The sequence below is a fragment of the Sorex fumeus genome, unplaced genomic scaffold, assembly GCF_029834395.1.
Source record: "Sorex fumeus unplaced genomic scaffold, SorFum_2.1 ptg000003l, whole genome shotgun sequence".
Lineage (NCBI taxonomy): Eukaryota > Metazoa > Chordata > Mammalia > Eulipotyphla > Soricidae > Sorex > Sorex fumeus.
Window position 1 is genome coordinate 58,396,614 of NW_026606060.1, and position 101,439 is coordinate 58,498,052.

The 101,439-nt window shown below is 37.1% G+C and overlaps 3 protein-coding genes and 1 non-coding gene across 4 annotated transcripts; 1 reads left to right on the forward strand and 3 right to left on the reverse strand.

Moving 5' to 3' along the window:
- Window positions 1–9,643: 9,643 nt before the first annotated feature.
- KLRK1 (killer cell lectin like receptor K1) lies at window positions 9,644–25,169 on the reverse strand. Its single transcript, XM_056114881.1, has 7 exons — window positions 25,091–25,169; window positions 20,733–20,837; window positions 12,600–12,692; window positions 12,365–12,400; window positions 11,789–11,940; window positions 11,226–11,326; window positions 9,644–9,761 (listed from the first exon to the last, which is right to left on the reverse strand). The coding sequence occupies exons 1-7, from the start codon at window positions 25,167–25,169 to the stop codon at window positions 9,644–9,646; spliced, it is 684 nt and encodes a 227-aa protein (XP_055970856.1).
- Window positions 25,170–42,362: 17,193 nt separating this feature from the next.
- LOC130024225 (NKG2-A/NKG2-B type II integral membrane protein-like) lies at window positions 42,363–46,252 on the reverse strand. Its single transcript, XM_056114893.1, has 5 exons — window positions 46,069–46,252; window positions 45,575–45,664; window positions 45,109–45,162; window positions 44,097–44,239; window positions 42,363–42,470 (listed from the first exon to the last, which is right to left on the reverse strand). Exons 1-5 carry the CDS (start codon window positions 46,250–46,252, stop codon window positions 42,363–42,365), a joined length of 579 nt encoding a protein of 192 aa, XP_055970868.1.
- Window positions 46,253–46,755: 503 nt separating this feature from the next.
- LOC130024234 (NKG2-A/NKG2-B type II integral membrane protein-like) lies at window positions 46,756–90,521 on the reverse strand. Its single transcript, XM_056114905.1, has 5 exons — window positions 90,335–90,521; window positions 88,184–88,335; window positions 56,155–56,249; window positions 47,574–47,665; window positions 46,756–46,766 (listed from the first exon to the last, which is right to left on the reverse strand). Exons 1-5 carry the CDS (start codon window positions 90,519–90,521, stop codon window positions 46,756–46,758), a joined length of 537 nt encoding a protein of 178 aa, XP_055970880.1.
- Window positions 62,841–62,973, forward strand: LOC130029345 (U11 spliceosomal RNA). Its single transcript, XR_008793316.1, has one exon. It is a non-coding gene; the product is annotated as a U11 spliceosomal RNA (small nuclear RNA).
- Window positions 90,522–101,439: the final 10,918 nt, after the last annotated feature.

Consider the following 101,439-nt stretch of genomic DNA (forward strand, 5'->3'; position numbering starts at 1 on the left):
AAAAGACAAAGAACTTTTTCATTTCTAAAAACACAGACAACTAATTGATGGTCTTTGATTTAAGCTTTTTTTGCCCTCATTCTATCCAGGATTTTGTAAAAAGATTGACCAAGATGCTGTCTTTAGATGATGGCCATAAGTATTGGATCAGTATACGGTACAACAGGAAGCAAGAAAAATGGACATGGTTAGATGACTCAGCTTTTACCCTGGAAAAGTAAATATTTTTATATTATTTTAAAGTACAGCTCAGGAATATAATATTGATTATCTAGTATGCATATAATTAGATGCTGTGATTCTATGACTAATGGTTGGTTCCAAAATATGATAATAAAAAATAAGTTAGAATGGGTGTGGAAAGTAGGGATGAAAAATATAACAAAATGCCAAGAGATTTTCTCAAACTATTGATTTTAATACTGATTTTATGAGTTTTACATTGTCATTTATGCCGTCATATAAAGTCAGATTGCTTAAACTATACAAGATATAAAAAACAAAATGAACGCGGTGTCTGTAAAATTAATAACCATAGATGACTAAGTAATTCAGACCCTTAAAAGAGGAACAGCAGATTCCATGTATGTCTATTGAAATGTAAAGGCTGATTATAGGGTCTGAAATACACCCCAATAATACCTGACTCTATGTGACTTCAAACAAACAAAAAATGAGAACATAAAGAAGGAACTGAACTTATAAATGCAATATTTTTTCTTTTCTAGGATAAACTTACCAAGATTTCACCCTTCTGATGACCAATGCATATAAATAAGAAATGGTCAGTTAGACAGTACAGAATGCAAAAGTATCTGGGTATTGTATGTGTAAGAGGATAATGCAATAAGATAAAAATATTTTTTATAAATAAAAAAGAAAACGAAACATTTCTAAGAAGAAAATACTCTTCTTTTAAAATCTGTCACTGTCACGGTCCTCCCGTTGTTCATTGATTTGCTCAAGTGGGCCTAGTAACATTGAGACTTGTTACTGCGTTTGGCATATCGAATACGTCACGGGTAGCTTGCAAGGCTTTGCCATGTGGGCGAGATACCCTTGGTAGCTTACCGGGCTCTCCAAGAGCGGGAGAGGAATCAAACTGTTGGCTGCATTCAAGGCAAACTCCCTACCTACTGTGCAATATGCTCAACTAAAATATAATTAGAAATATTGATCCATACAAATTTATTAAAAATATACCATTAATTAAATATACCATTAATTAAATGTAAAAATTATATGCTTTTCAAAAGGATATTATGTTAATCTGGATTAAAATGGGAAGAAAATTGAGAGAAAAAGAAGGAAAATATGTGAAAAATATCCAGATATTAAAGTTTAATCTGCCCCTAATCCTTCAAACGTTAAATGAACTAGTGTCCAGAGTGATAATATAGCAGGTAGTGTGTTTGTCTTAAATGTAGCAAACCTTGGTTCCATCGCCAGCACCGCATATGGCCTTTAGAGCCCATCAGGAGGGATCCCTAGGTTCAGAGCCAGGAGTGAGCCCTGAGCACGGCTGGGTGTGGCCTCTAAACAAACAAGCAAACAAACAAAACAAAAAATAAAGGAAAACTTTAATAAATATGTCACTATATTCAGCTTCTAGGTGAGGACACTTTTTTTTTTCTGGAGTCTTTCTCTGATGCCTGACAGTGACTTGGGGCTCTTGGGGGAAGACCATGCTGTGACCTTGAGAGATCAAGGCTTTTACGAGTCTGGAAATGACTAGAAAGATAGGGTTTAGAAACAAGTTGTGGAAACATCTATGTTTCAAACACTTTGAACTTAGAAAAATCAAAGTGCTTCGGGGTTAGAGATGTAGTATTGGAGTAAAGACACTTGCCTTTCTCACAGAAAACCTCAGTTTGAACCACAGCACCTCGTGTGACTCTCCCTGAGCACCAGCAAGCATCACCCCAGAGCAAAGAGCCAGGAGAAACCCCTGAACACAGGTGGTCATAGCCCAACCTCCCATCTTCATTTCCCACTTATTTTATGTGTGTGTATACACATAATTGTATGCACATATGTATACTATATATACACTCGATACTATATATAGTGTATATATAGTATATAGTACACATATACAGATATAGATATATGTGTATATATGTGTGTGCATATAAACACATATCTATATATCTTTCTCTATGTACTATATATATACACACAAATACATATATATCAAAGAGCTTTGTAGATATCTACAGTTTCAGTTGATTTGTTTGAATGATTGAGTGATTTGGCAGAATTTTGCTTATTTATTGTTTTTTTTTGGTCTTGGGGCCACACTAGACTCTGCTCATTGTTTACTTCTGGCTCTGCACTGAAACCAATTCTGCTGGGGGTTGGGGTACCATATGGGATGCCAAGGATTGCAAATGGCTTTGCATTATCGTTACCTTGTACCAGTTCCTTGCACGGACAAATTGTATGTTTAGATTACAACTAAGGATAAAAAATAATTAATAGTGAAGCAGTCTTACCTTAACTCCAATTGCTCTGTTTCAGATTGCAGACTTTTTGAAAGATTACTAAAGTATGTTCGTTGAAAGTACCATGCTGTAAAAACAAAGTGCTATCTTCGTAATTTTGCCAACATTTAAATGTGTTTATTTATATAAAGGAAGTGACTTTTATATAGATCAGTAAAAATACAGATTCAAGCAATTAACTCTGATTTCCTAGAAATATATTTCCTTCTCTTAGCGCAAAACCCCTTTATTTGTGTATAACAGAAATAAGGTTCATAATTTTAAATATAAAATTAAGTAAATGACAAAGAATCACTAAGTTATCTGCTGCAATGGTTTTGAAATGGTTTGAAATTTTTATAATACATATCTTATTATGGGCTGTAGCGATAGCACAGTGGTTGGGTGTTTGCCTTCTGCGCATCCGGCCTGGCCAAGCCAGTTTCGATTCCTTCACCCCTCTTGGAGAGCCTGGCAAGCTACCGAGAGTAACTTGCCCACACGGCAAAGCCTGGCAAGCTACCCGAGGTGTATTCGATATGCCAAACACAGTAACAAGTCTCACGATGGAGATGTTACTGGGCCCGCTTGAGCAAATCGATGAACAACGGGAGGACAGTGCTACATCTTATTACAGCTATTATAATAGTTTTGTTTTTTAGAGCTAAATAGGGATGAATCATGATTTTATTGACTAGAGGATTCCAGATTAGTAGTTAATCAGAAGGTGAGGGACAGATCCACGAAGCTCTTACTCCTGTGTGTGGTATAAAGAAGCAAAGTAAGAGAATAGCAATGGCCAAAGATAATGACTTAATAACTCAGTGGTGAAATATAAAAATTTTCACATCAAAAACTCTTTTTAAAAACAAATCAATTTTAATATTTTAACTTTTTAAAAATCTAACTGATTTCAACTTTAAAACTATCAGTGGTCATGGGTTTTGTCATCATTGAACTATAAATAAATTGAATGCTTATATAATTGGAAAAGGGGAGAAGAATAATAAGTGAAGACAAAATTCTCTTGAAGGAAAGATATAAAGGGCGTTCATGCCCTATATTTACATAGGTAAATATATCATATTCTTCATTATGATTACAGCCTTTTAAAAATAAATATATTAAGCTTCAAGTGAGACATGAAACTTAGTCAAATCACTACATTTTGATCGTAAATTCATTGTTTTACACTGATTTGATTGTAATGGAGTAGACACCAATCTTGACTCTGCCAAGTGGATTTAGGTTTATTATTGGAGCAAGAAGAAAATGAGTTCAAGAACTTCCAAAGTTCTCAGGGAGTTTGAGAATAGGTACCTCATTGTTGCCAAATTTGGAGGAAAGGCTTCAACCTCAAGGGTGAAAACTGTCATTAGCATTACGGTGAATATCTTTAAGCTGCTGTGAGGAAGTTACCAGCAAGTTCAGAGTCAGGTATTTATCCAGTCCATGATATCATGCTATCTAACCACAGCATTTGTTTGTCTCTCTCACACATGTCAAACCCATACTGAAATGCTTCATCTCTGTACTGATCTTATCTTTCCCAGTAGCTTTACTGAGTTACAGTTGTTATTTCAAATTTTTTCTCTTAACATTTCAACAACAGATCCATTTTCATGTAAAATTCTAAATCCATTATTATTTTTGTTTGTTTGTGGTCTACACTCTGGGATGCTCAGGGGTCCCTTCTGGTTCAACACTCAGGAATTACTCCTGGTGGTGCTCAGGGACCATGTGGGATGCTGAAGAACTAGCTCAGGTCTCCCGGCTACAAAGCAAATAAATGCCCTACCCACCGTACTATCACTTTGACCCCAGACATTATCTTTTAAAATATGCCTTATTTCTTTGCGACTGAAGTGATATTACTGTGAGGCGATTTGTCTTACACATGGTTTTTCTGGGTTCAGTCCCCGCCACCATAATTGGTTCCCTAAGCCCCATCAGGAGTCATCCCTGAACACAGAGCCCGGGGTAAGCCCTGAGTAATGCTAGGTGTGGCCCAAACAAGCAAACAAACAAAAAATTATAAATTAAAATAGGCCTTACTCCCCATGGAACTTGTTGCTCAAGTTGGCAGATTTTCTATCCCTTTCTCTGTGACCTCCATGTGTATTGGTGACCCTGTTTGATGAGACATTTTCCTCTCCTCCACATCTCTGGTCATCTCCTTTGTATTACTTCAGGATCCTGCACATGCGCTGATTTTCTGTCCCTTCTATACAAGATGAGTTTATGTCTTACTGCAAAATTTATGGCTGAATAGATTTCTAGTCCCCCCCGGCCCCCCAGAAGAAGTTGAACTTTTCCTCGATAAATCAGGGGGTGAGCAGTGAATCGTTTATCACTCCTCTCCCTGGGACAGTTTTGGGGTAGGGTGGGTACTGGAGTCAGGAATCTTAGTACCCAGTAGGTTTGATGTTTGTTCATCAAAAGCAGCAATGTCGCGGCTTTTACTTAGGGCTCAGAGCAAGCTGTCTCTGGGTTTCCCCACTTCCTACAAATGTTGAGTTAAATTTGTAAACCTATTCTCCAGAAAGTAGATGTCTCCTGTCTTCTAACATCCCCCGTGTACCCCGTGCAGCGAGTGGAATTTATTTCATGATTTAAAAGAGCACAGGCCCTGACACTAACTTATCTAAAATGATATCACAGTCTTACCGCATTGCTTATCTTAGTGTTGTTTTTCAAACATGTTCCTATTTCTGTTTCATTATCTATGAAATAATGTAGGTGAGGCAGAGCCTTCTTCATGGAGTGGTTCCAAGAATAAATGATAAATCTAAGTATGCGAAAAGTGTCTCACAAATGAAGAACTTCCAATACATCGTGTTACCATCTTCCTTTATCCCCTTCCTACTCCAGATATTAACATAAATTCATAATCAATGGGCTGGAGCGATAGCACAGCGGTAGGTCGTTCGCCTTACAAGTGGCCAACATGGCCAACCTGAGTTCGATTCCTCCGCCCCTCTCGGAGAGCCCGGCAAGCTACTGAGAGTATCTCGCCCAAAAGGCAGAGCCTGGCAAGCTATCTGTGACATATTCGATATGCCAAACACAGTAACAACAAGTCTCATGATGGAGACATTACTGGGCCCGCTCGAGCAAATCGATGAACAATGGGAGGACTGTGATCCCGTGATCTCATAATCAATGATTAGTTATTTAAGTGTAAATAACTAATGCATGTAAATATTATGCTTCTAACTTGAAGATATTTAGGAATATTTAGGAATAATCTTAGGAATTCTACTATAAAACCTTATGAATAAAAATATAATCAACTGCTAATAATATGCCCCCTACTATCAATTTCATTTCATTTTCATTTCATCATCCTGTTATTTGTCGATTGCCTCGAGCAGGCCCCAGTAATGTCTCTTTCATCCTAACCCTGAGATTATATTCAAGGCTCTTTAGGAGAATGAGACCCATCATTGTTACTGGTATTTGGCATATTTGGTACGCTACGGGGAGTTTGCCAGACTCTACCCTGTGGGCAGGCTACATTCGATAGCCTGGAAGTTTGTCCAAAGTAGAAATGAGATAATAAGATGTCATAAAAGATGTCCTGATAAGATGTCGCGCGGCCGCCTGTGCGGCCGCACGGTTCCAAGAGCTATATTTTATAGTCTCTGAGTCTTAGCCGTTGATGGGATTACACGGCGCCAGGGGGCCAGGTGGTGGGTGTGACCCCCGCCTACTGAAATTTGGAGGATCTGGGTGGAGGATGCTCGACTCCAATCCGAGTAGGCTGGGAGATCTCGGCCCCGGAACCCACGTGGATTTGTCCCTCTGCCAGTACCTTCAGGTGTGCGGAGAGTGGTCTCAGCATGGTGGTGGCTGGTCCTGGAGGTCTTCGGCTGCCGGAGCCCTGGTCGGGGCGGGGAGGAAAGCTCAACCCGCTCCCCTCCAACAGGCCCCGGTGAGGAACAGCCAGGCGTGGGGCAGACTACTATCAATATGATTTTATTTTGGGAGTTGGGGGCTCCCAGACAGCATTTTAGGGAGTGAGGGGCCACTTCCTGTGATACTAGGCGACTGAGTCAGTGAGTTCAGTGCTGGTGCTTAGTGACAGGGTGTTGTTCAGGCATTTGTTTGCAGGCCACCAGTGTCACACCAGTGGTTCTCAGGGTCTAGGTAGTGCTGGCCACTGAACTTGAATCATTGGGGAATGCATAGTATCAGCCCTGGTCTTGAGCTATCTCCTTGGCCCTTGATAAATGCTTTTCCATTCAAGTCCTATGTTCAAATTAAGGCTTCAGCTATACCTAAAATTTGAATTGTTACAGTCTGATTTCCTAAAAGAATACTCTTATCTAAGAATTATGCTATATGTTACTGTTTTTGAATTAATATTTGTTTTTCTGTTCCTCACTGATATATTTAAATATCTCTTTTGAAATAATTGTGCATACTTGGTAGCATGAGGATTCTAGGTGTTTCTTGAGGTGAATGGGGTTGGGCCACACCTGGCTGTGTGCAGAGTTTCCTCTTGCCCCTGCACTCAGGAATTACCCCTGGTGGAGCTTGGGGTACTATATGTGATGCCAGAGATGGAACCTGGTTTGGTCACGTGCAATACAAGCATCCTACCCACTTGTACTATCTTTTAGGCCCCTAATATGAAGGTCCCGATCCTTACTTCACAGACTAAATTTTTCCAGATAAGGATAAGTGAGTTAATAATAAAAAGAAATACTTGGGTTGGAGCAATAGTAATAATGATTTTTATTGTGTGAAATATTTATTTATGTTACATATATTAAGCATTGTAATTCATGTAAAATGCTTTAAATTTAAATAATATGTAAAAATAAATACAATGAATAACAATGTATTAGTAGCAAAGGAAAAATACAAAGAAAATAAGATACACAAAGAAACATTATTGAGACATAAATATTAAATAACACCCTCTCTTTACTATAATAGAGGACTTAGATAAAATGCATTTAAATTGATCAGATTACTTATGCTTTCAAAACAAATTTTGCCATGAAAGTTTTATACTCATGTTTATTTTGATAGATGTTGCCAGTTTTAGTTGTTCTTATTATAACCGTTTTAGAGAAAGGAAATGATCTGAGTAAGATAAAATTGCCTAGCATAATGAACCTCAAATAAAAATTGCATTTTTATAAGATTAAAACTAATGGGTTAATTTGGTCTTTAAACAGGAGATATTAAAAATATTTTGCCTATACAAAATGCAAAAGGCATGAAAATTGGATAGTCTTCATCGATGTAGGAAAATGACAGAAGTTGCTAAATTTAAAGCAAGGCATTTTCCTGTCATTTTTGACTCTGAGCTCTCTGCCCCTGTGTACAGATGCAGGCACAATGTCCTTTGTGGACCCTACAAAAACTTACATCTGCAATGCAAATAAAATAAGTTCTAGGAGGGAGAAAAAAGAAGTTACCAGATTTCAGATATAACATATATGTAAATACAGAGTATATATGTATTATGCATGCATGATATATGTGATACATAGGTATTGAAGTTTGAATCTTCAGTATTCCACTCTGCCTTTTTTGCTAATTTTGTAATGTTTTCTCCAAGCTGTGATATGTTATATTCAAAAACTTCTATCTTTTCTGTAGAAACTAATTTCAGGTTCTTTTCTTCTTTACTAATTCCAGAAACAAGCATAGCACAAGTTGTATTGTTTTACATTTCCAAAGCTAATACATGTGCCTTTCCTCTGTGATGACTTAAATAAAGGCTTAAACCTACAAAACTAAGTGCTAATTTTGTTACTACTGGGTGGCATACTTTAGAATTTTACAAGGTAATTTGAAAATGAATCTTTCCAACATTTTTCTTTATTAACCACATAGAATACAAGTAATTTTCTCTCTGCTATTACTATACATGTTTTTATATATTTCATATAAAATATGATATGTGTGCCTTATAATGCTGTCAACCTACATTTCTATTCTCTTTACAAAACACGGATGGAAATTTCACTTAGCATAAAATTCAAATGACTAAGGTATGCAAAGTGCTGCATGAACTGCTCTGTTAATATCTTATCAAATTTTCACCTTTCTTGTCTTCTTCATCAGTCTCTTACGTCAAGTTCCAAAAAGTTCTAGACTTTTTTATATCTGTATATTTGCATGTGTTATTACATTTCTTTAAAAAAATATATCCAAACCATTAGCCCAGATGATGTTAGTCATTCTACAGATTTCAGTTCAGATGAATTATTTTACAGATGGCAATTTCTTCCCAACTGAGTTATTAACTTTCTGTGCTCTATAGCAATCGGATCTGAAATCTTACTGCAAAGAGTAATTCAATTTGTGCCAACATATTTTTGATATGCTGTATAAACTTAGCAAAGAGATTTTGAAATTTTGAATACTGTTAAGTTGATTCTTCAAATACTTTAAACAGAATGTATAGCCTTCATTCATTATTAAGTTTCAATTTTTTTCAAGTTTGACAAGTTCTAGAGGCTTTAGTGGTTAAAATTTGCTAAACTTTTAGTGAAATGTACTATTTTACAATTTGATAATATTTAATAAAATCATAATGTACATTCACTTAAATATACCTCTAAAAGAGAACAGCATTTACACTCTAATAAACCAATGTTGCCTCAGTTAAAAGTAAATTTAAATGATCCAAAGAGAATACAGAAGGGAAGGTGTTTGCCTTGGCACACAACCCACCCACGTTTATCCCTGGCACTGCACATGATCCCACAAATAGAGCAAGAGTGATCCCTAAGCTCAGACTCAGGAGTTAGCTCTGAGTATGTGGGATGTTCATTTCTTCTCAAAGCAAACCAAAACTTAAATTAAAAATTCAATTCTAATATATTTTTAGTTTACTAAATTAAGAAATAGCACTTTTTGTTGTGTTAAAAGTAACACAATTACAACCATACTAGTATTAATTTTTATGATGTATAAATGATGATACAGTACATAATCATACCATTATCACTAAAGAAAACATTGGAATAAAATATAAATTATCTATTTAACTTCATTTCCTTCAGGTTTATTTTTGATGGCATGTCATAGAAGAAAATTATTTAATGAATATAATAGCATATTTGTCTGGAAGATTCTTTATGGAGAATCCTCTTTATGTCTTTGAATCCTCTATATAAGCATAATATATAAGTTCTTTACACAGTCCTCTTCATACAAATGTATGTGTTTGGAGTTGAACAGTTTTCTGTGTAGCCTTTAAAATTTGATCCATAAACTGCACAGTTTCCATTCTGCATTTCAACAATTGTTACCCTAAATTAGAGAGGAGAAAAAATTAGACTTGTGACTTTCATTAATTTAGAAAAACAAAAAATGAATTTTATGTATTTTAATTTGGGTACTGATATCATTTCAGGAGACTCCTGCCGTTTGTCTTAACTCACATATATGCAAAATATAGCAAGCTCAAAGAAGTAAAAGCAAAAAAATGCATTCTATTATAAATGTGAACCATTATTTGTTAATGTCTCCATTGGGAAAATATAAATGTTCTCGGTATTGTGTGTGATAATGGGATTATATTCACTAACATAGGGATTTCTGAGGTTTGATGTTGCAGTTTAAGTCTCTTTTTTTTTACATGGATGCTGCTATTTCTCCTCAACTAGCTGAAGTAGGAGATCAGGTTCTCTGATGTCAGACTGCAGAGAGGAAGAGAGGACTCACACACAAACCCCTCCTGTGTCTAACACTAACCCTGCTCCTTAAGTAATGGCTCATCTGCCTTAGGGATCAGTTTGTTCGAGCTATGAAAGAGTTTATGGTGATGCAGAGTTGATCTAGTGGGGAATGTCCTTATATAACACTTTTTCAATGTTTGCCAATTTGGGGAAAGCAATGTCTATCACAACTTCTGGCTCTTTCCAATCTCTCTCACCCCCTTGGAGATTGGAATCTGGGAGTAGAGACCAAGCAATAAGCAACCAGAAAGAGAAAATTTCAGAGAGAGAAACCAGATGTGAAGAAGAGGGACCTGGGATGAGAATTGTTCTTGAGCTGAGGACTCCTTTCTTGTGCTTAAAGATTCTTTTCCTCTTACAGCTTGATCCTGATATCAGATGCCTGTCTTTTCCTGACCACTTGATCCTAGATTCTGGGTGGATTACTGCATAAATAAAAATCCCCTACCTTGATTGGTAAAGGCAGTTGCCTGGAGTCATTCACTGTTTGCTCTTCACTCATGTATCCTATTCTAGCTGTTCCCTGCAAGGCCAACTTGACATACCAGGGATGAAAGCCCAAATAGACACCAACATAACCCACTAAAGATCCTAGGAATTGCTAAATCTTCTTACACCACGAATGCTGCGGACAGCCGATTAAATCTTAATTTTATACTGTAGGGACTGGGAAAATAACTCAAAGTGGTTGGAGGCATGCTGGAGGCACAATTCTATCCCAGGTAGCAAGTACCTTCTACCCAGAACTTCTTGGTGTGACTCAGTGACCTCTCACTGGATGGAGGACAGAAGTTGTACCGGAAGGGCAGAACTGAGAGTTGAGCAAAAGTTTTAGGATACAGTAAACACTTTAGATTACCCATTATTGTTTCATTGTCTGCTCTTCCCTATAGCCTACTGATTTTACTTTTTAATCACTTGTTTGCTAACTCATTTAGACAAATGTTTTACTGTGTGAAAGAAAATGTGATATGGAAGTCACTGGGAGGGACAGCTGAGGAATAAATCAGAGTAAACTTATAATACAGAGACTTACACGTCAGAGGAGAGAATGGAGCCATCTTCCCATTGCCAGGATTCATTTGTTAAAATCCGGAGCCCCATCCAATGATATGACTTCACCAACTTTAAAAAATCCTATTTGAAAGGCAGAAATAACGCATTACTCACGACTTTAATAGAGAGCCATACCCTTCTTAACAGCTTCTTTTTATAGAAAATGCCGTTTGTCTTCTAATATAATTCCCACACAAACAACATGAGCATAATATTTATGATGTCTTTGATTTCTTACTCAATTTTTTTTTGAGGGGGGAAGTACACCAAAAAGTGCTCCAGGCTTACTCCTGGCTCTGAACTCAGGGATCACCCCTCATAGGCATATGGGAAACCAGATGGGATTCTGGGGAACAAACCAAGGTCAACCGCATACAGAGCTCACACCCTACCTGCTATACTATGATCCAGGCCTCTGTGCTATCTTATTCTTAAAGCAGAAAGATTTGGCAGTGTCTCTTTTATGATCAATCTCATAATCTGGAAATTTGCCTCATAAATTCAAACAAAAGGTAGAAAGAAAAAACGAGGAAAATACTCAACCTGCTCCTCTCTGTTATATATCTTCAGGAGGGTGGCATTGTGACTCATACAAGAAGCTTGGCTTTGGTACCAGCTTTTGCTCTCATAAAAAAATTGGTAGCAGTTATTTCTGTAACATAGCCAGTTTGGAGGACATGGACCACAGTACTTTTCTTGAAAGGGAGAATATATTGTTAATATACACGTAATATATACAATATATTATTATTTATGAACATTAAAGCAGATTTTTCTAGATAGATTAAAAAGTCTTTTTATTTCAGTGCTAAAATTTCATATAACTGGACCCCTATTGTGATACCTAATAACTATGCCCTCAGAATCTCAACTTGTGAGACAAATTCTCTACTGCTGACCTACATATTAGACTCTTAATATCTTTGACTTTTTATAAGCATTCCTACATAGCAAAAAAATTGCATTATAAAAAAGCAAGAGTGAATTATAAACAATATCTAGTGATATCCTTGTACACTTTTTGTTATGCTAATGTCAACATTCATTTTGTTAATGCCCATATCCCATTAAATGTATGTATGAAATTGGTGCTTCAATATGTTAGAAATTTTTTCTTACCTTTCAAAGATATTGGAGCTCCTTGGTTAAATAATGCTATTAAAATAATCATAAACATTAAAATATTTTGTGTTGTAATTTATATTTCAAGTAAAAATACTTAAAATTCTAAATTGACAAAATCAAAATATATAACCAATATTGTTAGCTTATATTTCTAAGAACTTATAAATTAATTAATGCATTAATATTGTTAAATAATGTTATTGTTAGCTATTTTTTTGTGATTACTTACAATTTATGACCATGGCACTGCCTATAATTACCATTGCAATGAAATGGATCCCCAGAGCTACAGCAATGGCTTTGGCAAGGAAAAATGGAGATGCTGTCAACAAAACAGAGAGAGAGATTGAGTGAGTAGATAAAAAAGGCTTAGGTGTCTTTGTTTTGTTGCCGCTGAGTTTCAGATTCCCAATTGCTGACAATTGAAGACATAAAGACATAAAGACTCACTAGAAACAGGACAAATAACAGAACAAGAATATGACACTCAGACAACAGACATACAACAGCCACAAAAGAAGTTCCAACAATGTGCACCCAACCAGATTCTGACACCCCAAAAGTTTCCTTACTGAACGGTGTCCACCATTCTCAGGGTGTCCCAAGAGTACTGGGGATGCATGACCACACGACCTGACCAGCGGCTCTCTGGAAAGAGCCTGCACAGTTTTGTTTTTCTAAATCAGCAAAACCTGAATAACGTTTCTATATTGTATATGGAGGGATCTCAACTGCTAGACTTCCTGGCCCATGCACCAGATGTTGTGCCCAAGTTTCAGGTCCCCAGTTGCGGAGAGACCAAGTCCACATGCGATAATGCAAAAGCAAAGGAACTTTATTACTAGCCTGAGTCATTGCTAGTCCGAGCTAGGGCCCAAGTCTCATCCAATGCAGAGTCTTGACAAAGACCCTGACTCCAAATCACAAACAGTTTATATAGCGTTCAGAGTTAAGAAACAATTTATATACTGATTTATTTTTAGCATTTGGCCCTATTACAATGGTGGTCAGCAATTAGGCGATGGTTAGCAACAGTTTCTAAAGAGGGTACACTGACTCCCTCATGACCAGCCAGACCCAGCTGCCCAATTCCTTATCTTGGGAAATTACTCAACTGGGAGTTGACTAGCAACTGCAAGTCCTGCTTTAGGGAAACAGAAACTGAGGCCTAGTTGAGAATGTTGGATGCAGCTTGTCACGGCATTAGTTTCACCCTCACATTCCCCCCTTTGCTTTAAACTAAAATGAGGAAACTTCCTCATCCACAGGGTCATAAATGTATTGGTATTACTGTCTCAAAACCATAAGATGTACTGTATTTATTACACTCTTAAAAAAGACCAATAACTTGTTCAGGCTGCAGGAGTCCATGGTCAGAAGCAAAAGCAGGAGCACTAAGGGCCCCAGGTGGGATGGAATCAGGGTAATAAGCTGACTCTCCCAGTTCCCTTTCTATTACATGATACATGGAGCACGATCTTTACCATTAAACACTGTTCAGGAGGACTGGAATTTGGAAAGAAGGGAACAAGCAAGGGGTTATGTGCAAGCAAGCCAAGTATTGTTGGGTCCTCAGTATAGGGGCTCTTCTAGCTGACCTGTGGTATAATTGCTAGGAGGTCACTCTATAGTTTGGATTACAATAGACTCTGTAGGTCCTTGAACAAACACATGTCCTAATGTTGGTCATAACTTGCACAGATCAAGGTCAATTCTACCTGTCTCAGCATCAGAAAGTACCCAGTGCCCAAACTGGGCCAGGTAAGGAGTTCGTTCTGCAGCTGTCACTAAGAGGATACAGAAACAGAGAATAATCCATGCCCTTCCCATTGTTCCTTTAAGTCACTTTCTTCAGTCTTATCTTGAAGGAGTTGTCTCCCCTTGTCCGGACACATCACTGGTCAGAGTCACTCTGTTTCCAAGGGGAAGGCAGCTTTGATATGTGAAGCGTGGACCCAGGTTTTGATTCCATCCTCCTTTAGAGCAGTCAGCGTGGTCAGGATCACAGTGTAAGGACTTCACCAAGGTGCGCAAGTGACAGTCTTATGTCACCTGATTCAGACCAGATTTTCTAATGGGTATAGATGAGGAGTTCACTCTGACAGTGTGCTCCAAGTCCCGCATGGAGCTGGGCCTTGATACCTGTAAAGGTTAGTAATGACTGGAGAATATAGAGATCATACATTCTGGCCTACACTTCCTTTTCAAGGCTAAATTGGAATAGTGGCAGTCGACCCAAAAGAATTTCAATGGGAACAGAGTCCCTCTGTAAAGGGAGTTCGCACTCACAACAAGACAACTGTGATTTTCAAGGGGAGCTTCCTTAATCTATCTACCTACATCATATTCCCCTAGAGATTTCACCACCTTTAATCTTTAAAGGGAAAATGGTTGAAGTTCCATCTTCTGGAGCTGCTTCCTGCTGACACAGGGACAATGAACTGCACAAAGGGTGAAATCTCAAGCTACCTTAGTTCTAATGAGCCCCAGGTGTTGAAGTTGAAAGATCAGATCAGTTAGACTAAAGAATGCTACTTTGAAGTGACTAGACCTTGGAGGCAGAAAACCAAATGACAAATGTTCAAATGCTCAGGTACAAGAACCAATTATCAATGGCATAGGAAGCACAGTTCTGAGTTACTTCCTTCTTACTGCCCTGTTCATCCCTTTCACTAATATTTCACTGCATTAGTCCAGGTGTCAGTAATTTTCAACTTTCCTTTAGACACCTTGTTCCAATTCCCATTCTTCCTCTTCTACAGGGTGTTCTGGATTAGAGGAAATATTTTCTAATGGGCTGTTAATCCCATGATGGAACAAGAATTCAGAACTGTTAAAAAAATCTTTGTTCCTATTTAACAAAGAGTGAATACTTAGAACCAGTTTAGATGTCCACTCTCAGTACTTTAGCCAGTTGACAGGCTGGGGGAAAACAATTGATCCTATACTTTTTGCTGAGTTCTTCCCTGGTAAAGCTCTGGCTTCCACTTTTCTGGCCAGACTGGTGACAATATGTTCAACATCAAGTTTCTTTATAGTCTAGACAGCTTACTGAATTGCCCAATTATTCAATCACCTTTGTAAAACTAGAATCTGATTCTTATTTAAAAAATGTTACAGAAACATGTTATTCTCTCTTCCTTCATTTTAAATTTGCCTAACAAAACTGGCTTGTTCTTTTACATAAGCACAGCAAGATCGGAAAACTCCATTTGGGATACTCCATTACTTACTGAGATGTCCTGGGGGTTGGTCAAAGACAGAGAAGAAAGCATACCAATGACAGCATTTAATGTTTTACCTCATGTCAGGGCTACCCCGGACTCAGCCATAAGATATGAAGATCAGGTTCCATGATGAACTAGAGGTAAAACCTTCAGGCTGAACTAATGTGGCCTCTGGCCTCTCACCCTCCATAGGAGTGTCCTGGTAGTCAGGAGTCCATCCCATCCATTCTTCAGGGCTGGAAGAGATCTCAACCTCCAGTTTTTGACACTGAGTGCGGGGCCCAAACTGAGTCAGTCATTGCAGATTTCCAGCTTCTTCATTTTCCATGGCACAGGGCACAGATGATGTCAAGTCCTTCCTTGAGCCATCCTGCCTTTAGGGTCTCCCTGAGGTTTGTAGGGTACTTGAAACAGTCCCTTTTAAATACCTGTTCCTGTCATTTAGACCAATCCCCTGAATCTTTCTCTGGAAGAGGACTTTTGGGGTCCCATAGCTGGCTTTCCTATATGCACCAGGTATCTCTATTTCAGAGAGGAAAGGCTTTTGTCTGGGTTTATGCAAACAAACATAGTGCCTTAATGCTTCATGGCACTGAAGAGAAAAAAGCAAATATTTCACCCATTTAGTCAGTCCCATGTTGAAAACTTTGATTTCCAATTTTCTAAAAGGACTATAACAGGATTCTGGATACTAGAACAATTCTGCAGATAATTTAAAGGATTTCCTATAACAATATAGTTTGCTCACAGTTTTCTTTCTTAAAACAAAACCTCAAACCTACATACACATTTCTTCACATACACGAGCCTTCTACACATTCCTTTATGTTCATTCTGTCCTGTTCCTCAAACCCTGTTTCACTTCAAAAGAATTCCTTTCCCTTGTTCCACTAATGATATCGCCATCCATCATCCCTTATACTTAAAATACAAACTTATTTTCCCTTCTTATAGTCATATCTCACAGGCTTCAACCTCCTTATTCTACTGAACTTAATATAGCTTGATCTACAAAGAAAATTGTGTCTGATGGTGTCCAATACTACTGAAACTGCATTTCAATCCAGATAAAACTCTTGCCTGTCCCATGTGAGTTTATCATAATGGATGATATCCCCAGGGCCATTTTGGAACCAGAAGCAGATTTCCTTGCCAAGTTCATTCCCATTTCTACCTTGAGCAGCGTTAGTGGCCATGCAGCACTTATACCCCTCACAGCTCACACTGCACATACTGCCAACTCTTGTCACTAGGTGAGGACTGACAGGGAAGGAAAGAGAAACACAATACCTCATAGAGCTCCCACAATGGAAAAGCTATGAAAATTTTCCCTCAGAACACAGCAATCAAAGTGGGGAAATCACATAGAAACCCACCAAGCTCTGTGACTGAAGATAGTAACACATAAGGCTCTACCAGTACAAATTATCTCTATGACTTCTCAAATGATGACTATAAAAACATCCTGATAGGATGAGGATGTTTAATGATACCAAAAAAGCAATAGTACAGTTAGTCAATAAAGCACAAAAATTATGAGAGTGGGAAAAAGAAAACTACAATTAGAATGGACTGAACTGAAGAGTGTGATGGATGAAGCAAAAATCTCAATGAATGAACTCAGCGGCAGAGCAACAGCGGTTGAAAAAATATCAGTGAGCCCTAAGATGAGATCAAGTACATTTCTAGAAAACAACTTAATACTAAAGGTCTGTAAATTAACAAACAGAACACCAGATAACTATGGGGTGAGCTCAAGAGTGTATATAAGAATCACGGGAGTCCCTGAGTAACAAGAAGGGAAACTTGACAAAGAAACACACTATTTAAAGAAATACATGCATCTTGATTCAAGAGACCTGAAAGATCTGAGTAAAAATAGATGCAAACAGAAATATTTCAAGAAACAATATAATCAGAATGACTAAAGTCAAAGGCAGAAACAGAATATTGAATCACAGGAGGAATTTACATACAAATGACCATAAGATTCAAAGATCTATCAAATGAAACTAAAAGCCAGAAAATAATAGAAGGATAAAGTAAAATAAACAAAAACATTTAATGAACTGAAAAAATCACCAAGAATACTCTCTCCAACTATATTAGTATTCATATTTGAAGAATAAATACAAAGATTCATGGATAAGAAGTGGGAAGTTCATAATCTTGAAACTGATTGTGCAAGAAACATTAAAGGAGCTTCTTTAAAAGACAAGACAAACCACAAACACCAGAACTTCCACAAATGAGAGCAATAAATTACTTCATCTCAATAATTTCATTCAGCTAGCAGACATGAATAAAATGATTCATAACAACAAAATAGTAGTTTGAGAGTATCATTTACGATTTTAATATTTTTTTGGTATAGAGTCTTACACTCAAGAGTGTGCAGGGCTTAATTTGATTACACATTCAGGGAAGTGACTTCTGAAAATGTTTAATGACCATATTGGGTGTCAGAGAACATATCTCAGTTATCCATCCATATGCAAAGCAAGTGCCTTACCTCCTATACTACTGCTCTGGCCTAGTAATAAGAAACTATTAATACTCCTCTGTTATATTAATTATTCATCACTAGTGAATAAAGATCACAGATCACAGATCATTCTGTTATTCGTCGATTGCCTCGAGCAGGCCCCAGTAATGTCTCCTTCATCCTGGCCCTGAGGTTATATTCAAGGCTCTTTAGGAGAATGAGACCCATCATTGTTATTGGTATTTGGCATATTTGGTACGCCACGGGGAGTTTGCCAGACTCTGCCGTGTGGGCAGGCTACATTCGGTAGCCTGCCAGTTTGTCAAAGTAGGAATGAGATGTCATAATAAAATGTCTACTGGAGTTTGGAGGATCTGGGTGGAGGATGCTCGACTCCAATCTGAGTAGGCTTGGAGATCTCGGCCCCGGAACCCACGTGGCTTTGTCCCTCTGCCGGTACCTTCACGTGTGCGGAGAGTGGTCTCAGCATGGTGGTGGCTGGTCCTGGAGGTCTTCGGCTGCCGGGGCCCTGGCCAGGGTGGGGAGGAAAGCTCAACCCCCTCCCCTCCAAGGGGCCCCGGCGAGGAATAGCCAGGCGCGGGGGCAGGAGACTGCGCTCTTCTCCTCCGGAAGCTGGTTTTTATAGTCTCAGAGTCTTGGCCCCTGATGGGATTACACGGCGCCAGGGGGCCAGTTGGTGGGTGTGACCCCCGCCTACTGGAGTTTGGAGGATCTGGGTGGAGGATGCTTGACTCCAATCCGAGTAGGCTTGGAGATCTCGGCCCCGGAACCCACGTGGCTTTGTCCCTCTGCCGGTACCTTCAGGTGTGCGGAGAGTGGTCTCAGCATGGTGGTGGCTGGTCCTGGAGGTCTTCAGCTGCCGGGGCCCTGGCCAGGGCGGGGAGGAAAGCTCAACCCGCTCCCCTCCAAGGGGAGCTGGTGAATAAAATTGACAAAAATTGCTAAGAAAACTGAGCTTGCAGGAAGTACTTGAAGAGATGAGTCTAAAAGACAGATATATAGAGTTTTTCATGCCCCAAAAGCTGAGTCTACATTTTTTTCTCCAGTGCACCTGGGTGATTTTCCAAGACAAACCACCTGTTAGATCACAAAACACATCTCCATAAAATAGATAGAAATATCAACTATCCTTTTAGAGCACAATACTATGATAAAGCAAATCACAGAGATGCGAGTAAAACTTCAATTACTTAGAAATTAAATGAAAACAAATTAAAAAATGTTTTGTCATGAATTAAAAACCTCTAAATTAAGAAAAAGAATCTCTAAGAAAGAAAGTTACATAGTAAGAACCAGAGAGATATTATAAGGTTTAAGACACTTGCCTTGAAGGTAGGCAGCCCTAGTTAAATCTCTGAAACTGATTTTTTCTTTCTTTTACCTCTTGTTCATTGCCCGGAGTGGACCCTGAGCACAGAGCTAGGTGCAAGAACTGAGCAAAGATGGGTGTGGCCTCTAAAATGAAACAGATCCTACGTAACATTAACCATTAAACAATTTCTTTTCATCTTCATCTACAATGAAAATTCCAGTATCAAGGACAGAGAAATAGTACAGAGGTCAAAACACTTGCCTTTTATGTGGCTAACCCTAATTTGATCACCAGCATGACATTTTAGCACTGTCCTCCCGTCGTTCATCGATTTGCTCAAGCGGGCCCAGTAATGTCTCCATTGTGAGAATTGTTGTTACTGTGCTTGGCATATGGAATACGTCACGGGTAGCTTGCCAGGCTTTTCAGTGCAGGCAAAATACTCTCTGTAGCTTGCTGGACTCTCCAAGAGGGGCAGAGGAATCGAACCCGGCTAGGCCAGCCTGTGTTTTGCAAGGCACCTGTGCTATTGCTCTACTGCTGTGCTATCGCTCCAGCCTTTTTATCTGGCTAACCCAAATTTGATCACTAGTTATGGCATATAGTGTCCCAATCACTGCCATGAGTGAGCCCTCCCTGAGGAGACAGGAATAATTTCTAAGAGGTTCAAGGTATGAAACAAAACACAATGCTAGTATTTTAACAAATATACTATTATAGTTTACATGTATATATGACTAAGGATAAGAACATGTTTTAGGGAAGGAAAATTTTTGGATTGCATTTTAAGGTAACTGTCAAGGATAGTTTGTGTCTCTTGGCTCTTCTCTTCCCATTTTTATTTTATCCTCCTGGAGCGATAGCACAGCGGGTAGGGCGTTCGCCTTACACGCAGCCAACATGGCCGACCTGAGTTCGATTCCTCCGCCCCTCTCGGAGAGCCCGGCAAGCTACCGAGAGTATTCGATATGCCAGACACAGTAACAACAAAGTCTCCAATGGAGACGTTACTGGGCCCGCTCGAGCAAATCGACGATCAACGGGAGGGCCTTTACCTTATTTTATCCTCCTGACAGAAAGCTTGTTGTTTATTGATCATCTAGAAACTGCTACCATGATTATCCTCATTTTCATAATTTCATTTTTAGAATTGGAAGTACTACTAAACACAACAGATTTTGCTAATTTTATTATGTGTTACAGTATTATATTGAAACTAATCTTTTTTCTTACTTCATGAAATGTGAATGCAAAATATAAAGTGAAGAAATGCTTTGATGTGCAAGATCACAGTTCCCAGTTGAATATGCAACTTACAGTTTGTGACACATTGATCTGTCACTGATGTAGGAATTCTTTTTTGCTGTCTTCGAGAAACATGCTTTACCAGTTCCAAGCTATTGTCCTGGGATTCACTAATGTCTAGAAATAATTTAGACCATTGTAAGTGATGTTTTGTCTGCTACATGGATCATAAATTTTATAAACAGTATTTCATACATTTATACCATTAAAACATTTGCCAGAGTGACAGTACAGTGGGTAGGGCATTTGCCTTGCACACTGCTGACCCGGGTTCAATCCCCGGCATCCCATATGGTCCCCCAAGCACTGCCAGAAGTAATTCCATAGTACAGAGCCAGGAGTAATCCCAAAGCATCCCCTGGTGTGACCCAAAAACCAAAAGAAATTTTTTTAATTAAATTATTTTGTCTATATTACTTCATTAATATGGTATTAGAAGTCTATAATATAATTAGTTTTATGTTATTCTAGCAGTAGGGCATTGGCCTTGCACGCAGCCAGCCCAGCCACACTGGGTTTAATTCCTCCATCCCTCTCAGAGAGCCCAGCAAGCTACCGAGAGTATCTCGCCCGCACAGCAAAGCCTGGCAAGCTACTCGTGACGTATTCAATTTGCCAAACACAGTAATAACAAGTCTCAAAATGGAGATGTTACTGCGCCCACTTGAGCAAATCAATGAACAACGGGAGGACAGTGACAGTGACAGATGTGATTCTATGGAAAATATATATAACAAAATACTATACTCTAAGAATTTTCATTTTAAATTATAATAAAATCTGATATTAAAGTATCACTGTCCTCCCATTGTTCATCTACTTGCTTGAGTGTGCATCACTAACGTCTCTATTGTGAGACTTCTTGTTACTGTTTTTGGCATATCGAATACATCACGGGTAGCTTACCAGGCTCTGCTGTGCGGGCGAGATACTCTCGGTAGCTTGCCGGGCTCTCCAAGAGGGGTGAAGGAATTGAACTGGGGTCGACCCGGGTTGGCAGTGTGCAAGGCAAATGCCCTACGCACTATGCTATCGTTCCAGCCCAATATTAAAGTATAAGCACAATAAACAGAGATTAGGGATCTAGACATACGTTTACCTATAGGGATTCTTTTAAAGCTAGCTTCATATATTGCAAAATAAAATTGCATAAGGGTAGGGTGGAATATTCCTGAAATGGGTATTAAAAAAATAAAACATTTTACATTTAGTAACAATTATATCAATCACAGAGTTAAACAACATTTAGTAGTGTATCTAATTTTCTTTATAGAATGTAAAGTTAAATGATACAACCCAAAACTTTAGGAGGAATACAATTAAACTATCTGTACAAAATCAACTTAAAAATTATTGCAATAGTCTTGATTAAATATACTATAAAATGTAATGTGTATGTATTTTATAAGTAAATTCTAATGACCTTTTATACCTACACTAAAACTAAAACATTATTTGCGTGTAGTAAGCAACTAATTATTCAACATATAAAAGAATGGGCTGTCTGTCCCTATTCTAGGCTGCCTCAGATTGTGAAGCTTTAGGTATTTAATTTTGAAAGGGGAACAATAACTGTTAATGTTTTAAAAGATTTGAATGAAAGAGAAATGAACGTAATATAAAATAAACACATAGTAAAGATAAGTAATCATCTTCACATCTCAATATATGAGTATGCTTCACTCACTCACTACCAAAATTCTAGTATCCCAGAAATTAGCATTTTAAACCAATAGTAAATCAATGAAAATCTACATATAAGATAGTATCAGATTAAATCACCATATATGCTTGAATCAAATTCTGGATATTTTAAAACTAAATCTTGGGGCTGGAGTGATAGGACAGCGGGTAGGGCATTTGCCTTGTACGCGGCCAACACGGGTTTGATTCCCAGCATCCCATATGGTCCCCTGAGCATCGCCAAGAGTGATTCCTGAGTGCATGAACCAGGAGTAACCCCTGTGCATCTCCAGGTGTGACCCAAAAAGAAAAAAAAAACTAAATCTTAATCAAAATACATAGTTATTTGGCAAATATATACATACCTGTATTGTGATGAGCCCACCTTTCTCGCACCAACCCCATGGAGTAACTATGGTTGTTTATCTACTCTGGAAGTGAATTCAAAATCTTCATGTACAAAAGAAAACTGCAAAAAAATTGAATTGGTTGTTCTGTTATGATACCCAGCTGCGCTCAGGGCTAACTCTTGGTTCTGCATTCAGGGGTGACTACTGGGAAACCATATGGGATTCTGAGGAGCCAACCTGGGTCAACCACATGCAAGACAAACACCCTATCCACTGTACTATCACTTTGGTTCCATATATTTTTATTAGAAAAATAATTATTCTGAAAACTTTTCTCCATGCATTTACAAAAAGTGGAAAAAAGAATTAGAATTCATATAAACTGATAGAAATTTAAATTATATGTTTTTCATGGTTATAAATGATAAGTATAAAATGTTAAACATATAATGCTACCATTATTAACAACATTAAGATACTTAAAAATATTTGCCTGGTATGTAATTTTGGTTTATAGTTGTTTGATTTTATTTGGTAAAAATGCTTTCAGTGAAAGGTAAATTTGGATATGATCGATGCATTTTTATTGAATGCTTTTTTTCTTGTTTCATTTTAGTTCAATTTCTAACTATATTATCATCTTCACTTAAAATTTTTCATTACCATCATGATAAAAATATATCATATTTATATGCATAGTGCCATCTCAGTGCTAATCAGGCTTTTAAGAAGAAATGATTTTATCAAATATTATCTAATGCTCAGTCAAAAAATGAAAGTTTCATTACATTTGTTGTGATGGTTGAAGACTCAGACATCATTTGTTTCTAGATTGAAAGCAAAGTTGTATTATCATGTTGTATTATTATGTATTAGCATTGATAAACACCTTGCACATGAGCAGAAAATAATTTAGTGCTAGTATTTGAACTGCAATTCAACTCAAAATACAAAATATAAAAATTCATACTTTTATTTTTGTTCAGAAAAAAATCCTTATAGCAGCATTATATCTTGTAGTTCTTAAAAAATATATTCTAGATCCTAGTTACCTATTAGAAAAAATATATCAAAAATAATAATGCTTCTTGCCCTTAACAATATCATACAAACACTTAAGACATAATTAGCATTGCTCTATAGTGAAAAATACTTAAATTTTTTTTGAAGTTGAAACCTTAAAGTTACTAATTTCTTGAACATTTCTTGGAAATACACACACATACCACCCAACTCATACGCATACAAACACACAAAGACACACACCTGAAAAGAAAGCAGGTCCTGGTTCTTGTGCAATTCTATTTTAAGTGGACAATTTAGATATGTCCTGTGCTCTCAATTAGAATTGAAACTAGATATGTCTATTTTAATTTTGATTTCCAGGATAGATATGATCAGTGCTATAACGATCTCACTTTCCTGTTGAAACCACAATAACTCCACTTTATATCTGCACAGAACACTTCATTAATGACACAAACTGTAAGCACTTAAATCATTTTATTTATTTTTATATTTATTCTATTTAAAACTTTAATGTAGACAAAAATCATAACACAGTTGATACATCTCTAGAGTTGAAAAATGATTAGGTAACAAATCTCCAATGTTAAAATCGATAGGCATGAAAAATAAATATTTTTAACATGAAACTTTTTTTGTATCTCATCACAGGTTGTTAAATTCTTGTCTAAGGACTTTCTCAACTGTTGCTAGTTGAGCCTTTGGTGTTATTGTTTTGTTTTGTGTAGCTGGCTTCTATGTTAGCTTCCCATCAAATTTGGTGTCCTTCTACTGTAGTTTCTGTATTGAGGAGTTAGGAGGCAGCCACACTCCAGAGACTTTAGGATCTATGGCCTGGGCACCTGGGTACCTGAAGTTATTTGCAGTCTGGCACCTTTGCAAAGAATATTAGTGAAGTGAAGTGGAGCCCTTGGTGTGGCTGCAGTGGTTGGATGTGGATAAGCTGCCTGGGCTTCAAGGCAGGGCAGATACTTGGCCTGTCCACCTCCCATAGGTGCCCCAGAGTTTTCAGTGCAAGGGGAGCAGGCGTGTCTGTAAGTTCTAGCTGCGTGGCTTGCATCTTGTGGGAGACTTAATCAAGAATTAGTAGAGAAAGGCAGCTGGGTCAGTCGACAGGACTGTGATTGTTTAAAATCATTTTAAAGTGAAAAATACAAAACTCTTGGGTATTGAATTTCCCATAGCTCAAAATCATTTTATTGAAGTGATTTAAATCTTTACATATTTTTGAGTTTACATAACATGCTCACTACCAATAATATAGTTATATATTTTGTTTATTCTGTTAACTTTTTTATCTTTAGATACAACCTTGAAGTAAAATCACACAGTATTTGTCTTTCTCCATCTGAAGAGTTCCATCTACATAATTGTTCAGGTCCTTCCACATTGCCCATATAGCATTATTTTGTTCTTTTTAAATTCTCCAGCAATGTCCATTGCATTTATCAGAATGAAAACAGTAGTAGGAACCAGCTGAAGAAAACAATATTGATTCTAATTGAACACGCTTTCATGAAAATACTGTTTCAAAAAGCAAATTCACACTGTTCAAACAATTGATAACATTTATTAAGAAATAACTTTTAGCTAATAGAAAAATCAATCACTACAACTCTGTCCCAAATCTTTTTGCAAGAAAGCAATAATAAACTTTCAAGAATGAGATTATTATTATTACTATTATTATTATATCACACATAAAATATTCTAAATAGGAATGATAAGAAGAAATAGTTGCTAAAATTAGAATCACCTTGATGTCCAACTTGGATGATACATTATGAAATGGAAAGAGAATGTCAATTGTTTGTGAAAACTGTTTCAATATTTAAAACAGTAGCAAAAACAGATCAAAAGTGTATAGAGCTAATGTAGATGGAAAATTGAATTTATTTTCATATTGTACTAATAATTTCTCATGGGAAAATATTAAAATTGTTTCAAACAACAAGTTTAAATAAAAATGTTTGCATTGTGATTAAAAACTTAAAAATTTACATTAAGATGGACTTTTACTATAATTAAAAATCTTTAGAGATAAATATAATCTTTAACTTGTTTTCTCTCCTTATCTTTTTATCTCCTTATCTCCTTATCACTGGAGCAATAGCAGGGCTGGAGCGATAGCACAGCGGTAGGGCGTTTGCCTTGCACCCAGCCAACGTGGCTGACCCAAGTTCGATTCCTCCGCCCCTCTCGGAGAGCCCGGCAAGCTACCGAGAGTATCTTGCCCGCGCGGCAGAGCCTGGCAAGCTCCCCGTGACGTATTCGATATGCCAGACACAGTAACAACAAAGTCTCCAATGGAGACACTACTGGGCCCGCTCGAGCAAATCAATGATCAACAGGAGGGCCTTTGCCTTTGCCTTTGCCTAAACTTGTTTTCAAGATTTATATAAACATTTTTTAATTTCAAGATTGATCTTTAATTTGATTTAATAAGCTTAATGCTTAACTTCAACTAAATTCAACTTTAGTTAAAAATGTTAGTAGTCAGAATTCTTTTTAATTTAATCATTGTGAGATACACAGTTACAAAGTTGTTTGTGATTGGGTTTCAGTCATACAATGTTCCAGTGCACATTTCCCATCACTGATGTTACCAGTTTCCCTCCCATTCCTGACCACCCACCATAGCTGGCATCTATGAATGACAGACACTTTTCTTCTCTCTCTCATTCTCTCTCTCTCTCTCTCTCTCTCTCTCTCTCTCTCTCTCTCTCTCTCCCCTCTTTCTTTCTCTCCTTTTGGCATTATGGTTGCACTACAAGTACTGAAAGGTTATCATATTTGCCCTTGACTTACTTTCAGCGCTCAGTTCTTGTCCAGCGTGATCATTTCCAACGATCATTGTCATAGTGGTCCCTTCTCTATCCTAACTGCTCTCCCCACCACCACTTATGGCAAGTTTGCAACTGTGAACCAGTCCTCCTGGACTTTTTTCTACTGATCTTGGGTATTAGTTTTATATTGTATTTTTTAGCATTCCACAAATAAGTGTAATCATTCTTTGTCCATCCCTCTCATTCTGATTCATTTCATTCAGCATGATACTCTCCATGTCCATCCATTTATAAGTGAATTTCATGGCTTCATTTTTCCTGGTGGCTGCATAGTATTCCATTGTATAGATAGATGTGCCATTGTTTCTTTATCTATGTTCTCTGGCACTTGGGTTGTTTCCAAATTCTGGCTGTTGTGAATCATGCTGCAATGGACATAGAAATGCAAATGGAGTTTCTGCTGTGTGTTTTTGGCCCCCCAGGGTATATTCCCAAAAGTACTATTGCTGAATCATATAGATGACCTATTTCTAGTTTTTTGGAATACTATCTAGATTGTTTTCCAAAAAGATTGGGCCAGTCGTCATTCCCACCAGCAATGAAGCTGAGTTTCTTTCTCTCTACAACCACACCAGCACCAATTGTTCTTATTCTTTTTAATGTGTGCCAGTCTCTGTGGTGTGAGATATCTTATTGTTTTGGTTTTCATCTCCCTGATGATTAGCAATGTAGAGCATTTTTTCATGTGCCTTTTTGTCATTTGTATTTCTTTTTTATTGAGGAAGTTTGTATTCATTTCTTTTTTCCATATAATCAGATCTTTTAAAACCACCACCAAAAATTAAAACTACAGATTTAATTTAATTTTTGGGTGTGACATGCTTATCTCCATAAAAATGCAGTGAGCAATTAGAAATTATAATAGCATAACAATATAGAAGTAATTTGAAAATAAATTATATAAATTTCAATAATGAACAGAAAAATTAATATATCATTTATAATACAAGCATTGTATTTGTGTATTTATAACAGAATTAGACACATTTCTATGAATTTGACTATAATTTGATAAAAAGCTTTTTTAAAAGTGAGTAAATTTTGGTTGAATCACAGGGTTCATGTAAGTACCATTTTCTTAAAATATTTTAGCATTAGTCCAATTCCACTAAGTGACTCAAGTTCTGTTGTGAAACTTGCAAAGCAGAATTCACATGTCTTCACAGTGTTCATTAAAATATCTTTCAAAATCCCCTAGTAGACTTATCCATATTGGAGAAGAGTAATGAGAAAGTGGAGACTTTGCCCTTCTAGATCTTCATATCTGATAAAAGTTATGCTAATTTAGACAAAGCAATATGAGAATGAGAGCAAATGTATCAGATACATTTTAAAAGTATAAAGATAGGAAAATATCATAAGCATAGATAAAACAAAACAAAAGAAAAACACCGAAACATAAGAAAATACAGAAGAATGTTCTGATAGACTACCATTGAAAGAATTAATGTAGGGAAAAATTTTAGCTAAAGCAAAAATAATTTTATCTCTATTGCATCTACATCACATGCAGAATAATAAATTTAAAAACCTATTTGAAATCTAAGAACACTTAAGTGTGGTAAAACAAGAGTCTCCGTTTTTCTCTGAGTAGGAAAAGCCAAGAAAATGAGTTAAAGCTGTAAATACTCATTTAACTATACAACTCATTATTTGCTTCGGACAAATACTCATATCTGACTTCTTAGAAAATGAAAGTTAAGAATGCTTTGCAAACAGCCTGGCTCAAATTATCTGGTAAAAACAAAAACCAAAACAACTGGGGATTCACACTATTGAATATTAAGTGAGAAAAGCCAACACCATCTATTCTACTAGCCAGCCAAATATGAGCTGGCTTCGGGGGCTGAGCTCTTCCTGTGCTCCTAGAAGAGGAGGTGGTGAGGCCACTTTGCAGTTTTGTGGTGACAAAAGGCCCTCAAGACAGGATGCTTGTTTCAAACTGTGATATTAAAACTAGAAGTGGTCAGAGGTGTTTACTGGGCAGTTGCTCAAAATGAAAACATGACATCTCCCGTTATTACCAAGTGATACTTTTTTCCTTTTTTTTTCTTTTTAACTGCAAAGACTCTTTCAGAGAGTTTACACATTTATATGGAGCTAGAACAGTGTTTCAGCATGCAACATTTGTGCAGAAAAGTGGGAACTGTTCCTGCCTCATAAGTGCAATGCAAAGATTGCAAATTCAAAGTTTCTTTTAACCTTGATTTTTCTGTAAATGTGTCTGTATTGATGAGATATGTTGAAAAGACAAATTCTGAATTCACATTACCCTTAATTTATGAGTGACTGGGAGAAATTATCTCTGGATCTACAGAGGTTCACTGAAGCAAAATAATGAGTAATCTAAAAAGTACAACGAAGAAATTGTTCTTTAAGACTTATTATATATTCGGCTACACATTGTACATTTGGTAAGGCACATGGTATTAACCAGGAGATTGTAATAGCATAAACAGGAGACAGTAGTTCCATAAGTCTAAATACACATTGCAGTAAGACTCCTGAGAGCAAGAGAAAAACAGGTTACCATCTTAGCACTAATAAATATTCCCTAGCATTTCTAAATGATTTCTTGGGCCCCTGTCAATTGAAATTTGTAAAATTCTAAAAAAAAGGCAACACATTTAACATAATTATAAAGACAAAGTGTTCTATTGAGTTATCTTTTTCTATAAATATTTTCATTAGTTTTGCTTAATCCACATTAGGTTATTTCATGTTGTTTGCTAATATCAAACTATAAAAAGTAATGGAACAGAAAAGACTTCCTCACCACTCTGTTGTATTTTCAAAATTGCAAAGAAAAAGGCAAAAGTTCTTTAAAATTTTTCTCAAATCACACACGGGTCTTGGACATAAAAGTGGCTTTAAATTTACAACATCCTGTCTTTTTCTTTCTTTTTTTTTTTATCTGTTTGTTTGCCATTTAACCTTTCATTTCCTGCCTCAATGGTAATCCCCACATCCCTGGAAAAAATGACACCATTCACTGCTGCTGCATCTTACATTCAAAAAGGTTTCATATTTATTTTTAGATATTAAAAAACTTGAAAATTTTTTGTATGTCATGAAACTTAGGTATCTGAATATGAATTTGTGGCTACATAACAGATCTGAAGTTCAAATTGTTTCCAGAGAAAAAATGTCTTATTAATTACAGACGATAGCAGAACCAGGATCTCCCAAGTCATAACTTTGTTCTTTAATTATTACTTTGTGCCTGGAAGAACTGAGTGGCTACTCACATTTCTGTGCTGACAAGCTCATCTTGGGACTTCATGGTGCCAGGGATTGTACCTGAACCTACTCCATGCAAAGTATGTGTGCAACCCACTGTAATGTCTCTCTGGCCTGTCTCTCCATTTTTCCTTTCCTTTATTTGTTTTGATACTGTTGAGTATTGTGACTTCTTTATGGTTGTACAAATACTTTTTTATTTTAATGAAAGTTCTTTCACAACTGTTTTAGTTTAATATATTGCCACCTTTTGGTATTTGTTTTTTTTCTTTTGTTTCCCAAATAAGTTTATTTTATAATACCCCAAATAACCCAAACATTGTTAAATATTAATCTTCCCAATTGTTCTAAGGCAATTTATGTTTCCTTGTCCCTTATTCTTGGAGGAAATGGATGATTGAAATTCCTCAAATATCACCATGGTAAATGTTCCTTCCAGTTGCTATTTTCTATCAGGAGAGTAACTTATGAGCTGAAGAAAATTGACTTATATGCAAAAGCAACCACTTCCCCATAATAACCCTCTGAAGTTTGCTTTTGATCAATTTACTTATTATTTCAACTTAGTTTTCCTTGTCAAGTAGTTTTGTACTTTTCTTCTCTAAAGCTTGGTGATTCTAAATGAGAATATTCATATGTAAGAAATTAAATTAAATTAATAATTAAATTCTTTTAAATTTAAAATTCTTTTAAATTTTTTATTTTAATTTTTTAATTTAAAAATTAAATTAAATTATTAAATTAAAAATTTAAGAATATTTTAAGATTTTAAATATGCTAAAACCTATTGGAATACTTAAATTCAGTAGTATTTTTTTTTGCATTTTTAATTAGTGAAACACCATGAGGTACAGTTGTAGATTTACAATTTTTTGTGCTTGGGTTTTGATTATACAATGATCAGATACCCATCCCTCCACCAGTGCCCATTTTCCAACACCATGGATAATATCCCCCTACCCCCAACCCCCTATCCCCCCCTGCCTCTGTGGCAGGGCAATCCCCTGTGTTCTCTCTATCCTTTTGGGTGTTGTGGTCTGCAAAAGAGGCATTGAGTGGCAAACATGTTCAGTCCATAGTCCACTTTCGACATGCATCTCCCCTCCTGGGAGGATCCTCCAAACACCCTTTATTTGGTGTTCCTTTCTCTATCTGAGCTGCCCTTTCCTCTAGAATGCCCGACTGGCCACTAAGCTATGGAGTAATCCTCCTGGTGCTGATCTCAGCTATTCTTGGGTATTAATCTCATATCTTGTTACTTTATGTCCCCCAGATGAATGCAATCTTTCTATGTCTATCCCTCTCTTTCTGACTCATTTCGCTTAGCATGATACTTTCCATGTTGTACCACTTGTATGTAAATTTCATGATTTCATCTTTTCTAAGAGCTACATAGTACTCCATTGTGCAGATGTACCAAAGTTTCTTTAACCAGTCATCTGTTCTTGGGCATTCAGGTTTCTTCCAGTTTCTGGCTATTGTAAAGAGTGCTGCAATGAACAAACAAGTGCAGATGTCACTTCGACTATACATTTTTGCCTCTCTGGGATATATTCCCAGGAGTGGTATTGTTGGGTCAAATGGGAGCTCAATTTCTAATTTTTTGAGAATCGTCCATACTGTTTTCCAGAAGGGCTGAACCAGTTGACATTCCCACCAACAGTGAAGGAGTGTCCCTTTCTTGCCACATCCACGCCAGCATCAGTTGCTTTTGCTCTTTTGAATGTGGGCCAGTCTCTGAGGTGTGAGATGGTATCTCATTGTGGTTTTGATCTGCATCTCCCTGATGATTAATGATGTAGAGCATTTTCTCATGTGCTTTTTTGCCATTCGGATTTCTTCTTTGAGAAAGTTTCTGTTCATTTCATTGCCCCATTTTTGGATGGGGTTGGATGCTTTCTTCTTGTGGAGTTTAACCAGTATTTTGTATATCCTGGATATCAACCCCTTGTCAGATGTGTATTCGGTGAATATCCTTTCCCATTCTGTAGACTGTCTTTGTATTTTGGTCACTGTTTTTTTGGAGGTGTAGAAGCTTCTTAGTTTAAGATAGTCCCATTTATCTATCTCTGTTTTCACTTGCTCAGACAGTGGCGTGGGATCTTTGAAGATACCATTGCTTCAATGTCATGGAGGGTTTTGCCAACTTTATCTTCAATGTACCTTATGGTTTCTGGTCTGATGTTGAGGTCTTTAATCCATTTTGATCTTACTTTTGTACATGGTGTTAGGCAGAGTTCTGAGCCTATTTTTTTGCATGTAGCCGTCCAGTGATGCCAACACAATTTATTAAAGAGGCTTTCCTTACTCCACTTCACATTACTTGCACCTTTACCAAAGATTAGATGAGCATATGATTGAGGGGAGATGTCAGTGTATTCAACTCTGTTCCATTGGTCTGCAGTTCTGCCTTTGTTCCAGTACCATGCTGTTTTAATTATTACTGCTTTGTAGTACAGTTTGAAGTTACGGAGGTTGATTCCTCCCATTTTCTTTTTCCCAAGAATTGCTTTAGCTATTCGTGGGGGCTTATTGTTCCATATAAATTTCAGGAGTGTTTGCTCCATTTCTTTGAAGAATGTCATGGGTATCCTTATAGGGATTGCATTGAATTTATACAATGCTTTCGGTAGTATTGCCATTTTGACAATGTTAAGTCTCCTGACCCATGAGCAGGGGATATCTTTCCATTTCCTCATGTCCTCTTTTATTTCCTGAAGTAGCGTTTTGTAGTTTTCTTTGTACAGGTCCTTTACTTCCTTAGTTAAGCTGATTCCTAAGTACTTGATTTTCTGGGGCACAATTGTGAATGGGATTGTTCTTTTCATGTTGCTTTCGTCTCTCTCACTGTTTGCGTATAGGAAAGCCATGGACTTTTGGGTATTGATTTTATAACCTGCAACTTTACTATATGAGTCTATTGTTTCTAGGAGTTTTTTGGTGGAGGTTATTGGGTTCTCTAAGTAGAGTATCATATCAGCTGCAAATAGTGAGAGCTTGATTTCTTCCTTTCCTACCTGAATGCCCTTAATATCTTTTTCCTGCCTAATCGCTATTGCAAGTACTTCCAGTACTATATTGAACAGCAGTGGAGAGAGTGGGTATCCCTGTCTCGTCCCTGATCTTAGAGGGAAGGCTCTCAGTTTTTCCCCATTGAGGATGATGCTTGCTGTAGGCTTGTGGTAGATGGCTTTAATTATGTTGAGAAAGGTCCCCTCTATACCCATTTTGACTAGGGTTTTCATCATAAAGGGGTGCTAGATCTTATCAAATGCTTTCTCTGCATCTATTGATATGATCATATGCTTTTTATCTTTTCTTTTGTTGATATGGTGGATTATGTTGATTGATTTCCGAATGCTAAACCATCCTTGCATCCCTGGGATGAATCCTACTTGGTCATGGTGTATGATCTTTTTGATGAGTAGTTGGATTCTATTTGCTAGTAGTTTGTTGAGGATCTTTGCATCTGTGTTCATCAGGGATATCGGCCTGTAATTCTCTTTCTTTGTGGTATCTCTGTCTGCTTTTGGTATCAGTGTGATATTTGCTTCGTAGAAACTGTTCGGAAGTGTTTTTGATATTTCAATTTCGTGGAAAAGCTTAAAGAGCATTGGGAGTAAGTCCTCTTTAAAGATTTGGAAGAATTCACTAGTGAATCCATCCGGGCCAGGACTTTTGTGCTTGGGGAGACTTTTTATTACCATTTCAATTTCCTTGATGGTGATAGGTCTGTTCAGGTATTCCAGGTCTTCTGGGTTCAGCCTTGGGAGTCTGTAGGAGTCTAAGAATTTATCCATTTCCTCGAGGTTTTGATGTTCTGTTGCATAAATCTTCTCAAAGTACTCCCTGCGGATCCTCTGAATTTCTGTAGTTTCTGTTGTAATGACCCCCTTTTCATTTCTGATTCGGTTTATTAGGGTTTTCTCTCTCCCTTTCTTTGTGAGTTTTGCTAGAGGCTTATCAATCTTGTTAATTTTCTCAAACAACCAGCTCCTGGTTTCATTGATCTTTCGGATTGTTTTTTGGGTTTCCATCTCGTTAATCTCTGCTCTGAGATTTATTACTTCCTTTCTCCTGTTCGGGCTGTGCTCCTTTTTTTGGTCCTTCTCAAAGCTCTTAAGCTGTGAGGTTAGGTTACTTATGTGTGCTCGCTCCTCCTTCCTGAGGAATGCTTTTAGAGCTATAAACTTTCCTCTTAACACAGCTTTTGCTGTGTCCCATAAGTTTTGGTAACTCGTGTTCTCATTTTCATTCTTTTCTAGGAATCTTCTGATTTCCTCTTTGATTTCCTGTCTAATCCACCCGCTGTTCAATAGTGCACTGTTTAATTTCCAGGTGTTTGATTTAGTTTTCTGTTTTTGTGTGTGATTTACTTCTAATTTCAGCGCATTATGGTCTATGAAGATTGTTGATACAATCTCTATCTTCTTAATTTTATGGAGGCATGTTTTGTGGCTCAGCATGTGGTCTATCTTGGAGAATGTTCCATGTACGCTTGAGAAGAATGTGTATTCAGCTTTTTGTGGATGAAGTGTCCTGTATATAGCTACTAAGTCCCTTTCTTCCATTGTTTCCCTCAAATGAAGTATGTCCTTGCTAAGCTTGAGTCTGGTTGATCTATCAAGAGTGACAAAGCAGTGTTGAAGTCTCCCACTAGTATTGTGTTGCTATTGATGTCTTTTTCCAAATCTATGAGTAGTTGTTTTAAGTACTTTGCTGGTCTCTCATTAGGTGCATATACATTTATTATTGTAAGTTCTTCCTGTTGTACAGATCCTTTTATCAATAAGAAATGGCCTTCACTGTCTTTTATGACCTTCCTCACTCTGAAATCGATGTGGTCTGATATAAGGCTGGCTACCCCAGCTTTTTTATGGAAGCTGTTTGCCTGTAGGATTGTTTTCCAGCCTTTGACTCTGAGTCTGTGTTTGCTTTGACTATTGAGATGCATTTCTTGCAGGCAGCAGAATGTTGGGTTTAATTTTCTAATCCATCCTGCCACTCTATGTCTTTTAATTGGTGCGTTTAGCCCATTGACATTGAGAGAGATTATTGTTATGGGATTTTGTCCCATTGTTCTGTTAAAATTTGGTGTATTTGAGAGGCCTTTCTTGCCTTAAAGTAGCCCATTTAGCTGTTCTTGTAACCATGGTTTTGAGTCTATGAAGTTCCTGAGCTGTTGTTTGTCTGTGAAACTGTGTGTTGTTCCTTCTGTTATGAATGAGAGTCTTGCTGGGAAAAGTATTTTTGGGGAGGCATTTATTTCATTGAGTTTTTTCACTATGTCCCACCACTGTTTTCGGGCCATGAGGGTTTCATCAGAAAAATCAGCTGTGAATTTTAAGGATGCTCCTTTGTAAGAGATTTCTTTCTTCGATCTTGCTGCTTTCAGAATTTTGTCTCTATCTAAGGTTTTGGTCATTTTGATCAGGATCTCTCTTGGGGTATTTTTATCGGATTTCTTCTAGCTGCTACCCATTGGGCCTCCTGAATGTGGTCACAAGTTTTCTTCAGCTCTGGAAACGTTGTAGCAATGATGTCTTTGACAGTTTCTTCTTCATCAAGGTTTTCTTCCTGTTCCTCTGGGACTCCAATAATTCTTATGTTACCACTCTTAGCTTCATCACGATCTCCTCTTGCCATCTGTTCCTGAATTGTGAGTCTCTTTTCCATTTTCTGCTCTTTTCTGGAGAGTCTCTGAACTTCATCTTCGAGCTCACTGGTTCTGTTCTCAGCAGCTCTTACTCTGCTGCTGAGGCCTTCCACTGAGCTTTTCAATTCGCCTACGAGATTTTTCAGGTCTGACATTTCTGATAGCATTTTCCTCATTTCTGCCTTCAAATCCTCTTGTCTTCTATTGGCATTGCTTTCCATTGTTTCTTTTAATTCCCTAAGCATCCTAAGTAGCTCCCTTCTGAATTCCTTGTCAGAGAGGTTGTCTAACACTACAGTACTGTTGGTGTCATCTGGGCTAGACTCTTCAATATGAAAGTTTGGTGGGCTTTTGCGTTGCTTTACCATTGTGAGAGGTGTGGTTTAGTCCTTCACATTCACTGTTGCTATTCTGCTTGATATGCAGTGTGAGTTAAGATAGGCTTATGAGTTATTGGCTACTGTGTTTCTAGTGGCTGAGCTAAACTAGAGAAGTTTCCATCTAAGAAGGTAGCTTATGGTTCCTATGGCATACGAAGTGGGAAAATATTTCGCGGCCGCGTTAGCGGCCTCTTCTCCGGACAGAGTCCCTGCCACTGGGCGAGGAGTTGGGAACGTCTCCTGCTTGGAATGAGGAGCCGTTCAGCTTTGTTGCCCAGAGCTGGGCCTCCGTGCCCATCCCGCGCAGATCAGGGGAGAAAAACGGCTTTCTAGGAGCTGGATCTAGCTGCGCATGCCCAGAGAGTAAAATCAGTAGTATTCTTTTATAATAAAATAGTGTATGTATTAATTTAGAAGTATTTAGTGTTAATTTGGAAGGTATATAAAGAAAGTTTTCTCTGGCAATATTGTGGACAAAAACTTGTGGCCAGACAGGTTATGATAATATTATATATTCTGACTGCTGGGATTTCCATACTTCCTAGTAGTGGTCATAATTCTGGTACGCGAACATTTACTATTCTTAGAATAGAGTCTAACATCTCTGATGTACCAAAAAATCATATTCTAGAGCCCTGAGCACTTCCAGTAAGTCCTAACAACATCCCCAATCAAAAGTCATCTGAGATTTACATGAAAAGGAACATATAGGCATATAAACTTGAGAATATATAAGATAAAATTTGTTGCATGGAAAGAGATTGCAAAAGATTCCCTAATTGCAAAATTAGGGAAATGCATTTGTCTTGGATAATCAAAAGAAAATGAAAACAAATGGAACTTTCAGTACCATTATATCAAAATGGATTATATTAATACCTTGCAGTAAAAAATTTATCCCCAAATATAAGAAAGATAATTTTACGTAACGAAAAAATTTCTATTCAGGAGGTGAGATTTATTTCTTATATATTCATATAGTCCCTTGACCACAATATTCACTCCTGGCAAGTTTAATGGAGTATCTGTCTACAGCATTGTTGGTGCCTTTGTTAGAAAGAAAAGTTCTACAGGAAACAATTCAGCATGCCATTTGGTATTTCATCTCAGAACATCCAACTTGAGCTCATCAATTTTTTTTTCACCTTTCCCTTTTGTTTTTTCTTGTCACCACAATTTCCTCTCCTATAAATTTCGGAGCCTCTGAGGTTAGGAAATGTTAAAACAAACTTCCCTGGGCTTGTCCTTCAGAGGCTGTGACAATCTGTCCCTGAGAGAAATCACCTCATCTCAACTTCCTGAGAAGTTCTGCAATTCAGAAGTTGTTTTGTCTAATTATTTAATTCAATCAGTGTCTCAGTCCTCAAACAGATAAGTCCAATAAAGTGTGTCTAAATCATTAGTGAAAGGAAAAGAATAAATGGAGAAAACTGTTAGTTCCAGCTCAGAGCATCTCAGTCACAGAATTTCTTGGCTTTAGAGTGTCTGATGTTCTCAGGCATCAGAAAAAAAAAACCCACAATCACTCATTTTTCCTGCAGTCTGTAACAAGTTCCCCTTCACTAGCTCCCATAGTCTTTAGAATACTGAATTGTTCATAATAGCAAGTTAATTAGAAGCAAACAAACAAACAAAAAGTCTGTAAACTCTAGCTCAGAAAGTCACAGTAACATTTAGGATTCATTTCAGTATGTGGATAAAAGTTTCAACAACAAAAAAGAAAACATAAGAAAAGCAGGCTCTGATTTCCACCAAAAAAAGGCAAGGCATGTAACTGAAATACGTATTTTCCTCCACCTTTACTATTGGTATAAATAACCATAATAAGAGACTGCTTTTTTTTCTGTTTTGATATTTTGGGGGCCATTCAGAGCTTATTCCTAGCTCTGCATTCAGGCTCCACTCCTGGCAGATTTTGGGAACCATATGCAGTGCCAGGAATCAAACTCAAATAGGTTTCATGCTAGGCAACTGTTATACTATCACTCTGGGCCACAGATTATTTACTTTTAATTAACTTGGCCAATAATTTTTGCATAAGCACCACAAGACTCATATACATTCATTTAAAATGCAAATGCAGACTGTATTTAAATAGCTTTGCTGGGTTTGGAATATACCAATTAGAACAGGATGTCTTCACCCAGAAAACATCTATAATATTGGCTACAGTACTGTCTGAAGGCTGGTTGGTTTCAGCTCATCCTTACCCTAGAGATTTCTTTTCTTTTCTTTGTTTTCTTTTCTTTTCTTTTCTTTTTCTTTTTCTTTTTTCTTTTCTTTTTTAAAAAAAGTTTATTTATTGAATCATCGTGAGAACAGTTACAAATCTTTCAGGTTTAAGTCTAGGTCATACAATGATCAAACACCCATCCCAGCACCAGTGCATATTTTCCACTACCAAGAACTCCAGTATACCCCCATCCTACTCCTCCCCATGCCTGTGATGCAGATGGTTTCCACTTAACTCTCTCTCTACTTTGATTACATTCATTATTTCGACAAAAGATGCACCATTATTATTTGGAATTTTACCCCAACAATCAGAACTGCTGAAAAGGCATCGTGAAATAATTTGTTTTCTATTGCAGGATATGAAGACCATATGATTTTGGATTTCCGATATTTTACTAATTAAGTCCGGAGGGATTTCTGCCAAAAGTCACAAAGTTCTGAGATTGGTTTGTGTGCCTCTGAGTACATGGCTGTGCCAGAGAGCTGCTCATGGGGGACAACTCATGGTCTCGGCGGAGCTGGAAGGATGTGCCGGTTCTGCCCCCCCCCATACCATGAGGCCACAGTTGCCCAACTACCACCAGCTCATTCCTTGCTGTCCAATAAGCTCTGAGGCAGCGGCCACCGTGCAGCTGGGTTTGGGGGAGGGAGGCGGGAGAGAAAGACACCGTTTCCCTCCTGGAGGGGACAGAGTGCCGCAGCTTAATACATCATCCATTCACATTTCTGCCAAAAGCTGCTGGGTTCCGAATTAGGTTCGTGTGTCTCTGGGTCCACGGCCATGCCAGAGAGCCACTTGTGGGGGGCCTCTTTTCTTCTTTTTAACCGTTGCATCAGAGCCCAGCTGATGAGAGCACTCTTGGCCAAATATAGCTGGCTTACTTGTGAACACTTAGGCCTTTCCCTGTTGAAACTAAATTGACATTGCAACCTGCTTTAGGTCCATCCACAGCTCTAGTGAAATTACATTCTGGATGTTAGGAATTAAGGCCGATCTAGGGCAAAGGAAGCTTAAGTAAATCTAACTTCACAAAATGGAGAAGTTATGCAAGAAAATCTTATCTACTTTCAGGATCCACCTACAGTATGTATTTCAGAACTTGTTTAAACTTTGTGACTCTACAGTATTTAAGGGGCTAATTTTTTACCCCACTAGCATACTGGAAATTTAAACATGGCAATAAATGATTCCTCAGTCTTAAATTCTAGAATATTATTGTATTTGGTATTCCAGAAAAAAAAAACCTAGAAATATAACAAGTTCTCAAATGATCAGTTGCAAAAGCAAAGCATTGTCTCTCCTGCTGTATTTAGATAAGCAACACATTGCCATAAAACACTAAAAACAAGCTAAAGATTTCAAGAAGAAGTCAGAATTTCAGTTCTATTCATTGCAAATCAGTTTACCAAGTTTCTACCGAAAATAACTATATTCTCAATAGCCCACCCAGTCCCGTGCGAAAAATCTCAATCCACTGAAAATTGAAGTGTTCACGTTTCTCCAAAATCACTGCAATTTTATCTTCAGTGAATGGTAAGTCTGTAACCTGGCACTGTACTCAGGGGTCATTTCTGGCCTGGAAGACTCTGTGGGGTGTTGGGGATCCAACCAAGTCATCCATATGCAAGGCAAAACATCTTAGCCCCTTACTATCTCTACAGTCACACAAAAGTTGACTTTATAGGTTTTTTTCCCAAGTTTTCCCCACTTGAGGATTTCTAGGCAGACGAAAGTCTGTCTATGGTATTGGGTGCTTTTATTTCACATTCCGTCTCAGCCTTCTGTTTCTGCTGAAACTTCTCTCCTTGAGTAAGATCCAACTTCTATTTGCTAGCAAAGATACTGATTTAGGCATTTCAATCAGTTTTTGGGTCTTTGGTCACTTCTTTCATCTACATCTTGGATTTACTATTCCCCAAAACACCTCATTGCCACCCCATCTTTCTGACTTGGCACCAATGAATTAGATTTTCAGATGAGTAAAATCGGGGTAAAAAATTAAATACAAAAATTGTTTTTCTGAATATTTTCTCAAACTGTTTGCACAGAACGCACATTTTTGTTCCGTTTCAACATAAAGTAATTTTAAAAGAGCACAATCTTCTTTGAAAATTAGTAATTAAATGCGTATTTAATTCTAAAGTCCTGATTAACAAGTCATTATGTTAACACTTAAAGTTCACCCTCACAGTTTCACAAGGAAAGGTACCATCGTAATCTTTCTGTTCCTAACTTATTTGTGATTTTTGTTTGTATGGTTTTGGGGCCACACTCATTTGTGTTCAGGGCTTACTCCTAACTCTCTGCTGAAGGATCACTCTTGGTGGAGCTCGGGGTACCATTTGTGTTGCTTTTGATCTAACACTGGTGGAATGCATGGAAGGCAAGTGCCCAACCCACTGTAACATCTCTCCAGTCCTCTGATTCTGTTTATTCTAAATTCAACCTAGTTTAACATTTCCATATTATACTTCCTTCTTTTTCAGTAATATTGATTTTAGAGAGGAGGAGGTGGGATTTAACCTGAATTTACAGTGGCAAATAATTCCCATGGCTTTTTCAGGATAAATATACAATTTTGGGGGGCAGGAGAGATGATGCCATAGTGAAGGTGCTTGCCTTGTGCAAAGAAAGCCATCCTTTGATTCCTACTACTACATACTGTCCATCAAACACAGTCAGAAAAGAACACTGAGCATAAATGAGGAGTATGGCTTGAGAATAGTTGGGTGCTGCACACCTATCCCACCTCCAAAACACTTGAAACATTAATTTATACATATAATTATATGCAAAAAGTAGTTTGGGGAACTTTGACCGGTTCATAACATCTGGGTTTGTTAACTTTTCGCCGTCTTTAAGGGTAAGGAGAAATTATTTGTGAATGTTACTTGCCAAAATTTCCAGTAAATGCCACTGGCGAGACACAGCTGGGAAAGGGACTCACCCTGCTTCCTGGCATTTTCTCTCCTTTGACTTCTGAAGGGCAGTAGGCAGGAAGTCAGTGGAATTCACCTTCCTGCAAGTCACTGCGGGCTGCCCAGTTCCCTGTACTGAGCCTCTGCCTGCCACCCTCTGCAGCCTCAGTTCCATCCTCAGCAACTTCTACCTGTGACCTTAGAATTGCTCTGTCCCAGGGCCCTGCAACACCAGCTTGGTCCCAACAATGTCTGAAGCCACCGGTCTTCAATGAAATCCATCCCAGGGAAGCCTGATCACCAAGGAACCCCTTCTCTGGGTTCCCCCATTAAACTAAAGGTATGCTCTATCTTTGCTTATCCCCAATTTAATGGACAATTGCAAACAAACAGTGAAGTGTTTTCAAATCTCTCCTGCTCTGTCTATTGAGCCTACTTTGAGCTACGTAATTCATAACTTACTTGTTAAATTCTCTTTGGCAACACTTCCAAGGGTCAGAACAATCAACTAATTACAAAATTTGAGAAGTAATTATGAGAAATAATGAATAAAAAGCCCATTGTGATGGTTTATATAATCCGTACATTATTTATTAAAATAACAGAATATTAAAGAATGTGCAATATGTACCTGATTATATAATTTGGTGATCCTTATGAATGTGTGTTTTAAAATAATTCTACAACATCAGGGTAAATTCTCAGATGAATCACAGACTTCAGATTGTTAAGATGCAGTAATACAAACTTATCTTCAGTCAAAGCTGTACCATCTCACTTAGTGATGTCCATGAGAAAGAATTTCCAGTCGGGGCCCAGGGGCAATGAAAATTCTCTCTATCTTACTCTTAATTTGGATGCAAATTAAGAAGTATAATAATAACATAAAATAACAATATAATTATATTGCTTTTGAAGAAATGAGAACTTTATAGATGGTAAGAATGGCCAATTCTCAAATTTAACTAAGCTAAAGAAATTGGTGCCTACAAACATACAATCTTCTTTCTGAACAGGACGCTGGAGTAATTCGTTTTCTAGAATAATCTACATAGAAACATTTTTCTGAGTTTTTTGTAGAACTTGAGAACCTAAAATATAGAGAATAATATATAGTCAATATTGGAAAGTCACTCCTAATATATGATGAATGCACAGTATATTTGGAATAATAGCTATATGTCAAAGTCCGAATAATTCGTTTAAAAATTTTTAGTAAAAATTGGTATCACATCTATGTGATTATTCATCTTTCTTTCTAAGATTAATCACAGTTACACATAGAAATATAAGGATATTTAAGGAGCTTACGACTTGGACGAAAAAACTGAGCCACCTGACGATATCTGTACACCATCATTGGTTTTGTTGGAGGGTCCACTCCAAGGCAGGATATTAAAAGCCACAAATATATTCTATGAGGAAAAGGATTGTGAAAAATCAAAATATTGTTTTGTGTTAGTTTTAATTTTTGTAATGAAATTAAGTTATTTATATCATTTATCATTTAAAAATATTAGACATTATAAATATGATAAGATGATAATTATATTTGAATAGAATATTATATAATAGCATTGGATAGGAAATATCAACATACTAAGAAGAAATAAACTAAGTCAAAATATGAGTTAAAACATATTATCTAAAGCAAAAATTACTAACTGCACTGCATTGTCCTCCTGTTGTTCATTGACTTGCTCAAGTAGGAATCAATAACGTCTACAACAAATAGTGAGATTTGTTGTTACTTTTTTTAGCATATCAAATATGTCATGGGGAGCTTGCCAGGCTTCGCTGTGCAGGCAAGACACTCTCCGTAGCTTTCTGGGATCTTCGAGAGGGGTGGAGGAATTGACTAAAAATCTGAGATACAAAACATACAACTGATGAAACTGAAGATGGTATTGTAGAGATTTTTCATGTTAGAATGTGAAAGAGACAAAAATAGAGAAATCTCAGAAACTTTTACAGTATAAGGGAAGAAATTTAGGTTAAATATAATATGAAAAGAACAAATACAGAAAGGAAAAGAAGTGTTAGAAGCAATGATAAACCAAACTTATTTAATTCATATATAGACTATATATGAATGCGAACAGATGCCATTGGGCTACACTAGCACGCGACAGGGACAAATGGAGACGTTACTGGCACCCGCTCGAGCAAATCAACGACTAACGGGAAGTTAAGTGATTAAGTGATAGACTATATATATATAGATATATTACTATATATATAGATATATGACTATATATATAGTACATACGTCTATATATCTATATATAGTACATATCTATAGATATATACTATATATAGACTCAAGAGATTTATCAAACTTTTAAATTAGCTTATAAATATTCACATTTCAGAACATCATAATCAAAACACTAAACAATACTTAAAGACAATGAAAAATAGATAATATTAAAGTAATTGATAGAAAAATTAAGTAACTTGAATTATGTGAAAATCAGAGCTTACATGAGCTAAGTCCAACTTATCCTGAGTAACCTCACATATAATACATATGTGCAGATGTCTGTAACAAAATATACAATCCAGAAACCCCAGACACATATTCCCCACATGGAAACCAAAACTTAACCATTAGTTCAGATATAAACTCTTCTATATTGTGTCTACTGATATTTTATTTATTTGTTATTTTCTTAAATTGAATCACCATGAAAAACACAGTTACATTCTAATAATAAAACAGAAAATAATAGGCTCAATCTATTGCAGTTAGAAAAATACATATTATTTTTATAATACTTTTATATAATCATCAGAACTTTTAATATTTAAATTCCTATGGGGCTAAGTTTGGAGTCAAGATACTAACATGCAAAATGCCTACTTTTTTGTTTATTTTTTTAGTTACACCTTGTGGTGTAACATATTTTAAGAATGGCTGAATATGTTATATAATATTAACAAATCTCAAGTGTAATAAATACTAAATATTACTAAATTCTTTAGTATGATACTGAGTTGAGTATTACCTAACAAAATATTTAAAATTATTTAAAACTTGCCATTTCTTCTTCACTGTCTATATAAAGCAGCTTAGACTTCTTGGAAATACAGTCCTTTGAACTCTCATTCCACGGTTTTGTTTCATTGCTAATGTAGTAACAGCTGTTGGAATATATGAGCCACTCCTGTGGACAATGACATGCTGGAGAAAGACCATGATATAATTTAAATGCTCAGTTTAAAATGAAAATTAAATTTTACTTAAGCATAAACAACTCTAGACAACATGTCTATGTAATTCACGGGGTGGTGCATACCAAACACAGCACATTTACATACATAATCATAAAAAAAGATCAGCTTCTCATTCCCTAATTAACATGTCCATATAAAGAATATATGGAAAGGGAAAAAATATCCACTAAATATATATCCTGAAAATCAATGAACTAATCCACATTTCAACCTATAAAATTTATCTCTCTCCAAATTTCAGTAGTATGACCTTTGAACCAGTTCTCAAGGATAGGTATGATGTTTTAAAAAGATTGCATCTCCTTATTGTTGCCTACGAGAAAGTCTATTCTGTACTTATTGCATGTTCATTATTTAATTATTTAATTTCATAATTTGCTTCCCAAATTTAAAAAAAATCTGTATAATTTTGGAGCGACCATTACTGGTAGTGTTCATGGTTACCCTCTGAGAGTGCTTGGGGATTGCTCCTGGGAATGCTCGGGGACATTATGATCTAATATAGACTCACCGATTCAAAATATGAACTCCAATTCTTTTTAATGTTTTCTTTTGTTTTGTTTTGCTATTTGGGGTTACTCCAGACTCAGCACTGAGGAATTACTCCTGGCAGTGGTTGGGGGACCATATGGAATGCCAGGGTTTGAACCCAGGTCTGTTGCACGCAAGGCAAATGCCCTATCTGCTGAACTATGACTCTGGCCATTAACTCCAACTCTTTGAGTCTTCTCCCTGACCCTATTTATATTTATATCAAACTGGATATAGAATAAAGTACAAACTTTACTAATAACATCAACTTTAAAATCATCATACCGTTTTGAGTACTTAATTCCAGAGACGAATTATTTGACTGCTGCATTTCAGAAGCTAGAAAAATCAAATTAATACTTACAGTTATTAATATTGATTCAAATAAAACTTTGTTTGCTAGATATTTAAATTTCTAAGGATGAGAACAAAGTGAAATTAAAAAACATTTATCTAATAAAACTTAATAGGTCAATGAGCTGTTGAGGAAAGAATATTTCAAGGCCTAAAAGGACAAAATTTTACCATCTCTAATGTTAATTGGTTTACTAATGCTCCAGCATTAATCAATAGTATTCCTATAACTATTCTGTACCTACATTTTTTACAAACTCAAAATAGCCATTTCACATTTTGTCTACATATTTACATTTGAGTCTTTTTTAAAATTTCCGTTATAAAGTATTTAAAGACACAGACAAATATTAAAGTGAAAAGTTTCCTTATGATTTTTTTTTCAGAATTTACTTACAGGGAATAGCCGTGGTCACTATTACCACCATAACAAGACAGAGGAATCCCAAGATCCCAGCAATCAGCTTCTCCGGCGGAGATAAGAAACCTGCAGGAGAAAAATAGAAACGCAGAGGGGAAAAAAAACACAGACAATTTGTATAGATGATTAACACACAAGGTAAACTGCATGCATGAGGAGTCACATAAACAAATTTGGATATGGAAATTATGTCTGTCGTCCTAATATTCTCCATGAGTATAGAATTCATTGCATTATCAGTAAATATAATAGTTGTGAGCTCTTAGTTCATGGCTATAAATAACAGTACTTGGATAAAATTAGTGCTAGGATTTCATATTAGAGCCCCATATCCCAGCTTCAAAATCTGACTCTCGACAATTAAAATATGTGAGTATATTGCCCATTCTGCCCCACTGCGGTGTACCCCAGTTGCACACATCCTAGAGCACACATCCTAGAACACAGCCTGTGCCCATTAACTGCCTTACCTCTGCAGTGGTACTGCTTATTCCCTTGAGGATCCTGAGATACATTTTGAAGATTAAACTCTGTGTAGGTTATTTCCGGCGTGGTTTCTGTGACAGCGCTTTTGGAGTACTTTGGTTTCCTTTGCTGCCTCTTTGAATCCTTCTGCTGGTTCAGCTCCGCGTAGGTTACCCTTTCATTATTCATTTCTGCAGCTGGGGACTGTAGGTAATTGTGCCCTTTGGTAACTGCACTTACACACTGAATTTGAAGGAACGGTGTCTTAGAGGGCAGATCCTCAGCCTAGTTAATGAGAGTGGCGTATCATTTGAATAGTGATATTCAATTTTCAAATAATGTAAAATATTACACATTGTAAAAGTCTGAGTCTAATTTCTTTAGAGTTTTATAGATGGTACGTGTTAAAGTTGTTTCATAATAGAATAGATCTTAGAATGAAATTCTATTTCTTGAACTATTATTGGGGGAATATAAAGCAAAAACATAGCAGTAGTATTCTTGACTTGAATAAATGATTCTATATATACTATAGCTTATTCCATAAATACAATAGTTTATTGAAATCTGTGAATAATAATATTCTCAACCTAACATCTAATTCTATAGAAAAAGAGTACACTAGTTTTTAGAACAAATAATAGGTCTCTGAATACTTTCAGATTAAAGATTAAAATTTGGAGAGTATAGTGTTAGCTGGATCCTGTATTAAAATAGTTTTCTTTCATCACTTACATTCAAATAATACTTTATTTTGAATATCTGTGGAGTTTTGATAAATATTTTAAACTTTAAAGAAATATTTTTGTATTAATACATTTATATAGAAAGCTAAAGTTAACCCAAACAAAAACCATGTGATAAAATAAAAGTTAAACACTACCCTCGGAAAAGACTGATATATGATTTAACAGTTAAGATTAGAAACCTCAAATGACAGACAAAGATCATTTATGAAACAATACTATTTGCTTCAAATTTCCAGAAATTTTCTATTGCTGCTAAAACCAGTGAGGGTATATTTTGTTGTATAAACTACTGTAATAAATCAGATAATTTATTTAATAAGATAATCAAGGACCTCTGTATTGATTGAAATCTGAATTTAATTCTGACTTTGTAAAGTTGACATTTTAAAAGTAATATCCAACAATTTGGTTTACCAATGTGTAAATAAAGACATTTAGGATAAAATGAATATAAAACACAACATCCAACTGGATTTTATAAAGAATCAAATAATAATAGACTGTTTTAAATAATTTTTAAATTTTATTGATTTACAGACACAATTATTCTGTTTATATTTAGCTAATTTTCCACATGAAGAATCAGACATTTATGAAATTCAAAGACAAATTTTATATCTTTAGTTTGTTTTCTAGTTGAATTATTCAAATTAAGACATTAACAATTTATGTATCTGAGCACAAATGTTGTATTATACCAAGTATTTGTAAACTACACAAAATGAGATGGAATACTACGAGACGAAAAGAGCTACACATACCTTCTGTTGAATCCATGCTTGCACATCCTCCAATGAGAAAACCAGTAGTCTTGCAAACAGGCAAACAGTAACTGTGGTCTTCACTGACTGCTCTGTGAAGTTTCAAAACAAGACGTAAGAGTGGAAAATGTTGATATTATATCAACAGGAAATTATTATACTTACAGAATTTTGAGAAGAATTCACTTAAAGACAAAGATGCAACATGCAAGAGACTGTCAATCTGTCCATGGGCAAACGCTTCTAGGAAAATGTTTTTGTATCTTAAAGAAAAACGAGATGGAAGTCACAAACACTGTGTACTTGAACCGTACTTCTAGCTTTTTTTAAAAAAAAATTATTGAATCACTAAAATAGTCCCTTACAAAGCTGTTCATTATTAGGTTTCAGTTATACAGTTCCAACACCCATCTCTCCACCAGTGTACATTAACCAGGACCAATGTCCCCAGTTTACCTCCCCATCACCTCCCACCTCCCTCCCCTGGACTGCCTCTATGGCAGGTACTTCCTCTCCCTCTCTCTCTCTTTCTCTCTCTCTCTCTCTTTCTCTCTCTCTCTCTCTCTCTCTCTCTCTCTCTTTCTCTTTCCCCTTTTGGGCATTGTAGTTTTCAATAAAGATACTGAAAGACTATCAGGAATACGCCTTAGCTACTTTCAACACTCAGTTCTTGTCCACTGTAATCATTTCCAACTATTATTGCCATACTGGATCCTTCTCTACTTAGCTTCTTAAAGTTTTTTGCTTTAAATATTATTTCTTAAAATGTTACTACTTATACAGCCTAAGAGAAGGACCACATGGAGGGCGCGGGAACCACAGATCCCGGAGGAAAAAAAAAAAAAACAGGTTCCAAAAAGAGCCGAGATCACTGGCAAGTCCCAGATGGGGTAGGTGCCGCATCCCGCCTCCCCCAGATGGAACCCCGGTGACCAGAAGCCTTTACAAGCACAGCTCGAGTATGCGGGAACTAGGACTTTTTCTCAAATCTGCCGGACTACAGCTCCCAGGTAACCTCTGATTCCGGAAGTCACGCCCACAGCCCGCCCCCCAGTGCCATCTTTAAAACATACAGCCTAAGAGAAGGACCACATGGAGGGCGCGGGAACCACAAATCCCGGAGAAAAAAAAAAACAGGTTCCAAAAAGAGCCGAGATCACCGGCAAGTCCCAGATGGGGTAGGTGCCGCATCCTGCCTCCCCCAGATGGAACCCCGGTGACCAGAAAATGCGGGAACTAGGACTTTTTCTCAAAACCGCGCGGTCGCTTATGCGGCCGTGCGACATCTCTCTATATACAAAGTGATCAATGGGAAGTAAACCACCCAATCTTTCTCCCTGAAAATCAAAGTTAAGTTTGGAGCACGGCCACAGCCCCAGAAACACAAGGATTTAATGCAGAACCCAGCAGCTTGGAGCAGAAAAGTGAATGGACTATGCGTTAATCCAGGCCATCACGTCTGCCGGAGGGGAAAGGATGTTGCACCATTCGCCCTCTCTTCTCTGGAAAGAAGGATGGCGACCGCATGGGAGCCTCAGCAGGTATGAGCCGGGGGTGTGGGGGCGACTAAAACCTCATGGGAAGGGGGGCGTTCCGGTCCGTCCTTCACGCCCTACCGAGGTCAACAGTTGCCCCCCACGAGCGGCTCCCCAGCACGGCCACAGCTCCAGAAGCACAAGGTCTTAATGCAGAACCCGGCAGGTTGGAGCAGAAAAGTGAAAGGACTATGCGTTAATCCAGGCCATCATGTCTGTCCGGAGGGGAAAGGGTGTTGCCCCATTCGCCCTCTCCTCTCTGGAAAGAAAGATGGCGGCCGCATGGGAGCCTTGTGGACAGCAAGTTTGAGCCGGGGGTGTGAGGGAGACTAAAACCTCATGGGAAGGTGGGCCTTCCGGTCCGTCCTTCACGCCCTACCGTGGCCACCAGTTGCCCCCACGAGCTGCTCTCCAGCACGGCCACAGCCCCAGAAGCACAAGGACTTAATGCAGAACCCAGCAGCTTGGAGCAGAAAAGTGAACGGACTATGCGTTAATCCAGGCCATCAAGTCTTCCGGAGGGGAAAGGGTGTTGCCCCATTTGCCCTCTCTTCTCTGGAAAGAAGGATGGCGGCCGCATGGGAGCCTTGTGGACAGCAGGTATGAGCTGGGGGTGTGGGGGCGACTAAAACCTCATGGGAAGGGGGGCGTTTCGGTCCGCCCTTCACGCCCTACCGAGGCCACCAGTTGCCCCCCACAAGTGGCTCTCCAGCACGGCCATGACTCCAGAACACAGAAACCAATTTCTTAACTATCTGACTTTCAGTAGAAATACTTCCAGGGTCAATAGGTAAAATAGCAGAAATCCAAAACCAACATTTAATTCTTAAACCCAGCTGTAGAAAGCAAATCACTTCACAATGCTTTTTCAGTATGTCTGATTTGGGGGGGGGGTAAACTCTAAATAATAGTGGTGAATCTTTTATTGAAACAATGAATCTAATCAAAGCAGAAAAAAAATGTTACTACTTAAATTACTACTTAAAATACTATTTAATATATTACTGTAGCACTGTAGCACTATCCTCCCATTGTTCATCAATTTGCTCGAGCGGGCACTAGTAATGTCTTCATTGTGAGACTTGTTACTATTTTTGGCATACTGGATATATGCCACGGGAAGCTTGCCAGACTCTGCCGTGCGGGCGGGATACTCTTTGTAGCTTGCCAGACTCTCTGAGTAAGGATGGAGGAATCAAATCCAGGTTGTGCAAGCAAACGCCATACCCGCTGTGGTATCTTCTTAAAGTTTTTAATTCTAGATTTAGACAAGATTTCTAAATGGGGAAAAAATATTTCTAAATGGTGGCAACACTTTTTTTTTCATTCATTTATTTTTGGTTTGGGAGTCATACCTGGAGTTCAAGGCTTACTCCTGGCTCTAAACTCAGGGATCACTCTTGTTAGGCTCGGGGGACCATACGGGGTGCCAGAAATAGAAACCATGTTAGCCATGAGCAAGGAAAATGTCCTACATACTGTACTATCACTCCAGCTGCCAGCACAAGCTTCTTTTGTTTGCCAGTATTGTGTTATTTCCATTATAATGAAAGAATTCTAAAGTAATAATACTATCAAGAACTTAATGATAAATGTCACCAATTATCTTAAAGAATAGATTTTAAACTTTATTTTAACTGGCACAATTATCAATGGCTCTTTATTTTTTACTTTATTTAAATACCATGGCTTACAAACTTGTTCAGAATACAGTTCTTAACAGATTTTGATGTTCAAAACCAATCCCACCACCTTCCCTCCACCACTGTCCCCGTTTTCCAAACCACCCTCCAAATTTGCCCTATTACCATGCACAAAATTATCTGGTCTATATTACTATTTCAATTATGTGGATATAAGGAATTACCAAAAGATCTTCAGTAAAATAAAATTTGTGAAAATTGTAAAATCTCACCGTTGGACTATTAAGTCTTTAAAGATTTACAAAGCTGTCAATGTTATCTGAGATTTCTGTGTTACTGTTTTTGTTTGTTGACTTTAGTTTATTTCTAATTTTTTCTCAGTTTTTCTGAACTAGTTCCTAAATGTTTTGCATCTAATATATTATTTGCAAATGAGTTTTTAAGATATCAGTTAGTTGGAAAAGTTTTAGGGAGAATAAAACTTACATATAAATCTATATCATTATGCCAAAAATTGAAATATCAAACAGCTATCTTTTGTACAATTCACTGATTCATCCTCTACCATATTTGGCTGGTTTGTCTTTATAATAAAAGTTTACCTAGTAAAGGATTAATTTGCAAGATATATAAAAGTACTGGTAGAACTTTCCAAACAAACAACCCCATCAAAATACTGGGGAAGATTAAAGCAGAAACTTCCTCAAAGGAAAGAGGTCCAAAGGCAGATGGAAAAAAATCAGTATTACTTATCATCAGGTAAATTCAAATCAAAACAATGATATATCTTCTCACACCAAGTGGAATAAGCACACAACACACACACAAAAAAATAAAGACAAACAGTGTTGGCATTGATGTGAGGAAAAACAGATACTCAGTCATTGCAGGTGAGAATACCTGCTGGCCCTTGTCTGTTTGGAAAACAGTATAGACAGAAATTCTCAGAAAACTATAAATCTGACCCAGAAATTCCACTTCTTGGCATCTACCCCAGGGCCCAAACACTTTATTCAGAAAAGATATTTGCACTCCTATGCTCACTGTTTATTTTCTTTACAGTCATTTTTGTGGTTTTAGTTTTTTCACATTTTCCCGCACTGAGTCCAACATGATATAAACACAGGGAACAATTTAGTTTGATGCTAAATGAGGTTAGATTAAAATTATTAAAGGTGGCAGAGATTTACTTCAAGTAACTCCTCCATTGTATATTCTCCTTAAGCACTAACTATTCTTTGTTATTTTATTTAATCTATGCTTCCAAAGTTATTCTTAACAAATAGTTGAAAAATCTCTCATACATCAAGATACATTGTACAAGGTACTTAAAGCATAGAGACGCAATTCTTTCTTTTCAACTCGGATTCAACAATCAAAGGTATTTTAAAAGTGTACTGATATAACTCATAAACATTCCAGTGTATTTATTTAAATGTTATTTAAAGATTTGGGGACATTGCATTGATTTTTAAAATAGCACTGCACTCCACTGTTCTCCCGTTTTTCATTGACTTGCTCGAGCGGGCCAGTAACATCTCCATTGTGAGACTCCTTGTTACTGTATTTGGCATATTGAATACATCACGGGTAGCTTGCCAGGCTTTGCCATGCGGGCGAGATACTATCGGTAGCTTGTCGGGCTCTCGGAGAGGGGTGGAGGAATCACGGAGGAATCAAACCTGGCTTAGCCGACTTGCCGTACACAAGGCAAATGCCCTACCGCTGTGCTATCGCTCCAGCCAAATTTTTTAAATATTATGTAAAAGGTAAAGGTAAAGGCCCTCCCGTTGATCGTCGATTTGCTCGAGCAGGCCCAGTAATGTCTCCATTGGAGACTTTGTTGTTACTGTGTCTGGCATATCAAATACTCTCAGTAGCTTGCTGGGCTCTCCAAGAGGGGTGGAGGAATCGAACTCGGGTCGGCCATGTTGGCCGCTTGTAAGGCGAACGCCCTACCCTCTGTGCTATCGCTCCAAGGCTGGAGCGATAGCACAGCGGGTAGGGCATCTGCCTTGCTTGCAGCCAACATGGCCGACCCAAGTTCGATTCCTCCACCCCTCTCGGAGAGCCCGGCAAGCTACAGAGAGTATTCGATATGCCAGACACAGTAAAAAATATTATGTAAAATACATTTTTATTTGGATCATTTTTAAATGTAATTTATGACATCCAGCGTCATAAATTGAATCCACAATATTGTACAGGTATCTCGATTATTCATTTTCAAAATATTTTTTTCTACCTAAATCAAACTCAGTAACTACTGAACTGATAATTCTCAATTACTTCTCCCAACCCTCTTGTAATTTAAAATCCACTTTCTCTGTCAGTCTGGTTATTCTAGATGCCTTGGGTAAGTGGAATACAATTATTTGTCCTTTTGTGTCAGGCTTATTTCACCCATATTATACATCTTCAATGTTCACCAGAATTTTGACATGAATTAGAAAATTTTCTCGATAGAACAAGATTCCACTGCAATCATATGCACATTTTGCTCATCCATTCATTGTCGATGGTACTTGGATTATTGCTTCCAATTCTTGGTTAAGGTAAAAGGTAAAGGCCCTCCCGTTGATCGCCGATTTGCTCGAGCGGGCCCAGTAACGTCTCCATTGGAGACTTTGTTGTTACTGTGTCTGGCATATTGAATACTCTCGGCAGCTTGCCGGGCTCTCCGAGAGGGGCGGAGGAATCGAACTTGGGATTCTTGGTTATTGTAAATAATGTCAAACTTTTAAGTATGAGAATAAAGAATTATTTTTATCATATTCTGACATCTGTTCATTGATTCAAATCTAATTTGTGCATCATGCTACTTTGGGTGGATGAATCCTGGTTTCCAATACCTTCAAGGGTTGAACAAATCAATTAACCAGAAAATAAAAATATGTGCATTATTGGGGACTAATAATCTATTATATTATTTCTTAATTTATAAATAATTTAATAAAATATGAACTATTAAAGAATGTATAAATATAAATGACTACATAATTTGATGACTTACATGCATGATTATTTTAAATGAATGCTACAACACTAAGGGTGAATATGAAATATCTAGAAAAATTTAAAATGGAGGAACAGGAAGCTCAAATCCATACTTTTCAGTGGAAAATAACTTCAATCAGACATAAAACCACATTTATCAGGTATAATTATTTTTGATAATGCAATATTCATATGTGAACTCATATCAACATCCATATTCAATATTTATCCATTTTTGCATGGTATAAGGACTAAGCAAGATAATTACTGATAACACAAGATAATATCATGTGTTTATTGAAAGCAGTACACATCTTGTGAAATATTGGTTTCTTTTGCAATAAATTGATTTACATCGTGTTTGATTTTTGCCAATAAAAACCACTAGAAAGGCAGAGCAGAGAAAGGGTTCTTCTTGGTTTTTTTATATTCTTTCTTATTTGGCTATATTAAGGTGTAGTTTATCACCTGCTTTAACACAGGAAATTCTATGAAATTCACCCTCAAGAAAATGATTGTGGCCAGTATCTGTCCTCTGCACTACAGACTCTGCCCATCCCTGAGATGGATCTCACTACTTTCAGTTTGCCCCTGTAGAAGTGCTGTTTCCCTGGGTCATAAAGGCACACCTCTGCCCCAAAGCTACCTGTGACCACCCAATCTTCAAAATCAAATCAATCAAAAATCATCCTGTTATTCGTCGATTGCCTCGAGCAGGCCCCAGTAACGTCTCCTTCATCCTAGCCCTGAGATTATATTGAAGGCTCTTTAGGAGAATGAGACTCATCATTCTTACTGGTATTTGGCATATTGGGTACGCCACGGGGAGTTTGCCAGACTCTGCCGTGTGGGAAGGCTACAATCGGTAACCTGCCAGTTTCTCCAAAGTAGGAATGAGAAAATAAGATGTCATAATAAGATGTCATGCAGCCGCATTTGCGGTTCCAGAAGCTGGGTTTTATAGTCTCTGAGTCTTGGCTGCTGATGGGATTACACGGCACCAGGGGGCCAGTTGGTGGGTGTGACCCCCGCCTACTGGAATTTGGAGGATCTGGGTGGAGGATGCTGGGCCCCAATCCGAGTAAGCTTGGAGATCTTGGCCCCGGAACCCACGTGGCTTTGTCCCTCTGCCTGTACCTTCATGTGTGCGGAGAGTGGTCTCAGCATGGTGGTGGCTGGTCCTGGAGGTCTTCGGCTGCTGAAGCCCTGGTCGAGGCGGGGAGGAAAGCTCAACCCGCTCCCCTCCAACGGGCCCTGGGGAGGATAGCCAGGCGCGGGGGCAGGAGACTGCACTGTTCTCTTCCAGGAGCTGGTTTTCATAGTAATCCGTGTAATCCCATCAGCGGCCAAAACTCAGAGACTATAAAAAACCCAATCTTCGGTAAATTTAAAACACAGCCTTAGGGGAGTTAGTCCTATCAGAGACCCCTTTGGGCACTTTCTGTTAATCTGGGATATCCTTTTATTCTTTGTCTTCTTTTAACCCCACTTAGTAAACAATGAAGATCTCCCCAGCTTTCTCTCGCCTGAGTCCATACACACACACACACACACACACACACACACACACACACACACATTAAACTCTTGGCTATTTAATCCATTTCAAAATTTTCAAGGGCTAGAACAAATCAGTCAATTGAAAAATCTAAGAATACATATTATTGTAGACAAATCAAATATAACAGCTCTTGCCATGGTGATATATAATTCCTATATAATCTATTAAACTAAAAAAATAAATATGTATATCACTATATTTGCTGATGATTCACGTGAATGACTGATTTCAATTCATTCTACAACTCAAAAGGTGAACCCTCAGATAAATAAAAGACTTCAGCTTGGAAAGATTTATTGATATAGCTTCGTTGTCTTTGGTTAGTGACATGACTCGTGCGTGAGAGTTTGCCAATATGGGGTTGGGAGGGCTGAGAACTCCCTCTACATTTCTTCATTTGGATTAAACATAAACATTTTAAGATAGTTCTAAAAACAGTTGTATTTCTTTTGAAGAAATAAGATATGTATACTGTATAAATGTTAATAATAGCAACAGAATAAGTTTGTTTAGGTTAAAGTATTTGGTGCTTACAAACATATGTTCTATTTTCTAAACAGGATATAGGAGCATATATTTTGTTATCAACATCTACTTGGATACAATTTCCATTCATCTTTTGAGGCACTGAGAACCTGAAACAAAGGGAATAATATATAATTAATATTGGAAAGAAATAAATTAATATTTGCTAAATGAACTCTTTGGAATGCTATATTTAAATTTGAATATTTTCTGTAAAATTTTTTCAAAGCAACTTATTGAATTCATATGATTTTGCATATATTTTTCTCTATGATTACTCTTTAATAGGCACAAAATGCAAGGATGCTCAAAAGGCTTACCTTTTAGAAGACAAAGATGAATCATCTGGCCATGCCCGTAAGTTATCAGTTTCTAGTCCAATCCATAGCAGGTCAATAAAGACGCTCAAAAAATTCTATAAAAAATTCGTGAAAACTCAAAAAAATATTTAATGCTAATTTGAATTTTGGTAATAACAAAATTAAGTTATTTGCATCTTATAATATTGAATATTAGCAGTTAGTATAAATGGGTGCAGTGATAATAATTCTTTTATTCAGATAATAAAAATATAACATGATGGCACTGAAGAAATGAACAGGAAATATTAATATTAAGCTCAACAAATGAACCAATGGAAAATCTGAATTAAACTATACTATTTGAAACAAAAGTAACAGTACATTAACTTTAAAAATTTGAAGTGCAAAAGAAAATAATTGAGAAAATTGAAGATGAACTGTAGAAATTTTGGCAGAATATGAGAGAAAAGAGAAAAATGTGTTGGACCCTCTAAAAGTATGTGCAAAACCATTTTAGGTTTAAATACAATCAGAAAAGAATACAGAAAGGTGCAGAAAAATAACTGCTAGATACAATGGAGAAACACCTTTTTTAACTTAGTTCATAAATATTGTAAACCCAAGAGCTATTAAAACCAATACACTGAAACTCATATCTCAAAACACAATCAAAAGACTAAATGACAATTGAAGACAACTGCTAAAAATAATCTTGAGAAGAACAATGAGGTTATTTAAAGAATGAAAAACAGATTGAGATACATCCCACCTAGCCTGAATCGAATGGCCTCATACCTAATTTACTTATAAAGTTACAAGATTGAATAAACAACTCATTGGATCATATTTCCTCATGGAAACAAAACCTTAGCTGTAGGATAGCATTGTTTTATCCTTCCTGCATATCCTTAGGTCCCTTAGGTTTATTGGGTTGCCCCCAACACAGTTCTCCATTCCTCTGTGTTTATTTGTAACTTCTTTCTTTGTACTCTGTTGACTTGTAAATATTGTTTTTCTCTTCTCCCTAAATTCCTTGCATAGTTTATTCAGAGCAATATCCATTTTGTATGAACGCAAGAAGATAATATATGCTATGCTTTTGTACTGTGGGAGTTTATTGACTCTCAGTGATATTTTCCTCCTGGGCATCTGCTCTCTTGACCTAAGCCTCAATTGCCCTTATGCCTAGCACTCCCAAAAGCAGGGTCCTGATGAGGGACTGGATGGAACTAGAGCAAGTGGTTAGCTATGTGCTACCCTGGCATTGAGATGAGTTGGCCAAAGTGCCTAATGCTTAACTGTTAAGAGCTTGGTCATGGACAAATGTTGTCATGATTGAAAAAGTAGTAACTAGATTCAGACCCTGCTGGATTAGGAATGATTAATCTGGCCTGAGCTCTGTAGTCTTAGTCTGTGTCAAGTTCCCAGGAGAGCTGCCCTATAAGCTTCAATGTTATCTCTTACTGTGTCCATACAAAAATAACTAGTTTTAAGTTGTTGATTCAGTCACTGGACTGAGGAAAGGAGAAAAACACCTTTAGATGTATTTTACCCCTGGGCAGTCAGGAAGGGCTTTGGAATACCCCTAAGTGATATTTCCCACCTTTCAACCTGGCAGTCAGGAAGGGCTTTCTTATGTTGATTTGGCTACCAGACTGGTACAGTGTCAGCCTAGAGTGCTGGGGAATTGGAGCAACAATAGAGCTGGAGAGATGAGAGAAAGCAGGGCAGCAAGAAGGAGTGCAGAGGGACTAGCAAGGGGGACAGAGGGAGAAGGATTAGAAGAATACAGGAGCAGACACGTGGAGAGATAGCAAGATAAAGCATGGAGAGATGAGCCAGAGAGACGGGAGGAGATGGGAGTGAGAGGCAATGTGAGACTAGAATGGCGGGGGGGGGGGGGGGGGGGCTCAGAGAGACTGGGGCAGGCACGTGGGGAGGATGGAATAAACAGCAATTGATCAATCAAATGGCTTGGCACTCCTTTCCTCCTCCATCTGCCTCATAGCCCGGGGTGCCTCGACTTGGTTAGGGGCCCAGGCCTATCCCCAAACATGGGCAGCGAGGTGGAGAGCCGCCAGCATCTCCCTGGACACCCTAGTAGAGCTTATACACTTAGACATCTATTCAGTTATAAACAGTGTTATATTTTGTCTAATAATATTTTATTATTTTTATTTAATATGATGTGGAAGATTTTGAACAGAAAACAATCAACTAGGCCAAATATTTAGCAAATGGCATAGCAATGCACATGGTAGTTCATGTTGACCCCGTGCAAGGCAAACGCCTTAACTGCTGTGCTATTGCTCCAGCCCTACTATACTTAATGTAATTAAATAATTATCAATTGATAGTTATTAAAAAACACCAATAGAAATTAAAATTTTAAGCCACTGAGTCAAAATAATATATTTGAATCTCATAAAACAAAACAGAGTTCAAAACTTAAATATGACAAAACATCTGGTAAGGAAAATAAAGATCCCTGATACGAAAAATGGACAAAAGATACAGGCATTTAGCATAACAATATATTGTGATACTATAGACCAGAAAAACGTGTTCAATCCATACCAAATCATTACCAAACAGGAAAATGCTTATTAATATCATAATAATTCTGGGGCCAGAGATGGTACAACTTTGTAGGGTTCAAGCCTTGCATGTATGTAGCTGACCCGGGTTTGATTTGGGGCATCCCATTTGGTCCCCAGAGTAATTGCTGAGTCTAGAAGCCGCAGTATACCAGAAAAAATAAGGATGTGACCCCCAAACAAACAAAATATAATATCACAAAAATTCTTGTATACAGTCATCAGAGTTTATAATATTTAAATTACTAATGGTTATAAGTTTTAGATCAAAAGACTATTATGTAAAATGTGTTTTCACAATATTAGAAAATGTCTGAATAATATAACAAAATTATACACACATATCAATTTATCATATATTATACATGTTTATCACAGTTATCACGGTTCTCCCGATTTGTTGTTCATCGATTTGCTCGAGAGGGCCCAGTAACGTCTCTATCGTGAGACTTGTTGTTACTGTATTTGGCATATCGAGTATGTCACGGGTAGCTTGCCAGGCTCTGCCGGGCGGGCGAGATACTCTCGGTAGCTTGCCGGGCTGGAGTGATAGCACAGCGGTAGGGCGTTTGCCTTGCACGCAGCCAACATACATGGTTATGTCCTAATTTTTTATTTGCAATATTTTCATTATTAAAATTAACATAACTAGAATACAATAACCATAAGACATTTTATAAATATACTGGATGTTTAAGAATTCAATAAAATATTTATAAAATGCATATCTTTAAAACTAACTAAATATGATAAGTATATTTAAAATATTAAGTCATCAACTAGAACAGTGAAAAATGTAAAAACTATAAACACAAAATTAAAAAGGAAGAACATATATGAGAGTAAAAATTCAAACATACTAATCTCTTGTATGTGAAGCTCAAGTTTTAAGAAAATATAATTTATAATAGATTAAAATTCAGAGTACGGATTCAGCAAATAGAGAGAGCAAAAGGAATACACCATGATTGAAAGACTTTATTTGATGATCTTACTTGCAAGGACCTGCTTCTTTTCACTTGATAAATATTTGTAATGCAATGTATAATTTTCTTGATAAGATAAAGAAGACTTATTTTGTAGTAAGAAGGCACTGATGAAGCCGCAGAGATTGCTGGAAGGGGTGGAGCACCATCCTTAGCTGGATTTTTTGCACCAGATACAGTCAATTGCTGCGAGGAACAGCTCTGTGACCCCTAAACTCTGCTCTGGAGACCTCCATAAACAAAGCACTGTTTTCTATAAAAGCCAGTAAAGCAAAAAGTAACAAATGTGCAAGCATTCCTGGCATAAAAATATAATCACGATAGCTGAAAAATTGTTATCGTTGAAAAATTTTACCTAGAGTTAAAATGTAATATTAAACATAAAAATCTATAATGTATAAAACATTGATGAGCTCTTTAAACATAATGTCTATTGAAACATCTATTTAGATACAGCTTTCAAATCTTACCATTTCTTCAGGATTATCTATATAAAGAAGCTTAGATTTCTTAGACATACAGGACATCACACTTTCCTTCCATGTTTTCTTTTCATTACTGATATAATAGCAGCTGTTGGAATATATGAACCACTCCTTTGGACACTGATTACAATGATATGCTAAAGAAAAATTAAGTCATAATCAAGAAACTATATGATCTTTAACTAAAATAATATTACATACATGCATAAGCATACATATATATGCATACATATGAGAATCATATGATCCCCTAAGCATTTGGGGGAAGGTCATGAGTTATTATTTAAAAAAACTATTTAAAAATTAATTTTAACGTGTATACATATAAATATATATGTTAATGGCATAACTGTGTCCTTCACAGACATAGAACATAAAGTAATAAATCCATATACTGGGAGAGAGAAGCTTCTGCTCTTATTTTCTCATTGTGTGCCCTTATGAAAAAAATACTCTCTGCATGTCCTGGAAGACAATGAACAAACGAACAATTTTAGAATAGAAAAAAAAAATCTCTCATTAAAATAAGGCAAAAGAATTTGGGTGAATTGATAACAGTGAGTATAGTAATATGAGGTGAATCTTCCTCATTTTGTGTTATATGAGGTGAATCTTCCTCATTTTTGTGTAAAACATGACTCCCTGATAATCATTGCATATGTGTTATCCAATTTTGTGATTCATTATCCTTCACAAAGAGCCTGGCAAGATCCCTGTGGGGCATATTCCATATGCCAAAAGCAGTATCAACAAGTCTCACAATGGAGACTTCACAGGTGTCCTCTTGAGCAAATCGATGAACAACAGGAGATCAGTGCTACAGTGTGTTCCTTCACAAGATCAAAGAACAGAGTTTCTTAGTATAGGATAGAGACAAAATACTAATCAAAATACTCAAAAATACCTAGATGTCTTTATGACGCCCTTTTAAAAAATTTTATTTATGTTTTGAGGGAATTGCTCAAGAAGCCTCTACTGCACGCTCAGAAGGCCCATGGCCCTCCTGTCAGTTCTTAACAAACTAGGTTTGTAGCAGGGGTCCAGGGATATGGTACTGCTCCAGCACTGGAGTTCCATGAATTAGCGGAGCTTCTAGGGATGTACACAGACATGCTGTGGTGCTAGGATTGAAGGAGAGCCTGCAGCTGCAAGTTATATCTTAGGCACTGTACTTGTTCTCAGGTAACGTTACTCCTTATTTATTTTGTGCTTTTTGTTTTTTGTTTGTTTGTTTGCTTTTAGGCATATACCCAGCTGTGGCCCAGGCTAACATCTGGCTTTGTGCTCAGTAATCATTCCTGGTAGTGCTCGGAGTATTATATAAGATCCCAGGAATAAAACTAAGGTCAAGAGACTCCTTTTACTTTAAGGTAGATTATTTTGTTTTAATTTTTCAGTAACTGTCATAACGGTTTTAATTTCAAATTTGGTGGATTATTTAGGGATTAGAAAAGATAAAATTTTACCATGAAAACTAATTTAATGCTAAGAAATGAACAAAAGTATCTACTGCACACCTTTGGAATGACAACGAATAAAACCCACTTTTAGAGACTAATCTTATTTCTATTATATTCCAGTGTATATTATGTCAATAACAGAACTGTGGAAAGTTTTAGCCAGTTAGAAAAACCAACCGCCACCATATTCCAGGCCACTTTTCGGACCGCAGGGCCACAAAGCAGCCGTGCAACACATCATAAGACACTTCCTATCCATTTTCCATAATTAACACATCATGTTTGATGGAATTCAGACAGTAGGCAACAAGTCATAGAGAGGAATATATATATATATATATATATATATATATATATATATATATATATATTCTCCCGGAGAGCCCAGCCAGCTACTGAGAGTATCCCAACTGCACGGGCAGAGCCTAGCAAGCTCCCCAAGGAAAGTAATTCTATAAAATGTATTCAATATGCCAAAGCCATAACTATAACAGGTCTCATACCCCTGACCCTGAAAGAGCCTCCAATTATTGGAAAAGTAATGAGAGGCTACTAAAATCTCAGGGTTGGGACGGATAGAGGCGATACTGGAGTCTGCTCAAATCGACGAACAAAAAGATGGCAGTACTCAATGCCTCTTTTGCAGACCACAACACCCAAAAGGAGAGAGAGAACAAAGGGGAATGCCCTGCCACAGAGGCAGGGTAGGAGGGGGGGTGGGGGGAAATGGGCACTGGTGGAGGGATGGGTATTTGATCATTGTATGACCGAAACTCAGGCACAAAGATTTGTAAATCTACAACTGTACCTCATGGTGCTTCACTAATAAAAAAAAAAAAAGAATATCAAAAAAAAAAAAGATGGCAGTGATACAGAGATGGTGGGTCTGAATACCTATCTTTACACAATGCTGAATAAGAAGTTATGTCTTACAAAATGACTGTGAGCATTCACCACCTGATTTTATAATTTCTTATTTCTCAAAAATTCTACTATAATCTCATTTTAATATAGCATAAAATATAGAAAAGAACATAAATTGTTTTATTATTAGAATTACAGAGAGTATTTATATACCTTCCTGAGTCCTGGTCACTAGAGATGCATTATTCAACTCTGGTCTTTCAATTTCAGCATCTAGAAAAATGAAAAGTAATTCTATAAAAATTTATTTTGGAAAAGATCTTCTACTGTGAGTGGCACACATAGGGCAGCCCACTTGCTCTACATGCGGAATCTACTTCAAGAGATTTTGGAAGCATAATTTTTGGTATAAGGGCAGCTGGTGCTCGTGGATCCTGGTGCCTCAATCATATTATCGAATAATAATGAAAAGTATAATTATTTAATTTGAGATCAATTACATTGTTTTAGGTTAAAATAATCTATAATAAAATTTATTTAACCATGAAATAATATTGAAGACTTGGCAGACTATTTCATAAGTAAAGGCAGAGAATGTGACTATTTATAATATTTCATAAGTATTTTGTTTAAAATATCTCAAAATAAAAAAGCGTTTCTCAATGAGACATTTAATTCATTTATTTCATCTATTTTATTTATGAAATAAGTTACTAAATAATATCTCTGCAGTTACTCTATTACTATAATTTTCATATAAATTGCAATGAAATATTTATGTGATCAGAATTTTACAATAATTTAATGAAGGTGCATTTTTATATTTATATTTTTACTATATTTAGAATAATCAGTATGTTTAAATTAACAAATAAAATAAGTTATTTTTATGATATTATAAATGTATATAGGCATTGATCATTATTAAATTGAACATTTTCCTTGAAATTTTCTATTGTGTTTTTTAATTTTTGTTTGAGCAGCAACGTGATTATGGTCAGGAACTACTCCTGCCTCCTGCCCATTGGTCCATATCCCAGACCTCTTAAACATATTCTTACAGGAAAAAAGGATTATGGTTTTCACGAGGGTAGACAGCAAGACCAAGCAGGTAATTCCCAGGACCTCAGCAGTCAGCTGCTCCGGAGGTAAGGGGAAATCTGCAGAAGAAGTAATGGCAACACACAAAAAGGAGAAATGTTGCAAATCATATAATTATTTTCAAAAGAACCCACAAGCACAGGCAATACATCAATCAAACCACTAGAGAAAATTGTAATCCTACTGTAGAAAATACCATTGCATTTTCAAGAAGTTTAAATTTCCAAGAGTATATTTTTTTCAAATTAAAGTCTTCAAATTACAATGCATGAGCAAAATTCTTTCTTAGATTTTATATTAGAATGGTATAGTCCCACTTCTTCAAGCCTTGATTCCAAAATGAAAAGTGTATAAGCCTCATTCCGTTTTCTTCCCTGCACCCTCCACACCCAATTGTTCGTTCTAGACAGTCAAATGTCTATTCAACACTTTACCTTTGCACTGAGAATACTTGTTAGGCCTTTAAAGGCTCTGAGAAATATTTTCAAGATTTACTTCCAGCTTTATTTGCTATTAGTTTGTTACTGAAATGAAGCTATTAGAGCCCTTACCTTTCATTAACTGTCTTCTTGATTTCAAATTTCGTTGTGGGTCTTTTTCTCTTTGGCGTCTCATCTCTGAGCTGCTTAGGGGTGGGGACTGTGCTGTGTACTGACTATATGCAGCAGTTAATAGAAGGTGTGGCCAGGATCCTAGCAGAGTCACTGTGGGCGGGGTTAACAATCAAAAATCTGAGTTGTAACTTTCTTAAAGATTTAAACTTGTGCATCCAGGCTCGGCGGACCCAGGGACAGAGCTTCTCTGCTTGCTCCCACCAACCACAGGTGACAAAGGGATTCTAATCAGGAGCCCCACCCTACCCTACCCTGTCTGCTTCCATCAACCACCCAAGGATCGAATTGCGCACAGAAGACCCACCCTACCCAGATAAATACCCCACTGGCAGACTTACACTATCAACACTACCTCCACTACCCAGCCGTCGCCACACTCCAGGACGCTTTCTGGACCCACGCAGCCACGAAGTGGCCGCGCAACACATCATAAGACACTAAATACCCATCTTCCGGAATTGTCGCACCATATTTGATAGGGTTCAAATATGATAACACCTACAAGGGTGATTAGAGGTCGCCCCAAAAGCCTCTATCTCTCTCGGAAAGATTGGCAAGCTACCAAGAGTATTCCGTCCGCTCGGAAGAGCCTGGCAAGCTATCTGTTGTGTATTCGATATGCCAAAGCCAGTAACTACAACTGGTCTCATTCACCTGATCCTGAAGGCTTCACCGACATGGCAGCACTGAGAAGGATGAGAAAGGAGAGGCCGATAAAATCTCAAGGCCGAACTAGGCTGCCACAACGAAGGAAGACAAAAATGATCATCTGTACTTTCAATGCACGTACGCTAGCATCAGATGCATCCATTGAGGACCTGATGGTACAAGTGCGAATGATCAAGTACGACATCATTGGTCTGACCAAGACAAGAAGGCACGAATCTCACCATGCCGTTTTCGACACTGGAGAAGAATTGTTCCTCGGAACATGCAATAAAAGAGGTGTTGGAGGCGTCGGTGTCCTAGTCAACACAAACTTGGCCATGAGCATTGATTTATTTGAATGCCTAACAACCCGAATCGGACGTTTACATTTGAATAGATGTGGCTCACTGCCTGCAGTTTCTATCTTCATTGTCTATGCACCAACATCTCATCATGATGAAAGAGAAATCGAGAAATTCTACATGGAGCTGGAGAAGTTCTATAAAGAAGACCACACCTTCTACAAGATCATTGTGGGTGATTTTAATGCCAAGATAGGACCGAGGAGATCAGCTGAAGAAGTTCACATCGGGACCCATAGCCTAGAATGGAACGAACAGGGTGAGAGACTGTCTGAGTTCATCATGTCGACCAAGACCATCCATGGTAACTCACAGTTCCAGAAGGCAGAATCTAAACGATGGACATGGAAGTCTCCCAGTGGACGATTTCACAACGAAATAGACCACATCATATTCAATCGACGGTTTTGCCTGACTGATGTCGCTGTTGTCCCAAAATTTTGAACGGGATCGGACCACCGTCTCCTTCGTGCAAAATTCTACTTCACAGAGCGGGGATTATACTCGCGGTGTAAAATGTTCACTGGTGGAGGATGTGTGTTGGATCACTCTATGACTGAAACACAGTCATGGATGGATTTGTAACAGTCTATCTCTCAGATACTTGATAAAACATTTAAAAAAACTTGAAAAAATATATAAGACACATATCTTTGTGTGATAAAGCAGTAAAGTATATGGAAATAAATTACCATAAGATAGATTAAGCATAAAATGACTTCTCATTCCCAGAATGAATGAGTCCCTTTCCACAACAGCACTGGTTGTTGTTCTTTTTGATGTTTGCCAGTCTCTGTAATATGAGATGATGCCACATTTTTAAGTAAGATTGTTTTTATGCATGCCTAAAAATAGAATACATTTAGAATTTTAGCCAAACTGCATACAAATAACAAAATACAAAGCTTATTATCATATTTTGTGGTTCTTAATTTCTACCATATTGACTTAGTTTCTATCATATTGATTTACAAAGTCAAGTATGTGTGTGAATAAGCAATTGATTAATATTTCACAATCAAGAAACTGAATTGTTACTAAATCCTTTATACATTTAATATCTAATATTGCTTTTCCATCCAGATTTTTTCAAGTAAAGATATAAATATTCTATTCGATTTGATTGCTTATTGATTATACCTTAGTTGTTTCACTTCTAGTTTCAGTATCCCATGAATTACTAAAGAGAAGAGTAACAACAAATACCTTCTGTTGATCAAAATGTGGAATGTCCTCTCCAGAGAGACAAAGATTACTATTGTTAAAAGACAATCTATCTGTGGTTTGGGCAGACAGGCCTGTAAAGGCTCAAAGAGAAAAGCAAAAGTGAACGGAAAATAAATTCCTTATTGAAGTTCACTTAAAATTTCAAAGAAAGCCCTTAGACTTGTATTTTAAAGACAGTAATGAACACACCTGACAATATAGGGGATTTTGAGTTTTGTCTGTCATTTAGTTTGTCCATTGGCAAAATGCCTGAGAAATTATTTTCATAACAATACGTATCAGGGTACAAAAGACCATCCTTTGTTGTTGAACTGCTTCCATCTCTAGCACAAATACTAAAAACTTAAATCTTATTAGAAATAACGTTGATGACCTACTTTTAGGCACAATTGCAAAATTTTGGTATTATATGACTTTCCCTTATAGTCTCATGATGGCACATTTACTCTGATGGAACTATTCCAAAAACTATTATCCATTAACTATAAACAATTAATGATATATCAGTAATTTTCTGATGAATTTCTACTATTTAGTCACTACGTTTTCAAATGTATTTTGACAACACAAATCATCAATTCTGTCTCTGATTACTGTCCAATTTGTTGAAATTTTTAAGTTTTATTATTTATAAAATGTCTTTAAAATTTTACCTGAATAAATGTCTTTGGGTAAGGTAAAGCATTAAAATATCCACCTAAATCCCCATAAAATATGTTAAATATGAAATGACTCAGTGTGACATTCATTTACTTATTATCCAATGATAATTAGGTTTTCGCCCTTATAGAAATATTCACTATAAATATCACAAGCCAAAGTCAAACTTAGGTAAGGGGACAGATAATAATACTATTATTTATTTATTTATTTATTTGGAAATTGGGATTCACTCTGTAGTGCTCTGGGCTTCTTCCTGATTCTGTGCTCAAGGATCATTGCTGTTAGAAAGCAGATCATATGGGGTGCTGGGGTTCAAATCTGGACCTGGCTTATGCAAGGCAGCTTGGTGCCAACATAATTTTGGATGGTACTACACTCAGAAGAACTTGGGGCTTACATCTGACTCGGTGCTCATGGATCACTCCCCACAGTGCTCAAGGAGCCATATATGGTGCCAAGAATCAAATCAGGGTAAACTGTGCAAGACCGGTGCCCTAACCACTGTACTATTATTTAGGCCGAATCAAGATATTAATTTCAAATATCTCTTAATGAAAAACAGAAGCAACAGAAAAAAGGTTTTTTGTTTGAGTTTGGGCCCACACTCTACAGTGCTCAGTGCTTATTCCTGGCTCTGTGCTTAAGGATCAATCCTTGGGCTCTTCAGGGGACTATATGGAATCTCAGGGATAGAAATTAGATGGGCCAGGCACATGGCAAATGCCCAGATTACCTCTCTGCTGTCTCTCTGCTCTATAGAAAAAGCAGATTTGGAGAGAAAGACGAGTTGGGAAAAGACGAAAAAGAAGAAGAGGCTGCTAAAATATCAGTACTGGGAGAAATAGAGACGTTACTGGTGCAGGTTTGGGGTCACACCTGGCCATGCTTAGGGCTTACTCCTGGCTCTCTGTTCAGGGATCACTCCTGACTGGGCCTGAAACCTAAGAGGTGCCAGGGACGGAATCTGGGTCAGTCATACGCAAGTCTACCCACTCAACTCTCACTTGGCCCTAAAAAATTAGACTTTTAAAACACAAATCAAATGGAACAGTGGTGTCAGAAGCATATCATTAAATCTGAAATATCTAGTTTATACCTAAACCTAAAGGAATCATTTTAATCACTCCTCAGTTTGTATAAAAAAGGAGAAATCTATCATTCCCAAGGAAATTCATTTCTAAAGCACTCCCTAGGAGACTGAATTTAGACGAAATCTAGCTTTATCTTTATGAACTTATTAAAAAATATTTAAAAAATCCATAGCTATATGCTAATAATCTATACTAAATGTAAAGCTTTTATAAATGGGTACTTGTTAGGTATATGCCATTTTCTATGATTCATCATGTATCACTAGATCACTGTCATCCCATTGATCGTCCAATTACTCGAGCAGGCACCAGTAACATCTCTATTCCTCCCAGTCCTGAGATTTTAGCAGTATCTTCTTACTCATCTTTTCCCAAAGATTGGAGGATCTTTCAGGGTCAGGGGAAGGAGACCTATTTTCATTAATGTATTTGGCATATCAAATACACCATGGGTAGCTTGCCAGGCTCTGCGCGTGTGAGCAGGATATTCTTGGTAGCTTGCCGGGCTCTCCAAGAGGCATAATGATTCATATATTAAACAAATTATATTTTACTTGTGTTTAATCATAGTATATTATGAATATAAAAATATAGTCACCAATAGCCAAATAGGCTCATGTTCAATAGTGCTGCTTTTTATAATTTGAAAAATTCATACCCATTATTGCCATTTTGTTTTTACTTTTAAATTAAATTGTTATATATAATACGTTTTTGTCACATGTATCAATGGTCAAATCTACAGCCATTTAACTGTTCAAGTATGAGTAAAAAATTGAACAATAGCAATTTTAAAATAATTGAAAATTACTTATTATGATATCAATAAATATGCATGTGACTATATTGATGTCAGTACCTCATGACCTAATAGTAGTAGATATCCTGGAAATCAATTAAAAAAGTACATTAACATAATAAAATGCATTAATTTTAAGAATTAAAATATACACTAGTAATTTGAAAAATAAGTCGTTTCTAAAGATGAAGTGGGGCTGGAGAGATAGCACAGCATGTAGGGCATTTGCCATGCACACGGCCAACCAGGGTTTGATATGCATAGTTCTTATGACTTAAAATATTTATTTACACAATAAATATAATTGGGAAATAATTTACATTCAATGAAAATGTCTATACAAATGTATTTTTTACAGAGATAGATTTAATAAACATTTAGAATATTACTTTAAAACATGAACGAATATATTAAAAAAGAAATCAATTGAATCAACGTTGAGAAAAATGATGGCTTCACAATGATGTGTACATTTGCAAGTTATTTTTAAAGGTTTAGAAGAGCCTGGTGAACATAATAAATTAACAGATTTGCGAAAGAAATAAAATGATCAGAAATAGATAATTGAACAATTTTCACTCCTTATTAAACAAACTGAAACTGATCTACCTGTGTAGGATAACTTTGGTTTGTCCTTTCTGCCTTGCCACAGGAAACTTAGTTTTATTGGGTTACTTCCATCACAGTGCTCCCATTCCTGTGTTTATTTGTAAACTTCCGTTTGTGCTCTGCTTTCCCAACTGGTGAATCACCTTTATTTCCTAATCAACCAGTATTTTAACTTGTAAATATTGCTTTTCTCTTCTGAATACCTGAATAGACCTGTTCACATCAAGGAAATTGAAACTGTAATCAAAAGTCTTCCCAAAAACAAAAGCCCAGGTCCAGATGGATTCACTAGCTAATTTTTCCAAACATTTAAAGAGGACCTATTACCAGTTCTTCTCAAGATTTTCCAGGAAATTGAAAAAATAGAAATCCTCCCAAACAGTTTCTATGAAGCCCATAACTCCCTAATACCAAAAGGAAACAAAGACACCACAAAAAAACCAAACTACGGGCCTATATCCCTGATAAAAATGGATGCAAAGATTCTCAACACAATACTAGCAAATAGAATTCAACAACTCATCAAAAAGATCATACACCGTGAATAAGTGGGATTCATACCGGGGATGCAAGGATGGTTTAACATTCAGAAATCAATCAACATAATCCATCCTATCAACAAAAGAAAAGATAAAAATCATATGATCATATCAATAGAAGCAGAGAAAGCATTTGACAAGATTCAGCACCTGTTTATGATGAAAACCCTTCCCAAATTGGGGATAGAGGGAACTTTCCTCAATATACTTAAAGCCATCTACCACAAGCCTACAGCAAGCATCATCCTCAATGGGGAAAAACTGAGGGCCTTCCCTCTAAGATCAGGAATGAGACAAGGATGCCCAGTCTCTCCACTACTGTTCAATATAGTACTGGAAGTACTTGCAATAGCAGAAAGAAAAAGAAAAAGAGATTAAGGGCATGCAAGTAGGAAAGGAAGAAATCAAGTTCTCACTATTTGCAGATGATATGATACTATACTTAGAGAACCCTAAAACCTCTACCAAGAAACTCTTAGAAACAATAGATCTGTATAGTAAAGTTGCAGGCTATAAAATCAATACCCAAAAGTCTATGGCTTTCCTATATGCAAATAGTGAGAGAGAAGAAAACGACATGAAGAAAACAATCCCGTTCACAACCGTACCCCAGAAACTCAACTACCTAGAAATTAGCTAAACTAAAGAAGTAAAAGACCTGTACAAAGAAAACTACAAAACGCTGCTTCATGAAATAAAAGACACAAGGAAATGGAAAAATATCCCCTGTTAATGGATCAGAAGGATTAACATTGTCAAAATGGCAATACTTCCCAAAGCACTGTACAAATTCAATGCGATCCCTATTAGGATACCTATGACATTCTTCAAAGAACTGGATCAAACACTCCTGCAATTTATATGGAACAATAAGCCAACACATATAGCTAAAGCAATTCTTGGGAAAAAGAAAATGGGAGGAATCAACCTCTCTAACTTCAAACTTTACTACAAAGCAGTAATAATTAAAACAGCATGGTACTGGAACAAAAGCAGAACAGCAGACTAATGGAACAGAGTTGACATCTACTGACATCTCCCCTCAAACATATGATCACCTAATCTTTGATAAAGAAGCAAGAAATGTGAAGTGGAGTAAGGAAAACCTTTTTAACAAATGGTGCTGGCAAAACTGGACGGCTGCATGCAAAAAATTGGGCTCAGAACTCTGCCTAACACCACGTACAAAAGTAAGATCAAAATGGATTAAAGACATCAACATCAGACCAGAATTTGTAAGGTACATTGAAAACAAAGTCGGCAAAACCCTTCATGACATTGAAGCTAATGGTGTCTTTAAAGATGTCACGCCACTGGCTAAACAAGTGAAAACAGAGATGGACAAATGGGACTGTCTTAAATTAAGAAGCTTCTGCACCTCCAAAGAAACAGTGACCAAAATACAAAGACAGTTTACAGAATGGGAAAAGATATTCTCCAAATACACATCTGACAAGGGGTTGATATCAAGGATATACAAAGTACTGGTTGAACTCCACAAGAAGAAAACATCCAACCCTATCAGAAAATGGGGCGATGAAATGAACAGAAACATCATCAAAGATGAAATCCGAATGGCTAAAAGACACATGAGAAAATGCTCTACATCATTAATCATCAGGGAGATACAAATCAAAACCAAAATGAGATATCATTTTACACCACAGAGACTGGCCCACATCCAAAAGAACAAAAGCAACTGGTGCTGGCTCGGATGTGGTGAGAAAGGGACCCTCCTCACTGTGGGTGGGAATGTCGACTGGTTCAGCCCTTCTGGAAAACAGTATGGATGATTCTCAAAAAGCTAAAAATTGAGCTCCCATTTGACCCAGCAATTCCACTCCTGGGAAAGCGACATCTGCAGTTGTCTGTTCATTGCAGCACTGTTTACAATAGCCAGAATCTGAAAAAAACCTGAGTGCCCAAGAACAGATGACTGGTTAAAGAAGCTTTGGTACATCTACACAATGGAATACTATGTAGCTGTCAGAAAGGATGAAGTTATGAAATTTACATACAAGTGGTACTACATGGAAAGTATCATGCTAAGTAAAATGATTCAGAAAGAGAGGGATAGACATAGAAAGATTGCATTCATCTGAGGAACATAAAGTAACAATATAGGAGACTAACACCCAAGAATAGCCGAGATAAATACCAGGAGGATTACTCCATGGCCCTGAGTACAGCCACACATGCTAGGGGAAAAGGCAGCTCAGATAGAGAAGGGAGCACCAAATAAAGGGTGTTGGAAGGGTCCTCTCAGGATGGGAAATGTGTGATGAGAGTAGACTATAGTCCGAACAAGATTGCCACTCAATGTCTCTTTTGCAAACCACAGAACTCAAAAGGAGAGAGATAACGGAGGGGAATGCCCTGCCACAGTGGTAGGGTGAGGTGGGGGTATGGGGGTGGGAGGGATACTGGAACTGGTGGTGGTGGAGAATGGGCACTAGTGGAGGGATGGGTATTTGATCATTGTGTAACTGAAACCCAAGCACAAAAATTTGTAAGTCTACAACTGTACCACATGATGTTTCACTAATAAAAAAAAAAGAAAAAAAGAAATACTAGTTTTCAGTATTAAAGTGTAATTAACTTATATGTTAATTAATTCTATCAAGATTTTCAAACCTAAATAACGATACGCATAGTTCTTATGATATAAAATATTATTTGCATTATACTTATAAATGGAAAATAATTTAGATTCAATGGAAATGTTCATATAAATGTATTTTTATTACAGAGGCCTATTTAATAAACATGTAGAACAATAAAGTTTAAAATATGAAAGAATATACCAAAAACAAAAATCATTAGAATTAGTGTTGAAAAATCATGGTTTCACAATCATGTGTACAGTTGCAATTTATTTTCAATGGTTTATGAGAGCCTGGTGAACATAATAAAATAACAGATTTGAAAAAAGTTAGGAATAAAATAATCAGAAATAGAGAATTAAACAATTTACACTGCTTATGAAACAAGTTGATCTGCTTGCATAGATTATTATTTACACACAAATCTCTACTCTATACAAAGAAACAATACACCAAATTGTGACATATAGTAATAATCTGTGTATATATTAAATACACAAATAATATAATTTTTTATGTTTGCATACATTTTAGATGCAGTATACATTCATAATTCTTACAATATTATTATAACATTACTGAACTGTGGTGTTCCTCCAGCAGACACTAGCCAAGTGTAGACATGGAGACATCAAAGTTAATTTTAAGTTAATTAAGTAAAATTAAAAATTAAAATTAAAAATTATCTGAGAGCAATAACTCAGAGGGTGGGGAGCTTGCCTTACACTTGGCCAATCCGGTATGATCCCCTGAGCACTCCCAGGAATGATCCCTGAGCAAAGAGCAAGGAAAAATCCCTGAGCACCGCCAGGTTTGACTCAAAAACAAAAACAAAATGAAGAGTCAAGAGTGGTTACTCAATCACAGAAGACATATTCCAAAGAAATGTAGGATGTTCTTAGATTTAAAGAAATTTTTCTAACATGAGTTTATTTAAAAGAGCAGTGAAAGTCAAATAGGAATATTCTTACTTGGCTTTAAATTCATTAATACATCTCTAATTAACACAGCAATTTAGTAAATGGACAGAGCAAACTTTCACATTACATATGAATGTAAAGACAATTATGAGATTAAGTCTATTCTGTGCAGACATAAATGGGAAGGAAGGAAGAAAGGAAAGAGTAAGAAAATAAAAATGCAAAATGGACTCAAGAAATAGAGAGGGAGAGAAAAAGAGAGATGCATTGTACAAAACAAAACTCAAAGGTGGAATTAGGAGGAATGTAAAGAAAGAAAAGGGTCAGAGAGCAATCACAGGAAGTAAGGCGATTGCTTGTATGAGGGCCAGACAGACCCAGGTTCTATCCTTAGAATCACACACGATCCCCTGAGAATTGCCAAGAGTAATTCACAACCACAGAGCCAATACAGCTCTTGAACACCTTGAATGTGGCTCAACCGTCCCAAATTTGGAAATGAAAAAAGCAGCAAGAGAAGTAAAAGGAAGAAACTGATAATTATTAGAAATATATGGCATCATGAAAATGGCAGTTAGAGAACCACTAGAGCAAGGAGTTTTCTTGAAAATACCAAAGACAATTTTCAAAAAATTTGGGGTCAGAAGGCTAACCACTCCATACTTTTATATTTGTATGAAATATTCGTTAAAAAACAATAAGAGATTAATAGAGCACAATTATGCTCTCAAAATTATCTACTTTAATCCTGTAATGAGAATAATTCATAAATATGCTGTCAGTTTTTAGCAAGAGAATCACTAACCAGTAGCATTTTTAATGAAGGGAATATAAAACAATAAACTATTATAATAAAAGTGAGAAAGGAAATTTTCAAATATTTAGAAGTCAAGACAACTAACCACTCTGTACTTTAATATTCACATAACAAGTCATTTAAAAACTTTATTTTCTTCATGCTATAATTTAACATGTTAATTAAGATTATTATGAAATTTTATATTTTATCTATACATTTAAAATAAAGCAAATAAAAAACTTACATTAATTTGGAAGTTGAACCATTAATTGACATCCATGGATGGTTTCTGCTGTCACGAAATATATCCACCCAAAGCTGAGGTGATATGGACGCCAAAAATTTCTATCCCAGAAATATACAATGTTCATGATGAGAAATTTTATTGTTTTAAAGATGCCAGTAGTTGTTTTTTCAAAGGATTCTTAATTAAAAATTGAAAAAGCAGTGCTAGATTTTCACTTTGACAGAAATAGAGATTATTAACGTTTTGCATGTTGCCTAAAATTTTATGGCTATTTTGCTTTTGATTTAAATTCCTAGATATAAAAAATTAGTGGTTTTGGTCTGTTTCTTATGTAACAAGGAAAATGAGGTGCACATAATTTATTTATGTTGATAGAAATAAGAGAGCAAAGTAATATATTTCCAGCTACTGTGACATTCATTTCCCCAGACCTTGAAACAAATTAATTGTAACTTTTACAATTTTACTTAAGATTGATTTTATAAGGAAACTAACAAAGATTTTCTAAGGGATTGGCAGTTAGGAAATAAATAATAACTGGATGACTGCGTTGGAACAATAGCACAATGTGTATGGCATTTGCCTTGCATGTGTCTGACCACAGGGACTGGGGTTCAATTCTTTCTCCCCTCTAAAAGAGCCTGACAAGCTACCAAGAGTATCTCACCCGCCTAGCAAAGCCTGGCGAGATCTCCATGACGTATTTGATATGCCAAACACAGTAACAAAAAGTCTCACAGTGGAGACGTTACTGGGCCCTCTCGAGCAAATTGATGAACAATGGGAGGACAGTGCAGTCTACAGTGCAGTGCAAAATTATTTGTTTCAGGGCTACATCTAGTTGTGCTCAGGAATCAGTTCTGGAGTTATTGGGGGACATATGTGGTACCTGGGGTCAAACTAGGGAACTTTCTTCAAGGTCAGAAGGCCATACCTTAACCCCTGTCCTATCTTTAAGCCAACAACTGCTCTCATTCTTAGCAAGATAAAGCAAAGAACAATCCCTCTTTACTGAAAGAGTCCAAGGATCTGTTCAAGTTCTCATAGACTTAGTTCTCTTTGTTAGTCCCTGCTAATAACATTATTAACTAAAATTCTAAGGTAAAAGTTAAAGGACTCAAAAGAGAAAGACAAAAAGTTTTTTCCAGAGTTATGAAACAACAGTTATGGAAAAACTCGACTACAGAGCACCCAACAGAAGACCAAGACTTGCTGCTTCCCAACACCAAGCTATGTAAGAGGTGACTCAGGGCAGCCATTCTCTCTCTCTCTCTCTCTCTCTCTCTCTCTCTCTCTCTCTCTCTCTCTCTCTCTCACCTCCCCTCTCTCTCTCTACTAACCACAAGTGTGTGGGGAGTTGAGGGTAGGTAAGATAGAGAAGAGACCAGTATGATAATCATAACTGGGAATGATCATGGAGGATAAGATCTGAGGGTTAAAAGTAGGTAAAGGGATATTCTTGATGACCTTTCAATATTGCAGTCATTCCCATTTATAAATCTCAATTTTCACCAGTGAAGTTTACCAAGTGCTTAAATTTCATTTTTTTAAAAAATGAAAAATTTTATTTTAAAAAAATTTTTATTAATTTTTTATTAATGAATCACCATGGGGTACAGTTACAGACTTACAAACTTTCGTGCTTGAATTTCAGTCATACAATGATTGAGTACCCATCCCTCTGCCAGTGCCCATTCTCCATCACCAATGATCCCAGTGTCCCTCCCACCGCCCTTACCCTCCCCCCACTCCATCTGCCAGAGTATGTGCTCTAGAATATTGAACCACATACTCAGATACAGAGCTTTTATCTTAGTTTAAAAAAAAATCACTTAGTTATAGTGGGCCCTCCCGTTGATCGTCGATTTGCTCGAGCGGGCCCAGTAACGTCTCCATTGGAGACTTTGTTGTTACTGTGTCTGGCATATCGAATACTCTCGGTAGCTTGCCGGGCTCTCCGAGAGGGGCGGAGGAATCGAACTCGGGTCGGCCATGTTGGCCGCTTGTAAGGCGAACGCCCTACCCGCTGATTTTTACTTGTCATTATGGTAATGCAAATTGGATCTCGTCTGCTCATTACAGTATCTCTAACAGCAGAGGATTCTGTCTGAATCTTCGCCTGATGGTAAACACGTGACTATGTATAAAATATCTGCCTCAAGGCATTCTTTACTCTTAGTACAGTGATAAATAAATATGATGAATTCAGGTAGAAATTCAACATGGTGTTTCTTCAATGCGTCTAAATTTTCCATGCTTATTTTAAAATAATTATCTGAGTTGTTTATAACTGAACACAAACAATACATACAGCTATGATTTTACACAATCAACTTGGAATGTTTATTATTTTCTCTACAGTGTTTTTTGTGGTTTTAGCTTTTTCACATTTTTCCTCATTCAGTTCAACATGATATGAACACAGGGTACAATTTAGGTTGGTGCTAAATGAGGTTAGATTAAAATTATAAAAAGTCACAGAGATTCACTCCAAGTAACTCCTCCATTGTACACTCTCCTTAAACACTAACTACTCTTTGTTATTTTATTTAATCCATGCTTCCAAAGTTATTCTTAACAAAGAGTTAAAAATTGTCTCATACATCAAAACATATTGTGCAAGGTCTTAAAGCTTAGAGACCCAATTCTTTCTTTTCAACTCTGATTCAATATATCAAAGGTATTTTAAAAGTATATTGATTAGAGCCTAAGAGAAGGACCACATGGAGGGTGCGGGAACCACAGATCCCGGAGGAAAAAAATAAAAAAAAAAAAAAACAGGTTCCAAAAAGAGCCGAGATCACCGGCAAGTTCCAGATGGAGTAGGTGCCACATCCCGCCTCCCCCAGATGGAACCCTGGTGACCAGAAGCCTCTACAAACACAGCTCGAGTATGCGGGAACGAGGACTTTTTCTCAAATCCGCGCGGCCGCTCACGCGGCCGCGCGACATCTCTCTATATACAAAGTGATCAATGAGAAGTAAACCACCCAATCTTTCTCCCTGAAAATCAGAGTTAAGTTTGGAGCACGGCCACAGCCCCAGAAACACAAGGACTTAATGCAGAACCCAGCAGCTTAGAGCAGAAAAGTGAACAGACGATGCGTTAACCCAGGCCATCATTTCTGCCCAGAGGGGAAAGGGTGTTGCCCCATTCGCCCTCTCTTCTCTGGAAAGAAGGATGGCGGCCGCATGGGAGCCTTGTGGACAGCAGGTATGAGCCGGGGGTGTGGGGGCGACTAAAACCTCACGAGAAGGGGGGTGTTCCGGTCCGTCCTTCACGCCCTACCGAGGTCAACAGTTGACCCCCACGAGCGGCTCCCCAGCACGGCCACAGTCCCAGAAGCACAGGGACTTAATGCAGAACCCGGCAGCTTGGAGCAGATAAGTGAACGGACGATGCGTTAACCCAGGCCATCAAGTCTGCCGGAGGGGAAAGGGTGTTGCCCCATTCGCCCTCTCTTCTCTGGAAAGAAGGATGGCGGCCGCATGGGAGCCTTGTGGACAGCAGGTATGAGCCGGGGGTGTGGAGGCGACTAAAACCTCACGAGAAGGGGGGTGTTCCGGTCCGCCCTTCACGCCCTACCGAGGCCACCAGTTGCCCCCACGAGCGACTCTCCAGCACGGCCACAGCCCCAGAAGCACAATGACCTAATGCAGAACCCAGCAGCTTGGAGCAGAAAAGTGAAAGGACTATGCGTTAATAGAGGCAATCATTTCTGCCCAGAGGGGAAAGGGTGTTGCTCCCTTCCGCCCTCCTCCCTCTGGAAAGAAAGATGGCGGCCACATGGGAGCCTTGTGGACAGCAGGTATGAGCCGGGGGTGTGGGGGCGAATAAAACCTCATGGGTCGGGGGGCGTTCCGGTCCGTCCTTCACGCCCTACCGAGGTCACCAGTCGCCCCCCGCGAGCGGCTCTCCAGCATGGCCATGGCCCCAGAAGCACAAGGACTTAATGCAGAACCCAGCAGCTTGGAGCAGAAAAATGAACGGACTATGCGTTGATCCAGGCCATCAAGTCTGCCGGAGGGGAAAGGGTGTTGCCCCATTTGCCCTCTCCTCTCTGGAAAGAAAGATGGCGGCCACATGGGAGCCTTGTGGACAGCAGGTATGAGCTGGGAGTGTGGGGGCGACTAAAACCTCATGGGAAGGGGGGCGTTTCGCTCCGCCCTTCACGCCCTACCGAGGCCACCGGTCCCCCCGCGAGCGGCTCTCCAGCACGGCCACGACTCCAGAACACAGAAACCAATTTCTTAAGTATCTGACTTTCAGTAGAAATACTTCCAGGGTCAATAGGTAAAATAGCAGAAATCCAAAACCAACATTTAATTCTTGAACCCAGCTGTAGAAAGCAAATCACTTCACAATGCTTTTTCAGCATGTCTGATTTGGGGGGGGGGGGTAAACTGTAAATAATAGTGGTGAATCTTTTATTGAAACAATGAATCTAATCAAAGCAGATAGAGTGTTAACTAGAATTCATCTGCCTCACAGGGACGGGGAGGGGTGGGGGGTAGGGTTTTATTGGGGTTCTTCATGGTAAAAAATAAGTACTGGTAAAGGGAAATGTGTTTGATATTTGCATGACTGAGACATAAACCTGAAAGCTTTGTAACCTTTCCCACAGTGATTCAATAAAAAAAAAGTATATTGATTAATATAACTCATACGTTCCAGTGTATTTATTTAAATGTTATGTAAAGATTTTTGTGCATTACACTATTTTTTTATATATTATGTAAAATACATTTTTTATTTGGACCATTTTTAATGTAGACCAAGTGTCATAAATTGCATCCACAATATTGTGCAGGTATCTCCATTATTCATTTTCAAAATATTTTTTTCTACCTAAACCAAAATCAGTAACTACTAAACTGATAATTTCCGATGACTTCACCCAAGCCTCTTGTAATTTATAATCCACTTTCTCAGTCATTCTGGTTATTCTAGATGCTTTAATAAGTGGAATACAATTATTTGTCCTTTTGTGTCAGGCTTATTTCACCCATATTATACATCTTCAATTTTCACCAGAATTTTGACCGGAATTAGAAATTTTTCTATGGTAGAACAAGATTCTACTGCAGTCATATGGACATTTTGCTCATCCATTCATTGTTGATGGTACTTGGATTATTGTTTCTGATTCTTGGTTTTTGTAAATAATATCAAAGTTTTAAGTACCAGAATAAAGAATTATTTTTATCATATTCTGACATCTGTTCATTGATTCAAATCTAATTTGTGCAACATGCTACTTTGGGTGAATGAATCCTGATTTTCAATACTTTCAAGGGTTGAACAAATCAATTAACCAGAAAATAAAAATATATGCATTATTGGGGACTAATAGTCTATTATATTACTTCTTAATTTATAAATAATTTAATAAAATATGAACTATTAAAGAATGTATAAATATACATGATTACATAATTTGATAAGTTACACGCATGATTATTTTAAATGAATGCTACAACACTAAAGGTGAATATGAAATATTTAGAAAAATTAAAAATGGAGGAACAGGAAGCTCAAATCCATACTTTTTAGTGGAAAATAACTTCAATCAGACATAAAACCACATTTATCAGGTATAATTATTTTTGATATATGCATTATTCATATATGAACTCATATCAACATCCATATTCAATGATCATCCTTTTTTGTATGGTATAAGGACCAAGGAAGATAATACTGATAACACAAGATAATACCATGTGTTTATTGAAAGCAGTACACATCTTGTGAAATATTGGTTTATTTGGCAATAAATTGATTTACATCCTGTTTGATTTTTGCCAGTAAAAACCACTAGAAAGGCAGAGCAGAGAAAGGGTTCTTCTTGGTTTCCTGATACCCTCTCTTCTTTAGCTATTTTATGGTGTAGTTTACCACCTGCTTTAACACAGGAAATTCTATGAAATTCACCCTCAGGAAAATGATTGTGGTCAGGGTATCTGTCCCCTGAACTGCAGACTCTGCTGCTGGCTTTTGTATAGAGGTTTTCCTCCTGCTAGCCCCTCCTTGAACTGGATCTCACTAATTTCAGTTTGCCCCTGTAGAAGTGCTGTTTCCCTGGGTCATAAAGGCACATCTCTGCCCCAAAGCTACCTGTGACCACCCAATCTTCAGTAAGTCTAAAACACAGCCTTAGGGGAGCTAGTCCTATCAGAGATCCCTTTGGGCACTTTCCATTAATCTGGGATATTCTTTTATTCTTTGTCTTCTTTTACCCCCTCTTAGTAAACAATGAAGATCTCCCCAGCTTTCTCTCTCCTGAGTCCACACACACACACACACACACACACACACACACACACACACACCTTGAACTCTTGGCTATTTAATCCATTTCAAAATTTTCAAGGGCTAGAACAAATCAGTCAATTGAAAAATCTAAGAATACATATTATTGTAGACAAATCAAATATAAAAGTTCTTGCTATGGTGATATATAATTCCTATATAATCTATTAAACTAAAAAAATAAATATGTATATCACTATATTTGCTGATGATTCACGTGAATGATTGATTTCAATTCATTCTACAACTCAAAAGGTGAACCCTCAGATAAATAAAAGACTTCAGCTTGGAAAGATTTATTGATATAGCTTCGTTGTCTTTGGTTAGTGACATGACTGATGCGTGAGAGTTTGCCAATATGGGGTTGGGAGGGCTGAGAACTCCCTCTACATTTCTTCATTTGGTTTAAACATAAACATTTTAAGATAGTTCTAAAAACAGTTGTATTTCTTTTGAAGAAATAAGATATGTATACTGTATAAATGTTAATAATAGCAACAGAATAAGTTTGTTTAGGTTAAAGTATTTGGTGCTTACAAACATATATTCTATTTTCTAAACAGGATATAGGAGCATATATTTTGTTATCAGCATCTACTTGGATACAATTTCCATTCATCTTTTGAGGCACTGAGAACCTGAAACAAAGGGAATAATATATAATTAATATTGGAAAGAAATAAATTAATATTTGATAAATGAACTCTTTGGAATGCTATATTTAAATTTGAATATTTTCTGTAAAATTTTTTCAAAGCAACTTATTGAATTCATATGATTTTGCATATATTTTTCTCTATGATTACTCTTTAATAGGCACAAAATGCAAGGATGCTCAAAAGGCTTACCTTTTAGAAGACAAAGATGAATCATCTGGCCATGCCCATAAGTTATCAGTTCCTAGCCCAATCCATAGCAGGTCATTAAAGACGCTCAAAAAATTCTATAAAAAATTCGTGAAAACTCAAAAAAATATTTAATGCTAATTTGAATTTTGATATTAACAAAATTAAGTTATTTGCATCTTATAATATTGAATATTAGCAATTATTATAAATGTGTGCAGTGATAATAGTTCTTTTATTCGGATAATAAAAATAAAACATGATGGCACTGAAGAAATGAACAGGAAATATGAATATTAAGCTCAGCAAATGAACAAATGGAAAATCTGAGTTAAACTATACTATTTGAAATAAAAGTAACATTACATTAACTTTAAAAATTTGAAGTACAAGAGAAAATAATTGAGAAAATTGAGGATGAACTGTAGAAATATGGTAGAATGAGAGAAAAAGAGAAAAATGTGTTGGACCCTCTAAAAGTATGAGCAAACCCATTTTAGGTTTAAATACAATTGAGAAGAACAAATACAGAAAAGTACAGAAAAATAATTGCTAGATACAATGGAGAAACAACTTTTTTAACTTAGTTCATAAATACTGTAAACTCAAGAGGCTCAGCAAAGTGCTATTAAAATCAACACACTGAAGCTCATATCTCAAAACATAATCAAATGACTAATTGACAATTGAAGACAACTGCTAAAAATAATCTTGAGAAGAACAATGAGGTTACTTAAAGAATGAAAAACAGATTGAGATAAGTCCCACCTAGCCTGAATCTAATGACCTCGCACCTATCCCACTTATAAAGGTTATAAAATTGAATAAGCAAGTCATAGACCATATTTCCTCATGGAAACAAAACCTTAGCTATAACATTGTTTTGTCCTTCCTGCATAGCCTCAGGTAGCTTAGGTTTATTGGGTTGCTCACATCACAGTGCTCCCATTCCTCTGCATTTGTCTGTAATTTCTTTCTTTGTACTCTATTGACTTTAAAATTTTGTTTTTCTCTTCTTCCTAAATCCTTTGTATAGTGTATTCAGAGCAATATCCTTTTTTGTATGGACACAAGAAGACAGTATATGCTATGCTTTTATAATGTGGGAATTTATTGACTCTCAGTGATATTGTCCTCCTGGGCATCTGCTCTCTTGACCTAAGCCTCAGATGCCCTTACTCCTAGCACTCCCAAAAGCAGGGTCCTGATGAGGACTGGATGGAACTAGGGCAAGCGGTTAGCTATGTGCTACCCTGGCATCAAGATGAGTCTGGCCAAAGTGCCTAACGCTTAAGTATAAGGTAAGAGCTTGGTCATGGACAAAAGTTGTCATGATCAAAAAAGTAGTAACTAGATTCAGACCCTGCTGGGTTAGGAATGATTAATCTGGCCTGAGCTCTGTAGTCTGAGTCTGTGGCAAGATGTTCCCAGAAGAGCTGCCCTAAAAGTCTCAATGTTATCTCTTACTGTGTCCATACAAAAATAACTAGTATTAAGATGTTGATTGAGTCATTGGACTGAGGAAAGGAGAAAAACACCTTTAGAGGCATTTTGCCCCTGGGCAGTCAGGAAGGGCTTTGGAATACCCCTATGTGATGTTTCCCACCCTTGTGCCTGGCAGTCAGGAAGGGCTTTCTTATGTTGATTTGGCTACCAGACTGGGTGCAGTGGTGACCCAGAGTGCTGGGGAGTTGGAGAGGCAAGAGAGCTGGGTAGATTAGAGAAAGAGCAGGACAGCAAGATGGAGTGTGGAGAGACTAGCAAGAGGAACAGAGGAGAAGGATGTAGAAGTATGCAGGAGTAGGCATGTGGAGAAAGAGCGAGATGTAGCTTGGAGAGTTGAGCAGGAGAGACAGGAGGAGACGGGTGTGAGGGGCAGTGTGAGACTAGACTGGGGGGCTCAGAGACACTGGGGCAGGCGCCTGGGGAGGATGAAATAAACAGCAATTGATCAATCAAATGTCTTGGTGCTCCTTTCCTCCTCCATCTGCCCCATGGCCTGGGCTGCCCCAGCTGGGGGAGGGGCTCAGGCCCATCCCCAAACATGGGCAGAAAGGTCGAGAGCTGCCAGAGTCTCCCTGGACACCCTTGGAGAGTTTATACACTTAGCCATCTATTCAGATATAAGCAGTGTTATATTTCGTCTAATAATTTTTTATATGTACACCAGGACTGTTCAATTTAGAAAGGATCAGCCAGAAATGTTGGCAGCTAGACTGGCTCTACCTGTGCCAATTTTTCATTGCACCATATATACCATTTTAAATCCAAAGGGATTAAGGTACTAATCACAAAACTCAAAACTATAAGACTTCTAGAAGAAAACATGGAGGGAAGTTGGAGCTATTATAATTGGCAATGATTTCCTAAGTAGGACATCAAAACATGGACAACAAAAGCAAAATATAAAAATAAACAAATGTACATTCAAGTAAAATAACTCTGAGCGTTAAAGGACACAGCCATCACACTGAAGATTTAACATATCGTTTTATATGATAAAAGATGATTTATTGAAATGATACCATGTAGGATTTATATTTTAGCCCCATCATATTAATCCGTTGCAATATAAGGTAAACAAGCTAAAATTATGTAATCACTCTGATGCTGAATGCATTGAATATGAAGTGGACGATTTTGAACAGAAAACAATCAATTAGGCCAAATATTTATATAATGGAGTAGCAATGCACATGCAAGGCCTTAGTTTGGCTCTCAGCTGGCAAGGACCCAAATCAATTCCAGGAGTGACCATCATAAGAAAATAGGAAGTTGATTTTAAAAGATAGATTGATAGAATAAAGCATACAAGGATCTGACAGTTTAAAAAGAAAGAACATAAATTACTATTAGAAACTTACTTTAAATAAGCTATACTTATATTTCAGACTCAACCAAAAAGCATTTAAGTCGATGTGACATTAGGAAATATAAAAAGGATGTCACCCATTTATGATATGTAGGCTTGAACAAAGTTGCAAAATTATTAAGTACGAAGTGCAGTCTTTCTCAACATGTAGAAATAGTTGGCTACAAATAAGCAAGGAAGGTAATAATAATGAATACTAATTTAATTCAAATCTCATGCTATAAAATCTTAAAATACCTGAATATAAACTATAAAATATGAAGATGATATCTTAGAAAAATGTGGATGCCTTTGAATTAGACAGAGGTCAGTTTAATACATAAGAGGAATGAATTATAAAAGAATGTAATGAATTAAGATTTCAATAAAATCACAATTTATTTCTAATACCTAAGGAGGTTAATGTGTTTGTCTTATTGTCCTGCATGTGTGCTACCCTGGTTTGGCACTGCCAGCATAGAGTCCCCCTAAGAGTGGTCCCCAAATTGAAACCAAATCAAACCAAAAAAATCAATAATTTTTATTTTATGAGAAAAATTCCATGTGATAAAATTTGAAAAACGATTTACAAATTAGGCATCTTTAAAGATACTTGTTTTCTGAATATATAAAAATCTCTCAAAATAGAACTTTAATCATTATTAAATTTAATTACTAAACTTGATAGCACTGCACTGTCCTCCCGTTGTTCATCAATTTGCTCAAGTGGGCACCAGTAATGTATCACAACAAATTGTGAGACTTGTTGTCACTATTTTTAGTATATAGTATAAGTCAGAGGAGCTTGCTAGGCTTTGCTATGCAGGCAAGATAGCTTGCAGGGTTTTTCAAGAGGGGCAGAGGAATCAAACCCAGGTAGGCTGTGTTGGCTACGTGCAAGGCCTTACCTGCTGTGCTATCGCTCCAGCTCTACAAAACTTAATATAATTAAATAATTATCAAATTGGTAATTATTAAAAGGCACCAATAGAAATTATAATTTTAAGCCATTGAGTCAAAATAACATATTTGCATTTCATAAAACAAAAAAGAGTTTAAAACTTAAATATGACAAAACATCTGGGAAGGAAAATAAAGATAGCAAGGTAGGAAAAATGGGCAAAAGATAAAGGCATTTAGCATAAGAAAATATTGTAATACTTTTAGACCAGAAAAATGTGTTCAATCCATACCAAATCATTACCAAACAGGAAAATGCCTATTAAGATCATAATAATTCTGGGGCCAAAAATGATATGGCGTGCAGGATTCAAGCCTTGCATGTATGTAGCTGACCCGGGTTTGATTTGGGGCATCCCATTTGGTCCCCAGAGTAATTGTTGAGTCCAGGACCAGTAATACACCAGAAAAAACAAGGGTGTGACCCCCGAACAAATGAAAAATTATATCACAAAAATTCTCATATACAGTCATCAGAATTTATAATATTTATATTATTAATAATTTTAAGTTTTAGATCAAAAGACTATTATGTAAAATGTGTTTTCACAATATTAGAAAATGACTGAATAATATAACAAATTGATACACACATATCAATTTATCATATATTATATATGTTTATGTCCTAAATTTTTATTTGCAATATTTCATAATTAAAACTAATGTAACTATAATACAATAACCATAAGACATTTCATAAATATACTAGATGTTTATATAATATATACTATAGATATAATATCACTTTGTAATGAATTAAGATTTCAATAAAATATTTATAAAATGCATATCTTTAAATCTAAATACGTATATTTAAAATATTATGTCATCAAATAGAACAGTGAAAAATGTAAAAACTATAAACACAAAAATGAGAAGGAACAACATAGATGAGAATGAAAATTAGAACATAATGATCTTCTCTTGTATGTGAAGCTCAAGTTTAAGAAAACATAATTTATAGTAGATTAAAATTCAGAATACTGATTTAGCAAATAGAAAGGGCAAAAGGAATTATACCATGTTTGGAAGACTTTGTTTGAAGATCTTACTTTGAAGGACTTGCTTCTTTTCACTTGATAAATATTTGCAATACAATGTCTAGCTCCCTTGATAAGATTTGCTTGAGTGGGCCCAGTAACATCTCCATTGTGAGACTTGTTTTTACTGTGTTTGGCAGTCAGGTAGCTTGCCAGGCTTTGCCTTGAGGTGGAGATAATCTAGGTGGGTTGGCCTTTGTTGGTCATTTGCAAGGCAAATGCCCTACCCTCTGTGCTATCTTTCCAGCCCATTGATAACATAAATCTGAATCTCACAAAGACAATGTTTAGGAGAAACAGCCTTGTTCCTGACGCCCCATTCGCTCTCAATGGAAGGACCATCTCCGAATGCAACAGCTATGTGTACCTAGGTCCAGAGGTCAACATGACAAATGACCTGGCACCCGAGCTGCACAGGAGGAAGAGAGTGGCTTGGAACGCCTTCAAGAACGTCGAAGAAATAGCTAAGAGGACGAAGAACCTCCGGCTCTGGGCACATCTCTTTGATTCCACTGTTCTTCCTGCATTAACATATGCCTCATAGACCTGGGCCCTACGCAAACAGGATGAGAACGCTATTCAGGTAGGTCTCCCAAAGAAGAATAGAAAGAGCTATGCTTGGAATATCACGTTTCACTCAAATGAGAGAAAGAATCCGGAGTTCTGACATCCGTGGACGATCAAGGATCAGGGACGCTGTCTCATTTGCCAAGGTGTCGAAAATAAGATGGGCTGGTCATGTAATGAGATTTAAAGACGACCTTTGGACTAGAGCTGTTACTGATTGGATTCCACGGGATGTCAAAAGACCGCGTGGCCGCCCACCTACCAGATGGTCAGACTTCTTCGTCAAGATCATGAACGATCGGTTTAAGGCCCTTCATGTTCCCGGAGCGAACAGATGCCATTGGGCTACACTAGCACGCAACAGGGACAAATGGAGACGTTACTGGCGCCCGCTCGAGCAAATCGACGACTAACGGGAAGTTAAGTGATTAAGTGATAAAGTGATAACATAATTAAGACTTATTTTGGAGTAAGAAGGCACTACAGGAGCTGGAGAGATTGCTCAAAGGGGTGGAGCACAATCTTTAGCTGGATTTTTGGTACCACATACAGACAAGTGCTGTGAGGAACAGCCCTGTGACCCCTGAACTCTGCTCTGGAGACCTCCATGAACAAAGCACTGTTTTTTTATAAAAGCCAGTGAAGCAAAAAGTAACAAATGTGCAAGCATTCCTGGTATAAAAATGTAATCGCAAAAGCTGAAAAATTGTTATTGTTTTGAGAAATTTTAGCTAGATTTATAAATGTAATATTAAACTTAAAAATCTATAATGTATAAAACATTGATGAGCTCTTTAAACATAACATCTGTTGAAATATCATTTAACAAAATAGACACAGCTTTCAAATCTTACCATTTCTTCAGGGTTATCTATATAAAGAAGCTTAGAATTCTTAGACACACAGGCCATCATACTTTCATTCCATGTTCTCTTTTCATTACTGATATAATAGCAGCTGTTGGAATATATGAACCACTCCCTTGGACACTGATTACAATTATATGCTAAGGAAAAATTAAGTCATAATCAATAACTATTTGATCTTTAACTAAAATAATATCACAAACATGCAAAAGCAGATGTATATATGCATACATATATACATAGATATGTATGTACTCATGTATATAAACATAAACATGTGTATGGATATGTTAAACATAAGTGCTTATTTATAAACTTGAGGTGGTACATTTAAAACACATATGCACAGTCACAGAATTTTTATTCCCTAACTTAAACACCCATATTAAGAAACCACAGCAAAATCCACTATCTATTTGTCCTGAAAGTCAATGAACTAAGATTTGGTTTAGGACCACAATCAACACTGCTCTGGGCTTATAGCTAGCTCTTTGCTCAGAAATCACTTCTTTTGGTGTGGAAGGGACCATACACAGAGTTGGGGACTGAACTGTGGTGAACTGCTTGCAAGACAAGTGCCTTAACCCCTTACTTTGTCTTCAGTCATTAAATCACATTTTAGACTATAAAAATGAGCTCTTTCCTCAAATTTTAACGAGAAATTTAAACCAATACTTAATAGATATGTGTTTCGTTCCAAACAAATATTTCTATTGATACCTTAGAAGAATACTCTCCTATAGTTATTACTTATTACTGATTTGGGGGACATAGAGGAAGTGCACAGTGGCTACTCCCTGTAGTTTTCCAGGGGTCATTTCTAAAAATACAAAGGAGCCATGCGGTGCCAAGGATGAAACCTGGGGTACCCACTTGTGAGCCCTGCAATCCAACTCTTTAAGCCAATTGATCAGCCTTATTTACGTTTTTGTTTAACCTAAGATAAAATATAAAAGGTACTAATAACATCTAGAATTTTCTAAAACATACCGTTTTGCGTCACTGCTACCAGAGATGAATTTTTTGACTCCTGAATCTCAGTAGCTAGAAAAATTAAAATTCATAAAAATGTTTATTTTGATTTAAATAAGGTAATATTTTAGTTCTTTGAAAGAAATATTGTTTGAGACATTTATTAATTGCTAAGGATTAGAGTAAGCTAAAATAAAATTATTTTACTTAAAGAACCTAATAAAATTATGAACATTGGGGAGAATATTTCAAAAGCTTAAGATACCTAATTTCACCATCTCTTACCTGAACCTATTTAATCATGTCCAGCATTAGTTTATAATAAATTTTACACTATAACAACTTTCACATCATTCTGTATTGAATTTTTTTGGTTGCTTTTTAATTTGGGGTCACATCCAAATTGGTCCAACCTTGGTGTTGGAAACTCAGGGGTTACTCCTGGCTCTATACTCTGGGATCACTTCAGGAAATGCTTACAGGACCATATGAGAATCCAAGTGGCCATGTGAAAGGCAAGTGTTAAACTATTATTCCTGCCCCTGTATCGGAATTTTTTAATATACTTAGAAAAAGTATTAGACATTTTCTAAGAACAAAAATAAAAATGAGAGTTCTGCCTATTCACATTATGAATATTTAAAGTCACAGGAAATCATTAATGTGGAAAGTCTCCTTATAATCTTTCCAAAATTTACTTACAGGGAATAACAATGATAATTATTATCATCCAAACAAGGCAGAGGAGTACCAGGGATCCAGCAATGAACTTTTCCGGTAAAGCTTCTTGAGGAAAATTAAAACACAGAAAATAAAAAATAGACACAAATGTTTAGGTGGTTAGTATACAAGACAAATCACTTGCACAGGGATTAACAGATATGAATTTGGATTCAAAAACTAATTCTTCTATTCTAATATTCTCCCTGGATACTGCATCTATTGCACTTCCAATAAATACAACCCTCACGAGATTTTAGTTAACAGCAACAAATTACAATGCTTGAATAAAATTAGTCCTCAGATTTCATGCTAAAACGCCATACTTCAACTTTATGATCTGATTCTCACCCACAAAAGAAAGGGAGCAGATTATTCCTTTCTCTATTCTACTTTTGTGCAAATACTAGAACAGTTGTATTCTACAGTATCTGTGAAAATTCTTACCTCTGCTGTGGAGCTGCTGGTCATTCCCTTGAGGATCCTGACAAGAGTTTTGAAAATTTAACTCTGCATAGGTTATTTCCTGCTCAGTTACTGCATCAGAGCTTTTGGAGTCCTGGGGTTCCTTTTGCCTTCTCTTCCAGTCGTTATGCAGATTCAGCTCTTCATAGGTTACCCTCTGGTTATTCATCTCCTGAGTTGGAAACTGTAGGTGACTGTGTTCTTTGATAACTGCACTGACCCACTGAATCTGAAGACAGGAGTTTAAGATGACAAGATTCTCAGCCTAGTCAATGTGGGTGGAGTGTCAGTTGTATTATGCCACATGTACTGCACAATGTATAAGGTACTGCATATCGCATAAAGTAAAAGTTTGGTCTAATTTTCATAGAACTTTCAAGATAGTTTATTTTTAAAGGTGTTTTGTGGTAGACTAGCTTTTAGAATTAAGTCCTATGTTTGATGCATTGGTTGGAGAAACATAAAACAAAGATGGTGAGTAATAATTAGCACATGAATAATAACATCCTCATTAGTTTAAACTCAGATTCCACAGAAGCATTTTAATACTACAAGAAAAAGATAGATGCTGTATTAGAAAATATTAATGCACTAATTTTTAGGACAAAATCTTAAGTCTGCTAATATTTTAAGATTGAATGCCCTAAAACTGGAAGGAAATTAGCATTAACTATTTCCTGCACTAAAGTGACTTGTTATAAAATGAACTTTTTATTTTTAATCACTATTTGGGAAGGGGTAAAAGTTAGGCTAGGCCTGGCAGTGCTCAGGGCTTCCTTCTGCTCTGTGCACAGGTATCACTCCTGGCAGTGTTTATGGGACAAGAGGTGGTACAAGAGAAGGCAAATGTCTTACCTCCTGCACTCTCTTTGAACCACTAAAAAAAATTATTTTAAATGATCGTAGAATTCATATAAATGTTTTAAATGTTGAAGATATATTTTATGTAATTTTTATGACACAGTAAATTAGATAATGTAAGTTAATAATATAGTTAATGCACTCTGTAGTGAGTAGAACTAAACTTAATTTTTTTTAATTAATCAGTTTCATAAATGACCATTTGAAGAGTAGCAATGTTACTTTTTTATTTGCCCTGCTTAGCTTTCTTTTTTTTTCCCTTTATTTTATTTTATTTTTTTTAAAGTTGTAGATTTACAATTTTTTGTGCTTTGGTTTCAATTATACAATGATCAGATACCCATCCCTCCACCAGTGCCCATTTTCCACCACCATGGATAATATCCCTCCCACCCCCATCCCCCCATCCCCCCTGTCTCTGTGGCAGGGCAATCCCCTGTGTTCTCTCTCTCCTTGTGGGTGTTGTGGTCTGCAAAAGAGGCATTGAGTGGCAAACATGTTCAGTCCATAGTCTACTTTCGACATGCATCTCCCCTCCTGGGAGGATCCTCCAAACATCCTTTATTTGGATGAACTGCCCTTTCCTCTAGGATACCCGGCTGGCCTCTAAGTTATGGAGTAATCCTCCTGGTGCTGATCTCAGCTATTCTTGGGTATTAATCTCATACTTTGTTACTTTATATCCCCCAGATGAATGCAATCTTTCTATGTCTATCCCTCTCTTTCTGACTCATTTCGCTTAGCATGATACTTTCCATATTGTACCACTTGTATGTAAATTTCATTACTTCATCTTTTCTAACAGCTACATAGTACTCCATTGTGTAGATGTACCAAAGTTTCTTTAACCAGTCATCTGTTCTTGGGCATTCAGGTTTCTTCCAGTTTCTGGCTATTGTAAAGAGTGCTGCAATGAACAAACAAGTGCAGATGTCACTTCGACTATACCTTTTTGCCTCTCTGGGATATATTCCCAGGAGTGGCATTGATGGGTCAAATGGGAGCTCAATTTCTAATTTTTTGAGAATCGTCCATACTGTTTTCCAGAAGGGCTGAACCAGTCGACATTCCCACCAACAGTGAAGGAGTGTCCTTTTCTCGCCACATCCACGCCAGCATAGGTTGCTTTTGTTCTTTTGAATGTGGGCCAGTCTCTGAGGTGTGAGATGGTATCTCATTGTGGTTTTGATCTGCATCTCCCTGATGATTAATGATGTAGAGCATTTTCTCATGTGCTTTTTTGCCATTCGGATTTCTTCTTTGAGAAAGTTTCTGTTCATTTCATTGCCCCATTTTTGGATGGGGTTGGATGTTTTCTTTTTGTGGAGTTTAACCAGTATTTTGTATACCCTGGATATCAACACCTTGTCAGATGTGTATTCCTTGAATATCCTTTCCCATTCTGTAGACTGTCTTTGTATTTTGGTCACTGTTTCTTTGGAGGTGCAGAAGCTTCTTAGTTTAAGATAGTCCCATTTATCTATCTCTGTTTTCACTTGCTTGGCCAGTGGCGTGGCATCTTTGAAGATACCATTAGCTTCAATATCATGGAGGGTTTTGCCAACTTTATCTTCAATGTACCTTATGGTTTCTGGTCTGATGTTGAGGTCTTTAATACATTTTTATCTTACTTTTGTACATGGTGTTAGGCAGAGTTCTGAGCCTATTTTTTTGCATGTAGCCGTCCAGTGATGCCAACACAATTTATTAAAGTGACTTTCCTTACTCCACTTCACATTACTTGCACCTTTATCAAAGATTAAATGAGCATATGATTGAGGGGAGATGTCAGTGTATTCAACCCTGTTCCATTGGTCTGCAGTTCTGCCTTTGTTCCAGTACCATGCTGTTTTAATTATTACTGCTTTGTAGTACAGTTTGAAGTTCAGGAGGTTGATTCCTCCCATTTTCTTTTTCCCAAGAATTGCTTTAGCTATTTGTGGGGGCTTATTGTTCCATATAAATTTCAGGAGTGTTTGCTCCATTTCTTGGAAGAATGTCATGGGTATCCTTATAGGGATTGCATTGAATTTATACAATGCTTTTGGTAGTATTGCCATTTTGACAATGTTAAGTCTCCCGACCCATGAGCAGGGGATATCTGTCCATTTCCTCATGTCCTCTTTTATTTACTGAAGCAGCGTTTTGTAGTTTTCTTTGTACAGGTCATTTACTTCCTTAGTTAAGCTGATTCCTAGGTACTTGATTTTCTTGGGCACAATTGTGAACGGGATTGTTTTTTTCATGTTGCTTTCTTCTCTCTCACTGTTTCCGTATAGGAAAGCCATGGACTTTGGGGTATTGATTTTATAACCTGCAACTTTACTATACGAGTCTATTGTTTCTAGGAGTTTTTTGGTGGAAGTTATTGGGTTCTCTATGTAGAGTATCATATCATCTGCGAATAGTGAGAGCTTGATTTCTTCCTTTCCTACCTGAATGCCCTTAATATCTTTTTCCTGCCTAATCGCTATTGCAAGTACTTCCAGTACTATATTGAACAGCAGTGGAGAGAGTGGGCATCCCAGTTTTGTCCCTGAACTTAGAGGGAAGGCTCTCAGTTTTTCCCCATTGAGGATGATGCTTGCTGTAGGCTTGTGGTAGATGGCTTTAATTATGTTGAGGAAGGTCCCCTCTATACCCATTTTGGCTAGGGTTTTCATCATAAAGGGGTGCTGGATCTTATCAAATGCTTTCTCTGCATCTATTGATATGATCATATGATTTTTATCTTTTCTTTTGTTGATATGGTGGATTATGTTGATTGATTTCCGAATGTTAAACCATCCTTGCATCCCTGGGATGAATCCTACTTGGTCATGGTGTATGATCTTTTTGATGAGTAGTTGGATTCTATTTGCTAGTAGTTTGTTGAGGATCTTTGCATCTGTGTTCATGAGGGATATCGGTCTGTAATTCTCTTTCTTTGTGGTATCTCTGTCTGCTTTTGGTATCAGTGTGATATTTGCTTCGTAGAAACTGTTCGGAAGTGTTTTTGATATTTCAATTTCGTGGAAAAGCTTAAAGAACATCGGGAGTAAGTCCTCTTTAAAGATTTGGAAGAATTCACTAGTGAATCCATCCGGGCCAGGACTTTTGTGCTTGGGGAGACTTTTTATTACCATTTCAATTTCCTTGATGGTGATAGGTCTGTTCAGGTATTCCAGGTCTTCTTGGTTCAGCCTTGGGAGTCTGTAGGAGTCTAAGAATTTATCCATTTCCTCGAGGTTTTGATGTTCCGTGGCATAAAGCTTCTCAAAGTACTCCCTGAGGATCCTCTGAATTTCTGTAGTTTCTGTTGTAATGACCCCCTTTTCATTTCTGATTCGGTTTATTAGGGTTTTCTCTCTCCCTTTCTTTGTGAGTTTTGCTAAAGGTTTATCGATCTTGTTAATTTTCTCAAAGAACCAACTTTTGGTTTCATTGATCTTTTGGATTGTTTTTTGGGTTTCCATCTCGTTAATCTCTGCTCTGAGTTTTATTATTTCCATTCTCCTGTTCGGGTTGTGCTCTTTTTTTGGTCCTTCTCCAAGCTCTTAAGCTGTGAGGTTAGGTTACTTATGTGTGCTCGCTCCTCCTTCCTGAGGAATGCTTGTAGAGCTATAAACTTTCCTCTTAACACAGCCTTTGCTGTGTCCCATAAGTTTTGGTAACTCGTGTTCTCATTTTCATTCGTTTCTAGGAATCTTTTGATTTCCTCTTTGATTTCCTGTCTAATCCACTCGTTGTTCAATAGTGCACTGTTTAATTTCCAGGTGTTTGATTTAGTTTTCTGTTTTTGTGTGTGATTTACTTCTAATTTCAGCGCATTATGGTCTGAGAGATTGTTGATACAATCTCTACCTTCTTAATTTTATGGAGGCATGTTTTGTGGCTCAGCATGTGGTTTATCTTGGAGAATGTTCCATGTACGCTTGAGAAGAATGTGTATTCAGCTTTTTGTGGATGAAGTGTCCTGTATATATCTACTAAGTCCCTTTCTTCCATTGTTTCCCTCAAATGAAGTATGTCCTTGCTAAGCTTGAGTCTGGTTGATCTATCAAGAGGTGACAAAGCAGTGTTGAAGTCTCCCACTAGTATTGTGTTGCTATTGATGTCTTTTTCCAAATCTATGAGTAGTTGTTTTAAGTACTTTGCTGGTCTCTCATTAGGTGCATATACATTTATTATTGTAAGTTCTTCCTGTTGTACAGATCCTCTGATCAATAAGTAATGGCCTTCACTGTCACTTATGACCTTCCTCACTCTGAAATCAATGTGGTCTGATATAAGGATGGCTACCCCAGCTTTTTTATGGGAGCTGTTTGCCTGTAGGATTGTTTTCCAGCCTTTGACTCTGAGTCTGTGTTTGCTTTGACTATTGAGATGCGTTTCTTGCAGGCAGCAGAATGTTGGGTTCAATTTTCTAATCCATCCTGCCACTCTATGTCTTTTAATTGGTGCGTTTAGCCCATTGACATTGAGAGAGATTATTGTTATGGGATTTTGTCCCATTGTTCTGTTAAAATTTGGTGTATTTGAGGGGCCTTTCTTGCCTTAAAGTAGCCCATTTAGTTGTTCTTGTAACCATGGTTTTGAGTCTACGAAGTTCCTGAGCTGTTGTTTGTCTGTGAAACTGTGTGTTGTTCCTTCTATTATGAATGAGAGTCTCGCTGGGTAAAGTATTTTTGGAGAGGCATTTATTTCATTGAGTTTTTTCACTATGTCCCACCACTGTTTTCGGGCCATGAGGGTTTCATCAGAAAAATCAGCTGTGAATTTTAAGGATGCTCCTTTGTAAGAGATTTCTTTCTTCGATCTTGCTGCTTTCAGAATTTTGTCTCTGTCTAAGGTTTTGGTCATTTTGATCAGAATGTGTCTTGGGGTATTTTTATTCGGATTTCTTCCAGCTGGTACCCTTCGGGTCTCCTGAATGTGGTCACAAGTTTTCTTCAGCTCTGGAAATGTTGTAGCAATGATTTCTTTGACAGTTTCTTCTTCATCGAGGTTTTCTTCCTGTACCTCTGGGACACCAATAATTCTTATGTTACCCCTCTTGGCTTCATCACGATCTTCTCTTGCCATCTGTTCCCGAATTGTGAGTCTCTTTTCCATTTTCTGCTCTTTTCTGGAGAGTCTCTGAACTTCATCTTCGAGCTCACTGATTCTGTTCTCAGCCGCTCTTACTCTGCTGCTGAGGCCTTCCACTGAGCTTTTCAATTCGCCTACAAGATTTTTCAGGTCTGACATTTCTGATTGCATTTTCCTCATTTCTGCCTTCAGATCCTCTTGTCTTCTATTGGCATTGCTTTCCGTTGTTTCTTTTAATTCCCTAAGCATCCTAAGTAGCTCCCTTCTGAATTCCTTGTCAGAGAGGTTGTCTAAGACTACAGTACTGTTGGTGTCATCTGGGCTAGCCTCTTCAATAAGAAAGTTTGGTGGGCTTTTGCGTTGCTTTACCATTGTGAGAGGTGTGGTTTAGTCCTTCACGTTCACTGTTACTATTCTGCTTGATATGCAGTGTGAGTTAAGATAGGCTTATGAGTTATTGGCTACTGTGTTTCTAGTGGCTGAGCTAAAATAGAGAAGTTTTCATCTAAGAAGGTAGCTTATGGTTCCTATGGCATATGTAGTGGGAAAATATTTCTCGGCTGCGTTAGCGGTCGCGGCTCCGGAAAGAGTCCCTGGCACTGGGCGAGGAGTTGGGAACGTCTCCTGTTTGGAATTGGAGCAGTTCAGCTTTGTTGCCCAGAGCTGGGCCTCTGTGCCCGTCCCACGCAGATCAGGGGTTGAAAACCGGCTTTCTAGGGGCTGGTTCTAGCTGTGCGTGCCCAGAGAGGGACCCAGGCCCTTGGGGGCGGGCTGTACCTGTTGGAATTGGAGCCGTTCAGCTTTGTTGCCCAGAGCTGGGCCTCTGTCCTAAACTTAATTTTTGCTTTAAAAGTTTTACTTCTAAAAACTTATTTTACGACCAATAATTGGATTTCCTAAAGTGAAAAAAAATATGTAAGACATAATGTACATAAATACACTCAAATATTGACTTTTGTAACTCTCAATAGTTCATTATTCTGTTATTTTGATGCCAATAACATTTTATTTCATCTGTTCCACATCCAGCCATATAATATTATTAGAACACTCTCTCTTTTATCAGTGTCTGGTATGTACATTTTGAAAAGTATTTCCAAATTTTTCTGATTGATTTTTTAAGAATTTTGTATAAACTAGAATTTCACCAACATTACCTCGTCTTGATTTTTATTTAAAAAATCAAAAATAGCGCTGGAGCAATAGCAGAGTGGGTAGGGTGTTTGCCTTGCACGCAACTGACCCGGGTTTGATTCCCAGCATCCTATATGGTCCACCAAGCACCGCCAGGAGTGATTCCTGAGAGCAGAGACAGGAGTATCCCCTGAGCATCTCCGGGTGTAAACCAAAAAGAAAAAAAAAACAAGTAAAGAAAAAATAAGTGAGAATGTGAGAAAAAACATTTGACTTTTACAATTGAATCAAATACTTTAAGAAACTTCTTTAATAATGGACTAAACATTAAAATTATGTATACCTATATTTATTATGACTTCCAAAGTGAATGCTTCTTATAAGGAATTTATTAAATTCACATTTAATTGTATTAATTTGAAAAAAATTTCATTGCTCTTGTGCACTTAACTAATTTTCTACAATGAACAATGAATATTTATAAAACTCAAAGCCATTATCTTATTTTTTTTAGACTTTCATATTCATGTTTTCTATTCATGAATGTCATGTTTTCTAGTCTGAACTATTCAAATAAAGATACCAAAGTTCTCTTCTAGTTTGATTATTTATAAAATAAGGTTGCCCCATACCTCGCGCATGTAAATTATATTTAATAATATGAGCTAGCATAGAGACAACTACCCATAATTTCTTTTGGGCATGAATGGTTGTGCATCTTCACATATCTTGTAAGCAAATAGTACCTATGGTCTTCATGAACAACATGGAAAGTGCCGATTTTCTTTAAATCAATGTGTAACTTAAAGTATGAACAAAAAATTGTTACACTCACTGTGGTTTTAAAATAATTTATCTCAAGCTGTTTCTTGGGAATAGAGGATATTCTGGGCTTATTGAGTGTGTTATGTAATATTTCCGTGGGAAAATGCCTCTGAGAACTTGATTTTGTACCTTAATGAAACCTGCGGACAAGCAATTTGGAGCACTGATTCTTTAAACGCCCTTCCTTCTTAGTCACAACTCTGAACTCTTCGACCTTGATTAGTGTCTCTTAAAGTTTTTAATTGTACTTTTGACAAGATTATTAAAATTGACAATACAGACTTCTTCCTTTTTTATATAGGTTATAGCGTAACTTATAATAAAATATTCTAAAATAATAACACTATTAAAATTTAAAGATGAACCAAATTATTTTAAGCAATGCATATTTAATTTCATTGTAACTAGCAAAATATATCAATTTCCCCAATTTTCTATCAGTTTCTCTGTACCAATTCTTAACATGTTTGCATTTGAATTTATTACTCATAAATGAGCTTTTAAGATATATTCTGGTTTAAAATTTTTCAGAGAGGAAAAAATAAAGACTAATGGCTAGAACAATTATACAGTGGATATAGTTGTAGCCTTAAATGCAGCAGACCTGGGTTTGATCTCTGCACCACATTTAATATTGTTAAGATAACATCTTTGCACATTATTTCAAATATTAATGTATTTCCAACACCATTGCCCATACCTTTCCAAACACCATACCCTTGTCTGAAGAGTGATTCAGACAACATAATTTACTCCAATTAAAGTGAATAATTGAAAATTTTAATGTAACTAACAGCATTATCAAAATTTATGAAGTTTTCATCAGTTTCAAAGAAATGCAAAAGCAATTAAAAGTCACTTCCCATTCCACTTCCATTCAACTCTTGGCAAGCACTGATGTACCTTCTTACATACAAATTTATCTCTTCTTTGATATTTTATAAAATGGACTAATGGTAAGTGATCTTTTGAAAGGTGGATACCCATAATATAGTGCTAAGCGGAAAAAAAATGAGACACCAAATAAATATATTTTTGGTATATAGATGGAGATATAGATGCAACAGAATCCAATTTAAGTGTTTTCATCCTAAAGTTTATTCTTTCATAAAATAAATTTAGATCTGCATAATATATGTTTTGGTATTTGGCGAGTATAGCATTACACATTTTTATACCAGGGAATAATTCTGTTACTATCATAATGAAAAAAATTCCTTTTCTTTTTTATGCTATGTAAAACAGTAGAATTTTCTTCCATTTTCTTTCTCCTTTTTTTAACAACACCCAGAAATGTTGGGAGCGACTCATGACTCTGTCTTAGGTCACTATCTGTGGTGTTTTTGGGGAACAGGGTGTCCACAGGGTTCTAGGAGTTGAATCTGGGTCTCCTGCACATGAGCTAATTCTCCATTGCTGAAACTATTTTCTGTGTAACTATAATAAAACTACATTATTTTTTAAATTGGTCATTGGACTTTTCGTAGAATATTTCTAAGAATTGGGAGAAAGTCAGGAGAAAAATTACAAATGATCACAGACATATGCGATACATAAAGAAGTAAAGCAAGGAAATAGACAAAGTCAAATGCAAACAAACCCTTCAACTTTAAAGATAAAATTCACAAAGTTCACAAAGTAGTGAGAGTAGATGAGAAGAGTCTTAGGGACAGTGACAGAGGGATATGAAAACTTTAGTTGTAGATATAGTGTGGTAGTCAACACTGTTCTCCCAAAAAGTATAAACAATGACATTCTTATAAATTAGAATATAATAGGTACATTCACAAATTTGAAAGAACTGATTTCAATATTCTTTGATATTTAGTAGCACTGCATTGTCGTCCAGTTGTTCATAGATTTGCTTGAGCGGGCACCAGTAACGTCTTCATTGTGAGACTTGATGTTACTGCTTTTGACATATTGAATATGCCACAGGTAGCTTGCCAGACCCTGCCCTGTGGTGGGATACTCTCGGTAGCTTGCCGGGCTCTCAGAGAGGGATGGAGGAATCGAACCCAGGTTGGCCACATACAAGGCAAATGCCCTACCACTGTGCTGTCACTCCAGTCCTATATTTAAGACCATATTAAAGCTAAAACCATGAATAGATATATGGTTTTTTACTAAAAAATATGGCCTGATACTGGGTCAGGGCTAGAGAGTTTGATGAGCTCGAGTGCTCAAGTGCAGACTTTGCATGTTAAGGTCATGGGTTTCATCCTTAGCATCACACAGTTCCTTGAGAAACGCTGAGAAACAGCCTCAGTATATCTACAGATGTGCTTCCCAAACAAAATCACATTATAAAAATCCCTAGAAATTATCAAAAACTACATCAATGACCTAATATAGCAATGAAATATTAAATTAAAAATGAGATATTAACAGAATAAATAATAAAAATATCTGAAACATTGATCAATTTCATAAGTAAATATTAAAAAGTATTTTAGGGGCTGGATCGATAGCACAGTAGGCAGGGCATCTGCCTTGCATGTGACCAACCCGGGTTCAATTCCCAGCACCTCATATAGTTCCCTAAGCACTGCCAGGAGTAATTCTTGAGTGCAGAGTCATGAGTAACCCCTGTACATCGCCAGGTGTGACCCAAAAAGCAAAAAAAAAAGTATTTCAAAAATACAGTGTATATTCATTTTAAGTTTACAATGGGCTGGAGCGATAGCACAGCGGTAGGGCGTTCGCCTTACAAGGGGCCAACATGGCCGACCCGAGTTCGATTCCTCCGCCCCTCTCGGAGAGCCCGGCAAGCTACCGAGAGTATTCGATATGCCAAACACAGTAACAACAAAGTCTCCAATGGAGACATTACTGGGCCCGCTCGAGCAAATCGACGATCAACAGGAGGGCCTTAACCTTTACCTTTACCTTAAGGTATTGCACACATTAGGAGCTAACAACTTCTGGGCTGGCAGGATACTTGCCTTGCATACATTAGATCAGATTCAAACACTGGCACCTCATACTATCCCCGAAGCAACACCAGAAATGATCTTTAAATAAAGTGCCAGTTGTAAGCCCTGAGTACTGTACATTATAGTCCCAAAACAAAACAAACAAACAACACACACATACAAACATGCAACACACACACTATCTATATTGTGTGTATTATATATGGGGAGGGAGAGAGAGAGAGAGACAGAGAGAGAGAGAGGAGAGAGCATACATTTTAT

Excerpts from the sequence above, each read along its gene's own strand:
- KLRK1 (XM_056114881.1), bottom strand. The coding sequence starts at position 25,169 with ATGTGGAAGGACCTGAACAATTATGTAGATGGAACTCTTCAGATGGAG. Across the intron at positions 20,838-25,090 it reads CTGTGTGATTTTACTTCAAG|ACATTAGTGAATCCCAGGAC; the intron begins GTTGTATCTAAA and ends AATTATTTCTAG. Across the intron at positions 12,401-12,599 it reads CAGTGCCATGGTCATAAATT|CATTATTTAACCAAGGAGCT; the intron begins GTAAGTAATCAC and ends TTATTTTAATAG.
- LOC130024225 (XM_056114893.1), bottom strand. The coding sequence starts at position 46,252 with ATGAATAATGAAAGGGTAACCTACGCGGAGCTGAACCAGCAGAAGGAT. Across the intron at positions 45,665-46,068 it reads TAAGCAGTACCACTGCAGAG|GTTTCTTATCTCCGCCGGAG; the intron begins GTAAGGCAGTTA and ends TTTCTCCTGCAG. Across the intron at positions 44,240-45,108 it reads GGAATTAAGTACTCAAAACG|CATGTCATTGTCCACAGGAG; the intron begins GTATGATGATTT and ends GTCTTTCTCCAG.
- LOC130024234 (XM_056114905.1), bottom strand. The coding sequence starts at position 90,521 with ATGAATAACCAGAGGGTAACCTATGAAGAGCTGAATCTGCATAACGAC. Across the intron at positions 88,336-90,334 it reads CCAGCAGCTCCACAGCAGAG|CATATAATTGTAATCAGTGT; the intron begins GTAAGAATTTTC and ends ATTTTTCCTTAG. Across the intron at positions 47,666-56,154 it reads TCATCTTTGTCTTCTAAAAG|AGCAGTCAGTGAAGACCACA; the intron begins GTAAGCCTTTTG and ends GAAACTTCACAG.